Genomic DNA, 144,179 nt, shown 5'->3' on the forward strand with positions numbered 1-144,179 from the left:
CCAGTAACAAATATCTAGACACTTTAATTATCCTTTTAATTTCCCCTAGTGGTGGCAAAATAATCCTACTCATCTTCATGAGCTGGGGGAAAAAAATCTGTGCTGGGAACATAGCAAGACAAAAAGCTCCCTGGGCTAGCCTGTTTATCCGGTAGTATGGACTTTGGCAGGGCTTTAAGAGTTTGGCTCCCTGGTGAGGGCGCTGGTCTCTCTTGGGTGTGGAAAGGGAGAGGTAGAGAGGACAGCAATCTCTTTTAAATCACAGAGAAAAGGAAACCAGGAAGTAAGGAGAAATTATTACAGTCAGCTCGTAGCTCAGGATGTTAAAGGCAATAGGCTCAGCTGGTTGGTTAATCATTAGCAAAAAGGAAAGAGCAGTGGGGGTCAGGACCGGCCAGACCACAGAGACGGACCTGAAGCAGGGAGGGAGCTCCCGGCAGAGGCAAGATGCGATCTTACCTGCAGTTCACCTCTTTCTCTTATTAACTTTACCTCGGGACATAAAGCAAGATGACTCTTCTGTTCGCAGACGTTTGTCTAAATAAAGCCCTCTTAATTTTATTTTTGCTGTGGGATTCCTAAGCAGACAAGAAGAAAAGGCATCTTTCCCTGAGCAGCCTCCCAGCTCCCACTCAGTTTGGCATTGGGGCAGCAGCTCCGGCCACAGAAAGCAAGCAGGTGAGTGTCCCCAAGCGGGGATCACTGCAGGCAGGTCTGCCCCTTGTTGTGAAACAGGGCTTTGCACCCTCTCAGAAGCCGGGGGAGTTGGTGCTGACTTCCAAGCTGCCTGGTGGAAGAAGAGAAAGTGGATCTGCAGAGACTGAGGGGAGAGGGAGAAGCCCCTCTCCCCTCCTCCCTACCACAGCACCATGGGCAACATTTGTCTGAGGTTCTGGGCGATCTTGCGGCCCTGCCTCCCCTGCTTGTTCCAGGAGGCCGACAAGCCAGCAGTGGTGATTGAGAACCCGGTGGCCCACTGCTCCCCCGATCCTCCCCAGTCGCAGAGTCAGGAGCCCAGGAGAAGCCACGGCCACTACTTTGTGGCTCTGTTTGATTACCAGGCGAGGACCACAGAGGACCTGAGCTTCCGCGTGGGCGACAAGCTCCAAGTCCTGGACACTTCCCGCGAGGGCTGGTGGTTCGCCAGGCACTTGGAGAAAAGGGAAGATGGCTCTGGCCAACGGCTACAGGGCTATATTCCTTCTAACTATGTGGCTGAGGACAGGAGCCTGCAGGCAGAGCCGTGAGTAGTACAAACCCACACTTTCTCAACTCTCTGAGGGCGGGTAATGAGTTTTCCTTCTTACCTATCCGCAGCCCCCTCATTTCCAAAGAGCTGCCCAGAAAGTAGGAGGAAGCCTTGGTAAGAACCTCCTAATTGAAACACACCTCTCCTGCTAAGGGAGAGTGAGACTGGCAGGTAATTGTTGTGGAAATGACTTCTATTACAATATGTATATCCATGGGCCCTGGGTGAATCTTCATCCATGTAAACAAATGGTGCTATTAATGCCCTACCTTTCCTTTGGCTTAAAATAAGTCATGCCTCACTTTAATAATAGAACTGCATTTCATTTGCAGGTATATCATAGATCTTCCTTAAATCTTTCAAATCTGAAGTCCAGCTCTCTCTCTTTTAAAACTTTTGAAGCATCAACCCCCAAACCTAACTCTAATTTTAATCCTTTTTCATTCTGTTAGGCACACACAGGGCCAACTAACATACAGGGTAACATTTAGAAGATGCTGATTTTTCACTACTTTTTCCCAGTAAAATCATGACTAGGCTTTTTTCTTTGAGTACCAGATATGGACTTAGGCTACCCAAATTGTGATAGTTTGGAGCTTTTATTATGATTAGAAACTGGCCAGCTACAGACACTTAGTAAGTTTTAACAAGGAAAATATAATGGCAGTATTTCCCCAGAGGAGGCGATAAAGACTACTCTGATAGTTGAAAAAAAATCCTATGAATTATGATGGACCCACAGAGGAAAATTTTATATACTTATCCACTCATCCATCCATCCACCCATCCGTGCATCCATGCATCCATGCATCCATCCATGCAAGTGCCAGGCACAGTAGTGGCGTGGTGAGTGGGGGAGGAGGGAGGTTATGCTAGTGGTGGTTGACTATAGAGTAGGTAAAGCACAGTCTTGACAATGGATACTTGAGGTTTGGTGGGTTGAGAAGCAAGTGGGGACTGTTACTCCCTAACTTTGTTCCTGCCTGGTTCCAGTGAAACCCAAGACTGGGAATGTCTCTCAGGACTCATTTTATAGAATGGATCCTTAGTAGAGGAACGAACCACTGGGGATTCACTCATTTTCTCATACGGTTCTCCTTTTTATGAGAGCTACAGCATCCTTTACTAGCCCAGGGAATAAAATGGCAAGAAAGTGCCATTGGGGCAGTACTGCTGCTTTCTAAACTCAAATACAAATACAGAAGGAGGTTTGGTAATTTTTGAGATTCTTTCCAACACCGGGAACCTATACATGTTAAGAAGGGTCTTATTTTATGCCCAAATAGAAATGAATTGAAATCTAGACTTTTGAGGAATGGAATTGTTCTCAAATGAGAAAATCATCTGCGCAAACATTTGTTTTCTGTGTTGATCTATGGGAAATATCTTATTCATTGAATTCTTACTTATGTGCATTTGTTTTTACTACTATATGATTTACAGATATGGTATGGTAAGATATGGTATTATGTATGTTTTATATTCAGCGTAACATGCATACTATACGAATGAATACTAGAATATTTATATTAGAGTCCTGAACTCATAATCTACTAATATTTTTATCATTCTATTTTTTATTCATCATGATAAGTGTACTCTTTAATCTCCACCCCATATTTCCCCCATCCCCCCATCCACATCCCCTCTGGTACTCATCAGTTTGTTCTCTCTAGTTAAGAATCTGTTTGTTGATTTCTCTTTCTCTCTCTCTTTCCCTTTGCTCATTTGTTTTGTTTCTTAAATTTCACATATGAGTGAGATCATATGGTATTTGTCTTTCTCTGACTTACTGATTTACCTTAGTTTTATATTCTCTTGCTCTATCCATGTTGCAAATGGAAAGATCTCATTCTTTTTTACAGGTGTATAATATTCCACTATCTATCTATCTATCTATCTATCTATCTATCTATCTATCTATCTATATCTATCTATAGATATCTATGTAAATATCTGTATCTATCTATCTATTTATCTATCTATCTATCTATCTATCACATCTTTATCCATTCATCTATCAGTGGACACTTGGGCTGCTTCCATAGTTTAGCTATTGTAAATAATGCTGCAATAAATATAGGGATACATGTATCCCTTTGAATTAGTGTTTTTATATATTTTTTTGTAAATACGCAATAGTATGATTACTGGATTATAGGATAGTTTTATTTTTAATTGTTTGAGGAAGCTCCATACTGTTTTCCACAGTGGCTTCACCAGTTTGCATTCCCACCAACAGTGCAAGAGGGTCCCTTTTTCTCCTCATTCTCACCAACACTTGTTGTTTCCTGTGTTTTTGGTTTTAGCCATTCTGACAGGTGTGAAGTGATATCTCATTGCAGTTTTGATTTGCATTTCCCTGATGATGAGTGATGTTGAGCATCCTTTCATGTGTCTGTTGGCCGTCTCTATGTCTTCTTTGTAGAAATGTCTGTTCATATCTTCTGCCCATTTTTTAATTGGATTATTTGGTTTTCGGGTATTGAGTTGTATCAGTTCTTTATATATTTTTGATTCTAACCCTTTATCAGATATGTCATTTTCAAATATCTTCTCCCATTCAGTAGGTTGCCTTTTAGTTGTATTGATTATTTCCTTCACTGTGCAGAAACTTGTTATTTTGATGTAGTCCCAATAGGTTAGTTTTGCTTTTGTTTCCCTTGCTTTGGGAGACATAGCTAGAAAAATGTTGCTAGGGCCAATGTCAGAGAGATTACTGCCTGTACTCTCTTCTAGGATTTTTATGGTTTCAGGTCTCACATTTAGGTCTTTAATCCATTTTGAGTTTATTTTTGTGTATGGTGAAAGAAAGTGGTCCAGTTTCATTCTTTTGCATGTAGCTGTCCAGTTTTCCCAACACCGTTTGTTGAAGAGACTGTCTTTTTCCCATTGTATATTCATTCCTCCTTTGTTGAAGATTAACTGACCATATAAATATGGGTTTATTTTGGCTTTTCTGTTCTATTCCATTGATTTGTATGTCTGTTTTTTATAATCAGTACCATACTGTTTTAATTACTACCACTTTGTAATAGAGTTTGAAATCTGGAATTGTGATACCTCTAGTTTTGTTTTTCTTTTTAAAGATTGCTTTGGCTATTTGGGGTCTTTTTTGGTTCCATACACATTTTAGGGTTCCTTGTGCTAGCTCTGTGAAAAATGCTGTTGGTATTTTGATACAGATTGCATTGAATTTATAGATTGCTCTGGGTAGTATAGACATTTTAACAATATTTGTTCTTCTAACCCATGAGCATGGAATGTCTTTCCATTTCTTTATGTCATCTTGAATTTCTTTCATCAGTGTTTTATAGTTTTATATTTGCAGATGACATGATACTATATATAGAAAGCCCTAAAGACTCTACCAAAAAAAACAAAAAACCAAAAAAACTGCTAGAACTGATAAATGAATTCAGCAAGTCTCAGGATACAAAATCAATGTACAGAAATCTGTTGAATTCCTATACGCTAATAATGAAGCAGCAGAAAGTGGAATTAAGAAAACAATCCCATTTACAACTGTACCAAAAACAATAAAATATCTAGGAATAAACTTAACCAAAGAGGTGAAAGACCTGTACTCTAAAAACCTTTTAATCTACTAATTTTAAATGTATTCAATATATATAATTGCTTAGGACCTCTGCCTGCTCATCTATAGGGTCCCTGGGATTACGTAGATCTCTGGGTTCCCCGATGGTCTGGGAACCTGAGTTCTTAATATCTCATATGTAGTGGTTTAGCTACATTCATACTTGACAAAACAGCAAATGCTGAAGAAAACAAGTAAACTGAAATAAGACAATTCAAAAGTGATAATAGTCTGGGTAACAGGTGCAAGCACAGTGTCCTTTGCTTATTTAGATTATATTTGCCTAACAAACACAAAATAAGATGACTAAAATATTGTGGCTATTTTTTTATTCTCATGGGCTATCTGTAACCAAGAATACTTTTTCTTTTCTGCACGTAACTCCTGACATTTTTCCTCTTGGAAGTGGTTCTCAGCAGTATTCCTGTGTGTCATACTGACCTATAGTGGGCTCTCCTTGGGATCTTCACATCCACTGGAATAAAAACTCGATGCCCAGAAGATGTTGCCACTGTGCCTCTTGGTCAACGTGGACCATTTCTTTTCATTTAAGTGTACACCATGGCCTTCATCTATGAACAGAGGTTATTAATGAGAGTTCTTGCCACCAAATGGCTAAATTCCTTCAATACTTTTGGTGCAGGTAGCTGCAGCCTCTAGAATTCCAGTCCATTTCAAGTGGTAGTGATTTGAACTTAACAGTTAAGCAGTTAACAGTCTTCTGAGTGAGGGTGTCCAAGTGGCCCACACAGTGCCTTAGTACCTGGGGAATTACACAAAGAAGTCTTTTAATATCTTTCTTCATTGAGTGTTTCAAAGTTACACTTCATTTTTTTCCTTTCAAATACTGTGGAAGTTAATGTAGTTTATTTTACAATGAGCTCAGTATATAGCATTAAGTAAAGATTATTGTTTATATTTGCCTGTGTGAGATGGGAGGCAATGGGAAACCAGTGAAAACTGAATCATCTAATTCCTAAGTAGACTAGTTTAATGCATGCATATTAGTATTTATCTGTTTGTGTCTTTATTCTTGACTTGCTGAAATAAGAAAACAATGCAAATACTTCTGGAGTTACCAATGTTAGAGCAAAACAGTTGAAGGTTTTAGCTTTTTTTTTGTTTTTTTAATACTAAGAGGTAGAGATGTTAAAAAAAGAACTATGCTATTGTTAAAAGATAAACCAATTTAATACTTGATTGTTATTCCACTTTGAAATACCTTTTCTGAATATCTTGCATTAAGTGATATAATAAAGCCTTTCTTAATGACTTATTTTGTCTCTAGGAAAAATTATTATATTTACCTTAACTTCAATTTGAACTCCTAGGTCCTTTCATAGATGAGTACTATTCTTCAATATCTTCAACATGGAATTTCTCAAAAGCCTTGCTCTTAGAGTCTGATTACTCAGAACTCTGTTTGCATTTTTTTCTTTTTTTTAAAATTTATTTATTTTTATTTAAATTCAGTTAACATATAATGTATTATTGGTTTCAGAGGTAGAAGTCAGTGATTCATCAGTCTCATATAATACCCAGTGTTCATTACATCACGTGCCCTCCTTCATGTCCATCCCCCAGTTACCCCATCCTCCCAACCCTCTCCCCTCCAGGAACGCTCAGTTTGTTTCCTATAATTAAGAGTCTCTTATGGTTTGTCTCCCTCTCTGATTTTGTCTTGTTTTATATTTTCCCTCTCTTCCCCTATGATCCTGTTTGTTTCTTAAATTCCACGTATCAGTGAGATCATATGATACATGTCTTTCTCTGATTGACTTATTTCGCTTAGCATAACACCCTCTAGTTCCATCCACATGGTTGCAAATGGCAGGATTTCATTTTTTGATGGCTGAGTAGTATTCCATCCATTTACATTTTTTAATTCACAGTGTTTTTAGAAATAAAGTTCACCCAGAAAATAATGGTATGGAAATTACATATAAACCTTGGAGCCAAGAACAATGGCTTTAAATTCCATGTTTTTACTGTAAAAAAAAATTTAATGCAATATAGTGATGAAAAGCAAAATGGTCAGCAATTGTACAATTTACACATAGCAAATCATTTATCCACAAAGGGTTTAAAAAGTTCTTTGCCTAATTGTCTAAGTGTGCTTTAGGTGGTGCTCACACACTTTATACCAAATTAAACTATGAAAGCATTCAATGGAAAGCTTTTTCTCCTCCTTTCAATTACCACATAAAGGCAGATTATTTCCAGTTCCTCTCCTATTCACCATTTTATGAGCTGCTTTGAAAAAAAATATTTGTACCTTGTAATTTTGTTGGTAGTTTATGCTATGAAATAAAAGTGTTAGAATTTTATGAAGTATAAATGTAATGGAATTTCTCCCCATCTGTTTAGGGCATATCTTCCTAATTGTGCTCCTCTTTACTGTGTCAAACTAGAGTTCTATCAAAATTTTATCTAATTTAAGATCATTGCCATTGTCTGGCTTGAAGAAAGTAGCACTGAAAAATAAAGGGGTCTGTTCTCAGGAAGAGAATTCTTTTACCCCACCATTTTAAAATACAATTGGAGCTTCACTATTTGGTGATTTGAATACTGCTGAATTTGATAACTACCCAATACAAGTTGTGCGTAGTGTTCCTAGTTACTTTCAAACTAGATGTCAGTAGACTTCTTTCTCAGCTGGGTAATGAAGCCACCTTTTGAATCTTATTAGTGAACGATGTAGTTTAAAAATTAAAATTATTAAGACATAAATAAATGAAGGCATCAGAATATATATATATATATATATATATATATATATATATATATAAAATTTGAGTCTAATTGACATACAATGTAACATTAGTTGCAGGTGTACAGCATAGTAATTTGACAAGTTTTTACATTATGCTCCGTTGACCACAAGTGTAGCTACCATCTGTCCCCATATATCGCTATTACAATACCATTGACTATATTTCTTATGCCTTGCCCCTTTATCCCTATAACGTAGTCATTGCATAACTGGAAGCCTGTTTCTCCCACTCCCCTGCACCCATTTTGCCCAACCCCCATCCTCCTCCCCTCTGGCAACCATCAGTTTGTTCTCTGTATTATTAGGTCTGATTCTGCTTTTTGTTTATTCATTTGTTTTTCATTTTTTTTTATGAGTGAAATCATATGGTATTTGTCTTTCTTAGCCTGACTTATTTCACTTAGCATAATACCCTCAAGATCCATCCATGTTGTCTCAAATGGCATGATCTCATCTTTTTTATGATTTCATAATGTTTCAGATACCCCACATCTTCCTTATCTGTTCATCTATTGATGGACACTTAGGTTGCTTCCATATTTTGGTTATTGTAAATAATGCTGTAATAAACATAGGAGTGCATATGTCTTTTCAAATTAAGGTTTTCATTTTATTTGGGTAAGTACCCATTAGTAGAATTTTTTGATCATGTAATATTTTTGTTTTTAATTTTTTGAGGAACTTCCATACTATTTTCCACAGTGGCTATACCAAAGGCATCAGTATATTCACAAACCAATCTGACATATCTACTTTGAGTAGCTTAAATCACTAGAAAATCACCTACAGGCAAGTCATCCTATAATTGTTCTTTTTCCAGATCATTTATTTCTTTCCCTTTGTGATAGTTTTCAAGGAAGACTAAGTGCATATATGTGGAAAATGAAAATAAGGCATTTTCAGTTTCTCCCCCTAAGACAAAGGATAAATACCATTGTTTTAGAAACTAAGTAAAATAGAGATTTCCATATATAAGTAAAATATATCGTAAGAATAATATAGCTGTTATCAAAATAAATGTTTCAGATAAATCCAACATAAGAATTTTAGGACAAATAATTTAGTTAGAAAAATGTCTTATTAAGTGACTTATTACCTATAGAATTATGATGTATTCTCTTCTAATCCCTTGACGTAAAATAATAAATATGGTGCTAAAATACTTAATTTATAAAACATTACATTGCAGATATTATATGGTTGGTTGTTCATATTAATATAACTATTATGCTTATGTTAACATAACTGTGTTTCTCTTAATTTGTTATATAATGAATTTTATGTAAATTGTCACCATTTTCAAGAAAAATGATAATTAACTGCTAAATTAAAATAAATTTTAGGGCGCCTGGGTGGCTCAGTCGGTTGTGTCTGCCTTCTGCTCAGGTCATGATCCCAGGGTCCTGGGATCGAGTCCCACATCAGGCTCCCTGCTCGGCTGGGAGCCTGCTTCTCCCTCTGCTCCCCGCTCATGCTCTCTCTTGCTATCTCTGTCTCTCTCTCTCAAATAAATAAATAAAATCTTTAAAATAAAATAAAATAAATTTTATAAGAATAATGGCAAAGTCACAGAAGAGAGGAAAAGAGGAACCAACTAAACTGCACTAAAATCACAGTTAAGGGTCATCTGGGTGGCTCTGTTGGTTAAGCATCAGACTCGTGATTTTGGCTCAGGTCATAATCTGAGCTCGAGTCCCCTGTTGGGCTCTTGCTGGGTGTGGAGCCTGCTTAAGATTCTCTTTCTCCCACTCCCTCTGCCCCTCCCCTTCTCTCCTCCTCTCTAAAAAAAAAAAAAAATCACAGTTAAAGTGTAAGTGTAATTAATAGCAGTTTAAAGTAGTTGCTGAATAGTAAAATTTGATTACATGTATCTCAAGATATCTTTGAGAAGCAGTGAAATGACACCCCAAGAAAGAGTTGTTTTGCATGGCATATTGCAATTGAAACTTTCAAAGTATTGGGGCACCTGGGTGGCTCAGTCGTTAAGCATCCATCTTCAGCTCAGGTCATGATACCAGGGTCCTGGGATTGAGCCCCGCATTGAGCCCCACATCAGGCTCCCTGCTCAGTGGGGAGCCTCTTTCTCCCTCTCTTGCTCCCCTTGTGCCATAGTCCAGCTCCAGCCAGGGTGGGTCTCTCGTAGAAAAGGATGGCGTCGGCGAATAAGGAGACACAGACACAGGATCAGGTTGCAAGCATCTCCTCCTGACAGCCTCGGAGGAACTTTATTTATATGTTAGGATATTTTTGTTTTTCCAAATCTTAGATCATTTTCTGGATTACAGCCATAGCCTTCTTTCATTTTTCCTTTGTAATGATTAACATGACCTTTATTGATTTCTGCTTATTGGCTTTCGCTAAAACTAAAAAACAGTACGCAAAGAGAGAGGTGCTAGACAGAGCGTGACCGTCTTGTTATTTTGTTCTATAGAAACTAATTCTTCGTGGAATTAGTTTCCTTATGATTGCTTAGATAGGCGTAACTAAGATGAGTAATCACTTTATCATGAAACCCCAGAAATATTCCCACAATTATAAAGATTGCCATAAACAAAATGAAAGAGAATAGCAGGAGCCAGCCCAGAAATATTCCCACAATTATATAGATTGCCATAAACAAAATGAAAGAGAATAGCAGGAGCCAGCTGTGGAGTCTGGAGTCTCCTGTTTTCAGGATCGTCCCCCATACTTGGACTTTGTCAAACAGCATGAGTAGCTTGGCTCGCGCCACCCCTCCTTGTGTTCTCTCTGTCAAATAAATAAATAAAATCTTTAAAAAAAAAAGAAAGAAAGAAAATGAACAACCACCAAAAAAACCAACTCTTTCTCTAGTAAGAGTATTGATTTTTTTTTTCAGGTTTTCAACAAATTACTAATGATGAAAAAAATTTTATATAAAAAAATAAAATGATGAATACTATAAAAATTTTTCATATGAGTGAATTAATTTATAAGCTACTGTGCTTCAATCCTACAGATTAGAGCCTAAATTCCAACTTAATCAGATTCATTTTTTGAAAGAAAAAATATTCTATTGTTTTTTTTCTAATTTGTTTTTGTTCAGATGAATTTATTTGAATGTTTAGTTTGCTTCTGTAGATACATCCTGGTGTTATTTTTGATGAATAAAGGTCAAACATCTCACCAAACTGACATTTCCAAAGTAGACACAACCTTCTGTACAATAAAGTAGAACTAACTTTTGTTCGGCAACTATTATGTCCTGTCTACTAGGTCTTGAGGTTCCCAAGAGAAAAACAAACAAGGTTTTGCCTCAGTTAACTCTGCCTGATTATCAACTCAGAAAATTCCCTGTGGACTTCCCAACTCTCAGTACTGTAGTGAGGTACCACCATATCATGAATAAAAATCAGAGCAACCTTTGGGTTCTTGCTGGATATTTTAACTAGGTCAAAATGTTAGTGGCATAGAATTTTAATGGAAATATAATGCTAATTGCCTTTTTTTTAACGTGTTTAAGAACACAGGCTGGGTGACCAGATGATCTAAATTTGAGTCTGGCTCTGTCATGGCTTAGCTGTGTGAACTTGAGCAAATTATTTGACCCCTCTGCCTAAGTTTCTTATATGTAAAATAGGAATAAAAATGACACCTATCTCATAGGGTCATTATGTGACATAAATGAGATTATTTGTGTGAAAAGCGCACATCACAGAGAACTTCACATATAGTAAGGGCTTCATAAATGTTACCTATTACTGAGTTGCATGGCTCCCCATTTACTTATACCTAAATGAATCATACTTTGTGCATCTCCACTCTAACCTCAGCTCACAATATTTTTTCCCTGAAATGGGTTTCACATGCTGAGTGTCTTTTAGTCTTTTTTCCATACTCTCCCTCACTGCGGTCTTGGGCTTCACATGGGCAGGCTGTCTTGCCTACAAACCTCTCCCTCCTCTTTTCCTGACCACTGCTCGCTCATATTCAGTATCACCCTGTTTGTTCCTCTCTCCCTGAAGCCTTTCTTGACTTTCTGGACTACATGAGGTGACCTGCTTAGAGCCTTTAACATCATTCATCATCATTGCTTATCTATTATCAGAAACTATAAGCTCTGGGTGTGGGAGGCGGAGAGAGGAGCCACTGCCTTGGGCCCCAGAGCTTAGTGTGGTGCCTAAATAATAAGCACCCCTAAATATTGTTTGGGTAAATGAATAATTAAATGAATGTTTACTTATCTACAAATCTCAAATCTTTTGAAGGCAGCTGACAAAACTACCTTTTTTTTTTTTTTTAACAGTTCTTCTCTGAGTTGCTTTTTTACCTACCAGAGATATCTAATGAGTTTCTAAAGGCATAGGGCATTTTGCATTCTTTTCTCAATGAATTGTTCATGTCTTAATTTTTGGTTAGACTCATAGTCATAATAGCATAATTTCTAGGGTCCCAGAAATTTGTGGCTTTAATCCACTCCTGGGGAAAAAATACTTAGGGGTCACAGATTGATTTGAATATTATCCATAATGTAGAATGAGTATCGAGCCAGAAACAGATTGTGAATCTTATTGAAATGGTATTTAAAAATCACATATATACATATTAAACTATATTGTGGTTATATTTAGAGTAAAGGAATTATTGGCCTGAGCTTTTAAATGGACAGAAAACCAAAACCCATTTACAAAATTAATGTAATGGGGCCAGACTTGTAATTTCAGTTTTTATGCTTAACAGACATAATTTCAAATTATTATGTATATGAAATATTTTTCAGATTGTGCATGCTGAAAGTTTGATGCTTTTACTGAATATTAATAGATTTTCACTGTCACATTCTAAAACATTACCAAACACAATAATTATATGTTCTTTTTACTGGTTTTCTTACTAATTAGCTGCTAATTTCTCTGCAGCATTTTCTGACTCCCATTTTTAATGGGGGTTCTTAACACTTATTAGCACTGGAAAGATTGGACCAGTTTTTCTGGGGGAAGGTAGTTATGCAGATTGATTGTATTTTAGACCTCCTTATGGCTGTTTTCCTGAAGCCTGCAACTTTAGTATTAGTTTATGTGGATTTTTTTGAAGATTAACATAACAAGAATTTTGCTAAACTATATAGGTGCAAATGTAGATCATGTGATCTGTATTATACACCTTCATGCTTATTTAACTACTTTCAGATGCCATATAGACTGTCCCTTGTGTATGATCTTTTTGTCATGAGGTCATTTTTTTCTACAAAGTTTTTCAATTAGGTTTTTTCCTATTTAAAAATTGATTTAATTTTAGTGTTAGATTCTTAAATGTTTTTATTTGTCTTCTTTTTTATTTGTATGCATATTTTGTAGTGCCTTTAAATTCAGACTAAATTTCTCAATTAGAGATTGTTTTCATGAATTTTTTGCCTTTTGAAGGGTAAAATGGGAATGCAATTCAAGAAGTGCTGTAACTAAGAACTTTTGTAATTCAAGAAATACTATTACTGAGAACTTTTAAAATTTATATTAGCTATCTATTTTGAAAGGCATTTAGAATCTTATATCAAAATAAATATTTCCATTAACACACATGTTGCCTACCACAGTGGCAGCGTGATTCAGAAGAATCCCATATGGTTCCTGTGAAAGGCCAGTATTGTTGGTAGATATAAAGTCACTCTGATGCTATTCCAATCTCACATATATCTTTTCTTCTATATCTGAATATTAATCAATTATGACATACCAAGATTCTCATTACAGGAGGGGCATCATCCTGTAAGCCCCAGAATTGTGCTGACGGCGAAGTCCCTTCTAAGAAGTCCCCTCTGGAGGGTTCTTGTGTTATGTTTATGAAGTAGGATTTAGGACACTTTCTCCAAAATCTCCTCAGCATTTCTAGTCATTGAGAAAGATAGAGTCTATGGAATTCATGTATCCATTTAGTAAGCATTTTGTGTATATTTACTTTATTAAAGGCACTGTTTTTGGATAGTGGGAGATACCAAAATGAACAAGACAGTGCTTCTTCTTCTCAGACAATTCTAACAATCTCTGGAGGTAAGACAAATAAACCAAGACTATATGTCAGTGCTTGTCAGCCAAAGACCACCAGAAATATACCTGTGCTGTTTTATTACTCAGTGTGGGGAAGGAGAACACAGCATGGACAACAGTGGACCATCTCAGTAAGAGCATGTTAGAAAGAATGCATAATAGAACTTGGGGGTATAATTTTGGGGAGGGTTGAAAGAAGCAAGGCTTTGCTCTAGATTGACTACTGTCAGGAAGTGGGGATAACTGTATGATTGGGTATTTTAATAAATTTTGTTGAGAAGGAGGGAAGACTAATTCAAGATTAAGGCTGTAATTGATAAAGAAACAACAGTCACTCGTGTTAGCCAAGATAAGCGGATGTTTGGTCATTTTTGTGGTTAGACAATGTCTGTGTCTTTGTGGGTATTCAGATGTGATTCAGAGTGATCTGATCTTGTGTTGGACTTGCTCATCATGGTCCCAGAGTGGCCTCATCTGATGTTAATGTTCTCTGAGGTTGTTTATGTTCAACAGGAGAACACCAAGGCCTACTCATAGCACAAGGGTAGCCCTTGGATGTCAGGGGCTGTTTTTCACAGCTAGCATAAGACAGATGCTGATAAATGCCATAAGAGTAGCACAAACTGTCATGTGGCATGCACTTTAAAAAATGATTATTTAGTGAATGAATGAAGAAACAAATACATGGATCAGTCCTGGTTTGGGAAAAATCATACCTTTCTTTCAGGGTTCAACTCATAAGACCCTTTTCTAAGAAGGTTTTTCTCACCTTCATTGGAAAAATTCATAATTTGTTCTTCCTATGACTTTGTATTTCTTGTTAAAGAGTGATGGATATAAAGATGGAATTTTGAATTTTGAAGGCATTCACACAGAGGTGTTATAGATGTCACAAGAATAAGCATTGCAGACTGTTGTAGATTTCACAAGGATTATAAGAACCATAGAGTGTGAGTCTAAGAAATAGGAGAAGGGGCCAAAGAGCACCTCTTTAGAAATGCCCATATTTTAGGTGAGTAAGTGCAGTGTGTAGATCACAGTAATGGCCCCGTTGGTTCACATCTCCTTGCATCCACACACTACAGACTCTCAGTTTGGCCAACTGACTTGTTTTGGCTGATGGAACAATAGTACATGTGACAAATACAGAGATCGAAAAGTGCTTGCATCTTGGGACTTGCTTTCTTATTGTTCTTGGACTTTTGCAAGTACCACGAGAAAAAACCAAGCAAACCCCCTGGAGGATGATACTGTGTGAAGAGAGGTCTTATTTGTCCCAGCTGACTTTCCAGCTGACTGGAGACTCATGGTCAAGCCCAGCTAAGATCAACAGAGCCCATCCCAAATCACTCACCTCTAGATTCGTGAGTTAACTAAATAGTTGTTTTGAAGCAAAACCTAACTAATACAAGGAAGAAGAAGAAGAGCCACTAAAAGAAACAGTGAAGAATTCATGAAAGTAGAACAAAAACAAATAGCATGTTTTTCAAAATAAGAAGATAGAATGTCAAGAAGGAGATTTTTGGGTCAAATGCTAAAGAAAGATTGGAGTAATGAGAAAGAGATAAAAACTACTCGAATTTCTTGGAGTTTACTGATGGCACTAAAAAGCAGTTTCATAAAATAATTATGGGTGATTTCATGAGGTGAAGAGAGTTTAATGAGGAACATTATGCTTCATCTAGGACTCTGCACTGGGAAGGTTAGGCTGGGCTGAGCCATAGGGAAGAATATTGTATGATAGGGCTCTGCACATGGGACTTGGATTCGTCCTGACACTCAGCTAAGGGAAAGCAAAATCAAAAGAGGCAGTTGGAACCCAGCTGAACAGAGCATGCACGGTCCTAAGGGCTATGTCTGTTTGGTTTCAGTTCTCACCCTCTGTAGGGCATCAAAGTTGGTAGCTTTTCAACATCCTCTGGTGGGTTGGGATATTTAGCATTTGGTGGTTGGGGTAGAGCGAGAGTAGGTTGAGGGTTCATTTTTAGCATGGTCAGTTTGGCCTTCCCAAAATTGTTCGAAAAATTAATGAGTTTTCTCTTTGGTGCTATACTTCCAAGTTTTGGGGTCATGTGGGAAGATTGAACTCAGTCATTTAACAGCTCCTTAAGAATACTTCAGTACTTAATTATATACCTTGCATCTACATTTTTATTTTTATTTTATTAAAAAACATTTTTTTTTGCATCTACACATTTAGTAATTATTTTCTGTGGTATTGTAGTAGTACTATTTTACAAAATAAAAAGAATGCACTCAGATTCCATCTCTTCCACTAATGTTGTATATACAAAACACAATAGATGGTCCTCTTTGTGTTTTCCTAGAAGACAGATGAGGAGTGGGTTAGGTAAGCCTTGACTATCTTATATTGTATACTACAGTTACAGAATATTCCTCTGTTTACCTTTAGGCTGTTATGATACAGTGAGTACAGCGATATTTCAGATAAAAGCAATACAAAAGTGACTCAATATCTTGTATATGTATTATGCAATAGTTTATCAGAAAACAGGCAGATACTGGTTTTGCTGCTGAATCACTTTGAACTTTGTGCTCTTATCAAAAGCCTAACTTAAGGAAGCGGTAGTTTAACAAAATGGAAAATCATGCTATTGATTTAGTAGGTCCTGGTAAAGTGGTAGAAAGCAAAATAGTTTCATGATAATTAGTGCAGATCAAAAAATCCCAACAGATGATTTTTCACTTATGATAATTTTGGTGCTTAATGAAACTCCTGACAGCTTTTACTTATTTTTAGTATTTTTTAAAGATTTTATTTATTTATTTGACACAGAGAGAGAGAGAGAGAGAGCAGGAACACAAACAGGGGGAGTGGGAGAAGGAGAAGCAGGCTTCCGGCCGAGCAGGGAGCGCGATGTGGGGCTCCATCCCAGGACCCTGTGATCATGACCTGAGCTGAAGGCAGATGCTTAGCTGACTGAACCACCCAGGCGCCTCTCCTGATAGCTTTTAAAGCATAATTGCCCATTTCTCCAAAATTTTAATATAATAAAATATTTTAGTTTATCAATGGCTTTAAAAAACCTTATTTTTTGAAAACGTTTCATAACTACAAAATAATATGTGCAAGTTTATGATAAATTTTAAAGCATAATGATTAATAAACATCCATATAACCAGCTAGCCCATGATCTAGACTACTACTAATAATGGGCCTATGAATTCCTCCCCTGCCCCATCCCCAGAGTAAAACCTTTTTCCTAGCAAATGTTGATTGTGCAACTCAGTTTCTAATAGCAAAAGACTAGAATTACTCCAAATGCCCATCAATAGGAGGGGATAGTTTGTGGTTTATTTATTCAATGGAATATTATACAATAGCAAAAATGATGAATTGAGTGGTATGCAACAGCATGGATGAATTTTGGAAGCCTAATGTCGAGTGAAAAGAAAATTTCAAGAGATTGCATATAATATGATTTTATTTTATAAAGTCTACAAATACGGGAAACCAAATAACATATTGTTTGGGTAGGCATACATGTCAGTAAACTATAAAATAAAGTGAGGGAATGATAAACAGTAGCTATCTGATCTACTCATCTGAGTATTGTAAATTCTGTACTTCTGTAGAACACTTAAAGAAATGATTAGAAGTCACTTGCGTCATGAGAAATAAAGGGTAGCAAATGTCACCTTGCCAAAAGGTCACATACAAATATTGTGATTGAACATATAGAGTTCATGATTTTACCTTCCTCATAAAATTACTTTCACTGAATTATCCTTTAATATCACCCTCCTAACATACATAAGAAAGATAGAAAAACATACAGCTTTTGCAATTTTTGTTGTCATTATCCACTATGACTTTTTAGATGCCCTTCCTCCAAATTTCAATGACAAGAATACTTAACCTGTAGACCATGGACTCCTAGAGGTTCCACAGATAGGCTTGAGATGGTCCACGAATCCTCTGAAACTGCATGTCAAATTTGTGTGATGTAGATTTGTGCATTTTTTAGGATACGGGGTTATAGGTTTTATGATATTCTAAAAGGAACCGTGCTAAAAAAAAAAGTGTAGGAAACTGTGTTACAAAATTGGCACAGGCAAAGTTTGTTTCTCTTGAAAAATTATTTACTTTCGTATAGCAGATAATAAGAATTTTATTACACATTGCTTTTTTTTTTTTTTTTTAATTCTTAGGTACTAGGAAGCTCAGAGACCAGTTGAATGCTTGTTCACAATAACCATTTTTTTGAACTTAAGTCTGGCTTATTTTCTTCCTTCTCTCTTCTTTTTTTTGAATCCTTTTTTTGTTCTTGTTTTATAGAACAAATACTGAGTTTTATAGGAGTCTGTTATATAACCTACTTTAATACATAAATAATATCATTCTAGACATGTTTTACATTTTAAAACCTTAAATTAGAAAGAAAAGGGTAATTTTGTATCTTAATCTATATACTAATTAAAGAATACATTTTTAAATTGTCTTTCTAAGCTTGATTGAGAGACTAATTCTAAGGCAAACATGACAAGTTGTTGGATAGAATACAATTAATGATTGTTGGTCAAAACCCAACCTCACCACTCCCTTATATTTCTCCCAATTTTTTTCCGAGCTTCCAACACTGGTTGGTGCTATCTCCCCTGCCTCTTGCCTCATTTGTTCCTTTCTCAGTTTCAATCAGGCATACATCTTTGTTTGCTGGAGAATTTGACACAACCTCCCCGGCCTTCCTCCTTGTTCCTGGGATTGCAGGCAGTGTGTGTTTGTACACGGGCCGGATTCATTCTGCAGAGTGAGGCTGGAAAGTGCTGTCAGTGGGGGCTTCAACCCTGTGTGAAACCCACGTGCATCTGAAGAGAAACGCAGGAGGAACAAAGAGAAGGATTGGAACAAAGGGAAGGAGGGGAGTCAGTGGTTTAAAATGTGGGAAAAAGGTCAGATGAATTTTTAATAAACATCAGAAAAGAAGATGTAAGGAACAAACAGAAGTTACCATAAGCAAAAATAAAAGAATATAATGCTGGTGTTTAACTAAATGAAAGGAAGTGAAACTGTGTGAGAAAGTGGGATAAGAGATTGATGAGCAGGTAGATAATTAGCGGGGCATGGTTTGCGGTTGAGGGAAGACTAGATAAGGATGCCTTGCTAAGAATGGAAATAAGTCGGACAAATATGGGCGTATAGGGAAATTCGTGATTCTAGGCTTATGTTATTTTAACCGTGTTTAAAAAATTATCCCTGGGCTTTTACATTTCTTTACATAAGCATTTATACTAAGGAGACTATAACAAGATACAGTTTTTCATCTCAGGCTTTACTTTTGGGGCCACAGTGAAAAAAAGAAAATGCTGATTATTGTCGATGAAAGTGAGTTAAATCCTTTTCTTTTTCTTTCTACCTTCTTTTTACCATCCAGTAATATATTACGCTTTAGTGTAGATTATCTTTCACAGAGTAAAAAGAAAACAACCCACAAAAATACACACATCGAAAGTGAAACCAAGTAAGTGACTTCTGGGACCTGAAAAAGAATTGACCTCCTACACTGTGTGCAAATTGGGTTAAAGCAACTTAATAGTGATGTAAGAAGTCTTTCACATTAGCTAATGGAAAATGGTCTGTGTAGGCAAGGTGGTAAAACAAAAGACTTTTGTAGGGAATTAGAGGAAGTTAATAGCCTTGCTTAGCTCCCAGTGATTAAGAAAGTCTCACAAAGAAAGTACTGACACATTTGGGTGTGTTACATTCTCCCTTAGGGAAACCTGAAGGCTTTGTTATTTGTTGATTTAATGGTTTAAAGAAATGCTATGTTAGTAATAATAATAACAACTTTTTTTTTCTGATGACATGTTCACATGCAGAATATGAAATTGCTTTTTGAGGAGTTAAAAGAATAAACAGGTGAACGTATACTGAGGAAGTCTTCCATAAGCTTCTTCATGGTTCCAATGATGACTTTTCCTAGGACAGAGCACACTTACTTTGGTCACCTTATTTATACATTTACATTTATAGTTAAGTAGACTGATAGTTATCTTGGAAGGCTGTTTCATTTATTAAATGGACAAAGTACAATTAAAAAAAATCTTTTTCAAAGGAGTATTTTCAGTTTATTTGAATTTTGACAGTAATTTAACAAAAGCTAATCTTCTTCAAATGCAAAGAAGAAATACCTCCCAGGCATCTTTGCTCAGTGGTTCTGGGAATATAAAATATGTCAGTAAGCATTTTGATTTAACATTCTAACTGCATTGTCATACCTGACGGAGATCACTGTACATACCGGGTGATTTAGTTTAGTACAGTGGGTATTATGAGAAAAATGATCCCAACTTGTTTTTCAAACCTATGTTTTTATGCATTTGAACATATTTTAGCAACTTGGTTGCTATAATTTTGTGCCATTGTAAAGAAGTAAGAGTATAAGTAATGAATGGTTTAGTTTGATCCAGCAGAAAGTAAGTTTATTTGCTGAGGGCAACCCAAGGAATTGGCAAAGTTCACTGCATTCCTGGAGCTTACCTTATCTAATGGGATCTCAGCCACTGCTGAAAGAGGGGGGAAACTATCCCTATTACTCGAGGATTTGTCATGGAAAGAGGCTTTGTCCAAGCACAGAAGGAAACTTTGTTATTTCTTCTTAAATTGCTGATCTATTTTCAGAAACCAAGTATTTGTTCAGACAAACTTATTAAAAAAGAGCAGATAGATCTACTGCATGTTCCTTTTCTATCCAGACACTTTTTCAAGAATGGAAAACTGAAATGGAATCATATTTAATGAAACTTAGAGGTAATGACCCTTGAGAAAGAGAGCCAGAAAAAAGGAAAGAAAATAGTTGAAATGAGGACAAGATGAAGGAGACTAAGGATAGGAATGAGGGAGGAGAAAACAATACTTAAGTTTCTATTACAAAGGACAGTAACATGTCAAAGATCACTGTGAATGTTCTTCTCCACTGTAAATAGAAACCATAGAAACAGACATTCACCTGCTCACTATTTATTCATGAATAGTTGTTGGCAACACAAAAACTCAGTACTTGTTAGCTTAGCCACCAATATTGGAAACAATAATCAGTATAGTGGAGAATTAAGGAAGACATTTAATAGTAATTCTACTAAAAGGTCAATGAGTCGGAAAGTTTGATTTTAAGGAGTAGCTACATGAATTATATGATAATTTTCCTTGTTTCTTCCTTTCTTTGATTCAGGCATTTGTTACATTTAATCCAAATTTATTGGCTATCATGCACGGTAGTTTGCTGATCAAACACGTTACTAGATTATAACTCTGAAACAGGCTTTTCAATCAATATTATTATGTAGAAGGTTTCTGAAAGTATGTTTTTGCTGGATGTGTAGGAATGAGTAATGACTGTGGTCATATTGGAAAAGAATAAAAACTTCAGCAAGTTTAGAATGGGCCTGATTCTTAAGCTTGCTGGCGGTTCAACTGAAATTGAATAATGTGTCTTGATTTCTTATAAAAATTACTGACCTCTCTTAAATTCACCACTACAATTTAAATTCTAGTTGGTAAAGAATTAAATGATTTTTCAGAACTAATTTCATCTTGGAAAGCTATGTAGTGGCAAACAAGATCAACATTCTTAACTCTTAAATTCCTCTTAATTCCTCTTCCCCTCTGGCTACTGCACATTAATCTCTTCTTCTGTATGGCATACCTTTGAAAACGTTGCCTATACTTGGGTCTCTTTTTTTCTTTTCTCTCTCTCTCTTATTTTTAATTTTTTTACAGACGTATAGAAAACAGCATCAGCACCCCACCCCCATGTCTCCTCAACTCAGCTTTAACAATTACCAACACATGGCAATTTTATCTCATCCTCATATTCCTTCTTCCTACCCTTACTCCCACCCCACCACTGGGTTGTTTTGAAGCAAATCCTAGACTCCTGTAATTCTTTCTGTAAATTCTTTTTGTAGGCATCTGTAAACAACATGAAATACTCTTAAACATAATTATAATGATCACTCCTAAGAAATTTTTAAAAATTCCTAATATCATCAAATATTCAGTCACTGAGAAACTTCCCAAAGTCTTATTAACCTTTTTTGATACTTTGTTTGAATGTAAATTTTTGTGGATTTATTTTACGGTTTGTTTGTGAATCCAAATAACATCCATATGTTACAGTTGGATAATTTGTCTCGTTTAAATCTCTTTTAACATGGATCTCTCCACTCTGTTTATTTCCTTGAAATTTATTTCCTTTGTCTGTAGAGTTCCCCACATCTGAATTTTGCCGGCTGATTATCTCTTGAGCTGACTGCAATTAGACTTTTACTCTTACCACTCTGGGAACCTGCTTGTTTGACCTTGGTGATCAAAGGTCACCAAGAAAACTCCACATTGCAAAATCCATTGGTCAGTTCTTAGTCTTCTTTTTAATTATTTTATTAACACTATTTAACACACTTGATAACTCCACTAGCCTTAATAAACTTCCTTTAATTGACTTCCTTTAATTGATCTCTCATCTGGTTTCCTCCTATACCTCCAACTGAGACATTTTTGCTTGGTTCCTCTCTTCTCCCTGACCACTAAATGTCAGAGTACCCAGTCCTTTAACTTTTCTCCTCTTCCCCGTCTGCCCTTACTTTCTTGGTCATCTCCTTCAATTTGAGACACATGTGTTCAATGATCTACTTGAAATCTCTGTATCTACGTGGAACGCTCCAAATTCCAGCTATTTCTACCTCTTCCAAGACTGAGCTCCTGAATCTACCCCATAAAGCCTTCCCCTTCTTTGTCAATAGCAACTAGACCTCCACTTGCTTAAGCCAAGTATCATGGACTCACCGTGACTCCCATTTTTTCTTCATACCTCACTTCCGGTCAATCAGCACATCATTTTGCCTCTACTTGGGACATATATCCACAAGTCAACCATCTCTGACAGGTCTTGCTACCATCTAGTCCAACCCACCTTAATCTTTCAATCTGGCTTTGTGTGATACTCTCCTAACTGGCCTTTCTGATTTGACTATTGCCCTAAAAGACTATACTTTCAGGGATCATTTCTGTAGTCTGTGACTGTTGCCCTAAATATAGTCTATGCTCAATCCAACAGGCAGAGTGACTCTGTTTAAATGACAAAATATTAAAATTACTTCTCTGCTCAAAATTCTCCAGCAGCTTCCTATATCATTGAGAGGGATCCCCTATTTCTACTATTACCTTTCTTTCTGACTCCATTCCTCATCTGTCTCTCCTTGGCTTCTTCTACTTCTGCCACAGGACTTTTTTAGTATTTTCACTTAGCCCTTGGAAATAAAAAGTAGCCTTTTAATTAACTAGTGCTGATGTTTCATCTGTATTTGGCATTTCAAACTCATTCTCATTAGTACGTGGTAGACTGTGTGCCGTTGCATGGTCTTGAGAACACAGTCTTTCTTGCTCAAGGATGTTAAGTGTAAGAAGGGAAAATCTGGGACTTGAACAAAATAGTCTCTTGTACTTCTAATAACATCAACAAAAGTCTGTATTATTAATAGACAGATATCTAGACTTCAGTTCTAGACATTTCAAAATCTTTGACATTGAATTTATTTTTCTCTTATTTATATCTTTAATGAAGAATTTTTCTTAATGACTTCAGTACAATATATGCACATCTAAAAATAGTTCTAAACACAAAAAAATTATGAATCAAGTCTGTGTTGAAAATTACCCTCTGCAGCTCAAATATGTTTCCCCCTCCCCTAAGAAATTAAACACAGACATGAAATATAAATGAATATATGTTTGCTGTAATGCTACTTGACATTTAAGTGGTAATTAACAGGATTTCTAATATTAACCAACATTAATTTACAATGTAACGTGCTTAAACATGGAATGTAATAACAATGACGAGTAGATTAGGTATATTCATCAATATACCTCATGCCTATTAATGATTTCTTTTTGAATGCCACATTATTAAACAAGTTTATTATGCCTGCCATCATGAATTTTGAGTTTTCTCTTTTATTCATTCTGTAGATACTACTTCTTTAAGATATGGTGGTGGTAGGGACAAGCTCCATGGACTGAGTCAGCAGGATTGAGACAGGAACAGCCTTAGTTGGGAGAAGCCCGTTGGGTATGGTTCTGGGAGAAGTAAAGCTGCCATCTGGCTCTGATTTGGTTATGTTGGTTTGTTTTTTTTTTCCAAAATGGACATAAGTTCACTTTTCTCTGATTGTGGGCACTAATAAAGGCTTACTATAAAATGTTTCAGACAATACTGAAAAATGTGAAGAAAAATTTCCTCTCATCTGAACATCCAGAGATAGTAACTGTCCACATTTTTGATGTGTATCATCTTTTAGAAATTCTTCCTTTGTTCCATATCAGTCTTTTAGGAATTCTCTCTCCTTTCCTTTCTCCGTATCTATATATATGTATGTATATATCTCTAAATAAAACCACTTGCTACATTATATCTCCCCTTAACCACTACAGCTAAATGCGATTTTCCTCTTCTCAGAAATTCTCTTGAGTATTTTTGGCACTTAATCATATGTTGTCTGACGCTGCTAATCTTGAATATTATTAAAAACATTTGCCAAGCGATATACATATATAACAAATATAAAAATATAAAAATATTTTCTAAGTTTTCTTATGCATATGTCCTCTGTATAAAAGTAATCAGTGTATATATTCTGCTTTTTCACTTCTGTGCATTTTAAGGTACTATAGAGTCTTCTTATTAGTTTTTCAAATTTCTGTAATATTCTTGTCAGTGAATGCACCATAATTTATTTAACCCTTCTCTTAATAGTTAGCACTTAGGTTTTCTTCCATTTTTAATTTAAAAAAAAATTTTTTTAAAGATTTTATTTATTTATTTGACAGAGACAGACACAGCGAAAAAAGGAACACAAGCAGGGGGAGTGGGAGAGGGAGAAGCAGGCTTCCGCCGAGCAGGGAGCCTGATGTGGGCCTTGATCCCAGGACCCTGGGATCATGACCTGAGCCAAAGGCAAATGCTTAACCGACTGAGCCACCCAGGCGCCCCCATTTTTAATTTTTTTAAAAGATTTTATTTATCTATTTGAGAGAGAGCACAAAAGGGGGGCGGTGGGAGGGCGGGAAGGGCAGACAGAGAGGGAGAAGCAGGCTCTCTGCTCAGCAGGGAGCCTGACGCCCCGGGTTCAACCCCGAGATCATGACCTGAGCCGAAGGCAGACACTTAACTGACTAAGCCACCCAGGCGTCCCCCATTTTTAAGTTTTATAGTGTTGTGAATAGCATAGCAACGAATATCTTTCTACATAAAGATTTGCCATGTTTTGTATCATTTCTTTAGGATAGATTCCCAGAATCTAAATTACAGAGCCAAAGGTAATGATAATAGTTCTTAGGCTCTTAATGCTTACTGCCAAATTTCTTTCAAACGGATTCAAAAGGATTCCACTGACACAGTATGGAATGCTTACATTCTCATAAAACCATAGTCAGTACACAGTATCATCATTATTTTTTCTAGTGACTGGAAATCCAATTTTTTAAAAAATTTTTTCTACACTAACAAACTTGAACTTTTTCCATATGTTCTTTTACTAATTATATTTTCCTCATGAATAAAAATTGGATCTCTTTTGCTTTCCCTTAACTAAGTTATGTATGGGCTCTGTCAGAAGAAAACATTGATTCAGTCTGTTCATTTGCTAGGGCTCTGCGACAAAGTACCTCCAAGTGGGTGGCTTAAACCACAGAAATGTATTATCTCACAGTTCTCCAGGCTGTAAGTTTGAGATCAAGGTGTTGGCAGGTTGGTTCCTTCTGAGTTACGAGGGAGAATATGTTTTATGCCCCTCTCCTAGCTTCTGGTGGCTTGCTGGTAGTCTTTGGTTTGACTTGTAGAATCTTCACCCCCATCTCTACCTTCATATTCACGTGGTATGTGTGTGTATCTGAGTCTCCAAATTTTCACTTCTTATAAAAACAATAATAATATTGGACTAGGGGCCCATTCTGCTCCATATGACCTTGTCTTAACTAACTACATCTGAAATGACCCTATTTGCAAGTAAGGTCATATTCTGAGGTACAGGCACTTAGGACTTCAACATATGAAATTGAAGGGGACATGATTCAACTCACAACATTCAGTAATTCACTTATCAATATATTTATTGATAGTATTTATTGATAATTTAGGCAAGAACATTTATGTAGTGATTCCTGCAATGTTAAGCCTCATGCTAATCACTGGAAATAGAGAAGAAAGATACATATCTTGTCCTCTGGGAGCTGGAAGTTTTGATGTGGACCCTACAACTCTGTTTTTTTTTTAAGATTTTATTTATTTATTCATGAGAGACAGAGAGAGGCAGAGGCAGAGGGAGAAGCAGGCTCCCCAAGGAGCAGGGAGCCCGATGTGGGCCTCGATCCCAGGACCCCAGGATCATGACCTGAGCCGAAGGCAGATGGTTAACCACCCAGGTGCCCCCTACAACTCTGTTTGACTGACTCTGCTCCAGCTACACTGGTCTCCTCCATGATTCAGGACACATCGGGCACGTGCCTTCCTCTGGGACTTTGCACTTTCTTTCTCCTCTGCCTGAAATATTCTTCCACTGGATGTCCATGGGGCCTGCTCCTTCCCCTCCTTCAATTCTCTGCTCAAATGTCACCAGCTCTGTGGGGCCTTCTCTGACTGTCCTATTTGAAGTGGTGACACCACATATCTTGCAAGACCTATTTCTCTTTCCTGCATTTACCTTCTCAAAATTTCTTATCACTTTCTAAGATTATAGTCTACAATTTACTTATTTATTTAGTTTATTGTTTGTCTTTTTAGTAGAATACAAATGACTTAAAGACAGGGATTTTTGTCTGTTTTTTCACTACTGTATTCCAAGGGCCATGTTCAATCAATATGCAATGAATGAATGAAGAGAGAACTATGATCCAATGGATTAAGAGATACTACAGTGTTAAGCTTTTACTATTTAATTACATTTTTTATATTTTATTATTATTAAGACTTCATTTTTTAGAGCAGTTTTAGATTCATAGCAAAATTAAGGGGTAGGTATAGGGATTCACATATATTCCCTGTCCCCACACATGCATAGCCTCCTCTGTTATCAACATTCCCCACCAGAGTGCTACATTTGTTACAATTGATGAACCTATATTGACACATAATCACCCAAAGTCCATAGTTCACATTAATGTTTACTTCTTGTGTTGCACATTTTATGGGTATGGATAAATGTATAATGTCACATACTCATTATTATGATATGCACAGTATTTTCATTGCCTAATACTTCTCTGTTCTCCACCTATTTATCCCTCTCCCCACCTCTCCACCCCATCAACCAATGATCTTTTTTTTTTTTTAAAGATTTATTTATTTGACGGAGAGAGACACAGCGAGAGAGGGACACAAGCAGGGGGAGTGGGAAAGGGAGAAGCAGGCTTCCCGCCGAGCAGGGAGCCCGATGCGGGGCTCGATCCCAGGACCCTGAGATCATGACCTGAGCCGAAGGCAGACGCTTAACGACTGAGCCACCCAGGCACCCCTACCAATGATTTTTTTATTGTCTCTGTATTTTTGTCTTTTCCAGAATGTCATAGAATTGGAATCCTATTGTATCAAGCCTTTTCAGATTGGCTTATTTCACTAAGCAATTGGCATTTAAGTTTCCTCCATGTCTTTTATAGCTTAATAGCACCTTCTTTCCTTCTTTCCTTCCTTCCTTCCCCTTCCTTTCCCTTCCTTTTCTTTTTCTTTCTTTCTTTCTTTCTTTCTTTCTTTCTTTCTTTCTTTCTTTCTTTCTTTCTTTCTTCTTTCTTCTTTCAGCACTGAATGATATTCCATTGTCTGGATATACCACTGTTTATCCAACTACTGAAGGATATCTTGGTTGCTTACAAGTTTTGACAGTTATGAACAAAGCTGCTATAAATGTTCATGTGCAGGTTTCTGTGTAGACATAAATTTTCAACCCCAAATAGTGTGATTGCTGGGTTGTATGATAAGAGTATGTTTAGTTTTGTAAGATACCGCCAAGCTGTCTCCCAAAGTGGCTGTACCATTGTGCATTCCCACTCTCAGTGAATGAGAGTTCCTGCTGCTTCAGATCCTTGTCAGCATTTTACTGTTTCTAGTGTTCCAGATTTTGGCCACTCTAATAGGTGTGTAAGTGGTATCTCATTACTTAAATTGCACTTCCCTGATGACATTTGATGAGAAGAATTCTTTTTATATGCTTATTTGCCATCTGTACATAATCTTTGGTGAGGTATCTGTTAAGATCTTGGCACCAATTTTTAATTGTTTGTTTTCTTATTTTTGAGTTTCAAGAGTTTTTTTTAAAATACATTTTAGGTACCAGTCCTTTAGCAGATGTATTTTGTGCAAATTTTTTCTCCCAATGTGTGGTTTATCTTCTCATTCTCTTCACATTGTCTTCCACAGGGAAATTTTTAATTTTAATGAAGTTCAGCTTATCAATTGTTTCATGTATTTGGTATTGCATCTTAAAAGTCATCACCATACCAAAGTCATATAGGTTTTTTTTCCCCTATGTTATCTTCTTTTTTTTTTTTTTTTAAGATTTTATTTATTTATTCAACAGAGAGAGAGACAGCGAGAGCAGGAACACAAGCAGGGGTAGTGGGAGGGGGAGAAGCAGGCTTCCCACGGAGCAGGGAGCCTGATGCGGGGCTCGATCCCAGGACCCTGGGATCATGACCTGAGCTGAAGGCAGACGCTTAACAACTGAGCCACCCAGGCGCCCCTCCCCTATGTTATCTTCTAGGTCTTTCCATGAACATGGAATATTTCTCCATTTATTTAGTTCTTCTTTGATTTCATTCATCAGAGTTTTGTAGTTTTCTTCATGTAGATCTTGTACATATTTTGTTAGATTTATACCTAGGTACTTCATTTTTTGGAGCACTAATGAAAGTAATAGTATCATAGTTAAGGTTTTAAGTTCACTATTTCTTTATTTTATAACTATTTATTGAGCACCTATTTAGATAGTACATGTGTAGTCATGACCAATACCTAATTCAATTGTTTTTTTTTTTTTATTCTCTCTTTCCCTTAAGAATAATTCTCCTAAGTCATGAATTTACCTCTGGGTATTGCTTTTAGGGATCTGGGAAAGTACCCAATGTTCTATTGCATTAAGGAAGTACCAGGCACTGCATGAGTTATTTACATTAATTATTCATCAATCCTGCAGAACAACTATATAAGGGAGGCACTCTTATCTTCAATTTGTAGACAAGGAAGCTGAGAAGTAGCAAGTCTAAGGGCTGGAGCAAATCCAGATATCTTAGTCATCCCTTTCACTCTCTGTGGATTCTTCTGTTTGGCATGGTTCTCCTAGAAATAAAAATACTCTGCTATTATATTCTTAATGTCCTCTTTAACCTGACTTTTCTTAGGAAAGCTTTAGTTTCCAGTTATTTTTAATTTTTGTTGTTTGTTTTAGCTTAACTCAATAATTCCAGGTCTTAATTTCTGACCATCTCAAAAAGTAGTATGTAAATTCCTACTCTTACATTTATTGAATTTCTTAGTGGCCTACCATGATCTGTTTTTATTTGTGAGCCACACACCTTCCCTAAGAAGATATCATCCAGATGTGTGTGGTATAGGGTTGGTTCTCCCTGCCTCATCGTAGTTTAGAGTATGAGATGATAATGAGCCAGCCACTCCACAGTACAGCCCCTCTTAAAGAATTTCTCTTAAGTGCCAAGGTGGGGAAGGCCAGATGGAAGAGAGAATGATCCCTCAGGTGTCCCACAAAATGCTGTTTCTTTTGGTGTGGTAAGCCCAGCCACTCTGGGACTGCTGACTTTCTCAGATGGTGCTGTCTGTGGATTCTCTTCATTCAGAATACCCTTGTCATTCATTTTTGTTCAAGCGACGTGTGGCTGGAATGGCTCTGTGCCTTAGCTGACCATCTTCTTGTGACATAATGTTGCACCATTCTTGCCTTCAACACTTTTTATGAATACCATAATGATTTTCAGTGTTCCTTCTCTGGGCTGGCTGGCTCCTCCCTTGAGCCCTGATCTTCTCTCTCAACAGCCCTTTTGGCCAGTGTTTGTAACAATCCTGCCCCTCTACTCCTGTACTTTAGCATTTAAAAAACCTTCAAAGTTCTAGTTCCATCCTCAAGTTTTCTCCTAATATCTTTAACTTAATCTTTTTAATCATATTATTTTTTTTTCTACTTTAAGCCATTGAAAGTTTTTATAACTGAATCGATTGTAGACCTGTAATACTGGATTAAAAACCTCCCATTTTCCCTTCTAATTTTAAATAGTTCTTTCTTTATGTTATTCTGATTTATCCTATTTTTATATAGTAACATATCTTAAGGTTTAATTATGACTTCTCAATTATAATGACCTTTGTCTTTTCTATGTTAATATTTTTTTTCTAGATTAAAACAAATTAAATTGATAAATTTTTATCTAACATTTTACTGTTTTCATTTCTGTGTCTACCTTTGGTGCCTCTAATAAACAGACAGTTAGATTTGTTCTTTTAAACCAGTCTTAAATTCTATGACTTGATGGGCCATTTTGGCTGCTTATAGTCATTATATAATATTCATTTGCTTATATAATATTTATTATTTAAGTATTATTATCTATCATCCTATTTGACATGTTAAAAATTATACCTCCTTGTCTGTTTTCTATCGAGGGTCTTTATTTGGGACTGTTTTTGTTTTTCACTTTGCTAGTATGATGGCAGGATATTCTTTCATCTTAAAGTGTAAGCGTGTTTGAACACTGCTAGATGATTTAAATATGTTCTTTCTTTGGTCACAATCACCATGTGAAGTAGTTAGTAATTACCTTCAACACATTTAACAGTTTGGATGGTCCATGGTTAACTCTTCAAGGCCTGATTCTATCTCTGTGGGAGCACATGATTCTGCATAATGCAAACAGCATGGCCAATGTTCAAAACTTTCTGCCATTTCTTAAGAACTCTTTACCATCTCTTTCCTACTCCATACCCTATTTCTTGCCCCATTTTGACACATTTTTCTCTGGTTTCTCCAGGTCCCAAGTCATGGCATCATCATTCACTTTTATGCTGCATTTCCTTCCTTCTGGCAAATCATTTGTGACAGTTACCTCTCTAATAACTCATCTTTTGGCTTCTCAAAACCTTTTCTTTCCTGATTACTCTTATGGGAAGAACAGCCAGCTCTCTCTAACTTGAATCTCAAAGAACTTAGCTTCTTGAAGGACACCTTATTCACATTCCTGACATTTTTTCATCAATAAAAACAAATCTAATAGTCAGTCTGTCTGTTTATCTATCTGTCATCTATCTATCTTATCTTTCACATTCTTATAGTACCTGTTGTTTGATCTACTTTGGCCCTTCTAATTGTTCCTATTATGCTTTGGCCATGGATGTAGGGACTACTTAAAAGCAACAACAACAACAAATTTCTGGGCACTGTAACTCAAGAATTACTGTAGGCTCATTTCTTCTTCAGTCACTTAGAATTTCCTTATAATCAGTATGTCTTGTTTATCATCTCATTGAATTTGAACCCTTTACCAGAAAACTAGGGCACAGGGATTAGTGCCCTGTGACTTTTTCTCTACCATCTTTCTAGAAGTGGATATTTATCTCCTCTCTGTTCCTTTTCTTTTTTTACTTTGCCAATATGTTATTTTTGCTTGCTATTCAAATTCTATTCCTTGAGGTTAGCAGGAACTCAATTACAACTAATATTTGATTACTTTTAAATATGACACAATTGACATTTTGGCATCTGGTGCCATGGTAATTTGTAATTGCTACAACCATTAACGCCTGCAGCATAGATAAAATAGACCTAATTTCTTCTTTCTAGCTCTTTTATTTCTCAAACAGGAAAGCACACTGAAACATAATCAAGTGGGATAACTGAGTTGGCTCTGAGTTTTAGAAGAGTGAGCGAATTGTAGACATTAGTGCCTTTTTAAAATTTATTTATTTATTTATTTTTTAAAGATTTTATTTATTTATTTGACAGAGAGAGAGCGAGAGCAGGAACACAAGCAGGGGGAGTGGGAGAGGGAGAAGCAGGCTTCCCGCCGAGCAGGGAGCCCGATGTGGGACTCGATCCCAGGACCCTGGGATCATGACCTGAGCCGAAGGCAGACGCTTAACGACTGAGCCACCCAGGCGCCCCATTAGTGCCTTTTTAAAAATTAAACTTTTAATTATGAGATAATGGTAGATTCATGTGCATTTTGATAGAAATAATACAGAAAGATTTGGTATGCCCTTTACCGACTTTTGCCTAATGATAACATCTTTTAAAACTATAGTGCAATATCAAACCAAGATATTGATAGTCAAGATACAGGTAGTTCTATTAGCATGAGGATCTCCCTTTTTACTTTTTTTCCTTTTTACTCTTTTATAGTCAACCGCCACCCTGCTTCCCACCACTCCACCACCCCGACCCTCCCTCCAGTCCTGGTCCTGACCCCTGACAACTACTGATCTCCATTTCTTTAATTATTTTTCAAGAATGTTATATAAGTGGATTCAGACATTTTGAGATTGGCTTTTTTCCCCACTCAGTATAATTCCATGGCAATTCATTCAAGTTGTGTGTGTGTCAGTATGTTCCTTTTTATTGCTACTGCTATGTATTTATTGCATGGAATAGTATTCCACAGTATGGAGTACACAATTTGTTTAACCATTTACCCATTGAAGGGCATCTGAGTGATTTCCATATTTTTGGCTATTACAAATAAAGCTTCTGTGAACTTTCTTATACAGGTTTTTGTGCCAGTGTAAGTTTTCATTTCTCTGGGATGAATTTCCAAGAGTGCAATGGATTTGTTTTTCTCCTGTTGAGTCTTGAGAGTTCTTTATTTATTCTAGACACCAGTCCCATGTATGTGGTTTCCAGATACTTCACATATTTTCTCTCAGCCCGGAGATTGCTTTTTTATCCTCTTAATAGGATCTTTCACAGAGCACAAGTTTTTAATTTTGCCAATGTTCAATTTGTCATGTTTTCCTATGATGAATCATACTTTTGGTGAAAAGTTTAGATCTCTCTGCCTGGCTCTAGATCCTGAAGATTTGCTCTGTGTTTTTTATAACAGTGGGTTTTACTTAGAGAATTGCTTGCTGAACTCTTCTCAGCTGAAATCAGTAGTCTTGATTCCAAGGTTTAAAACTCTAAATGAATACATGGATGAATTAGCCATAGCATATATAGCTGGGATCTTTAAAAAGTATATTTGATGGCACCAGCGTTACAAAGAAACACAAAGTGCCGCTTCTGTAGGTACTGTCATGAAAGAAGGCAGAGCGTAGAAAGATAGGACTCCTGTTCTATGTGCCTTATAGAGTTATTGGCAGATTTCTAGAATGAGGGGAATCCAATAGAAATGTCAAGGACGAAACTGAGGCCAGAGGTCAGGCAACATGTGAAACACACTCATTTACAGTGAATAAATGGTATACTTTGGAGTCAAGTATAAACAGAACTGTAGCCTGTTCTCCTAAGAGTGTTTACCATCCTGGATTACGGAACCAATGGTAGATGACTCATACTATTAACAAAGAATTATAACACACAAAGTTTGGTAATAGGTAAGGCCATTGTTGGGAAATAGTCAATAACTAAGAAAAATATAACCACATACCTTGGGTATTTGGGTCTTCTAATAAGTCTGGTTTTTTTAAAGGTCAAAATTATAAGGGTATGGTTTCAAGCTTTATTATTTCTAGAAAGGGTTTTCTTACTTTGAAAGTTTATGATCCATGTGTAAGTGCATGGTGACTTCACAAGTAGTGGTAGGAGTTTCTTTTTAGAAGTGAAATTTAGGGGCACCTGGGTGGCTCAGTTAAGTATCCGACTCTTGATTTTGGCTCAGGTCATGATCTCAGGGTTGTGAGACTGAGCCCCACATCAGGTTCCACATTGAGCATGGAGTCTCCTTGAGATTCTCTCTCTCCCTCTGCTCCTCCCCCTACCCCCCGCTCACACTCTCTCTCTCTCAAATAAATAAATAAATAAAATCTTTTAAAAAACACTGAAATTTAAAATAACTTTTTACAGGGTGCCTGGGTGGCTCAGTCCATTAAGCGTCTGCCTTCAGCTCAGGTCATGATCCCAGGGTCCTGGGATTGAGTCCCACATTGGGCTCCCTGCTCAGTGGGGAGTCTGCTTTTCCTTCTCCCCCCTGCTCATGCTCTCTCTCTCTCTGTCAAATAAATAAATAAAATATTAAAAAAAATAAAATAACTTTTTACAGTTAAATATAGTGTAGATTCTATATATAGATTTTAAGATGTTTATAGTCATTTTTCTCTAATAAAAGTTAAAATAAATACATTTTTGTTTATTTTCCCTCTTTGTATTTCCTTTCTCAAGAAACTAGCTAATCACAGGGCACCTGGGTGGGTCAAGCATCTGCCTTCATCTCGGGTCATGATCCCAGCGCCCTGGGATCGAGCCAGCCCTGCGTCGTCGGGCTTCCTGCTCAACAGGGAGTCTGCTTCTCCCTCTCCCTCTGTCCTTCCCCTCTGCTCGTGCTCTCTCTCTCTCGCTCTAATAAATAAAATCTTAAAAAAAAAGAGAGACTAGCTATTCAGAAACATAAGTTTGCATAACATATTGAAGATTAGATATTTACTTTTTTATTCCAGCACTTGAGCCTTAGCTAGTCCTGTGAAAATTGTGTCAATCTATACCTTTTAAAAAAAAGACATTTGACATTTGACAGATGTTTCAGGGCCTCACTAATCCCAATTTCTCCTGTTCATGGAGCCTAAAACTTTTGTTGTCCTTGAAGTTAAAGTCCTCTCTCCAGAAGGTCTTTTTTTAAAGAAGTAACTATCTTAACCAGGGAAGCAGATATTAATATCCTCAAGTGACTCACACTTCTACACCCACCCCTTAAGTGAGAATAGGATCCTAAGGAAGCAGAAGCCAGAACAGTTATACTCAAATGGGGCAGTCTAGTAAGGTGGGGAAGGAATGGGGGACATTTTCAGGCGCCCATGGCAGCACAGACACAAACTTTATGAAAGGAAGATTTCTGAGGTCCAACCTTCCAACTGAATTGTTTTTGCAAATGCTAACCTAGTTATTTTCAAGTCTAACTAAGGAAATAGTGGGGTTATAAAAGCCACATAGTATAGTTTTTTTTTTTTTTAAAGATTTTGTTTATTTATTTATTTGAGAGAGAGAGAGAGAGAAACATCATGAGAGGGGAGAGGGTCAGAGGGAGAAGCAGGCTCCCCGCTGAGCAGGGAGCCCGATGCGGGGCTCGATCCCAGGACTCCGGGATCATGACCTGAGCCGAAGGCAGTCGCTTAACCGACTGAGCCACCCAGGCGCCCCATAGTATAGTTTTTTAAAAATTAATTTTATGAAGTACGGTTTATATACAGTAAAATGCATAGATCTTAAGCTTACATTTTGATGAAGTTTGATAAATATATATGCCCATATGAAGAACACAACAATTAAGATGTAGAACATTCCATCACCTCAGAAATTTCCCTCATAGTCCTTTTCCAGACACTCCCCCTTTCCCTGCCCCTGGACAATGGTTGTGCCTAATCTGGTACTTCATATAAATGCAATCTTACAACATTTACTTTTCTGTGTCTTGCTGCTTTTGCTCATCGTAATGGTTTTGGGATTCAGCCATGTTGTTGAGTGTATCATTAATTTGACCTTTAGTGCAGAGTACTAGTTTATTGTATAACTATACCACAATTTGCTTTTTCATCCTCTTGGTAGACATTTGGGCTGTTTCCCATTTTTGCCCATTATGAGTAAAACTGCTCTCAACATTTTTGTGATAGTCTAGTTGTGGACGTATGTTTTCATTTTTCTTAAGTAAATACCCGAGAGTGGAATTGCTGTGCCATAGGGTTAATGTGTGTTTAATTGTATGAAATATTGCCACATAGTTCTCCAAAGGGTTTGTACTATTTTACACTCTTGCAGCAACATATGAGAGAGGCTTCATAGCTTGCCAATGCTTGATATTCTCAGTCTTTTTTATTTTAGCCATTCTCCTAGGTATGATATAGCTCACTGTGATTTTATTTTATTTTTTAAATTTTATTTTATTTAAATCCAATTAATTAACATATAGTGTATTACTAGTTTCAGAGGTAGAATTCAGTGATTCATCAGTTGCATATAACACCCAGTGCTCATTACATCAGGTGCCCTCCTTAATGCCCGTCATCCAGTTACCCCATTCCCAACCCACCTCCCCTCCAGCAACCCTCAGTTTGTTCCCTATAGTTAAGAGTCTCTTATGGTTTCTCTCCCTCTCTGATTTCGTCTTATTTTATTTTAATTCGCATTTCCTTAATGAGTAATGATATTCAGCACATTTTCCTGTGCATACTGGCCAATCCTATGTTTCCTTTCCCAAGTCTTTTGCCCATTTTTAAAATCCAACATCTGGGCCTACTTGGAGTTACTTTCTATTGACTGCATTTTTTCCTGGGTATGGATATCACACTTCCCTATTTCTTTGCATTCTTCTGAGAATTACTGGTTTTCTGTTTTTGTAAATAGTTTAGTAGATAGTAGCCTGGCATCTAAGTGCAAACTTTGTTTCCTTTAAGATATATAACTGCTTGTATCTTTATTCTGTTTTTATTTTGCCTCTAAGCGCGACATTAGGTGAAGGTTTTTCATTGTTGCCCTTTCTCAGATTGAGGAGGTTTTCTTCTATTGCAAATTTGCTAAGTGTTTTGCTTTTAATCACGAATAGATATTGCATTTTTCAAAAGTATTCTGTGTCTATTGATGTGATTCTGTAGTTTTTATTTTTAGTCTATTAACGTGGTCAATTACATTGATTTTTAAATATAAATCAACTCCTTCCTGAGATAAACTCCATTTGGTTGTGATATATTTTTTATTTCATAGATTCTTGGATTTGATTTATTAGTATATTTTAAGGATTTTTGCATCTGTGTTCATGAGAGATATTTATCTGTGATTTTCTTGAAATGTCTTTGATTTTTGATATCAGGGTAATTCTGGTCTCATGAAATAAATTGGAATATATTCTTCTTTTTGAATTTTCTGAGAGAACTTGGATATAAGATTGGTATTATTTCTTCCTTAAATTTTGGTAGCATTCACCTGTGAAGCACTAGAGACATGGAATTTTCTTTGTGGGAAGGTTTTAAATTATGAATACAATTTCTTCAACAAATCTTCTCTGTAGTTATTAAGACTTTCTGTTTCTCCTTGTGGTAGTTTGTATAAGATGTATTTATCAAGGGACATGTCTATTTCATCCAAGTTGTCAAAATTATTGGCATATAGTTGTTAACAATATTCCTTTATGGTTATTTTAACATCTGTGGGAATCTGTGATGGTCCCCTCTTTAATTGCAGATATTGATAATTTGTTTTTTATTTTTTTTCCTTGAATAATGTTGCTAGAGGCTTATACCTCTTATTAATCTTTTCAAAAAAATCTATTTTTGTCCTTGTGGATTTTTTCTATTTTTTTCTTTTTTATTGAACTAATTTCCACTGTTGTTTTTATTGTTTCCTTTCTTCTATGTCTTTTAGGTTTAATCTGTTCTTCTGTTTTTGTATTCTTTTAAAGGGAATATCTGGTGTGGTTTTGAAAAAGCAATAGAAAGATTTGCATTAGTGTATACTTAGAAAATCTATGTTGAACAGATTTTGCAATCTTATTTTTGTAATCAAGGGATTTTTTTAAATTAAATGACTATTGTTGTAAATTTAATCTCAATTAATTACATATGAAGGGCATGAAGATTGAGGCACATAGAGAAATTGTGAGGTGGAAAATCCTTGTCAAGCCAAACTCCTAAAAATAGCACTTTAATGTAGAGGTAGAAGTATAGTTATATTTTTCAGGCAATTACACTGCATAGGTCTTTTTTTCATAGTCTCTGCCTTATTAGCTATTATACGTGAAATTTTGTCTGCACCATTGACATATTGATCACATACATGTCAATTATGGAACATTTCCTCACAATACATTTCTTTTAAAATATATTTCTTCAATTATCTGACATCAAAATGATGTATGGTATAGTTAGGTAGCTTATATTTTTTGACTTTTGTGTTTTCTTTTTATACTGGTCTACATGTGTGTTTTTCCAGTTGTAATGTCAACTTGTAAGCAAGCATATTGTCTTTTTTTATTATTCCTATAGCTTATCGTAGACTTCAATAAATGTTTATTGTGGTGTTTTTCCTTTTAGATGCGATGTTTCTCAGCATTTGAAACATTTTAAAAACCATCCTTCTAGTTTCTAAAGAATGAGAATCTGATCTTAAAAATTAATTGAGCATAAAATATTTTAAAAAATGAACATGAAACCATTTAGTAGTTCTTTTTTTCACTCCAATTTTCCAACTAAGATTTGGAAACCCTGTGAATGCAGATCAATTAAATATATAGTAAAAAATAAGATCAGAAAAATGTTCATAATTATTGAAGTTGGGTGTTGAATAAAAGTGGGTCATTATACTATTATCTCTACTTTGGAATATGAATGGAAAGTTTAAAAACGTCTATTATGAATGCATGTATGGAAACTCAAGGAGATGGGAAAATTGTGTCTTGTCATTGAGATTTCCTAAGAAAATATTTCCAAACATGGATGGATCTTGGTTTCATGGGTCTACCACTAATGTGGTTTGGAGGGGAAGGTTCTCTTTAAGAAAATGAGTACACGGGTGCCTGGGTGGCTCAGATGGTTAAGCGTCTGCCTTTAGCTCAGGGCATGATCCCAGGGTCCTGGGATCAAGCCCCGCATTCTGCTCCCTGCTTGGCAGGGAGCCTGCTTCTCCCCCTCCCTCTACTGTTCCCCCTGCTTGTGCTCTCTTGCTTGCTCTGTCAAATAAATAAATAAAATATTTAAAAAAGAAAAGAAAATGAGTACAGAACTATGTGAACAGAATTTGGTAAGAAAAGGCATATTTAGGGATGCCTGGGTGGCTCAGTTGGTTAAGCATCTGCCTCTGGCTCAGGTCATGATTCCAGGGTCCTGGGATCGAGTCCTGCATAGGGCTCCTTGCTCCGCGGGGAACCCGCTTCTCTCTCTGCCTGCCACTCCCCCTGCTTGTGCTCCCTCTTTCTCTCTTACTCTCTCTCTCTTTCTGACAAATAAATAAATAAAATCTTTTTTTAAAAAAGGGAATATTTAGAACAGAAGAAATCACTACAAATTAAAGAAGCTGACAAATAATAAACATAACTATAGTAAAATATTAATGAACTGCCTTCTATATAATTTTTCCTCCATATTTTTGACTCATTTTCTTTGACTCTTGATATGACAGTGATTTTGTAATACCATTTTCCATAGAAAGAATAAATGATAATTTGATCTTACTTTTGAAATGTTTGATCACATTTTTTGTTGACAGTTTAGAAAAACTACTTTAAGCTTCATAATTCATTATTTGTAATATCTAAATTTTGGGATTGCTTTGCTTATTTAAATATTTATTTTAATCTTATTTTGTGCTTTTTATTTTCAAATTTTGATCCTTGTGCAACCAAGCCTACCTCTAAATAACAAATAGGAAGTAGTGTTTAACTTCATAAAAGTATATTTTGTTATTCTATGGGAATATTTTTAGGAACAAATATGGTGCTAACTACCTATTGAAAGTGATCCATCCTTTGTGTTGTACATATTTTTTCAGGCAAAATGTTAAAGTGAATAAAGGGTAAGTCTCATGGTTCCTTTTTTTTCTGGAAAATCAGTGAAGTTGAAGAGAAATTTAAAAATGAGAAATGAAAATATATGACTTGTTACACTAGCACAAACTCTGTTCAGCATTCCGTCTGAGAGATATTATAAAAGAGAGCTTATTGACTCACAATGAAAAGGGGTGTGCCCTCCAAATCCTTTTTTTTTTTTATTATGGTCACATTGTGGGTAGTTTTCTATGAATTCAGGTGAAACTGTTTTGATACCTATTTATAATGTTTTCAACCTGGTGTTCCTCTTTCTGCCATGGTTTCTATATATTTCTGACCCGCTCTGTAGAGTAGAATTATGATGTGAGGACAACTCCATAGGTCCCACTGTGCGCATTCGGCACAGTTGTGGAGAGGTCACATGTAACTGCCTTGCACATTTGCCAACACACTTACACTGCTTATGCTCTTCTCTCAGCTCTAGTTCTTAACTCCACAAAGTGGAGCTATTGAAGCACCCGCTCTGAGGCTCCCAAGATTTGCCATGAGAATGAGCGCCATAATGTCGATGATGACACTGGGAATTATAAAGTGGAATCCAAATGTTAGTCTTACTGTGATTGTTATTACTGTCCCCTCCCTTTGAGGACTGTGATCATTGCTTGACTATGAGGATATTCATGACTGATAAAATCTGACTTCTTTCACCCTCTGTTCCAAATCTTCACATGATTCTCTCCATATTCTTGTCCTATTTTTTTTTTTTAAAGATTTTATTTATTTATTTGAGAGAGAGAGAATGAGAGAGAGCGAGTACATGAGAGGGGGGAGGGTCAGAGGGAGAAGCAGACTCCCTGCCGAGCAGGGAGCCTGATGCGGGACTCGATCCAGGGACTCCAGGATCATGACCTGAGCCGAAGGCAGTCGCTTAACCAACTGAGCCACCCAGGCGCCCCTTGTCCTATTTTTTTAAAGTTATTTGGTCAGCTTTAACGTTTAACAGCAAGACTCACGTCCCCAAGCAATCATTTGTTCATTCATTCATGTATTCATTCAAAGATATATGTTGAGAGCATATTTAATATCCAGTGCTGTGCTAGACTCTGAGAATTGCAGTAATGAACAAAAAGATAGGGTTTTGCTCTTGGAGCTTATAAGTATAGTTGGGAAGTAGGAATTAATCAAATAATACCAAAAAGAGGAATCCAAGAAAAGGGATGTGAAGGAAAGGAACAGGGGAGGGGGGTGTGTTCTGTCTCATCTGCTCTGCAGATAATCCAAAGGTTGAGGAGTTAAGGGAAGGGAAGTTCTGGTATGTAATGAATGAATCTGTCATCACTCAGTTTTAAGATTACCTGCTTCTCAGGCTGACTGGGGGCGTGGGGTCCCAATTCCAAGGCTTTAGGGTGTTCCTGTCCTGTGCTCTCATTCCAACAGCAGTCTTTTCAAATCTCTAAGATTTCAAAAACCTTTTCTCTGGGTCACAACTTGACTGACGTGTCAGAATTTACTATACTCTGTGTGTTTCACTGAGTTCTTTCTTCAATTAATCCCAGACAAAGAAGGTAGCATTTTCGTACCTGGATAATTTTTTGTATCACCAAAATTATGGAACAAACCTTATTTAATTGCAATTTGCTAATTAGTAAGGTGGCCATCCAGGCAGGACATACTTCAGTTTCTCTGAACACAGACTTGCACACGAATAGTTCACATGCTACTTACAAATAATATTTACTTTGTGTATCATTAGAATTTGTCCTCTTTTTTTTATTTTTTATTTATTTTATTTTTTTTTTTTTAAAGATTTTTTATTTATTTATTTGACAGAGAGAGACACAGCGAGAGAGGGAACACAAGCAGGGGGAGTGGGAGAGGGAGAAGCAGGCTTCCCGCTGAGCAGGGAGCCCGATGCGGGGCTCGATCCCAGGACCCTGGGATCATGACCTGAGCCGAAGGCAGACACTTAACGACTGAGCCACCCAGGCGCCCCTGTCCTCTTTTTTTTTTTAAAAAAGATTTTATGTATTTATTTGAGAGAAAGACAGAGAGCAAGGGCTGGGGGAGGGGCAGAGGGAGAAGCAGACTCTCCGCTGGTGGGGCTCCATCCCAGGACCCCAGGATCGTGACCTGAGCTGAAAGCAGACATTTAAGCAGCTGAGCCACCCAGGTGCCCCTGAGTTTATCCTCTTCTGAAGACATTTTGAGAGAGCAAATATTTTAACCTAGTTCAAGAAATTCATAATTTTAATAAAACTACATTCTTTAAAACATAAATATAACTGAAAAAAAAAAAACCCCAACTCTGCCCCTTCACCCTTATCCTCAGGTGTGGACTAGTTTTTGACAGCAAGAGTATGCGTAATTCTTCTTCTGCTACCTTCTGCTGTGGAGAATGGTGTGAGAGGTGTTCTGCCTAAGGATTTATCCTGCTAAAGAAAATTCTATTTTCAAAGCTCTGGTTGTTTGTGCTGTTGAGAATCAAGACCTGGAGTGGATGGGCCTTTATGGAGCAGAACAAATGAACGTCTGTTGGAGTATACAGAAGGCCCAGAATACTCCTTTGGAATGGGGGTGGGATTAAGAATAAATTGCTTTGCATATAAAATCAGGGGTATTTTGTTGTAAAAGCCTGTCCAGAGGAGAGGGGAAGGGGCCTTAGCAACCTGGCAGGGGGCTCTGGACCTGAGGGAAAAGAGTGTTTTGGGAAATTCCCTCTTCAGGACACTTGGTATTAAATTTCCAGGAACAGAGAATTCTGATGTATTTGAACTTGTTACTCTAGATTGTACTTGGCTCTCCACAAATTTTACACAAAGTTTGGGCTGAATTCATTATCTTTTGGTTGGGATGAAAATAAGAGAGTGGGGTCCGATGTGGGGCAGAGTGGACCAGAGAGAACCAGGGTTTGGGGTGGGTGATCGCAGACATGAGAGAAAATCTTTCCCTTCAAAGAATAGCTGTGCTTTTCAAAACCCAGCCCCAGGTTCCCAGCCTCAGAATTCTCTGGGGCACTTGGGAACCTGCAGCATCTGGAGCCCCACCTCCAAGCTGGGAGCACCTGTACACACACTTCTTGGGCTTTCTTAGCAAAATGGAGTTTGAGAACTGAGGCCCTAGAGGAGGTTAAGTGTGGCAGTGTGGGTGGGGAGGGACAGTTTTCCTTCTCTCATGCAGCCTTTCCCCATAGCCGTTCCCAGGAGTGAGGCTGTAAGATACTTGTGCAACTGCCCTAGAATTAGAGAATTCTAAGCAAAAACAAGCAGAGAACTAATTTTCAGGTTTCAGAAAAATCCACCAGTGTGCTGGCAGAACCTTCCTTTTGTTTCCTGACAAATAGCTTGTTGGCACTGAAAACAAAAGGTGTATTTTCTGGCACTGTTTCTGGCTTTCCTTTTGACAAGAATAAGCTGCTTTGTGGATAGGTGCAGCTTCTAACATTTCAGGAGTCCAGTGGGGGGCATTTACATAGGTTATAAATACTCCAGTTATTAATACTGGTGTGATTATTGATAATTATTAATGATAGCAATGTTGAGTTGGTAGCTGGGTGCACAGGATCAAATTACTAAAAAGAAAGGAAAAGAAAAAGAGACTATGTGTGTCCATTCTGACCTTTGTGGACTCTTGTCTCACCTCTTGTCTGCCTTGGGACACCTGCTTCATTTAAACCCCTAAAAAGTCAGTGATACTAGTGCACATCTGTGATGGTAGCAGTGGGTACACACCTACACACATACACACACACCCGCATACATCCACATCTACATCCACAACCACATCTGCATCCGCATCCGCATCCACAACCACATCCGCATCCACATCCACAACCGCATCCGCATCCACAACCGCATCCGCATCCGCGTCCCCAACCGCATCCGCATCTGTATCCACATCCACAACCGCATCCACATCTACATCCACATCCACATCTGCATATACGCCTGTGTCTCTGTGCCGTGTGTAGGTTAAGAGAATAGAGATTTTGTTTTTCATTATATATTTGCCAAATGTGAAAGACAGTTTCACTTAAACATTTTGATTTTTATGTGGATTTAAGAGATATCTATAAAGAAATCCTACCTCAGCTATTCCTTTATAATCAGAAATATTATTTCTATTCTATGTATAGTTATTTTTTATAAAAGGGTACTCTTCCTGTTAAACAGATTGCTCATTGTTCTTTGGCTAAAGAGCCATAGTCCCAAGGAGACCCTTGGAGGATACCTGTAGCTTCTGGTGTTTTGCATTTCCATAAATATCAGTGATTGTCAATGAAGTTGATGGATATCATTTATTTCTTACCTAGAAAAAATGCTAATAGATATTGGCCAGGCTGCAGTTGAGAAATCTGGATATTGTCTCCATCCTAGAGTGGATTGCAGTCCTCACTCATCTACTCCTTCCAAAGACTCTATCCAATTTTTCTCCACAGCTGAATTCATTTTGATTACTTTGACTTCAGGAACACACAGGCAAACCCTGTTTGGGTTTGGATGGAATTCCATCTGCCACATATCTCAGCCTACTGAGAAACCTCTCTTCTTCTTACGTTGCTTCATTTTTTTTCTCTTTTGCACTTATCACCTTCGAACACACTGTGTAATTATTCATTTATTTTATTTATTGTCTATCTTTCCCCATTATATGGGAGTCCCATAAAGGCAGGACTTTCTGTTTGTTCCATTCACTGCGCTATTTCTACCAACTGGAACTGAGCCTGACACATAGTAAGCGCTCAATAAATAACTGTTAAATGGAGAATGAATGAGTGAAGGAATTTTATGGTGGTAGGCTGTGGTTATAGCTTTGTTACCTGCTCTTGCATGAACCTGGAAAAAAAACCACTTAGCCTTATTGAAGGAGATGTGTAGTTTCTGTCCCAGGCATCGTTGAGAATTTAATGAAACACTGGACTCTCTCCCCAGAGAATGCACGTACTCATTAAAACACGTTTACAATAAGTTTCAGAGGTTTACACATGGACCCTCATAAAAATTTCTTTCTAGTTCTAAAATTCTGATCACCTCTCCTGTGTCCCTCCCATAGAATAATTCTCCTTTGCTCTTGCCTTCCATATTTTCATCTATTAAACTTGTTCATTAAATGATTTTTAGAAAAAACAAGTCAAAATTTCCCGTCATTTTTGCAGGTGTGCCCAGAACTCAAAATTCTTTACTTTGTTAAATCTTAATTGGAATATCTTATCATCCTCCTAATGTACTTTTTGAATATTTGCCGAAGATCTACTTCAACCGTGGAGTTAGTAGTTTCTACATGGGAGTACCTATAAACATCGAAGAACCCTTTCCCCACCCCCCATTGCCCACCAAACCAGGCTGCTCACAGACATGCTGCTGGTTCTTCACCTGTGACATGCCCTTGTCCTTCATTTCTTTGGGTTTCTCATCTCTTCCAAATCCTTATTCCAAGTGTCTTTTCTCTAAGATGCCTTCCCTTTTTAAAAAAATTTTATTATGTTATGTTAATCACCATACATTACATCATTAGTTTTTGATGTACTGTTCCATGATTCATTGTTTGCACATAACCCCCAGTGCTCCATGCAGAACATGCCCTCTTTAATACCCATCACCAGGCTGACCCATCCCCCACCCCCCTCCCCTCTAGAACCCTCAGTTTGTTTCTCAGAGTCCATAGTCTCTCATGGTTCGTCTCTTCCTCTGATTCCCCCCTTCATCTTTCCCTTCTTACTATCTTCTCTCTTTTTTTTTTTTTTTTTTAAAGATTTTATTTATTTATTTGACAGAGAGAGACACAGTGAGAGCAGGAACACAAGCAGGGGGAGTGGGAGAGGGAGAAGCAGGCTTCCCACCGAGCAGGGAGCCCGATGCGGGGCTCGATCCCAGGACCCTGGGATCATGACCTGAGCCGAAGGCAGACGCTTAACGACTGAGCCACTCAGGCGCCCCATCTCTTTTTTTTTTTTTTAAACATATAATGTATTATTTGTTTCAGAGGTACAGGTCTGTGATTCATCAATCTTACACAGCTCACAGCGCTCACCATAGCACATACCCTCCCCAATGTCTATCACCCAGCCACACCATCCCTCCCACCCCCCACCACTCCAGCAACCCTCAGTTTGTTTCCTGAGATTAAGAATTCTTCATATCAGTGAGATCATATGATACATGTCTTTCTCTGATTGACTTATTTCACTTAGCATAATACCCTCTAGTTCCATCCACGTCATTGCAAATGGCAAGATTTCGTTTTTTTTTGATGGCTGCATATAAGATGCCTTCCCTTATTGACACACTGTTGGTTTGTTTATTTCTTGGATTGCAGTTCCCTTAGCAATTAAATGCTCCTTTTGTTTTTGTCATTTATTTTTTATTTATTACTCAGTTAAAATGATCTCTTATCCCTCCCTTGATAATCTAAAATTCTCAAAGGAAAAGAAATATACCCTTCTTTTGCTCTTATGCTTCTTCATCTGTTTTCCATATAGTTAGTATGAAATGAATGTTACTGATAATTTTAGCACACAGAAAACTATATCAATATGACCATGTACAGTAATAAGAAGGTAAAAATACCTTCAAGTTGTATACTTTCTGATTTGGGATAAAGGATTTAACAAAAGTAAATGATGACATGGAGTGTAATGTTATTAACCCATGTAGAAGAGGGTACATGCATGGACTACTAGCTCACTAGACTCAACATGTGGTCTTGTTCCTTCTGTGAACATTCCCAAAGAACAAGTTATTTTGTAGATCTTTATTTTTTTAAATACACTCTGTGCCCAGTGTGGGGCTTGAACTCACTACTCTGAGATCAAGAGTTGCATGCTGTATCGACTGAGCCAGCCAGGTGCCCCATATTTTGTCGATCTTTCAAGAAGAATACTCAGTGCTTTAAATAAAGTGGGATGAGATAATACCATTCATGACTCTGGGAATTAAGATTCTTTAAAATTAAGTGAATTAAAAAAGTTCCTTTCATTTTTCCTTCTTGGAAGTGAGAAAGGAAATGATTCATGAGAGGAAATAACTATTGTGGGTTTTTTGTGTGTGGTTTTTTTTTTTTTTTTGATAGGAAACTAAGTGGGGCTGTCACTTCTGAAATTAGAGCTCCCTACAACTATTAAAAAGTCATACTAGTACCCAAAAACTTATTCAAATAAAGAATTGGAGTGAACATTTGTGGTATTTTGTGAAGTAAGGCATTTTCCTAGACATTATAAAATCAGTTGCATTTACTTTCTTTGGATGTGACAAAGATGGAAATTCCTTAATGATTAATGCATTCAACTCTAATCCATATTTCTCTCGTTTCTACGACAAACATTATCACAAATGTACAAAAACAAAGCAGACAGGCTAGATGATTGGAAATGCCACTATATATTCACACACTTTGTTTATTTATTAATTTATTTTAAGTAAGCTCCACGCCCAGTGTAGGGCTTGAACTCCTGACCCTGAAATCAAGAGTTGCATGCTCCACCGACTGAGCCAGCAGGCACCCTTGTTTTTTATCTTAAAAGAGAAATCAATATTAGTTTCCATTTCCTTTTATACAAATAGGAGATGGTTGTGAGACCAAAGCAGTGCCTTGAGATTGAATCCCTATCTGAACTTTATTATGCCCTTCAACTTTTCGTGAGGAATTGCTTTTTTTTTTTTTTAATTTTTTTTATTGTTATGTTAATCCCCATACATTACATCATTAGTTTTAGATATAGTGTTCCATGATTCATTGTTTGTGCATAACACCCAGTGCTCCATGCAGAACGTGCCCTCCTCAATACCCATCACCAGGCTAACCCATCCTCCCACCCCCCTCCCCTCTAGAACCCTCAGTTTGTTTTTCAGAGTCCATCGTCTCTCATGGTTCTTCTCCCCCTCCAATTTCCCCCCCTTCATTCTTCCCCTCCTGCTACATTCTTCTTCTTCTTTTTTTCTTTCTTAACATATATTGCATTGTTTGTTTCAGAGGTACAGATTTGAGATTCAACAGTCTTGCACAATTCACAGCGCTTACCAGAACACATACCCTCCCCAGTGTCCATCACCCAGTCACCCCATCCCTCCCACCCCACCCCCCACTCCAGCAACCCTCAGTTTGTTTCCTGAGATTAAGAATTCCTCATATCAGTGAGGTCATATGATACATGTCTTTCTCTGTTTGACTTATTTCGCTCAGCATAATACCCTCCAGTTCCATCCACGTCGTTGCAAATGGCAAGATCTCATTCCTTTTGATGGCTGCATAATATTCCATTGTATATATATACCACATCTTCTTTATCCATTCATCTGTTGATGGACATCTTGGCTCTTTCCACAGTTTGGCTATTGTGGACATTGCTGCTATCAACATCGGGGTGCACGTACCCTTTCGGGTCCCTACTTTTGTATCTTTGGGGTAAATACCCAGGAGTGCAATTGCTGGATCGTATGGTAGCTCTATTTTCAACTTTTTGAGGAACCTCCACACTGTTTTCCAGAGTGGCTGCACCAGCTTGCATTCCCACCAACAGTGCAGGAGGGTTCCCCTTTCTCCGCATCCCCGCCAACATCTGTCGTTTCCTGACTTGTTAATTTTAGCCATTCTGACTGGTGTGAGGTGGTATCTCATTGAGGTTTTGATTTGGATTTCCCTGATGCCGAGCGATATTGAACAATTTTTCATGTGTCTGTTGGCCGTTTGGATGTCTTCTTTGGAAAAATGTCTGTTCATGTCTTCTGCCCATTTCTTGATTGGATTCTTTGTTCTTTTGGTGTTGAGTTTGATGAGTTCTTTATAGATTTTGGATACTAGCCCTTTATCTGATATGTCATTTGCAAATATCTTCTCCCGTTCTGTCAGTTGTCTTTTGGTTTTGTTGACTGTTTCCTTTGCTTTGCAAAAGCTTTTTATCTTGATGAAGTCCCAATAGTTCATTTTTGCCCTTGCTTCCCTTGCCTTTGGCGATGTTTCTAGGAAGAAGTTGCTGCGGCTGAGGTCAAAGAGGTTGTTGCCTGTGTTCTCCTTTAGGATTTTGATGGACTCCTGTCTCACATTGAGGTCTTTCAACCATTTGGAGTCTATTTTTGTGTGTGGTGTAAGGAAATGGTCCAGTTTCATTCTTCTGCATGTGGCTGTCCAATTTTCCCAACACCATTTGTTGAAGAGACTGTCTTTTTTCCATTGGACATTCTTTCCTGCTTTGTCAAAGATTAGTTGACCATATAGTTGAGGGTCCATTTCTGGGCTCTCTATTCTGTTCCATTGATCTATGTGTCTGTTTTTGTGCCAGTACCATACTGTCTTGATGATGACAGCTTTGTAGTAGAGCTGGAAGTCCGGAATTGTGATGCCGCCAGCTTTGCTTTTCTTTTTCAACATTTCTCTGGCTATGCGGGGTCTTTTCTGGTTGCATACAAATTTTAGGATTATTTGTTCCATTTCTTTGAAGAAAGTGGATGGTATTTTGATGGGGATTGCATTGAATGTGTAGATTGCTCTAGGTAGGATTGACATCTTCACAATATTTGTTCTTCCAATCCATGAACATGGAACGTTTTTCCATTTCTTTGTGTCTTCCTCAATTTCTTTCATGAGTATTTTATAGTTTTCTGAGTACAGATCCTTTGCCTCTTTGGTTAGATTTCTTCCTAGGGATCTTATGGTTTTGGGTGCAATTGTAAATGGGATCGACTCCTTAATTTCTCTTTCTTCTGACTTGTTGTTGGTGTATAGGAATGCCACTGACTTCTGTGCATTGATTTTGTATCCTGCCACTTTACTGAATTCCTGTATGAGTTCTAGCAGTTTTGGGGTGGAGTCTTTGGGATTTTCCACATAAAGTATCATATCATCTGCAAAGAGTGAGAGTTTGACTTCTTCTTTGCCAATTTGGATGCCTTTGATTTCTTTTTGTTGTCTGAATGCTGTGGCTAGGACTTCCAATACTATGTTGAATAGCAGTGGTGATAGTGGACATCCCTGCCGCGTTCCTGACCTTAGGGGGAAAGCTCTCAGTTTTTCCCCATTGAGAATGATATTCGCTGTAGGTTTTTCATAGATGGCTTTTATGATATTGAGGTATGTACCCTCTATCCCTATACTCTGAAGAGTTTTGATCAAGAAAGGATGCTGTACTTTGTCAAATGCTTTTTCTGCATCTATTGAGAGGATCATATGATTCTTGTTCTTTCTTTTGTTAATGTATTGTATCACGTTGATTGATTTGCGGATGTTGAACCAACCTTGCAGCCCAGGGATAAATCCGACTTGGTCGTGGTGAATGATCCTTTTAATGTACTGTTGGATCCTATTGGCTAGTATTTTGGTGAGAATTTTTGCATCCATGTTCATCAGGGATATTGGTCTGTAATTCTCCTTTTTGATGGGGTCTTTGTCTGGTTTTGGGATCAAGGTAATGCTGGCCTCATAAAATGAGTTTGGAAGTTTTCCTTCCATTTCTATTTTTTGGAACAGTTTCAGAAGGATAGGTATTAATTCTTCTTTAAATGTTTGGTAGAATTCCCCTGGGAAGCCATCTGGCCCTGGGCTTTTGTGTTTTGGGAGATTTTTGATGACTGCTTCTATTTCCTTAGTGGTTATAGGTCTGTTCAGGTTTTCTATTTCTTCCTGGTTCAGTTTTGGTAGTTGATACATCTCTAGGAATGCATCCATTACTTCCAGGTTATCTAATTTGCTGGCATAGAGTTGCTCATAATATGTTCTTATAATTGTTTGTATTTCTTTGGTGTTGGTTGTGATTTCTCCTCTTTCATTCATGATTTTGTTGATTTGGGTCATTTCCCTTTTCTTTTTGATAAGTCTGGCCAGGGGCTTATCAATCTTGTTAATTCTTTCAAAGAACCAGCTCCTAGTTTCGTTGATCTGTTCTACTGTTCTTTTGGTTTCTATTTCATTGATTTCTGCTCTGATCTTTATTATTTCTCTTCTCCTGCTGGGTTTAGGCTTTATTTGCTGTTCTTTCTCCAGCTCCTTTAGGTGTAGGGTTAGGTTGTGTACTTGAGACTTTTCTTGTTTCTTGAGAAAGGCTTGTATTGCTATATACTTTCCTCTCAGGACTGCCTTTGCTGTATCCCAAAGATTTTGAATAGTTGTGTTTTCATTTTCATTGGTTTCCATAAATTTTTTTAATTCTTCTTTAATTTCCTGGTTGACCCATTCATTCTTCAGTAGGATGCTCTTTAGCCTCCATGTATTTGAGTTCTTTCCGACTTTCCTCTTGTGATTGAGTTCTAGTTTCAAAGCATTGTGGTCTGAAAATAGGCAGGGGATGATCCCAATCTTCTGGTACCGGTTGAGACCTGATTTATGACCTAGGATGTGATCTATTCTGGAGAATGTTCCATGGGCACTAGAGAAGAATGTGTATTCCGTTGCTTTGGGATGGAATGTTCTGAATATATCTGTGAAGTCCATTTGGTCCAGTGTGTCATTTAAAGTCTTTATTTCCTTGTTGATCTTTTGCTTAGACGATCTGTCCATTTCAGTGAGGGGGGTGTTAAAGTCCCCCACTATTATTGTATTGTTGTCGATGTGTTTCTTTGCTTTTGTTATTAACTGCCTTATATAATTGGCTGCTCCCATGTTAGGGGCATAGATATTTACAATTGTTAGATCTTCTTGATGGAGAGACCCTTTAAGTATGATATAGTGTCCTTCCTCATCTCTTATTACAGTCTTTGGTTTAAAATCTAATTTGTCTGATATAAGGATTGCCACCCCAGCTTTCTTTTGGTGTCCATTAGCATGGTAAATGGTTTTCCACCCCCTCACTTTAAATCTGGGGGTGTCTTTGGGTCTAAAATGAGTCTCTTGCAGACAGCATATCGATGGGTCTTGTTTTTTAATCCAATCTGATAGCCTGTGTCTTTTGATTGGGGCATTTAGCCCATTTACATTCAGGGTAACTATTGAAAGATAGGAATTTAGTGCCATTGTATTGCCTGTAAAGTGACTGTTACTGTATATTGTTTGTGTTCCTTTCTGGTCTATGTTGCTTTTAGGCTCTCTCTTTGCTTAGAGGACCCCTTTCAAGATTTCTTGTAGGGCTGGTTTCGTGTTTGCAAATTCCTTTAGTTTTTGTTTGTCCTGGAAGCTTTTTATCTCTCCTTCAATTTTCAGTGACAGCCTAGCTGGATATAGTATTCTTGGCTGCATATTTTTCTCATTTAGTGCTCTGAATATGTCCTGCCAGTCCTTTCTGGCCTGCCAGGTCTCTGTGGATAAGTCTGTTGCCAATCTAATGTTTCTACCATTGTAGGTTACATATCTCTTCTCCCGAGCTGCTTTCAGGATTTTCTCTTTGTCTCTGAGACTCGTAAGTTTTACTATTAGATGTCGGGGTGTTGACCTATTTTTATTGATTTTGAGAGGGGTTCTCTGTGCTTCCTGGATTTTGATGCCTGTTTCCTTCCCCAAATTAGGGAAGTTCTCTGCTATAATTTGCTCCATTATACCTTCTGCCCCTCTCTCTCTTTCTTCTTCTTCTGGGATCCCAATTATTCTAATGTTGTTTCGTCTTATGGTATCGTTTATCTCTCGAATTCTGCCCTCGTGATCCAGTAGTTGTTTATCTCTCTTTTTCTCAGCTTCTTTATTTTCCATCATTTGGTCTTCTATCTCACTGATTCTTTCTTCTGCCTCATTTATCCTAGCAGTTAGCACCCCCATATTTGATTGCACCTCATTAATAGCCTTTTTGATTTCTACTTGGTTCGATTTTAGTTCTTTTACTTCTCCAGAAAGGGTTTCTCTAATAACTTCCATGCTTTTTTCAAGCCCAGCTAGTATCTTTAAAGTGATGATTCTGAACTCTAGATCCGACATCGTACTAATGTCCGTATTGAGTAGGTCCCTGGCAGTCGGTACTACCTTTTGTTCTTTTTGTTGAGGTGATTTTTTCCGTCTTGTCATTTTGTGCAGAGGAGAATAGATTAATGAGAGAACAAAATGCTAGCAGGGTAACAACATCCCCAGAAAATATACTCTAAACAAATCAGAAAAGACCTGAAGCAGTGGGAAAAGAAAGGGAAAGAGAGAAAAAAGAAAAAGAAAGAAAAAAAGAAAAAAGAAAAAGATAAAGATAAAAACAAACAAAAGCAGAACAAAACAAAACAAAACAAAAACAGAATGTGATCAGATATGATCAGGCTGGTTTATAGATCAGTGCCACACACTAGATTTTGGGTGTATTTTGGTCTGTTGAAAGAAAGTCCCTCCCAAAAATTTTAAAGAAAGAAAAACTTATATATATACAAAAATAAGGGTTGATATGATGAAGGGATGGAATATGACTGTAAAGATGGAAATTATAAAAAATTTTATAAAAGGATTTGATAAGTTGTTTGAAAAAAGAAAGAAGAGGATTAAAAAAAAAAAAAGAAAGAAAAAAGGGAGAGAATGTGATCAGGCAAGGGAGTAGAAAAAAACCATACACTAGAGATTTAGAGTTTATTTTGATCTGTTAGAAGAAACTATCTCAAGATTTTAAAGAGAGAACAACTTATATATATATGCCAAAAATACGGGTAACTACTATGAAGGGTTAGAATATGACTTTAAAAATGAAAAATAAAAATGTTTTTTTTTAAAAAAGGGATTGATAAGATGTTGGTTGAAAAAGGGAAAAAGAAAAATTCAAAAAGAAAGAAAAAAGAAAAAAGAAAAAAAGACAGTTAAAAAAAATAATTAACTTTGAAAGACTAAAGAATCATGGTAAAAAAGCCATGAATTCTATGTGCAGTATTCCCCTAGCGCTGGAGTTCTGCCGTTCTCATTGATCGGTAAACCTGGTCTTGGCTGGCTGTTCTCGCTGATCTTCTGGGGGAAGGAATTGCTTTTGATTATTAGACGCTGGCAGGTGGGTTCAGGTTATAGTCATATCCTTACAAACATATAGCACCACACCTTCCCCAGGGCGGAAAGTACCAGTTAGTTCAACTTACTTCCTTTCTAAAGAAGTTCCTTCAAAATTCCCTTCTTATGATGATTGTACAGGTGAACAACAAAAAAGCTTTATCAAATGAACCAACCAAGGAGCTTCCTGGTTTCTTTGTGACTGCAAGTCTTACCTCAGACATTGATGGTGATACGTCACTTTATCACACATTTTTTTTACATGTGGGCAGCCCTGATACGCTTGTGTGTGGGAGGACAGGAAAATCAGCTTCATTTTTGATCTTTACATTCATAGGCAAATGTTTTCTTTGGGAGAAGAGAGTTGTCAGATTGGAATCTGTGGTCTGTGGCCAATTAACATCTGAATCTGTGTTGCAACTGGCCCAGGACAGATAAGGCTTCTCCCTTAAGCGTTTACCACTCAAAGTATGTTGGCAAGCGCAGATAAATGATTACATGACAACACAGGTTTTATCTAGTTCAACATACAGTATAAACCGGAAGACATATAAATGCCCACATTGAAGTACAGTGTATTGTTTCATCAACAGGTATTTAACTGTTCCAAAAGGTATATGGGGTGTTAGCCGTTAGGCTTTGTACCGGGGAGGTCTGTAGCCTCAAGTGAACATGGAATAATAATAATAATAAAAAAAGAGCAGCTCTAACTTTTGTATGCTACATGCGAAACCGAAGGGTGGTCACTGAAGACTGGGAATTCTGGGGAAGCGGCTTTAAGTGATGCCAATGCAAATAGCCATAAGAGAATGAGTTTAGCTAGAGCCGAAGAGTTGATGGTGGGGGAGACGTTGTTCAGGAAGTGGCTGGTGTCCAGATGGTAGAGGGCCTGAAATTCCAGGTCAATAAGGATTTTATTCCATAAGCAAAGGAAACCCTTAAAACTTATTATGTGTATGCCTTGGTGAGATGTATCAGGTCATATGATCAAATGATTAATCTAGTGGCGGTGGCGTAAGCAAGGCGGGGGAGTCTAAGGTAATGCGTGTCACCGTAACAGCAGTCCTTGGCTCCTTGTACGTGATCAATAAGCAGAAGCTGTTAATATTAAAGGGAACAGAAAGTAAAATATTGCCATGATCTAAGTGGTGATGATAAAGCAGACAAAGGTTGTGATGAGGGAAATGAAAAGGAGGGAATGAATAATAAAATACATATGAGCATTATTTGCTTTTTCTTTGTCCTTATCATGCTATGTGAGTGGGAAAAGAGTGTCAGGCAGGGGTTCACTTTCTGTGAGCTAAAGGGGCTGCTGAGCCTCAGGAGACTTAGTAGAGGAGAGGGACGTGCTTACCTGGACAGGAACGTGCTTACCTGGACAGGAAGGGGACTTCACAGGGGCTGTCCTGGCAATGTTGCTGAGACGCAGATAGATGCAGGGGAATCATACGGAACTGCCATAGCTCAAGGGACTGTGAGTTCACACCTTACATTTAGATATGATAAATGACTAAACGTGGATGATGGGCGTACCCTGCAAACTATAGGTGTTTTGCAAATGTTTGTGTCTCTGATGTCTCCCAAGCCACGCTGGTGAGGATGATGGGAGGTTTTATCCACTGTGACATGTGTCTGTGAAGACTATGAGGAAGAAATGAGGAAATATTAATGGATGTACCACATTTTTATTTTTTTTTAATCTTATTTATTTTTTTAATTAAGTAGGCTCCACACCCGATGTGGGGCTTGAACTTGGTACGCTGAGATCAAGAATTCTATGCTCTACCAACTGAATCAGCCAGGTGCCCCTGGAGGTACCATGTCTATTTACATATTGATTTCCCTAAATTTTGATTGATATCTATATTATTTAAATGTTGATATTCAGTAATAACACATAAATTCTGTTTTTGTTTTTTTTTTAAGACTGATTTTGTCTTTTTTGTCAAACAAAGTACTTCAGTTATCACAGTACAGCCTTTTTGAATTAGTAAAATGGCCTACTGCCACCTGGTGGCAGCATGTCCTAGTCAAGAATGGGCAGGCAGGACCAAAAAATCACTGGGGAGGAACCTTCCAATACAAAAACATCTAGAGAAGTGAGATCACGTTCACATATTTATTCACGTTTTTTCATGACCTCACACCTAACATGTCTAAAACCAAGTATATAATTTCTCCCTTAAATTAGTTTTCTGAAAATAGGTGCTATTTATTGAGCATGAATGCAGCCAGGCATCCAGCACTTGATATACATCATTTTTTTTTACTCTCAAAACAAAAACCTACCAGGCAGTTATTATTATTATTATTATTATTATTATTATTATTTTCGCTAACAAATGATGAAATCTGGGCATAGAGAGGTTAATTTTCCCAGTGAGATGCTGTAGCTCTTAATCATTGTGGTACCCTATCTTTAATGCGTTGCTGGGTATATTGTTCTTCAGTCATCCAGATTTGAAACCCTGGGGTCATTTTTGCTCTTCTGTTTGTTTCCCTTCTCATCCATCAGCACCCGTCCTGTACTCTTTTGAGATTTTTCTTGTATCTATCAATTCTAACTGCCAAAGTTTCTACTTTAGCTGTCTTACAGCATGCAGATTTTTATAGCATATTTCTGATTGGCTTCCTTAGATTTTTTCTGTTTAAGTAGATTGCAAAGTAATATAAAACTACATCTTACTGTAAATATCCACATTATGGAGAAGAATGCAGAGTAAAAAGTGAAATTTTTTTTTTTTTTTTTTTTTTTTGCCATCGGTTTTGTTCTCTCTCACTAATCTCCAGAGAAGTAAGCACATATAAGTTTTGGTTTGTTGGTTTTTAAAATATATATAAAACTAATATTTTGATTCCTCTGCAGTTCACTCTTTTTCGTTCAGGAGTATGTCTTGCAGATCTTTCTGGGTCTGTGCTACAGAATTTACACACAATAGACACTGGATAAATGTTTGCAAAATAAACCTTAGACTTCAATCACATACTCCTTTCATCCAAAGCAGACATTATGCTTTTTGCTCCATTTTCATCTATTTGCAGCATTTCCTTCTCCTAGGTTATAATGGGTCTCCTCTCCTTTTTGGTTATTCTTAATCAAGATCTCTTTCATGGTGTAGCAATAAAGATTAGTTTCATTAAAGGTCAATAAAATGTGTGTAGTGTCATTTTATTGGATAATTTTCACATGTAAACACCAAACTAACAATATTCTCAGCTGTCTCATAAAAAATTTTATTTTTTTTTTGCTATTCCTATAATTCAGTAGTTCTCAAATTTTACTGGGCATCAGAGGCACCTGGAGACTTATTGAAACCCAGATTGTTGGGCACCACCCCACAGTCTCTGATTCAGTAGGTATGGGGGATACCTGCACATTTCCTTTTCTAACAAGTTTGCACGTGATGCCAATGCTCCTGATCCGGGAACCACACTTCAAGGGTCACTAACCTATAAGACTCTCCCGGGATCTGTCCTGGGATATCCTGATCACTTCTCAGCACTCACTGTTTACTGCACACAAGAATTAGAGCAGAAAGAGAGCATTAAAAGTGGCTGTGGTGAGCATGCTGGGATGTGCGTGACCCTCTGGAATGGGGCCAACGGGGGCTCTAGCAGGCAGAACGGAGAAAAATGACAGTTCTCACAGGCTCAGACCACAAGTTACGGCACAATTTTCCCATGTGCAGAGGGTGGAAAGAACTATCTTTCTCCGATTAGTCTCCACAGCAGCACGTGCCCTAATGATTCAGCACATGCTCTAACATAGAGTGGTTGTGTCATCGTTGAGTATTTATTGATGGCGTTATAATGCCACTACACCCAGAAAACAATTTTTTATTTATAGTCGCTTCCTGGTGGTAGTCAGCCAAGTAAAATTCCAGGTATTAAGTGAGCTGATGCATCCAGTCAAATATTTATATCCATTTCATTGTTACTGTGGAGTCAATACTGGTGTGATTTGCCTTGTAAAGTGGGTGTACAAAACTATTATACAAGAATCCAAAATTGGTGAGAAAAAAAGGATTTAAGGGGCGTCTGGGTGGCTCAGTTGTTAAGCGTCTGCCTTCGGCTCAGGTCATGATCCCAGGGTCCTGGGATCGAGCCCCGCATCGGGCTCCCTACTCTGTGGGAAGCCTGCTTCTCCCTCTCCCATTCCCCCTGCTTGTGTTCCCTCTCTCGCTGTCTCTCACTCTCTGTCAAATAAATAAATAAAATCTTTAAAAAAAAAAAAGGATTAAAAAAAATTACCACAGAGTTCCTCTCTACAATTTACAAAACTGCTTGCTTATACATATATTGGGCAGAGAAAATACATCATTTACAGATTTGATTATACAAAATACAAATGTAATGTATGTATATAAAACATATAATAGAATTTATTCTTAAGAATGATGAGATATATGAGATATAATCATACTTCCAAGAATTTAATCTGCTAGATAAATTGTAATTCTTGTAAAGGTTTAAATATTTATATTTTGAACAAACATTTTAATGCTGATGCATAATCAATGCACTCAGAATCAAGGAAATGCATGGGGTTGATCAGTATATTTGATCCATGTTGCTAATGTGCTTGAAATATTTGTGCAAAGAAATTTTGCCATTTCTGGAAATGGAGTCAAAAAATGTTATTAGTTATTAACTATTAGCTTTCATTAAGCATGCAACTGTCCATAAAAATATATAGTGTTTTTTGTATGTTCACTTAAACTTTACATAAAGGACATTATAGTAGTATGTATCATTCTTCAGCTCCTTTTTGTCCCTCAACAATTTGTTTTAACTGCTGTATATTATTCTATCTTTTATCTACAACTAAGTTTACCTATTCCCCTACAATGGACATTTAGATTGTTTCCAATTTTTCAGTGCTAGAATTCTTCAGTGATTGTTCTTGTGATTTATTTCCTTGAGCACATATGGTATATAATCTAGAAGTGAAATTGAGTGGTATATAAATGGTATGCAGCCTTATTAGATATTGCCAAATTGTTCTTTGAAGTAGTTGTACCACATGATATTGCCTCTAGTATTGTATGAAGGTTCTTGTTTCACATTTTTCCCAATACCCGAATGTGAAAATTTTAAATTTTGTCTAGCCTGAGAAGTGTGAAATTTCATTGTTTTAATATTTATTGGTATAGATAATAATACTGGTACAGATAGAGACTGTGCTTATTTTCTTATTTTTATTAGTTAATGGATTTTCCTTTTCTATGAACTGTACAATTATATACTATGCCAATTTTTCTACTGTGTTGTCTCTTTTTTAAAAATTCTTTTTAGGGGCGCCTGGGTGGCTCAGTCAGTTAAGCGTCTGCCTCCGGCTCAGGGCGTGATCCCGGGGTCTTGGGATCGAGTCCCACATTGGGCCCCCTATTCACTGGGGAGTCTGCTTCTCCCTCTCCCTCTCCCTCTGCCCCTGCCTGTGCTCTCTCTCTCTCTGTCAAATAAATAAATAAAATCTTTAAAAAAATATATTTATTTATTTTGAGAGAGCGGGCGTGCGCGCCCATGTGCCAGTTCAGGGGAGGAGCAGAGGGAGAGGGACAGAATTCCAAGCAGACACCCCTCTGAGCGCAGAGCCCAAGGCAGGGCTTGACCCCATGGCCCCTGAGACCATGCATGACCTGGCCGAAATCAAGAGTAGGGCGCCTAACCAACTGAGCCACCCTGGCACCCCTGTCATTTTTTTTTTTTTTAATTGATTATAGGTCTCTATGTAATCTGAAAACTATGCCTATTCTTGGTTATATACTTTGCAAATATTTTCTCCAGGTCTGTGGCTTGTATTTTAATTTTATTTCACAATAATCTTGCTGTTGTAGAAGTTTTTAATTGTGGTATAAGAAATATTATCAATCTTTTCCCTTAAGGTTTTTATGTCTTTTTCTTTTTCTCTTATCTAAGAAACCCTCCCTAGTCTGGTAGCCTCAGAAAGTTTTTAAAGTTTGCATTAGGTCATTAATCTACACAGAACTATGTTGTATGTTGTAAGTAGAATCAATTTTTTCCATATGGATTACTCATGGTACTAATATTGGTTTTTGAATAATCTGTACTTTCATCTCTAATTTGTGTGTTTGGGTCTGTTTGAGTTTTTTTTTTTTTTTCCCATTATTCTATTGACTTATTTCTGTAGTCATAGAAAACATGCATTTCTATTTTTCTGTGAATTCATTACATAGCCCCTTGGAATGTTTCCCTGCCTTCCATAGTTTCCGTCCGATAAACAGTATGTGGACATCAGTTTGTCCCTGATATTGAATCGGTGAGGTGGTCATTAGTACAGTCTACCACATATGATTCCAGCTCTCTGCTTTCTGGGAAACAGTGCGACTGCATTTCCTACTCTCTTTGCATTTAGGCACAAATATAGGACTTATCTGCAATAGTTTCATTCTTGTATAGAAGCTTTAACTAGAAACTCCAGGAACCAGCCTGTGATTGGCCACATGTTTTAGTCCTGCCTCAGCGATCGTGGAAGCGTGGAGACGGAAATGCCCTGGTGGAGCTAGCGATAGACCTAGAGCAGAGCCCCAGGCGACCTTCTGGACATGCAGCTGAGGGAAAAACAAGTCTTCGTTGTCTTAAACCATGGAGATTTTTAGCACTGTTCATTACTCTAATATAACCTGGCTTGTCCTAACTGATATAGTTAAGATTGTGTAATTTCCAACTTGATGATTGGCAAAATGGTAAACAAGCACCTTGCCTTTGCTAGGAGGTAATGATTATGTTTTAGTGTCTCTCTTTTCACTTCCTTTCCCCCTCTTCCTTCCGATTGTATCACCCTCAGTGCACTCATGCTCCCCAATATCCATGACCTGTCAGACCAGTTGGAGCCATTTTGGTGTGGCCTGTGTGTCCTCCCTCAGCCGGCAGCTCCTCACACAGCCCGTATAGCTTCCCTCAAGCCTACGTTTCCTCTCTTTGAGTGTCTACGTTTTTAAAGATGATACCTGAAAAGATAAAATCTGTACCTAAGATTTTGTTGTACCTAAAATCTTAAATGATAAAGATTAACTTTGTGACTCTAGAGTGAGGGGCCATCAGTGAAAAGCAGGTTTTCTCAGCTTCCTCTTATTATAACATTAGTGTCTACTGACTTGATATACATCTTAGGCTGGCTCCAGCGTTAAAATCCATAATTCTTGGGGTGCCTGGGTGGCTTAGTTGGTTAAGCATCCAACTCTTGATTTCAGCTCAGGTCATGATCTCAGGGTCCTGGCATCGAGCCCCGCATCGGGCTCTCTGCTCAGCGGGGAGTCTGCTTTTCCCTCTCCCTCTGTCTGCTGCTTCCCCTGCTTGTGCTCTCTCTCTGTCAAATAAATAAATAAAATCTGAAAAATAAAATAAAATCCATAATTCTTTGTCGGGGTTAATCACATTCACAAACGTGTGTGTTCAGTATCTGACTTTTACATTTCTGGAATGTTCAGGATAGGAGGGTAAAGATAAGAAGTGGGGGTGGCACTAGGAAGATACTTCCCAGGTGGAAGCATCTTTTTCACATCCATCTCTCCACCAAGTACAATTTCCTTTATATTTGATAAGTTCCTCCGAAACATGCAAAATCATCTCATATTGTGGTGGCATTGGGCAGTAATGGATGGAGCTGGGGGGGGGGTGAGGAATTAATGCCCAGAGAACTACGTTTTTAATTGTTCATACTTTAATGTGGAGTATATAAATCCATTGACTGGAATGTTTGCCTCCTCACACCTAAAAGGTGTTAGGTGAGGCGGTGAAAGTTTGATGGTGATGATGAGTAATTATAGAGCATGGAACACAGCAGGCTAATGGGGTGGGCCTACCCTGGAGGCTTTGAATTTGACAGAAGGAGGACACATTACCTCTCAGAATGCAGATGTGAGAAGGAATGTGGTAGCAGGCATCAGCCAAATTCCTATTCTGTAATTTTTAAAAGGCTCCTGGTGAGGGTTACAGACATCCAGAAAAATCATCTCAAGTATCGAAAGGTACATTTATACCTGTAATAGTTTCACTGAAGAATAGCAAACATTTCTGATGTTCGAACGCTTTCTTGCCAAACTTCCTGCTCCTTAAAAAAATGACTGTTGATTGGTTAATTAAAGTTTACATCTGTCTCTTTTTAGGTGGTTCTTTGGAGCAATCAAGAGAACAGAAGCAGAAAAACAACTATTATATTCAGAAAATCAGACTGGTGCCTTTCTAATCAGAGAAAGTGAAAGCCAGAAAGGAGATTTCGCCCTTTCAGGTATGGACATTGTTTTGTGTGATTTAAGTGTGGGTTTGAGAGTCTGTAGGAATGAACCTGCTGTGTGAACATGGACAAGTTAATCTGAAATTTGCCTTATTTCTTATTTTCATAAGTACCAAATTAAATCTGAACTACCCAAGAGTAATACAGAAATTAGCAAGCAGTTTCTATCTATGGATAGGAGTCTCTGTAAACAAATACATGTGCTCTGGATATGAAATGACAATCATACAGATCTGGCCGCATTTTCTCACTTTTGTCTTATCTAAGGGACTATCCTTCTAGGGAAATGATAAGCAAAAAGTGAAAACTACACTGTTGTCAAAATTGATCTTTCCCCAATATAGTTTGAGTTTTTGCATTTCATTTGTCTTTGCCTGGTAAATAGAAAATGAGTTGAAATGCTGGATGCAATTGCATTTGGTTAACTCCATGACATGTAAAATTTAGCCAAATGTAGTTAGTTTTCTAACTAAGAGTCAAATACATGTTTACTTTACATTGTCTTAGGAAGGAAGAAACACCTGAGAATTGTCTTTGATAGTTACAGGTGCTTACATGCATGTCTCTGCCTTCAAGAATCTGTTTCTCGGGTGCCTGGGTGGCTCAGTCGGTTAAGCATCCAACTCTTGGTTTTGGCTCAGGTCACGATGTCGGGGTCATGATATGGAGCACCCCCCCAACCCGGGTCAGCCTCCACACTCAGCAGGGAGTCTGCCTGAGATTCTCTCTCTCTCCCTCTGCCCTTCCTCCTGCTCATGCTCTCTCTCTCTCTAAAATAAATAAAGAAATCTTTAAAGAATCTGTTTCTTGGTGTATGTTGCAAGGCTACAGAACGTCCTTTCTTCAAGACCATCCAGACCATCTGTCATGTGAGACTTTTTCTCTCCTTACTCTGCTCTGACCTCTGTTTTGTCCAGGCGCATTGTGTGCTATTATCCCCTTTAAAGCGTGCACTCTGTCTAGATATAAACCTTTTGGGGGAAGGGATTTTGCCTTCCTTTATCCCTGTTGCCCTGCAGTAAATGTTTATTAAACATGATGCCCCGGCACCTTATTTTGTCTGCCTGGCTCAGTGAGCTGAAGTCAGGACAGCCTCCAAGGTGCACTGGGGAAGGAGGCCCTGAGCTCACATGTCCTAGGAACTTTGATTGAACCTGAACTCAGGCCAGACTGTGTGTGTTGGGGACCCATTTTTCACTAGGTAGTCCAAATATCGGGGCAGATGGATGGGAGCTGGAAAGGATTAAGGGCAGAGGTGTTGAAGCACCTTTTTTCAGAGGCTCCATCCTTCAGCCCCTGCCTCATCCTGCACCAAGTTAATATGGTGTTCTCAAATTGTTTGGCTTCAATCCACCCCTCCTTAGAGGATGCTGTCCTGATTACCGTTTTTGAAATGTGCTCCAGTATGATGTGCCACTGACCTTTCTAATCTTGCTTATACCCAAGGTAATAATAAAATACAATGACTGATACAGGATGGGCATTCGCCAATTAGAATTGATGCCCCATCAGCCTGTGACTTCATACCAGGGCACACCTGTACACACCCAGGTGACATACACGAATATTTTATTAGATCTAATAACTTTTTTCTGATCATGACATTGTTATATAAATAGAGAAGCTCAAAGAAGAATAAAAATTATCACCTTCTGAAGATATATTTTTAATATCGAAATACCTTTCCTGGCAAGCTTTTTTTCTGTGCTCCACCTGTAAGTATATTTATTTAAACAAACACACACTCATATTCAGAAAATAAATGGAGATCATCTTGTAAAGAAAAAAAGTAAATATAGATATGTGTATATATGCGTATCTATATTTATATATACATACACACATATTTGTGTGTGCACACACACACACAGTGGATCTAGGCTGCATTTTTCTTATTCTGTCTCTCAGTGTCCTGTGAACAATTTTGCATGTCCTTTCATATTCTTCTACATCATTATTTTTAGAAACCACATAACCTTCCATTGTATGGGTAATTCATCATTTAATCTATTTCATGTTTTATGTATTTTCATTATTTTTAGCTATCTTGCTGCTAATAAAGTATGATGCAGTGAACATCCTTATGGATAAATATTTGAAGATTTCCATGAGAATATTATACTGAGAGGAAGAAAAACGAGTCTTTTGGAAAATCTCTATACTTAATGATAAGAGATAGAAGAGAATTCCTAATTTAAATGCATCCATGTTTGTTTATTTGGCTTTCCCAATACTTATATGCAAAATTAGGTAATTATTATTTAGCTAAGAGCTAGATTATATGTTTTAGATTAGCATTAAACATAGAGAGGAAGATTTCCATGAGGAAAACAAACTGAAAGTAGAATTGCTTGAGTTATCTGTTTGAATAATGCCCAGGCTGCAGTGACTGTTCTGAACACTTTCTAAGTAGAATATTATGGAACAAAACAGCTTTACAGGCTTAGAACAAAATTATAAGGATATTGGTTTTTATGTGCTGAGAATGCTCTAGCGCTTGCTTATGGATTTAGGAAGCTTTGTAGGCCTTGCTTGGAAACCAGCATATCATTATATATTCTTTTTGAATGAAGTCAAACGATTTAGAGTCTTTCAAACAAATTATCTGATTGCTGTGTATTCACTGGGGGACAAAGTAAATGCAGACCATTATATTCTACTGAAAGGAAAATTTTCTTATTAGCCAGAGGGAGGGTGATCCAAGAGAAAAATGGAAAGAAAAAGGTCTTCAGTATGTCCACATTAAAACAAACAAATACACCAACAAACAGCCCAACTGCTGACTGTTGATTACCACTGAGGATCTTCAGATATACCATGGATTTATTTCTTAGCGCAGTTGTCCCCTTAATCAGTCTGAATTGATGGTCTTCCATTTTGCTGACTTGTGTGCTGCCAAAGGAAGGCAAATAATACCCCTTTTCTACCCCTGTCTTCCCCACATGCGTTTTCCTTAGAAATATTGTTCTTATTCCTTGGGTGGCGTTGGCCGGCAGCTGTCAGAGAGCTTCGTGATGGAGCATGAGTTACTGCTGCTGGGGCGGGCTGGAGAGGCAGCAGCCCAAGGTTGGGGTGGGGCTAATTGGCCTGTTGTGATCCTTGTTGTGTCGGCTCTTCTGAGGTCTGAGCAGATCTGGAAGGAGAGTTAGAGCCATGACACTTCTCATAATGGCAAGACATTAATTAGCTGTGAATTACAGCAGCGCTTTTGGATACTACATATTATATGTGGTAGCCAGAGAATCTGTCTTCTTTGATGCCTGACAGGTAGTTTTAGTAGCCCTACTGTTATTTGTCACTGGTAGTGAATTGTTTTTCTGATAAAAAATAGAAAATTTCAATTGCATGTCAACTTGTTTGGCTATTTTTTGACTTCAATCAAGTCCTTTAAAGACAGTCATTATTGTTATTACCATTAATACTAAGTTGATGTTTGAGTTCTATACGCATTTATATTATTGTTTAAAATACACTTTAAAGAAAATACACTTTGAGGGCTAAAACTGAGCTGCAGGTAGGTTTTTCAGAAGAGATTCTGCATTGCACATTGTAATTTTACTTTAGGCAACTCTGCATACGAAGGCCTCCAGAGTAGTAGCGGGAATTCCAGATTAGTCCTCAGTGAAACCCTTTCAAGAGCAAGTGGTAACAGATTGAAGATAGTTGAAAAATGACGACATTGAGGACACGAGGCAAACAAGCTCCTCAGCAGTATTCAAGGAGATGCATTCAGGAGTTGACATCATTTATTTATACAATTTGCTTATTTCTTCAACAAACATTCGGGTGCCTACCATGGGCCAGGCCTTTGCTAGGTGAAGCGCAGTGGCAGTGAAGACAGCAAGGCACAGTCCCTGGACCCAGTCAGTCTTTAGGAAGATTATAAGCTGTCTAGTGAGAGGTGGTGGGGGCAGGGACCCAGTCTCTAAGGAGGAGGGCAAAGAGGTTTCACAGAGGAGGAAGCATTTGTGTTCTGGCCAATTTCTGTTGCCCCGTAGCAGTGTGGGAAGGCAAGTGCACAGGGTTGTATGTCTGTGGGGTGTGTGTGTGTGTGTGTGTGTGTGTGTGTGTGCATGTGTAGTGGGGATGGAGTTGAGGAGAGGAGAGAAGGAATAGTAGAAAATGAGCCTGGAAAGGAAAGTTGGAGCTACACCGTTTAGGGCCTTGTATACCATGTGAGGAATTTGGACCTTGTTCTACAGGGGGAAGTTTTAGGCAGAAAGTGACCTGGTCTGACCTTCGAGAGCATGTGGAGAAGGGACGAGGTTTACAGGTAATTGTCTGCGGAGGAGTGACAGGCAAACACAGTGGCATCACTTGTCACTGTTTGAAATTGCAGGTGCAAGGTGGCAGAGTTCATCAGCATTCCGCACAGAGGGGCAGCGGGACCCAAGCTCAGCTGGTCCCACTGAGGCTCCGCTCAGGCACAGGGCAGCCCCAGAAGCCACAAGGCCCTTCTGTTGCTCAGCTTTTCTTATGGGGCAAATGTGGGAATTGCCTGAGGACTCGCAACAGCAGCTTTGTCTTGGTGCTGAGCAGTCTAGGCTTGGATATCAACTATTTGCCAGGTTGTTTGGAAATCTCACCACATATGGGCTTTGGGCATGGTGGAAACTGCAGCTCCTTTTTCATCCAAGGAAACCATGGGATCTCTTGGAAGTGGAGTTTAGGTGCAGCCCCTCCTCCTGATAGAGGGTGACAGTGAAACAGGCCCAGTGGGTCCTTGCCACACAATCAAGAATGAACTCCTAGGGTTCTTCACTAGAGAGTCCTGCTTATCTCCACAGATGACAGCCTGAACCAGGGCAGACGTATGGCAAAAGAGAAATAATTAGAAGATGGAACTGACAGGAGTTGGTGGCTGATCAGAAATGGGGTACTATCGGGACACAGAATCTAGGATGACTCTCGAATCTCTGACTTGAGTGAGGGGGGGATAGTGTCAAGATGAGAAATATAGGAGGAGATGGCTTAAGTGGGAGAGGAGAAAAGACCAAGGCAAGAACGCTTAGAGATGTTTGAGGCAATGCACATATGGTGAACATACAAGTAGCCATTATCTCTCTCTCTCTCTCTCTCTTTTTTTTTTTTGACTTGTTTCTGCTGAATTTGAGCAGAGTACTTACTATGATAAATTTCCATTACAGTGAACATGTCCGTCCCATGGAATATGCACTTATGATAGATTGTGATTGCTGTGAAGTCCCTTCTTAAGAATATAAGATGGGCCTCTGTAGCGACATACTTTAATTTTAAAGTAAATAGAGATAATTGGAACCAAATCACTGTTTTTGCCCTTCCAAGTAATAGATTGCCCTTGATTAAAGTATTGCACAAAGGGTAGAAGTGTCTTATAGAAAGGATATCACTTTCGTTAAAGGCCCTTGGCTGGGGCGACTATGTGTTTGCTCATTCAGGGTAGCTTTGACGCTTGAAAGTGGCCGGAGTTATCTGAAGCAACTTTCTGAATAATATGGATGATTAACCTGAGTGATACCATGGATACAAAGTGATACAACTTTGTAAATATTTCTGCATGTCTTATAAATTAATTCTGAGGTAACTCAAAGGCTAATGAGAACAGCAGCTTCATCAGGGAAGATGCTCACCCTTTCGTGTTGACCTTGTGTCTGTCCTTCACATCGAACTTTCATATTCCAAGATTTCATTTATATTTATGAGCACCTCTTTCACTGTAGGTAAAAATGTGCTTCTCAAACTAGATTATAAACTCCTTGGGCAGAAGACACACACGTGTTTTGCTTCTGTTACTTTCTTCCTCTCTATCTCCACAGTTACCGTATCATTTGTAAAGCCAGCAGATGCTCAAACACTCACCTCTTTACCCTACAGTCCACCAGGAGCAGAGATAAGCAAGGCCATTGTCACTTTCTTACACCTCTGAAGTCTGGACCATGCAAGATCACAAATAATCCTATTTGCGGGGCTTCAGGCTTATTTTAGACAGACTATTTCTCACCTTGACAGGTTAGTTGTTTCCAGGTAATAAGACTTTTGTAGACGAGATCAAATTGGAAAAGGACATCACTTGTAGTGTGGCCTCTGTCTGTCTGCCTGGCACAGGGTTTAGACCCAAACTCACTTCCACTGACCACTGAGATACCATTATTACGCCCAGACATCTTGAGATCTGCTGATTCATGCTCATCTGTTGCTGGCCCAACGGCAAGAGTCCGTGTGTTTCATACCAGTCCCCTGAGCCATCCATTCGTTCTTCGTTTAAAATTAATGTGGACATAGTGGCCACAAGAGTGTGTCAACGGTTCTATTACTGTTAACCATGAATGTAAATACAATTGTGTATCTCAAGTAGGAGCCGGTATTCAATGATTGGAAAAAATTGCTCCTTGAATTTATTATGCCATGAAACTTCTATGGATTCTGGGACCATTTTGATATTGGTTAAAGATATTTTGCTTTTCAAAAAGTGCACGTGCTGCAGAAAGAAATTTTTATGTTAATAACTCCAGTATCTCATATAAAATGTATTAAATTTTAAACATGTTGGTGCCATCTTAGAAAATGCCTTTTAATTAAAGTCATAATTTAGTTGTATTCAGCTTAATTGCAAATATCATTGCCTATGATAACAAGTGGCTTTTTTTGTGAGTTAGGGCATTTCTTAACATTTCCTTTTCTTAACATTACTACTGATAAATTATATTTCAAATGTTTTAAATACTCTATAAAGTTAAATTAACATTTTATTATGTAGTACATATATCTGTGTTTCTGTCTGTATGTATACATACACACACAGATGCACAGGCAAAGAACCTTTTCTCTAGGGCACTGGCTCATGGAAAAATCTTCTCTCTTATTGAAAATCTATGACTAACATTTCTAGAAGCCACAGTATTCTTTAGGGGCTTGCTTCTATTTTTTTTCTTCTTCTTTCATTTGTCTCTGAATACCACATACTAATTCATCTTAATTTTCGTTTCTGGTTTTGCTTACCTTGTCTTATTTATTAAAAAAAAAAACCTTTCTGTATGAATATTTTGAGCTATTTGGAGGAAAACACAAAAAAGAAATGATGCACATTATTATTGCTTTTTGAATGTAATGTTACAATAATAAATTCCAGATATTAAATAAATAAGTGGGAAGTTGATAAGTCATGTGGAGGTCGGGGAAACTGCTACCTTTTTGTAATTCATGATGTATTCCATGCTGTTATTTTTTTCATTTTATTAGTTGCCAGATTAAACTGATTATTTACATTTTGTCCCATTTTGTACTTCTAGTTGGAAATAGTGGCTAGCTGAAATTATTTGAGTTAGCATCCTCCGGTTTTATATTCAAGAATATACATAAGAGGGGCACCTGGGTGGCTCAGTCCGTTAAGCAGCTGACTTCGGCTCAGTCATGACCTCTGGGTCCTGGAATGGAGCCCTGCTTTGTGCTCACTGCTCATCGGGGAACCTGCTTCTCCCTCTTACTCCCCTCCGCCCCACACTCATGCTCGCTCTCTCTCTCAAATAAATAAATAAAATATTTTTTAAAAAAGAACATACATAAGAGATACAGAATCAGAGCAGCTCTGTAAACGGAGTCTGTCCATTGATGATTTGTTAGACTCTGGGTAGATATTCTCCCCACTTCAGTGTGAATGTAGATGAACTGACATAGAAGTGGCTGGAACAGATTTTGACTTTCACATCTAATCATAAAGAAGAAGGAAGGATGGTTTGACCTGTGCTCAGTGTGTGTTTCTGAGGCAGGACATGCTGCTCCCAGGAAACCAGGCAGCCGCTGCTGTCCTGAGTGGAATGACTTAGTGGGTCGGGTCTTCCCTTGGCATCCACTGGTTGCCCCCTCCTTCTCTGCATCCAAGTGAGACAGCCGCTTCCCGCACAGTAAACGTTGTACAGATGGAAGTTGACAGGCAATGATACTGTGCTGCAAACTAGGTGGATTTAACCTTATAGAAAGAGAGAAATGAGAACGCTTCTCTCTTGTAATTGTGTTTTTCATGCATCCTTCTGGTTGAACAAACAACTCAGCATTACTGTCTTGGTTTGATGTGCTATCACAAAGTACCACAGACTGGGTGGTTTTAAAACAGCAAGCTACCATTCTGGAGGCTGGGAAGTCCAAGATAAGGTGCCAGCAGATTCCGTGTCTGATGAGGAGTGTTCCTGGTTTGTAGCTGGCTGCCTTCTTGCTATATCCTCGCATGGCAGAGAGAAAGACATCGCATGTGAGCTCTGGTCTCTTCCTCTCCTTAGAAGGGCCCTATCCCTGCATGAGGTTCCACCTTCATGGCCTCATCCACACCTAAGCACCTCCCAAAGGCCCACTTCCTAATACCGTCATACCGGGGATTGGGGCCTCAGCAGATGACTCTGAGGAGGAGACAAGCATCAGTCCATAGCAAGGAGTGAATTCTGTTCCTTACTGTCAGCAGGTGTGCCAGGGGATAGAAGATCCACCTTTCTTCCAGCAAAGCCATGGGGGCTGAACAGTTGCTGAACATTGGCAATATGCTCAGAAGCTGGGTGCGTTAGCAGCCCTGCTGTGCATGCACTAAGAGAAGGAAATGTACGCTTATTCAACTGGATGGAGAGGAGGACCTGTGCATATGTTTTATTTTTGAAATGCCAAGTTTCTTTTCATTGAGTATAATGGGGGGAAAATAGAAGTAATGAGATTCTGTATACTCAATAACAAACTTTCCCAACTTATGTTCCAGCACATTAAGTCTTTGATAAGCTGAAAGTGACCCATAGAACAGGTTTAGGGGTTAAATGCATTTGAAGAACACCTCATTGCCTCTGCCCTGACTCGACAAAGCACATGAAAGTCTTAGAAGTCCTATAGTAAAGAAACTTAACTTTTCAACCCAGAGTTGCCCAAACCACTTGATTAGAGAATCATTTCTTTTTCTGTAAGATGTGGTTTGGGAAAAAAATCCTAGTAGAAGAGATGATAAATGGTAAGCTGAAGATGTACAGAAAACTCATCCTTTGGAGACATATTCACTAAAAGGAACAGAAGAAAATTTTTGAAAGCATTTGATTTGCAGTTATAAAATTCAAGAAAATACAAATTCCAAGAAATTAGGCATAAAAAGCAGCACAAAAAGGCAAAAGATGGAGATAGCAAACAGCAAAATTGTCACCTTAGGGATGTAAAGAGAGACTTGAGATGCTCTCAGACACAGAAGAAAAACGTGAAAATTTGTGAGGGCAGATAATGTGCAAACAGGAGACTTTTCTTGACATTTATAAGAATAATTAATTGGAAGGAACAGTTAAATATGTAGTAGAAGAAAACTTTCTTGAGTTAAAAAAGAAAATCTGTGCTTGTCGATTGAAAGGACTCACATTGTTGCATGTAAAAAGATCCATACCTAGTGTGTCTTTTCAAAATAATTTAGTATTGGGGTAAACGAAGAATTCTGTGAGCATCCAGGGAAAAAATAATTTCAAAAGAATGAAAATTGAGTTGGTTTTAGAATTCTTTTCCACACCCTTCTTTTCCCACACCAAAACTCAATATAAACATTTAAAAAAAAAAAAAGAAAAATTCACCACTGATGAAAGACTAAATAAATAAATAAATAAAAACCCACAATATCAAGTCTTTTTCCCCCGAATCTTATTGATAAAGTTAAAAAGGTAACTGTATACCTTCACTCCAATTCACCAGTTTTAATACCTTGTGACATTTATCTTCTCTTCATCATTCATATATTGATATATGTCTTTTTATATAGACATTTATATAGAAGTTGCAGATATCATGTTACTTCACCTTTAAAAACTTTAGTATTAGCATGTATGTCCTAGGAATAAGGACATACTTTTACATTACCATAATACCATTATTAAACTCAAGAAATTTCACACTGATGGAACAATATTATCTATTATAGAGTATATACTCAAATCTCTCCTAATGTCCCTGCTAGTTTATTTATTTGTGTTTTGATGCAGTAAAGGATTATGCGTTGCATTTGGATATTGTATCTCATTAATCTCTTTTATCTAGAAGAGTCAAAGCCTTTGATAACTCTCCTTTGCATACCGCATAAATTTTTATCTACCTTGACATTTCAGCCCTTTATAGTACTGCTCAAGGCCGTCTCCCAGCCTAATCTTTCCTATTCTCTGTAGTCAAACTGTGCCTCCTACAAGGTGAACACCAGCTATTACATGACCATCCCTTGAACTTCCCCTCTTCCTAACCGGTTTTTTTTTTTTTTTTTTTTTTACTTTCTGAAATGAGAAAAGTACTCAGGACTTAGCACAGTGTCTTGCATGTAGAAAAATTTTTTTGATAGATGTTTGTTTACTAAAGGTTGAATCATTTTAAGAGTTTGCTACTAATTTTTTTCTTGCCTCGCTTTTTTCTTCTTTTTTTTTAAAGATTGATTTATTTATTTGAGAGAGAGAGTGAAAGAGAGAGGGGCAGGGGCGGGGAGGCGCAGAGGGACTGAGAGACAAGCAGACTCCCTGCTAAGAGGCTTGATTCCAGGCCCCTGAGATCATGACCTGAGCCAAAATCAAGAGTTGGACATTCAACCAACTGAGCCATTCAGGTGCCCTTCACTTTTCTTTATATAGAAAAGCAATTTTAAAAAATATTGGGAGGAATATGTATTTTGAACTATTTTTAATCATTTATTCGTTGATTTATTCATTCACCCATTCATCATGAACCTTTCTTTTGTGTATGTTATGTGGCATAATTGTATAAACAACTAGCTCACACTATAACAAGCATTTGATTATTATGCATACAAAGCACTTATATGCAAAGTGCATTTAGCACCCAGAGAAGAGAACAATTATTTCCTGGATTTAGAAGGGAGGCAATCAGGGTACCTGGGTGGTTCAGTCGTAAAGCGCCTGCCTTCAGCTCAGGTCATGATCCCAGGGTCCTGGGATCGAGCCCCGCATTGGGCTCCCTGCTCGGCGGGAAGCCTGCTTCTCCCTCTCCCACTCCCCCTGCTTGTGTTCCCTCTCTTGCTGTCTCTCTCTGTCAAATAAATAAATAAAATCTTAAAAAAAAAAAAAGAAGGGAGGGCATTACAGGGAATGAGACAACAGTCAACACTACCTAATAGTGAGTAGAAGTAAATGGAAAATAGTGTGCACAAAATTAATTTTTTTTTGTTCAGATAATGGCCATTGTTAAGAACCTTTCTTACTTTGAAAAAAATCAGATGATACTCCTTAGATGAAAATGGGAATTATTTTGAGCACTTTGACAAAGTAGAGATCTGTAAATCATTCATCCATTACTACCTGTATGCTTGAATAACTGTCAAGGTAGTAGACTGTATATATTATAAATGTGATCATGATCAAGTCAATATGAGTTTTATTTTTGAATAGCAAGCCAGTGCCCGAACTGAGATTTGAACCCAGGTCTCTCTAGATCTTGGACCCAGATAACATAGAAACTTAATGATCTCAAACTGGGACAAAGGGGAAAGATCAAAAGAAAAGTTGAGCAGTGGAAGACAGCAGGAGGCAAAGAGAAGAACATTTGAGAAGGCGTGATGTTGAGTTTTGGATCAACCAGGAAATTAATCTTGGCTCTGGAAATGAGTCAGTGACCCACAGGCCTTTTAATTCGTCCTCTTTTCCACTGAGCATTCTTGTCTTGAGCATTCTTGTCTTGAGCATTCTCGTCCAGTTTATACTTCAGGGAGTAACTAAATGTTTGCATTTCAAGGCTGCCTGATTCTTAAATTAAGCATCTAATCGATTTCTTTTAGTTACTCTTAAGTGGCAAAAAAATATTTGAAAAAATCCTGTAGAAAGAATCCTGAAGAAACCTAACCAGCATATTTCATATAGTGTTTATACAAACAGAGACACTGTCTACAATGCTGAATGCTTTATGTCTATCTTTCTTTTAAAACCAAAACACTATGCTGGCTTCTGCTTTCTGCTTACGCTCTTTACAACTATGGGCCGTCGGAGGGCTTTCAATCAGACCCTTGCTTTGGGACTTTGCTCCCTCTTGTGGCACGTCAGGAGATAACATGCCATTACAGAAACAATACAGGAGATTTTTGTTTTGTTTTTGTTTTTAGGTTTCATGACCCATTAATTTATGGGAAGGGAAGGAATATCTGATTTTAGTTGAAAACAAGTTTACAATTTTAAAATATCTTCAGCAGCCTGTGCTATAAATGGAAACACATCCTACTGCAGTAATTTTACTTTATTCATGTCAAAAAATTGACCAAAGTTTAAATTTTCTTAATGATTCAGATATCTAGTTACTATGTGGTGATAGTTACACAAAATGTGTTCATGATGGAGTAAGTGAGTGAAATAAATACAGTCCAGTTTAATAAATTAATAGCTCTAATTTTAAACTATGTATTTACAATGATATATGCATATTAGCTACTTTATAACTATTTATCAGCATCGCATCAATCACGAAGTCATTTCTAATGCATTTTAGAAACGTGCTTTGCATTATGTTATTAGAAACTTTGGCACAGGAGCTACAATCTGAAAAAGTATTCTGTTGTCTTAAAAGCTTATGCGTGGCAGGTACTAAATTTATTTTCCTATTTGTGTTAGCAGGACAGGAACTTTCTTTAAATCCCTTCTCTCTGCAGAACTAGCTCCTTATCACCTTCAGATGCTTTAAAAAATGTTTTGCTAGAAGTAAAATATGGAGGAGGCAAAAGCATTAAAGGAGAAAAATGAAAATTATATTCCTATTTTTATATAATTTTAGTAAGCATCATTTTCGGTTTATCTCTTATGTGTATAATCCTGAACAAAATGATAACCCAGGCCTTCAGGAACTTGTGATTCATCCATCCATTCATTCATTCATTCAGTCAGTCAATACTTGTTTAATGCCCATTATGTGCAGTTAGTATTCAGAGGGCTGAGCTACAATGGCAAACGGTCTCTGCCCTCATGAAGTGTACACTCTAGTTGGCAGTGGGAGAGAAGTGCCAACTAAATATAAAAGACACGCTTATATAGGAAAGATATCTGTAGATGTGCTGTGTTACTCTGGTTTCTACAAGAGTAAGCAAATAGTTGAAATCAAGGAAAACACTTTGTTTTACTATACAGAATAATGATGGATTGGAGTAGAAATGAGAATTGCTTTCTTACAATGGCAGTTTGAAAGAAATCCGGAAGCAGAATTTTATGCTAAGAAAATCTAGGCTGGGAAGATGAGGTCATCAGAGCTTTAGTTGGATTCTCCCATTAAAAGTATTACAGTTTATGATTATGAGCTCTGTAGCCTCGTTGTTTGGGTTTGGATTCTTCCTCTTATACAGTGTGGCTTTGGGCAAATCACTCAGCCTCCCTGTGCCTCAGTTCCCTCTTCAGCAAAATGATGATTAAAAATAGTATCTACCAGCGCACCTGGGTGGCTCAGTTAAGCGTCTGCCTTCGGCTCAGGTCATGATCTGGGAGTCCTGGGATCCAGCCTCGCATCGGACTCCCTGCTCAGTGGGGAGTAGGGAGTCTGCTTCCCGCTGCCCCCACCCCCCACCATGGCTCATACTCACTCTCTCAAATAAATAAAATCTTAAAAAATATATGGTATCTATGTCTTGGTGCTGTTCTTTGGATTAGATGAGTTAATATAGTACAGGAAAAGTACTTAGGACATTGCCTGGCACAATGCAAGCAATATATTTGCCATTGTCATTAGCATTCAAACCTGAGCAATAATGAGCCCTCAGACTATTTGGCCCATCATGGCAGCTTACTGTCTAGGCATAACAAAGGGACCGTGAAACTATGTTAATTGCTGTGTGGGATGAACCTAAGAGGATACTGGTTTTATTCTTTTCTCTTTGAAATTTGTGGTGTAGTTTCAGCATTTTGTTTTGCTAGTTTTGGTAATTTAGGTTGTAAAAAACAAGGATTAGGTATAATAATGAAGCTGCTTTCAAGGGTGGGAGGGATGCCCAGCGAATAGGGTAGAATCTCAAGTATCAAGCATGTTTACCATCATATATAAATACGTATAACCCGCCACGTTTCCCTGGGTGGGCCTCTGTCACAATGCCGTACCCCCAGGATTTTCACATTTCATCTAACTGTTTAAGTTTGTGTCTTAGTTTTCTCCTTCAGGAAGTAGAAATCATAATTTTTCTCCACCACATTCAAATGTTGCAATGACTATATTTATTACTGTAAAGCTCCTTGCTAGAACAGTAGAATTAGAGAATTTGAACTGAAAAGGACTTTAGGATCATCTAGTCCAAACACTCATTTTATAACTGAAGGAATTGGAGGTCAGATAGAAGTTACTTGGCCAAGGTAACACAAGTAGGTATGAGCAAGGTGTAGCTACCTTCAAAATTGGATCTTTTGACCTCTTTTAAATATTACTCAGAAATCATGCTGCTTTCTTTAAAGCTAGTTTTTGCCCCTGAAATTTGGTGGTTTACTCATTTGCATGAGTAAATTTGATTGTGCTTGGCGAGGCTCTGTCCGTGGTACCAGGCCTAGGTTCAGCGCCATGTAGCTTTCATTCTGGGACTCAGGCTGGGGGAGCCCAGCGGCTGTCTGGGATAGGGCACTCTCAGGGTGGAGAGCAGAAGATGGGGACAGAGCAAAGAAGAGGAGGGCAAACTATTCCGACTATTTAAAGCTTCTGCTAGGATGTGCCATAGGTGTGTTTGCCCCCACACCAAAGGAATCACATAGCTACATGCTAAGTCAGTGAGTTGGGGAAGGATGTTACACCTATTGGAAGCCATGGCAAAGGCCAAGAAAGAATGATTCATTGACATGCCTTATATAAATAAATGCAATTGAAGGGCTCAGAATCCAGTAGAAGAGGTGCACAGTAAATATTGAAGGGGTTCAGGACAGGTCCTCCCCTCCCCCCCGCCCCGAGTGTGCCACTTTGGCATGTGGATTATTTTGAGCTGAAGGCACCTGAGACCCTGCAAGCTCAAGAGAAACTTTTGTCCCTCCCTTAAGCACACAGAAGAATCTAAATTAGGGCCTTTCCAGAATACGGGTTATTAACAAAGATACATTTTATCTGTGTGACCCATCTGTATGGCAGGGCAAACATCTAATTACTAAACATCTGCTCTTCTTATAACCCTGTGAAGTACATTTCTTTCCTCTGAAATCCCAGACCCCTACCCCCTTCTCTTTAGTTCAGAATGACATATATACCTCATTTAGCTTTGCTGTCTTTGGAATTTCCATGTGTGTGTGAATTCCCCATATGTAGGCTTATATTAAATTTGTTTTTCTCCTGTTAATCTGTCTCATGTCAATTTGGTTCTTAGTCCTAGAAGGACCTTTGAGGGGATAGGAATTCTTGCTCCCCAACAATATATGGGGGCAACACTGTGGAATGAATTCAATAGCAGAAGTCACTGTACAGTGAGATCCGAAGGACCAAGTGAGCCACTTCGCTTGCTTAGACCAGGAGGCTAATACACGAGAAGTTCCTTTGTATTTTCGCAAGAAGATAAAAATTGATTTCAAGGTATTTTGATTATCACTCATTACAGTCCACAGTGACTTTCATGTTCACTTTATTTAGTATGTCTGCTAGTTACTGAAAGTGGGTGGGGGGAAGAGGAGTTCAGGCCCGAGTTCTCCAGCGTGGGGAAACTTGCTGAGAGTTTTGACAAGGAGGGGACAGAAAGTTGCCATTCAGAAAGCTTTGAGATCTAAAACATTCTCCTGAGAAAATAGTAAATTATTACTTGGTTAAAACAAACAAAACCAGGAATCAGGAAATAAGAGTTTGAAAGTTTTCTCTGTTCCTACTGTCATTCGCTGACACCCGAGATGACTGGACTTGGCTTCCAGCCCGACAAACAACTAGCAGTTTATTTCAGAACTCGGGGCTTTGTTTTTCCCATCAGTAAAGGAGGGATTGGGACTAAATCACCTTTAAAATTTCTTCTTGTTCGCATATCACATTCTCTTTGTTGATAAGACTAGTAGAATTTGCAAAGACTGTCTAGACTAATACTGTTTTTTCTGAGGAATCTTTTATAATGTGAAAAGGAGCTGCAAACCTCCCATGGACAGAAACCCGGGAGAACTAGCCTATTCCATTGTTGGGCAGGTCATTCCATTGGGAATTCCTTCTTATGTTTAGTAGATGCACCATTTCTTTGATTATCATTTTATATGTTCATGTGTTTGCTTACTTCTACGAAAGGTTTTACGTTGGCTTACAGTACTGAAACAGTGTAAAATACAGCTAAACATAAAAAAAGACAAAATCAATGAAAAAGAACAGAGAAATAGATTTTGCTGAGCCTCTAACGGGAGATAATTATCACAGTTTAGAAATCAGTTTAGCCGAGGATTCTCTGGCAGACAGGGCAAAAAGGGAAGCACGCTGTGCTTCTTACTGGCTTCGTAGGAGATGCGTTCTGATTTTAAACATTAAGGTCAAAGAGAAATGAGTTCATGGGGGTCTTTATATAAAGAATATCAAGTATCAGAATGGACAGTCGTGCGCTGAATATGTGTACCTTGTCTTACGGAGTTAATCCTTATACGGCTTCTCTAAAAAAGCTGGAAACATTATGTATTTGTTCTTATTTTAAAGTCACTGTACCTTTATTACTGTTGGTTAGGAAAACAGAGGGAGTAAAATACTCACAAATCTGCCAATCTTTTCATGTTGGCAAATGTAATCATCTTTGCCCTTATGCGATTATGGTTTTCACAGAGAACCTCAGCTGGGTTCCCTTAGCGGTAAAGGGCCCCGGGATATGGGAGCCGCCAGATGCATCCTCATGTTTGCAATTACACTATTTTCTTAGTTTTGTATCCCACTTATTTCCTTATCACATTATGTTTTTTCTTGTTACTACATAATTTTTATGATTATATTTTTCACTCTCAATTTTCAGATTTACTACAATTTAACAGTCATTTAGCACTATAAAAATGCTGCAGTGAACATCCTTATACATATTGCTTTTCCTATTTTGGATGATGAACTGCGGTTAGTTTCCCATATAAATGCCTTTATTGAATTTCATGTTGGAAATGGACCCACATTAATGGACATGATAAGAGCTACCCCTTTGCAATGTGTCAGTGTATTTATATTAAGAATGCTGCTGCTGATAATTACTCATTACATTTTCTGTGTTTTCTTTTTCTCTTCTTTTCTTTCTTTCTTTCTTTCTTTTTTTTTTTTTTTTTCATGTTCTGTGTTTTCTTTATGAGGACCCATGTGAGAAATTTCTCGCACTTCAATTCCAGGAATAGTTGCGTTTTTTTTTGTATTTTTGTTTTTGTTTTTTTTTTTTTTTTTGGTTTGGGTGTTTTTTTTGCTTTTGTTTTAGAGTAATGTTAATGTTACTATGTTCAGTTAATGTTATTATGTTCTTCACGGAATCAGGTAACTGGATGTGTTTCCCTCAGGGCTATGAGCTGCCAGAAATGCAGAGAGCCAAATCTTTGGCGTGCATCTAGCAAAGCTGGATTGGAATGTAAAGAATACCTTACATAAAGCATACCAGCCTTGTTCCTAGAGGATCGTCCTTCCCTCTACCTTTTGTCCTCTTTCCTTTACCCACTTATTCTAAATTTTCTTTTATTTTGATAATTTATGCAAGCCTTTGAGTCTTTCTGGAACAAAGCAGGGATAGAGCTAAATAAATGCATGTCAATATTTGGATTATTTCCTTAGGGTAAGTTTTGAAAAGTGGAAGCACCGGCTCTCATGTCACATTAAATCTTAGCTCAGTGAAAGATTTTCTGTAGGAAACTGAAATAATATAATCCAAGCATGTAAATTCCTGGTGATTTATTGCAGATATAATACTGAGTGAGATGTTAGAGTCCCGAGAGGAATAAAGAGTCAAGTTGTTTCCTGGAGACTTTCTCTGCAATATTAGATGCTGTAAATGGCGTTTCATGTGAAACTATGGGAGATACTCCCAGTTATCTAGCAAAATATTCAGTGTTACAGTTATGTACTATTAATTAAAGAGATACTCATTTTCCTTTTTCTTTCTTTCTTTCTTTTTTTAGTTTCAGTGTGTGTGTGTGTGTGTGTGTGTGTGTGTGTGTTTTGAAGTAGGCTCTTCACCCAGTGTGGGGCTTGAACTCACAACCCTGAGATCAAGAGTTGCATGCTCTACTGACTGAGTCAGCCAGGTGCCCTGAGATATTCATCTTCTTAAGATAACATTTGTATAAACAGTAAAATTGACATTCTGTTCTGAAAATTTAAGAGCCAGCTTTGATAGGGAGTTGGCTTACTTTTAGAAAGAGTCAGACCGTACGGGTCTTGAGGAGAAGGCCAACATTTTTCTCAAAAATGTCATTAAGTATTTGGACAATATATGGTTCAGGCTCATGATTTCTGTGCTATATAATATGGGAGAGACAGTCGATTTTTATGTGTAAGGGTAACTGATTATGTCATCTTTGACTTATAAAGGTACCTAGTGATTGGATGTGTCCTCAAATAGTGTTTTTAGTAAGTTTTTTTGAGTCAACTATTGAGAACATTCTCTTAATCAGTCTTCACTCAGCCTACCAGTTTAATAGAGTTACTGACCAATGTCCACAGCACTCTCAAATATGCCTGGCTGGAAGGCAAATGTCCTTGGGGACCCACTAGTTGGGATGTACGCAGGAAAATAATTCTATTTGTTCACTTTGGTTGTATTGTGTGCGTTTTTTCCCAGAGAAGGAGATAACAACTCTTCTGCATGATACTGCTTTAATATTTTAAGACAGATGTACTTTCTCCTTTCAAAACGATTCATACTGGGATCCTTCTGTATCTGCTATAGAACAAAATAGAGTGTAAAATGAGTGTGTGTCTTGAATTCTGTTTTAATGGGGATACAGTATAATAACTCAATTAAATGTTATTTACTTGTTGGTTTAGACCAATCTTAGCATGATTTCTGAGGCAATGGTGTTGGAGGAATCATCATGACTATCTTCATAGTAGTTTTGAAAAGTACTAATAATAAACGGGAGTTTACAAGTGCAGGAGCTCTCTCACACAGAATTAATAGCAGTTTCTTCATTTAATACATTTGGTGGCCACTATGTTATGTAGCCATTATTGTGCAAAGAGTGGAAAATTCTACTTTGGGAGTGGCTCTCTTTTGTTGACAAAGCTATTTGATAATACTGATATTCTAATAGAGTACTCACACATTGCACATTTAGATATATCTATCATCCTTTGTGAATAATGACACTCAAACTATCCCTGGGGGGGGTGTATAGATAAGATCATTATTCTCATTTTCTAGATAAGGAAACTGAAATGAAATTCCTTGCCTAAGGTCAAAGAACAAATCACTGGTGGAATAAGATTAGGGCAGTGAGTTCTTGATTTTCAGTCCTTTGTTCAATCATCTAAGTCATAGTGTTTTACTCGGTATGGGAACAGATTATTATCAGTCAAGAGGAATAAGGCTGTGCCCAGATGATGCCAGAAGATCAGCTGAAAAATGAAAATCTGCTCAATCAACCATTTGTTTATCTATAAAATGCCAAGCTACTCATTTCACTGATATTTTTCACTGAGCTACTAGCTTGCCTTTGTGTCCTGCAGACACAGTCTCTAACTGGACGTTCCTGTTGTATTCTAAAGTTCATTTCTGGACGTTCTGTCTTCTAAAAATCTAATTGTGGAATATCGTGGAATTCATAATGCTTTAATATGTACTGAATACTCTGTTAGTGGTGTGGCAGAATGGGGACAGAAAGCTTGAAAGCGCACAGCACCACTTCCTGCAGCAAACACTCTTCTACCAGCAGAGACGATATAAAGTAAGATCTCACCGTCAGGAGAAAGCTGGACTTCGGCATCTGCTATCAACCACCGAGAAAAGCACTGGAGTCTGGCAAATAGGACTGCAATCGTAAGATTCCATCCCTATGACCCAGATTCCCCCCAGAATTAGTTACTCTGGAAGTGAAGGTGGCCAGATAATCACGGGACCTGTGCTGCAGCCCTCACAGAAGTCCATGGGGAGAAATAGTTGAATTCTCTCAACATTCACCAAACCTTTATTGTACTCCTCCTGCATGCTTACCTACATCTCGGCAATATATCCTAATTCTTGGACATGTTCTGGTAGATTAATCTGTTGACAGGTGAAACATTTTCCCCTAGGTCAAACAGCATAAATGAGAGTCAAGATGTAAACTCAGGATGCCTGGCCTTTTAGCTAAGTCCATTCAATCATGATGCTCCCTGAGTTTGTTGATGGATGGTTCCATTATATTTTATAGTTAGCCTTATGGTTTTTGCTGATGAACTACTAGAATGCTTAATTAGTCTGAACTCATTCACAATAAGAACGGCACAAACATTATCATTCACTTATAGTCTATAGAATTTGGAATAGGTTTGGTCCAATAATAAAGATGGCAGCGAGCCAGAAAAGGAATAGAAAATTCATTTCTCCCTAGTTCTGAGACCCCGTCAATTCCATCTTTATTAAGAACGACAACTTGGAAATGTCTGGACTCACTACTAACAAATTAAAACCACTTTTAAAAAAACAATCATATATTTTGGATTTGATTACTCAAGAATACAATATTAAAAGGGCCTTCATCCTGACTAAAATGTATTGGATTTCCCTGATGTAGCTTCTGTGGTCTAATTTGTACATCATATATATAGAGATAGATAGATAGATGTCTTCTGTCTTATTTAGGTTGAAAACTTGAATGAAGCAAATATAAATATCCGTGCTGTCAGTTAGAGATGGAGTAGTTATTTCCGTGTTATGCTACAGAAATTAAAAAAAAAAAGATCTAAATTTGAATGACGATCCTCTAATAGTATCTATATTCTGGGGCTAAGTATGTTTTCTTCCCTTTAAAAATAAAATTCCAGGGAATTTGTCTTGAAATATTTATATAATTCTCTATTTAATTTTGCAGCAGACATTTCAGAAGCTTGTATTTCACTTCAAATTCAAGGGTTGGTGAATCATCTCCATTCATTTAGCAGATGTTTATGTTAGTTGTTACTCTGTGCCAAACTCTGATTAGATATTGGGTCAAAACAGCAGAGCCCCTGCCATCGGGGAGCCACCTCTACCGAGATAAGTAGTTTCATAGTTAAACGGGGTGATAGGAGGGAGCTGGGGAGAGGTGCATTCAATAGGGTGGGTGGAGAAGGGTGGTTCTGAGGATTTAAACTGAGATCCAAAGGAAGGGCCGGCTATAAGTAGGTTCAGATTCGTAGGAAAAGCATCCAAGTAAGTGGTGCTCAAGGCTCTGAGGTGAGAATTACTTGTTTTTGAAAGGACTACAACACGTAATGAGAATTCAGGGAAAGAAAGCAACAGCCATCAGAAATGTTTGATTACTAAGGTGGAAACAATTGGAAATTTGGAGATTTCTTAAAGCCTGCTCTTCTATTTTAATGATGGGGAAACTGAAGCCAGGTGAGATTGATGTGTTTTTGGTCATACACAAGTTAAATTGTAACCTGGGACTCCCCATTTCCAGATCTATTGCTTTTTATATTAAACAAAATTACTTCTATTGTGCTTGAGAATGCTAAATGTATTGCAAAGTATTGGTTTTTACAGCTGAGAATTGAAACCTTTACAGAGTTGGCAAACATTTATTTAGGCTTTCTTTATAATCAATAACAGTTGCCAAAGCCTTATCAATCATTGAGATTTGTGTCCCTTATTAAGAAAATCACAGGGAGTACTTTAACCCTTCAGTCATTTATTGATTTTAGTCTCCAGCTTGGAAATCTTTAGATCTTTTGTGGTGCATCAAAAAGGAATTCCTGTTTATGTTTAATTTCCACACAGTCCACTTCAGTTTGAAACCAGATATTGTCCATCTTGTTTAAAAGCGGGAATTTTTTTTATTGCTTCCAGTCATTTCCAATTATAACCCTACTGGCTTGCTAGACATCTCAGCTATAATTTATGCACTTTTCTGTTTGATAAATGGGAAAGCTTGAATTTTCAGGCCAATCATTTATATAAATTGCAGGTATGCTTTCTATTTAGCTACCTTTCTACTTCTAATATTTTTATTGCTTTGTGGAGAAATGAATTGGGCTAATATTGTTGACAGCTCTCCGTGATTTTTCTGTTAGCCTTTTAATCCATATATAGGGATTGTTATGAGCTTAGCTCTATATCCTGATAAAACCTTCCATTTGGTGATGATTATTCGGGGCAACTAACATTGTCCCAAGAGTCACAGTCAGTGGGAATGGTAACTTGACAGATCAGAGAGTATAAGAATATGTTGCAGATACTTCAAAAATTGTAATTGAAGAAACTTATATGGCTTTTGGGGAATCTGAATATACTCCCACCCTCTGTATTATGAAAAACTAAAATATTTTTCTGTGTGCAGATGATGTGATTCTTTTTTTCAGTTTTATTGAGGAAAAATTGAGAAAATTGTAAGATATTTAAAGTTTACAATGTGATGATTTGATATACATATACTTTGTGAAAGCATTACTCCCATTGAATTAATTAATACATTCATCACCTCACATATTTACCTTTTTTTGGTAAGAGAACAATTGAAGTTCTTTTTTTTTTTTTGCAAAGATTTTATTTATTTATTTGACAGGGAGAGAGAGAGCACAAGTCGGGGGGAAGGGGCAGGGACAGAGGGAGAAGCAGACTCCCTGCTGAACAGGGAACCCAATGCGGGGCTCGATCCCAGGACTCTGGGATCATGACCTGAGCCGAAGGCAGACACTTAACCAACCGAGCCACCCAGGAGCCCCTAAAAAAATTCTTTTAAATTGATGTGTGACATACGTAACAAAAGTACACAATTTGTAAGAGTTTGGTTTGATGAGCATTCAGAAGGTGAATACACCCGTGTGTAAACCAGCACCCAGTCAAGAAAGAGAATCTTACGAACATGCCAGTCTGACTCCAAATGTCAGTAGTTTTGCTAGTTTTTAAATAATGGTTTTAAATAATAGTTTTCAATAATATTTGTGAGATTCATTCATGTTGATGTGTGTATTTATAGTTTGTTTATTTACATATCTGTACAGTATTCCCTGGGCAAACATACAATAATTTCTTAGTCTGTTCTACAGTTGATGGACATTTGGATTGTTTCCAGGTTTAGACTCTTACAAACAATGCTGCTAAAAGCATTCTTGTACCTGTGTTTGGGTGCATATATTGTGCATTTTGTTGGTTACATACGTTGGAGTGGAATTACTATCCTATAGGTATGATTATGTTCAACTTTAGTAGACCATGACAGTTTTCTAAAATGATTGTGAAAATTACACTTCCATCATCTGTGTATGAGAGTTCCAGTTACTCTTACTTCCTTGTCACCACTTGCTATTGTCTGTTTTTTTTTTTATTTTAGCCGTTGTGATGTGCACTGATTATTCTGTGAGGAAAACATTGTCCCTCCCAGCAGCGTGCACTCAGTAAACCTCCACGCTGGGATTGAGCTGTCTTCTACTCAGTCTTCTTTCCTTTCATGAGAGCATTGCTCCAGCTTGACCGATTATTGGAGCACAAGTTTCTATATTTAGCAGGGAATTCGGAATATCTGTATCCCTGGTAAATGCTGCTCAATACTTACCAATAACTTTGCTAAATGAAAGACGAGCTTATGAAATGTATTAGGCAGTATTCTGAATGCAAGTGCTTTTAAAAAGCCCCCAATTCAGGGCGCCTGGGTGGCTCAGTTGGTTAAGCGACTGCCTTCGGCTCAGGTCATGATCCTGGAGTCCCGGGATCGAGTCCCGCATCGGGCTCCCTGCTCGGCAGGGAGTCTGCTTCTCCCTCTGACCCTCCTCCCTCTCATGCTCTCTGTCTCTCATTCTCTCTCTCAAATAAATAAATAAAATCTTTAAAAAAAAAAAAAAAAGCCCCCAATTCAAACTAGTTTAAGTAAAAAAGGTGACTGATTGATGCTTCTAGCTGAGAAGCCAAGCTTGGGGGCGCTCCAGGGGCTAAGCTTCATTTTCCATATCAAGGAAAGAGCTTCTCAGGCAAGCTCTCTCCCTGCCTGGGGGCAAGATTTTGCCAGGTGCTCCAAACTTCCAGCAGTTAAACAGAAACCAAACCAAAACAACCACCATAACAACAGACTTCTTCCTGTTTTCTTAGAGCTCTCTAGCGCAAGTCCTGGATTTGAGGCTTTTTGGCTCTGTTCATTCCTTGGCTCAGGGTTGGCACCCGTACCTCTGGACCACATGCTCTTAGAGGAGCAATGATTCTCTGAGGAAAACTGGGGTGCTATTACCAGAAGAAGGGAGGATGGCTGGTGGTAAGCAAAAGCAACAAAATACCCATTCTAAGTCAGATGATTTGAAAAAGGGTGTACAGTCTGTTCATTCCTTTAGCTGTTACAAGACTTGTCCTTGGATCAAGCAATAGTGCTGCAAAGTTGTATACATGGATTGCATTATTTGAGGCCCTGTGGAATTGCTTTTATTGAACTGTGCTTGGACATTCTGTTATCGGCCTGCATTTAGAGACAGTATAACGAGCTGCCCTGCAGAATTCCTTATGTTATTGTTGGTAGTACTGAGGACACTGTTTTATTCTCCACTTTATAGGATTTCATGGGAGAAAATTCTCCATGGTCTCTGTACCAGGAAGAGTTGAACTGTTTCTAAACAAGTTTTATGATTTCATCTTATGGTATTTCTGAAACTGATAATGTTTGCTTCTTTGCATTGCTAGTATGAGAGTCAATTTTTTTTTTTTTTTAAGTGAGCTCTACTCCCAGTGTGGGGCTTGAACTCACGAACCCGAGATCAAGAATTGCATGCTCTACCAACCGAGCCAACCAGGCACCCCTAGAATGACAGAGTCAATTTTATGGCTTGTTTTAATCGAGTCAAATAGGCCTCAAAGCCTAGCTTTTTTAGTGGTGACCTCACTCCTTTATTTTTATTTTATGTTTCCTTTAAATGTGATTTCCCAATTCTTTTTCCCTTTTCTTCTGCTATATATCTTTTGTAAACTTCCTGAAGTCTTTTCTGAAACCAAGTTGTGAAATAAATAGAACTTACGAAAATTTTATTCCATGCATTGAAACTATCACCGCAAAATAAGTAAATCTGCTTGGCTTTGGCAAGAAGTGTATTAATAGGACTTATTTTGGGTTCTAGTTTTAGATGAAAGGGTTGTGAAACACTACAGAATCAGAAGACTGGATGAACCAGGCACCCCTAGAATGACAGAGTCAATTTTATGGCTTGTTTTAATCGAGTCAAAGAGGCCTCAAAGCCTAGCTTTTTTAGTGGTGACCTCACTCCTTTATTTTTATTTTATATTTCCTTTAAAATGTGATTTCCCAATTCTTTTTCCCTTTTCTTCTGCTATATATCTTTTGTAAACTTCCTGAAGTCTTTTCTGAAACCAAGTTGTGAAATAAATAGAACTTACGAAAATTTTATTCCATGCATTGAAACTATCACCGCAAAATAAGTAAATCTGCTTGGCTTTGGCAAGAAGTGTATTAACAGGACTGGGGCTCCTGGGTGGCTCAGTAGTTGAGCGTCTGCCTTCGGCTCAGGTCATGATCCCAGGGTCCTGGGATCGAGCCCCGCATCGGGCTCCCTGCTCAGCGGGAAGCCTGCTTCTCCCTCTCCCACTCCCCCTGCTTGTGTTCCCTCTCTCGCTGTGTCTCTCTCTGTCAAATAAATAAATAAATAAAATCTTTAAAAAAAAAAAGAAGTGTATTAATAGGACTTATTTTGGGTTCTAGTTTTAGATGAAATGGTTGTGAAACACTACAGAATCAGAAGACTGGATGAAGGGGGTTTTTTCCTTACCCAGAGAAGAACCTTTTCAACACTGAATGAATTTGTGAGCTATTACACCAAGACAAGTGACGGCCTGTGTGTCCCGCTGGGAAAACCATGTTTAAAGGTGAAATGCTTTCAAGCTGTGTTCATTTTGAAGTTAACTTTTTTCCTTCAGATATTGGAGTATCTCTCATGTGATCTGTCTGTTCAGAAAAAAAAAAGGTCATTTGATTACCTGAGGCATGGATAGACAAACTATGGCCTATGAGCCATACTGTCCCACACTTATTTTTTAAATACCAAATTTTATTGGAACATGGGCATGCTCATTCATTTACAAATTGTCTTTGATTTTTCTCCATACTAGCAGAGTTTAATAGTTGCAACAGAAACCTCATGGCCCACAAAGAATGAAATATTTACTCTCTCATTCTTTTTGGAAAAAGTTTGCCAACCCCTGACCTAAGGCACTCACTCAAGACAGAAAATATTCATTCTTTGCCCTAGGAAATTAATCTGGTGTCCTGCCACTGGAGTACTTAATGATATGGCTGGAGGGAAAAAAAAGTGCCCAAATATAATTCTTATTTAGATCTGTATTCAAGAATATTAATATGAAATTACTAGACTCATTATCTGGTCTGCATAGAGATGTCATTTAACTAACTGTTCTAACAGTGTGACCAGGCCAAACAACATTTATAGAATTTATCTACATCGATCATTATTCAGTTGTTTCATGTTTTACCTAGACTTATTTAAAGTTATGGAGTGGTCTTGCACTGTCCTGGGGCAAAACCTCAGCTCCTCATCAGAGTTCAGGTCTCATGTCCTGTCAGTGGGACAGCCAGCCCTGTGGTTTATGTCTGGATGATCAGTGAAGGGTTACTGGTAACACCTGACCAAAATTTTATGGACAAGTAGAAGTTGAAGAACTTTGTCCAGTATGTAGGGAATTCATTGACTTAAATCTTGCCAAGTGAACATGCAGTTTTGGTATAACTGTGTGTATCTTGGATGGTATAGGCATGACCCCACAAGAATATGTAAGCTCATGTTAAGAATAGCTTACCTGATGCAAAGATGTGGCTTAAAAAATACTCAGGTTAACCAGTATTGTTGAATTCTGGTGGGGACAAGTGTTCACAAAGAAGCACATACCTTCTGTGTACTCAACGTGCTGATGATTTGGCAGAGGAGCTAAGATAATTTCTGATGGTCGATAATGAACTAGACGATGAACTCCAGGAGGGCAGGGATCTTGTCTGTTCTGTTTACAGAACGGCACCTTGTTGGTGCTTGAAAAATACGTATTTACTAGATGAACAAGTACATGAATGAACAAATAAATAAATGAATTTGAAACAAGATGAACATTTTAATTATGCAAAAATATATGATACATATGGTAAATGCTATAGACCAAAGAATTTGGGAAGTAATTGCGAATGAGGTGGAACTTCAAATGGGCCTTAAAATTGGGAGGATTTGGCTAGGCAAAAAGTCAGAGGAAAATCACACCAGACCCATGTAAGGGTAGCACTGGATGTGGGTGGGACAGATGGACAGCCCGCTGCCTGATGTAGCAAGACTTGGGGGAAGATCAGCTCAAAGAGGCAATGTTACAGATTCTGCCATGATTGCTTTTCATTTTCAAGTAATTAGAATAAAATGTACAATATTTTGGTTTTAAAAATGGTGTCTTCTTAAAAAGTGCCTGGACTATTATTTTCAACCCCCCAAATTTTTAAATCTTTTTCTCATAATTATTCTAATTATTCTGTGAAACAGATGCAAGTGCCAGTGCCTTTTGATTTGTCGTATAAAACCGTGGACCAGTGGGAGATAGACCGCCAGTCCATACAGCTTCTGAAGCGATTAGGATCTGGTCAGTTTGGTGAAGTGTGGGAAGGCCTATGGAACAATACCACTTCAGTAGCAGTAAAAACATTAAAACCAGGTACGAGACTGAGAATGGCAAAGCTTAAATGTCAGATGTTGATTTTTAGAAGCTCAGCTTGCTACTGTCTATGTCCAAGGGGTCACACGGCAGCCAATGCAGGTACCATGCAAGTGTTGTGATCACTTTTTCTGGACCAGGTGACAAGAAAGTATAACATGCTTTAGATTGTAAAGACAAGAGCAAGTTCCTGCGATCAGCTAATGCTTAAAATAGCCCCAGTGCAAGATTTCAACAAAGCATCTCTTCTTCAGAGTTCGGATTATCCCTCTTCCCATTTTTTTCCTAGGCATCATGAAAAATACTGACTTCACTGAAAATACTTAACAAATCAATGGAATCTTGGAGATCTTCAGGGAGAAACCATTTTATTAAATACTAATTGTTTACGGTTAAAAGGTAAAAGGGTCCATCTAAATGCCCTCATATTTGGAAATGTAGGAACTAGTTTTTTCTTCCATCTTCCTTTTTCCTATCATGGAAATTAAAAGTACACTAAAATCATATTTATTCTGCCAGGCATTATCCCCTCCATTTTAAAAGCAGGATAAGAAAATTTATTTATTTATTTATTTTTTAAAGATTTTATTTATTTTTATTTGAGAGAGAGAGAATGAGAGAGAGCGAGTACATGAGAGGGGGGAGGGTCAGAGGGAGAAGCAGACTCCCCGCCGAGCAGGGAGCCCGATGCAGGACTCGATCCAGGGACTCCAGGATCATGACCTGAGCCGAAGGCAGTCGCTTAACCAACTGAGCCACCCAGGCGCCCAGGATAAGAAAATTTAGAAAGATTAAGTAACTTTCCTAAAACTTACTAGTCCTATGAACTTGGGTAAAGTTTTAAACTACTTTAAGTCTCAGTTTTATCATTTGGAAGAAAGAGGGTCATTAGTGCAAATGCTTTGAATAATGTCTGGTTCATAGTAAGTGACCAGGAAAAACTGTTCTTATTTTAATTATCATCATCATCATCATCATCATCATTATTATTATTACTGTAAGGTCAGTCAGTGGCAGAGCTGGAATTTGAACCCACACCTATCCCTGTTGCATCACCCCAGTGAAGTAGCATTCCATGACAGTATGACATTACTGTAGTCGCCTCATATCTACTTCTAATAACATAGGCAGGAATAATAACCAGAGGCTAGAATATACTTCTCTGGGGGACCTTCCTTCTTTACCTAACCCAGAATCCTTAAGGGTTCGGAAAGCCTCCCGGTGACAGAACTTGAACATCTGGGTGCTGCTGGGTAGCAGTCTTGTGTAACAGCATGGTTCCCAAACTGTGTGCCAAGGCACTTCGGGGCACCACAGTGAATTCACAGGAGTGTCATAGGATATTTAAAAGTTTTGAGGTAAACAACTTGAACATAGTTCAGTATTAGATCATGTCACATTCCCTTTTCTGACATCATATCTTTGTGAAAATGGGTTTTTGGTGGGGACTGGGATCACACGCAAGTGAGTTCTTAATAAATGTTAGCTTCAAAGGGGCTGCCGACAGCTGTCCACTGAGGTGCAGATTCGCTAGTGCAGGACTTCGGTCTCAGCACCTACACCTGCCTTCTGAAGTGATGGAGAAGCACTTTTGAGTGGCCAGATGTCATGTGAGCACTCCAGGGGAGGACGATCTATTCCAGCACCTGAGATTTTCCCAATCACTGCATATATATTATTTTGAATCCTGAGCTTGTTGACAATTGAGCCTAAGCTTTATTTCCCAATCTAATCATTGTTTTCCAAAAACGAAGCAGCCAGCTATTCATCCTAACATTGTTCTTGAAGGAAGGCCTTCTGGAGGTCAAAAGAGAACAACAAAAAAAATCACATTTCTTATATTAAAAAAAAAGCCACGATAGTTTTCTCTCCAACAGGAATAATTATTATTGATTTACAGTGTAATAGCAGCAAACAGCTTTGGTGATTGGTTAAATGTCTTCACTTCACCGGGGCCATTAATCAATCTTAGCAGCTATTTATTGCTTAGCAGACTACCACGCAATAAAAACGAGCCTGAAATCAACTCCCACAGTAGCTTTGACAGGCAAAAATTAATATTTAATGTTGCATTACTAGCTGAGTTGAAATTGGGTCTCTGCTGTGCAGCTGGTCAGCTGTAACCAGCGATGCTACGGAGTGCTCTGAGCAGACGTCACGTGCCGAGGCTCCTGATGTCCCGTGGGTCCAGCTCTTGGGCAGAGTCTGACTTGGCAATGATTTGAGTGTCCTGCATTCCACGAATCTGATGGCTACCAAAGCATTAGGGTAGAGACATACTGCATATATAAATTGCCTGAATGGTGATCATAATTGCTTTTATCCCTGGAAGCTTCATGAATCAGATTATTTTGGGGGTGGGTGGGGAGAATCCCACTATATCCATATTTGACCATAGGCCAGACTAATTGTAACAAGAAGAAAGTCCTTTATTATGTTTTGGGTGCCTCTTTTCTTTTCAGCTCCATTTTGCCACTATTTGATTATGTGGAGCAAACCAATGGTAGGGATGGAATGGAGGAAGCATAGAAAATCATGATGGAAATGAGAATAGGTCATTTTCCCTCTTCTCCCTCTTTGAGTCCTTGCCCCTTCCCCTCCTCAGTCTGTGAGAAAATAGAGTTGATGTGTTTGGTTTTTCCTAGAGTATGCATATTAATAATAATACAAATAATGGCCAATAATCATTGAATATATATATGCCAGGTATTGCTGTTTCCTGGTGATGATATTATGGTATCAGTCGGGTTTTTAGCCATGTTTTACAGATGAAAAAATTGAAGTTCAGAGACATTTGGTAACTTGCTGAAGATCACACAGTGAACTAAGATTTGATCAGAATCTGGAGTTTGACCAAGCCTGTGTTCTGAACTTCTACACTCTCAAGGGAATACCAAAGGATAGACTGTCTAAATGCTTTATGTGAAATGGTCTGCAAGTCACATGTAACTCTTCTTAACTTCATATTAATAAACCAGTTGGAGTGTCATCTTAGAATGTCAAAGCTTATCCATGCCTGGGTTCAAATATCAGTCATGAAGTCTTCATCATGAGACAGATGAATGGAACAGTTTCTTTGAGCATCAGTGGAAATGATATTTGCACTATCCGTAGTGAATACTGAGATGTGAAATGACAGTATTCCTTCAGTTACAGTAGTGTCTCTGAAACATCATATCCTAAAAAAAAATTGAAAGATTTTTAAAAATTACTGATGAAATATAAACTCCAGGTATCCTTCCTCCTCTTAGACTTTATTTGTTGTTAACTACTTGGCGCTTTGCATGGTAAGAGTTGAGCCATTAAAATACAATGTAATTGTAGGCAAGTCTTCATAATAGGTCCCAATACTGTCTCCTTATCATTCTGCTAAGCTCTTAAGAGTCTGACTACAGAAGTATTAATATAGGAGAAAATGTTGAAGATCAATTTCAAGTTAGACGTAGAAGACTGGTAAAAAAAACCCACTAAGTTTTGGGTGTAGCCCTTGAATGTTTTCTCCTTGGCCTATGCCAAATATCCCTACAGAATGAAGGACATAAATATGGCAGAATGTCATTGCTTTAGGATTGTTATCCAGCTGTTCCCACAGTGAGTACCAGGGACAGGGCAGCTATCAGTCTTCTCTGGATCCTGGACCAAAAAGCTCTGGCTGCAGTAATTAAACATTCAGTGTCCTCCAGCATTCATGGTAATAGAATGTCTTCTCTTTGTGTTCTTAATTTGCTGGCCTTGTTTTATCAATTAGACTGTCAGTCACTCCTTTTCCCTTCATTTTTCATATGGACCAGCATCAACCTCTCTTCACCTACAGGTCATAACACATAAATTACACCCCCTTGATGCACCAACACGTCAGCTATTAGGTTGCCCTGGTTGGACTGATTCTCTTCCTTGATAAATCTGAAGATTTGTGACACCAATGCTCTTACTTTACTGAGAAGCAGGAAGCAATCTTAGTGATTCCCACCAGACTGCTGTGAGGATAGGAATGCCTCAATAACATAAAGTGATTTCCTCCTTTTCTTGTTTCAGGTTCAATGGATCCAAATGACTTCCTGAGGGAGGCACAGTTAATGAAGAACCTAAGACATCCAAAGCTTATCCAGCTTTATGCTGTTTGCACTTTAGAAGATCCAATTTATATTATTACAGAGTTGATGAGACATGGAAGTCTGCAAGAATATCTCCAAAGTAAGCTAAAGACTTAATAAAAGGAAAAAAAAAAAGAGGAATTTAGTTTAGCTAGTCCTATAAATGTCAATTTAGCAAGCCTTCTATAACCCAGTGTGATATCTGTGAGAATGAATGTCTTAACAGTGAATGGCTCAACTACATTTTAATAGGATATATACTGTGTACCAAAAGGAGGAAAAATATTTATGTAGCGAAGAACAAATTGTTCACAGTAGACATATTGGAACACATAAATGTAATGTAGAAAACTGAAGACTATGAAACACCATGTTTTACATGATGCTTTGTTTCCTACAATAACTAATGGACCATTATCAGTCATGGACCAATTTGTTCTATGGCCCAGAATTAGGGGACATGGAATACTTTTGGGGAGATAGGGAGAGGTACCCTCATTCTTTTTCCTTTGCCAGTGTTTGACAACATCGTACTTGTTGGTATTTAAAATACTTCCACAGCTAGGCAACATTAGAATTTTCAGACTAAAAAGCAGAAATATACTATTGCTTTATTTCTACATCTGCTTCCTGTAGTCAGAGCAGACTTAAGGGCATTGTAAAATTTTGATGTTTATTACAAATGAATAATTTAATATGCAACAATATAATGAGTATTAAAATGAGATGTTCAAAGTAGTGGAGATCAAGTACTGAGAGAATAATTCATGCTTAAAAAAGAGACTTTTTCTATGCTTTCTTGAAATGTCAGAGTCGGATTGATAGAACGTGTAGAGGTAAAGGGAGGTGAGACTAATAGAACAAAGATATTAGAAAGATAAGAGTATTCTCTGATTTCAGGGTGACTTGTGAAGCTGGTGGTATTAAATCACAAAAGTGGAAGAGAGGAACAAAGAACATGGGCCTGTTAAATGCTGTTAAAAAAATATGCCTAGCTCATTTGCATAAAGATAGCAAATTTAACAATATCAGAATATATTAGCCACCAGAGTAAGACTAACCTTAGCCATTGACCCCTTTTGCCTTATTCCCAAGGACAAAAGTACAGTAGCCATCTTGGGTCATCTTTAACAAAAATGCTTTGTCAAGGCCACTTGTAACCATCACGATGGTAAATCTAATAGTCAATTCTCAGTTCTCAGACCTGTTCATAGCATTTATTTCAATGGACTTGAAATAATGGAAGCACTTCCTTCATTTGGCTTCCAGGACACTTCACTCAATGGCTTTTCCTCCTCTCTTTTTTGTTGGTTCTTCTCCCATCTATGTGATTTCTCTCATTTCTCAGATCTCTCAACATTTTGGAATTTTGCAACATCACTAGTTCCCTTGCTAATCTCAGTCAGTCTCAGGGTTAAATAACATTTATGTATCAAAGATTTCTCAAATTACATCCCTCCATTACTTCAGAATCATAAATCCAACTGCTTTCTTGACTCTACTTGAATGCTTCTCTGGATAACATAGATGTGATGCAGCAGCACCCCGTCTCCCAAATCCCAGAGGCATTTATTTCTTGCTCATATTAAGTGTGCAAAATAGATTGGTTGGTGGCTCAGGTGTTTTGATCACCTTGGCAAGGGAAGGGGATGAGACTAATCTCGTTCTGGCTCTTAGAGCTCCAGTCGGGAGATGCAGAGATTACTTCTGTGCCTTTTTATCTGGTCAAACCAAGTCAGAGGGAATAGGGTAGTACAATCCTCCAACGTGGTTGAAAGGAGAAAAAAATAAATGTTTGTGAACAGCCAGAATTTCTACTACATATGTCCATTAAAAATCTCAAAGCAACATGTCCAAAACTGATCTTATATTATCCTCAATAATTGGCTGCTCTTGTGGTCTTTCCTTCTTTGACTATGGCAACACTCAGCCTAATCTCTTGGATCATCTCTACTTCTTCTCACAGCTTCCATCTAACCAATCAGCAAATCCAGTTGACTTTTTTCAAAATATATCCAGAATTTTGCACCTCTCTGCACAACCACCCTGGTCCAAGCCATCATCAGCTCTCTTCTGGATGGTGCAGCAGCCTCCTAAGTGGTCTCCGTCTTTTGGTTCTTGTTCCTCTCAGTCTCTTCTCAACACAGGAGTTGGAGAGATCCTGTTAAAATGTAAATCAGATCGTGTCCCTCTTCAGCTCAAAGCCTCAGTGACTCTCACTGGTTCTCTGTGTACAACCTCTAAAGTCCTACATGGCCCAGCTCTCCATTACCTCTCTCCCTTGTCTCCACATCTCCCCCAACGTCTCCGTTATCTCCCTTGACTCTGTCAGCCGCACTGCCTTTTGCTGCTCTTCATATCTTCCACATGGGCTTTGCTTCAGGCCCTTTGCACTTGCTCCTCCCTCTATCTGAATTTCACCCCCATTAGCTATCCCTGTAGCTCACTTCCTCACTTCTGCAGTCTTTCCTCAGATGTTCCCATTATGGTGAGTCCTTCACTGGTCACCCTCTGAATTCTAAAATTTAATCTTCTTCTATCGCTTTGTATGCTTCTTTCCTGCTTTTTTTTTTGTTTTCTTTTCTTAGCTGCTGATCATCTTATAATGTATGACTTTGTTTTGTGGCTTATTGTAAGTACCTTCTAAAATACAACTCCAGGAGGTTAGAGATTTTTCTTTGTTTTAGTGATAGAACAGTGTCAGGCACATAGAAGGTGTGCACTAATTATGTATGTGTTGACTGACTGAATGAGAAAATTAATGGATAAATTAAGTGGGACTATTCTGAACCTAATATCGAGACTCGGGGTTGAGCTTGTTTTGAGACACTTTGTGTCAGCTTGACAAGATCCACTTATTAATTATGAACTCCTTTGACATTGAGGATTTTTGTGGTTTGTTGATGTGTTTTACTCAGGGGTCAGCACAGACCCTGTCATATTCTGAGTTGGACCTTAAGGGTCAAGTTTACCAAGGCCTTCATTTGTCAAGATACTTAGTAGCCATGAGGAGTAATGAAGAGATGCTCATTACAGACAATCCCTTCCCAATCAAGAGGGCTTAAATTCAACAAAGTGATCTTAAAATGAATCTGCCCTCTTAAACAGCCCATCATGATAACTGTTATAAGATGAAAGACTCTTGAGTAATGGAACATAACTGAAAATATTTTCTTGCGGCAGATGTAAATTGTCACAGGCCTGTGAACCTTTATATCAGTTTTGACAACTGGCTGTTGTACCGGAAGTGTGTTCTGAAGTTTACTTGGGAATTTCCTAGGCCACTGCAGTCTCTCAGGGTAGAAAACGTGTTATTACTCAATTTTCTTCTCTATTGTGCCTGTCAGTGAAAACTTTTTATATCCACTGTAATAGGATTAGATGTCGTATTTGATAGTTGAAATGACATACATATTTTTCCATAGAACCAGCTTTGTAGTCCCTAAGCTTGGCTAAATATTTTTTTGTAATAAATTTCTCCAAAATGGAAGAGGCTTGTCAAAAAACGTCAGCTTTGAGGGTAATTGATGTCAGGTATTTCTTATTGAAATTTGAAGAGCATAAATACCTGCATTTTTTTTTACGTACATACATATTTTTTAAAATAAATAAAGTCCTAGCATGTTGTTAATCAATCTCATGGACAGTTCACTTAGATGGCCTAAAGTAGACAGGAGTATTTTCATTGAGATACTCTTTAGCTGACCTACAACTGTAGCCCCACCATTCAGGTGCTCAGGAATCATGTGTAAGGTAAGTTTTAGGAAGGAGTATAGAATAGTTTTTAAGAGCATGAGATTTCAACCTCAAACATGCCCGAACTTGAATCTCCACTCTACAACTTATTACTTGGTCTTCTAAGTAACAGAAACTGCTATGGAAGGGGACAAATAATAACAATACTTACTTCAATAGTTCTGAGCATAAAATGAGGTGATGTAGTGAAAATCAACCATATGGGATAGTGGTAGGAGAGGTGCATATATATTCATTTTTTTCCTTTAAAAAAAAAAAGCCACCGTATAGTATTTACTATGTGCCAGGCATTTTTCTTTCTTTCTTTCTTAAAGATTTATTTATTTATTTATTTATTTATTTATTTATTTATTTATTGGAGAGAGCGAGAGAGTGATAACATGAGTGGTGGGGGGAGGGGGTCAGGAACAGAAGGAGAGGGAGCGGGACAAGCAGACTCTGCACTGAGCATGGAGCCAGATGCAGGGCTCAATCCCACGACCCTGAGATCGTGACCTGAGCTTGGTTTCTTGAAACCAAGAATCAGATGCTTAACCAACTGATTAAGGTTAATCACCTGCTTAACTACCCAGGCACCCCTGCCAGGCATTTTCTAAGTGTTGTACAAATATTAACTTAGTTCATTCTTCTAACAACCCGATGAGATGAGTATTATTATTATTATTGTTATCATCATTTCCACCTTACAGTGGAAGAAGCTGAGGGATGGAGAGGTTAATAACTTATCCAAGGTGGTTGAGCCAGAATTCAAACCCAGAAGTCGGGCTCCGTAGTCTATGCTTTTAAGTGTATGCATAACACTGGCGTTAGTTTCTTAACGTGAACCTGTATTCATTATCTATTGCTGCACAACAAGTTACCCAGAACTTAGTGGCTTAAAACAGCAAGCATTTATTATCTCACAGTTTCTGTGGTCAGGAATCCAGGTACAGCTGAGCTGGGTCTTCTACGCCCGGGTTTCTCACAAGACTGCAGTCAGGTGTTGGCAGATGCTTCAGTTATCTGAAGGCTCTAGGGGAGGTTGATCTATTTCCAAGCTCACTCATGTGATTGTTGGCAGGAATTGGTTTCTCCAGGGCTGTTGGACTGAGGAAGCCAGTTTCTTGCTGGTTGTTGGCCTGAAGCTGCCCTATGATCCTTGGTACGTGGACCTCTCCATAGGGCAACTTACAACATGGCAGTTGGCTTCATCAGAGTGAACAAGTGAGAGAGCAAGAGAGAGGAGAGTGCCTGCAGGATGAAGCCACAGTCTTTCATAATTTATCTTGGAAGTCATACCCCATCACTTCTGCTGTATTTTATTTGTTAAAAGTGAGTCAGTGGTCCAAACCACATTTAATGGAAGGGAATTTCATAAGAGCACAAATACCAGGAAATAGAGAATATGAGAAGCCATTTTAGAAACTGTCTATCACTTGACCTAGGACTAGTCACCAGTTTATCTTGACTTTTTTACATTTCTTTTCATATTGAGTTAATTTGGTATCAAAAGGCATAGCTATTTTGGCCAATACAGCAGCAATACTTTGCCATTATGCTGCACACTAAGTTATGCTCTTTCTTTGGGGCACCTGGGTGGCTCGGTCAGTTAAGCGTCTGACTCTCAGACCATGATCTCAGGTGTGAGATCGAGACCTGTGATGGGCTCCATGCTTAGCGTGGAGTCTGCTTGAGATTCTCTCTCTCCCTCTGCCCCTCCCCCTGCTCTCTCTCTCTCTCAATAAATAAATAAGCAAATAAATAAATAAATAAAATCTTTTTATTTATTTGAGAGAGAGAGAGAGGGCACAAGCAGAGGAGAGGGATAGAGGGAGAGGGAGAAGCAGACTCCCTGATGAGCAGTGAGCCCGACTCGGGGCTCCATCCCAGGACCCTGAGATCATGACCCAAGCAGAAGGCAGACAATTAACTCACTGAGCCACCCAGGTGCCCCAATAAATAAAATCTTTTTTAAAAAAGTTATGTTTTGTCTTTTTGCTTACATCTCATTTTAGACTGAATGATCAATGTTAGCTGCTGTAATATACAATTCAAACATTTTAGTGACATAACAAAAATATGCATTTTTGATATGCATCAGACTTGCTTTGCTACATGGCTTTCTTTAAATGGTGACATAAGGATTTAGACTTCTTTCATTATGTGGCCCTGCCATTTCAAAATGTATTTCTTCTAGCTACAAAAATGTGGGAGATTTTAAGGATCAGGCCTGTAAGTGACGAACGTGCTCTTTTGCACACGTTGCAGTGCACAGAATTAGTGACATGGCCCAATTTAACTGCTAGGGAAGATGGGCAACATAGTCTTCTATGTTTGCCCAGGAAGAAAAGGGCAAAAGAAAATGGGTCAGTGAGCACTTAGTTTCACCACACATCGTATTTAAATATGCTGCTTGCGTTAAAAAATAAATATATATGTATGTATGCACACACAGTGCTTAGATCTATACCATTAAAAAAAAATGTCCTCAACTCTATTTATTTCATTATTTTAAAAGATTTTATTTATTTATTTGACAGAGAGAGAGACAGCGAGAGAGGGAACACAAGCAGGGGCAGAGGGAGAGGGAGAAGCAGACACTCCACTGAGCAGGGAGCCCGATGTGGGGCTCGATCCCAGGACCCTGGGATCATGACCTGAGCCAAAGGCAGATGCTTAACCAACTGAGCCACCCACGTGCCCCTATTTATTTCATTTTTTATTGAAAAGATGGCATGCATAAAGGACACACATCATATAGTATAATTTATCATTAATTAAAAGTGAGCAATAAACAATGGTATGGCGACTGTACAAATCAAGAATGAGAACGTGGCTAGCACTCCAGAAACCCCCTGAGTACCATATCATTGACAGCCCCTCACAATCATGAATTTCCTGCTAATTGCTTTCCCTTGACTTATTCTCCTCTGCCAACTCCCTGTTGTCTTCCCTTCTTGACTAGGGTTTGGAAATTGCTGTCTCCATATCCTCAGCTCCCATTCTGCCCTCAACCCCTTATCCCCCATCTCCAGTGAAAGTGCTCTTTATTCCACTAAGGTCACCAATGACTGCCTAGTAATATTTAATAAATATCTTTTAGACCTTATGTTGCTGGACTGACTTGTGGAATTTGACAATGGTGGTGACTTTCTCAAAACCTTTGACTGTTAGGATGCTCTCTTCTGGTTTATCTTTCATTCTTCCGGCTGATTTTTCTCAGTCTTCTTGTAGGTTTATCTTCCTCTGTCCACCCGAAATGTTGGTGTTTCTCATGATTCTGTCACTTCCTAACAGTCTCACCCACTTCTAATGTTTAACTCTACCCACAAACTATGACTGTTAAGTTGATATCTTTAGCTGCATGTGAGCTCCAGACCCATATGTTTGTCTTCATTTAGGCATTTCCATTTGGGTAATCCGTATGCATCTCTACCTTAACAATTCCTAAACTGTTTAATTCTGCTTAGGCAGCAGCAATGATAATAAAAACAGGTAGGATTTACTGAGTTCTTTCTAGGTGCCAGGTTCTGCTTTAAGTGTTTTACATGTATTAACTCATTTTAATTCTCATTTTAACAACTAATACCATAAGGGAATTACAATGACCACTATATAGATGAAGAAACGGAGGCACAGGAGTGTTAAACAGCTTGCCTGAGGTCAGGAAGAAACGTGAGGCAAAGCTCTGATCCAGATCTTGGCAGTCTAGCCTCAAGCCAGTTTTCTAACGCCTGAGCTAGAGTTGCCTTTCAAGTCAAGTTGTATCTAAGACTCTTGACCGTGAATTCAACACAGTTTTGGTAATATTTGGCTTATTGAGTCAGGGATGATGATAGTTTGGATTTATAGGAGACCTTTTTAATTCTCCAGAAATCTGAAGACATCTACTAAGAGTATGGTAGCTAAACAGTATCCAGGGATGGCTGACCCCACTGCACAGAGTCAGCAAAGAATAACCCTAACCTCTCTATTAATGATCAAACTGAGTCTACTTTCCTATACTTAATTATATAGGATGAGTAGTGGTAGAAACTGTATCTATTAAAGGCATGTCCGTGCCTGGAGAGATGAGTGAACTATTTCTAAGAATAACAGGCTTAAAAAGGGAAATTAAAAAAAAGTATATCAAGCTTAATGGAGTACAAATGTAACATACACATTTTATAGATACTGATAGACCCTTCATTTTTGTTAGTGAGCTAGTTTTTAAGAACAATATGATAGGAAAAAAAAAACCCAATATGATGGAAGAATGAGAACTTTTCATTGGCTCAGCCATTCAAGTTAGTATTATTTTATAGCTTCAAAGACTAAAATTATGAAATGTTTGAAGGAAATCTAGAGGCAACCAAGTAACCAAATAACTTTTCCATGAAGAGATGAGTCAATGATGTGTGCTATGGAAAATGGCAATACCTGGACTCTTTCAGATCTTTAGAGCTGTGTTCGAATTACGTGATACTGTTGTTTCTTTCTCTGTGGAATGTTCCTTCAGGGGAGAGAGGGCCACAGCCTTGGAATGTGTTTGGACTCTGAAAATTGTTGCCTCATTGACCCTTCACAGGAAATGAATGGTCTGTATTAATTATGTTTCTTTGCTCAACAGATCAGTGCTATGGCACTTAATCCCACCGACAGCTCATTCATCAAAATTCTCAGAATTCACTTCAATAATTCACATGTTCTCCAAAGTCAATCTCTTACTTTCTCTTATTGCTCAGATGATGCTGGGACAAAAATCCATCTGACTCAGCAGGTAGACATGGCTGCGCAGGTTGCCTCTGGGATGGCTTATCTGGAGTCCCAGAACTACATTCATAGAGATCTGGCTGCCAGAAATGTCCTGGTTGGTGAACATAATATCTACAAAGTTGCAGATTTTGGACTTGCAAGAGTTTTTAAGGTGAATTTTGTTTTGTTCTAACTAGGTTTTGTCACAGGTCAGAAGTCTAACATACCAGCAGACTAATAGATTTACTGTTGTTCTTCAGAATAATGTTTCTCCAAGTTCTGTGGTCTGTAGAACACTTCAGTAGCCCAAGGCCTTACAGATAAACTACCTTCTGTTTCTATTTCTTCACCAAGGAGAAAGAAACAGAGAAAATGATGCCTAACCAGATGGGAAAGTATGTGATTAAGTTTGTGGTTGGATTAATGATCTGCTTTTCAGTACAGTAGCCTCTGTTGGTTTGCCTCAATTTTCCTTACAAAAAGCAGCACATTTTGTATAGTTACCCCATCCACCTTTGCTCACTTTCTGCCAGATTAATATCCACGCTGCCAGAACTCTTCAGCAATCACTGACTTTTTAATTACTGCCCCTCTCCCCATGTCATGACATCAGGCCAAAAGACACTGACATTAGTGACATACTATTAGGTGTTTTTCTCTGAATTTAATTTTTAATTTCTACATTGTGCCCTACAAATATGGGTGTGGAACATGAAACACAACATATAAGTGATTCTCTTTTGATCTTCATGAATTCATTATCTTTTTTAAATAAATTAATTAGAAGCTCAGTGACTTGATATATTAATTTAAATAATTTGGATCCTACTTTTCAGTATCAGAAAGTGGCAACATGGTAATTATTAAAGTCAGTGGCTCTCCAATACCAACAGTAAGTCTGGAAACAGACAGACTTTGCTTTCATTTTTTTTAATTTGCTAAAGACCATCACACGTGAGTTCTCCCATATGCAGTAGAGTGCTCCTGTCAGTGCTATTTTTAGCACATAGTAGGCTCTTAAATAATATTTTATTAATGACTTCTCATAGATTTCTCAGTCTTATAAGCCAGATTTGGAATTTGTTACTATAATTATCAATTGAACTAAGCTCATTTTGAACCTTTGCCCTCTAAATTTTAATGTGAAACAGGTTACAGATGAACGAGGGTAGCAAAAAAATATATATATCACTTGAACTTGGCTTGATTCCTTAATGCATTAACAGGTAGATAATGAAGACATCTATGAATTCAAACACGAAATAAAGCTGCCAGTGAAGTGGACTGCGCCCGAAGCCATTCGTGGTAATAAATTCAGCATTAAGTCCGATGTGTGGTCATTTGGAATCCTTCTTTATGAAATCATTACTTATGGCAAAATGCCTTATAGTGGTGAGTAATTAATTCTGAAGTGGGCCTTTCTGCTGCAGGTCACTTACTTAGGTGTGACTTTAACTGCTTTGCCCAGACTTAGAGGGCAGAGTTATGGGGCTGACCATACCATGTGCCTGTGGGAGCATAATAGATAAAATTTGATGATGATGATTTGCATTAATGAGGTAGTTTATTGCCTCTTTCTCCTTTGCTCTTGAATTGCAGTCTTATGGACATTACTTGCTGCAAGATGTAGTTTAATCTCTGCAGCCTGGGAAGGGGATGGTAGACCTCATAGCTTCACCAAGGAAATCAGTTTGCTTTGTAATATAATTATTATATGAATTTAAGTGAATATAATTATCTATGAATTTAAGACCCTGAACTTTAACTTGTTTTTTGTTGGTTCCTTTCTATGTTATTTAGGCATGACAGGTGCTCAGGTAATCCAGATGCTGGGTCAAAACTATAGACTCCCTCAACCACCTAACTGTCCACCACAGTTCTACAACATCATGTGGGAGTGTTGGAACGCAGAGCCTAAGGAACGGCCAACATTTGAGAAACTGCATTGGAAACTTGAAGACTATTTTGAAACAGACTTTTCATTTTCAGATACAAATAACTTCGTAAGATGAACACTGAAGAAGAACATTAGATAATCAAGTAACAAAAGGGTTCAATAATCAGTCCAGAAATACAACCTTATTAATCAACTGCCAGAAGAGCTTACCTTGACATATTCGAGTGATAGGGTCAGCTTGTCCGTGATTATGAAGAAGATTATAGGTGTATTATATGTGACTGGGCAACACTGCACGACAGTCTAAGATGATATTTTATCACTGCCTGGCAAAAATCAAACACAGAAACACAGTTATTTTTCTTTTTAAAAAATACTTAAACATTTCTATTTATTGTTTGAAATACAGATCAAGAGGATCAACAGATGATAGTCAATTTTTACTCAGTGACTGTTGTAGCATTTTCCTGTTTACTGATTAAAGTGGTTATTCATTATTCCTCGGATTGCTGAGTCCCATCAGGCTGTTATTATGAAGGAATCTGATTGCTTTGCTGCACAGCAGGACCTGTGCTTTGAGATTTTTTTTCTCTTTTAAAATATCCTGTAACTACAATGATGGTAAAGCCATGTGAAATGACTTGATTGTACTTGGAGTAATTGCACATATTTTTTCCTATGCATAAAAAAATGAAGCAGCTGTTGAGAAAAAGAATTAAAATTTCTCTCATTTTGTAGAAGGAAATGATGGGATTTTTCTGTACCTCAGTATGTGTCATCTGAGAATCATCTACATTAGTTTTAATCTCATAATGTTAAGAATCAGATTGCAAAGCAGATGAGTTATTATCTATGGAAATATGTGAGAAACATCTAGTAGCCTGCAAAATCTGAGAAGTAAGTATAAAATAGTTTAGGAACAGGAGAGGAGAACAGTAGGATTGCTATGGCTTAGATTTCTGAATAATTTTTTAAAAGATGGACCTTTGGCATTTAGGCCAGAGTTTTAAATTGATTATAGTACAGGTCAAGCTCAGTTTTAGATCTAGAGGCTAGGAATAATGTCTGACCTTGGTTATGAAGCTGTATTTTCTGTCTGGTAGGACAAGAGGGTTTTTACTCATCTTAAATGTGCATTAACCTTTGTAAGAATGTTACGGTCTTCTTAAGCAACGGGTGGATCAAATTTTGTACCCCATTAGATGGTTAGGGAGAGTTCTCAAAGGTAGTTTCAGAATCAAGTATATATTCAAAGATCTCTGCTGTAAAACAATATGAATGAAACAAGCCATGAAAAGATAGAAGATTTTGAGTATATTCTCTCATCTTTAAAGGAGAAGAACATATCTAAACAGTTACAGAAACCCAAATTCAAAGTGGATGAAGTATTAAGAAGTAAATGTGTGAGCTCTACCTGGAAGGCTGGAGGTAGGGAGGGCTTCAGGTACCATATCATTGGCACTTCAGTGATAGTGACGGGGACCCACGTTCCTTCCAGCTATCTTCTCTGTCACCAGCATTGTCCTCATTCTCAAAGTCCCAGATGGCTCAGTAGCAGCTGGGGCTCCCTGTTCTTTTCTCCTCATCTAGTAGCAGAAAATGGGAAACCTCTCTCTCTGCATTTTCAGCTTGCATAAGAAGCATTCTTTTTGGGGGCTCCTGGGTAGTGCAGTCGGTTAAGCCTCCGACTCTTGGTTTCAGCTCAGGTCGTGATCTCAGGGTTGTGAGACTGAGCCCTGTGTTGGGCTCCGTGCTCAGCAGGGAGTCGGCTTAAGACTCTCTCTCCCTCTCCGTCTGGTCTTCTCCCCCTACTCTCTCTGTCTCTCTCTCAAATAAATAAATCTTTAAAGAAAATCATTCTTTTTTCTCGTTAGACAAATTGGGTCATATGCTGATGAATAATAGACTTAATGTGAATGTTATGTGCTGATTGGCTTAGAATAAGTTCTGCCACTGAAACTGGACATGTGGCCCTTTTCCTGGAGACAAGTTGGGAGGTTGGCTTATTGGAATAAAATCAGATGCTGGATAGGTATCCATTAAGGAGAAAATCCCAGTTGTAGGTAGGTGTGTGTACATATATTCAGACTTCTCTGAAACTGAAATGGGTCATGTGGAGCTATTGATAATAGAGCCCCTCGACTTTTTTTTATAAACAGGAAAGATTTATAAGATAAGGTCAACACTAGTTGTTTAAGTCAGTTGACTATGTATAGGACAACTTCATTTGTTTAAAGTCAGAGTCTAATTGTGAAAATTCAACTACTATATAATCTGTCTTTTTTGTAGCAGCTAATAATAATAACTTTCTTAGTAAGATCTGATTTTGAAATGTATAGAGAAGGTTATCCTTTCTTGTTTTAATAATACCTGAAACCGGTTTAACTTACTACGTTTGATTCTTGGAGACGTTTATGTTCAAGGTCCTGTCAAAGCAATCTATTGTTCTTGTTTTTGCCTGATGGATCATAGAGAAAAATAATGGATTCAGTTATGAGAAGCAATAATAGATTTTTTTTAAGCTGACATAAATTTCTTTCCCTGTATAGAATAAAAGGATCGGGAAAAGATAAGTTGAATTTTCCTACAATGAGCCAGTTCTTGTTAAATTTACCTCCCATAAATTGTAACAAAGCTCTTTCTATGTAATGTTTTATTTATGTAATTCAGTTATTTGGAGGTGGTGGTGAAGGATGTGAGTACATCATTTCATGTGGTATTTCAAATCTCTTTTGACAAAAACCTAAGAATTTTTGCAATAGGAAAAATTCAAAATTCCATTAAGCCTCTTTTAAGAAGGTTAGGAAGAAAATAGGTTTATATTACCTAAGGTCGAAAGAGGCACAGAGTGGATTCCTAAGAGCTGTGGAACCTGAATATTGTATCATGGAAAACAAAGTAAAATCGAGGTGACCAGCAATCTGCAAACTGGGCCGTGGTGGGTGGGAGGGTGTCACAAAGGACACCAAAGAATGAGCGTGGGGAATTATCAGGCTGAGCACATTCACATCCACTCAAAACGCATGTCTGCATGGTGACTACATGGATCAACTGAACCATAAGGGGCCAAAACTCTTTCGATTCTCTGATGGCCCAAAAGGAACCATTGCCTTTGGAAGGATGCCATAGTGTCACCCAGCTGGAGCTTCCTTGAGGAAGCAGTGCCCAGCTGGTGATCCATGGCTTTGCCAAGCACATGCCCTATCTGCAATAAGGTTTTTCACAGTCTAGTTGAGCATATGGTTTCTGGACCAAAACGCCTGTCTGAGAGTGTGTGCATGGTGATTTTTAAGGACTCTGCAATGATACATTATGTGAACTAGAATGGTGATAATACGGGTACTTATTCACCTTGTGTTATTGTGTTCTCCCATTGAAAACACCTAGTCTCAAAAAAAAAAAGAATAGTAAATGAGGTTCGAATACCTGGGTATTGGAATTGCCTGTGGGCTCATCTGGAAATGTTAAATTCTCTGGTATTTCCTTGGCATTGTTATGGAGACATTTTGGTCTATAGTCTCCAACATGATCCAAAAATTTAATGTTGTAGCATTAAAAAAAAGAAAAAAGGCCGGGTAGTTTGATGGAGAGAGAATACTTATAAATCTTTTAAATTCATGGCTCCAGTAATATTTTAATTTTCATAGTGTCATCTTTTTACTGCCTACACTACACCATTAAACTCCTTCAGATTTTTCCTTTTTTATATGAAGGAAGTGATGGTAAATCTCTTAAATTATTTATTACATTTAGACATAAACTGGAGAATAAAAATAGCATGCAAACCCTGAATTTCAGATCCTGTTAAAAGTTTAGCTTCGATCTGCACTCGGATGGCACTGTCTGCATAGGAGTTATAAGATTCAGTTATAAGGAAAGAAACACCCAATTATTTCCATTTGCTCTTCTTGCCTGAGTAGTTTATCCATTAGTCATCTGAAGTAACAGACTTGAATGTAACGTCTTTTTCATCCTCATGGAATATAATCAGCTCTTCCAGAAAAGGGTAACAAATCTCAAACCTGCGTTAAGTATCTAGTTATGTATATTTCTGTGCAGGGGATTCAAGTCATAGAACATAATAACCCTGAAATCGTATGTTAGGGGAAGATGGCTAAAAGCAACTCAAATTGCTTGGTTTGGAAGAAGCTAAACATTGTCTTGTAATAATTCTCTGGGATTTTAGAATAGAGGTTTGATTGTACTATATGTGAAAGGTAAGATTGCTTGATATTAACCAAGTTGCTTTAATGTTTATGGTCCACACAATTTCAGGGTAAAGGATATTAGAGCTTTTAATCATTTTTCAGAATCTGCATTTAATTATAGATTCAGAAAGTGGGAAACAAAGCCAATTAGCCAGATTCTATACTTTAAAGGTGCCACAATGAGATGTTTGTCTCTAAAAAATGAGTATTTCTATGTTATATGCTTTAATAATACTTACATTGTACAACTACATGCGAATGTATTTACACGTGATTAGTGTGTGTATCAAAAAGGTTAAAAAAACACTCCTTTCAGGGGCACCTGGCTGGCTTAGTTAGTAGAGCATGCAACTCTATTTCAGGGTCGTGAGTTCAAGCCCCATGTTGGGTGTGGAGCCTACTAAAAAAAAGAAAAAGAAAAGACTTCTTTTAATTGTACCACTTGTTACAGTGCTATTCCTTATCTTGGTTTAAATGCAACTAATATTTGAAAAATTTCTATTTCTGGGTTCTTTAAAATACTAAGGCAAAGGCTTTTCTTGAAAATACATTTTACCGTAAGTGTTCTATCTTTATTTAAGATGGATTTTTTTTCATTATGCCAGTTATATCAAACTGATTACTTTTAACTTGACTTTTAAAAGCTGACTTCACTGTTTCAGAGGTCAAGTTGGTAGTGGACCCATGACATAAATTTGATGTATTTTATAGTATTTAAAATGTTTCCTCGGTTGACTACATTAAAAGGCTTACATTTGTGTGATGGGGAAAGTAAGTTGGTGAATCCAGGAAATAGGCGTTGCTACATACTCACTGCAGGTCACCGGCTTCATGTCACCTTTACCAGAGACCCAAGGTGATGGAGAGATCCCAGCTCTGACATTGTCAGTTGCTGGTGCAGTGGGAATGAGAGCCCTGATGGGTCTCATGTTGGCAACTGAATCCGTGGGCCCAGAAGACACATATGTTGCTTCTGCTCACAACTAACTCATTGACCATAATCACATGTCTTCACCTAGACAGAAGGAGCACTGGATGTGTAATCCTACCATGTACCCAGAGGGAGGGCACCAGAAATACTCAGTGAACAGCACTAAACACTATCACACCACATTAGAACATCAAGTAAGTTTTACATGATGCTGAGTGTTGGAAGGCCACGTATACTTATTTACTGATCTTTTCCCCTTAATTATTTTATTCATTCATTAAACAAATGTAGATTGCTAATGAGTAGCAGACATTGGGCTACATAATTGAATAAAATTGTGAACAAGGGAGAAATGGACCCTGCTTTCTCTAAGGTTACAATCTATCCGGGGAGATGGATTAGTGTATGTGACTCTCAGCTCACGAATCTATATATGTGCACAATTTTACCTCCCCATTTTCTCCCTAAGAATGAACTTACTGTCTATAAGCTACTATCCTGTGTCTGTTCTCTCCTTGCTTCTTAATAGAAGAACCTGTTTTCTTGGAGCCCAGCTAAAAGATCACATTTTCAGCCTTTTCTGTAGCTAGGGGTTACCAAGGAGATGTAAGAGAAAATTGCTCAGAGGGACTTCTAAGAAGACTCCATAAGAGGTGGACAGAGAACTGGAATGGGCTTTTTCTTGTCTTTTCCCCTTTTGTACTATTTTAGGCCTAAAATTCAATATCCATCTTAGATCATGACTTATAGATGGAAGTCACTTCTCAGTAGGGTCTGGGTTCTTGATAAGAGGGCAGCTGCCATACTTGCCATGGATGGCTGACCTCAGACATTGTACTACAGGGGAGAGAGAGAGAGAGAGAGGAAATGTTATGCTATGTAAGCAGATGTTATTTCCAATTTCTCTCTCTAGAGATTGGAATGGCCAATTTCTGAATGGCACATTATCTACTTAAAACCTCCCTTCCACCAGGTATTGGAAAATAACTTCTCAGGTATTGCTAGGATTTTTTCCTAAGTACTGGGTGCTCATGATATGATAAGATTTGGGAAGAGTTGTAATTGTTTAGTGCTGATATCAGGTCATCAGCTGTTCATGTGGCCATCCCCTGAGATATCTTTTCTCCCATCTGAAGTCACCTCTTGGTCTCGGCTCTTTCTCATCTATTTTCATGCTCCTCCTGAGTCCAAAAGAAACTTTTTGACCCATCTGTCCAGATGCTCCCACCAGCAGGAGCTTTTCTCTCCTTCACCAGGACATGTGTTGGGAGGTACTCCAATGCTTTCCTCTCTTCCAGGCTCTACTTGGGAATTCTGCTCTCAGATTCCCCAGACCATCCGGAAGTCCTCCCGTTCTCCCTCCTCACATATCAGAATAGGGACCTACAAAACTCATGTGCATCCCTCTGGCCCCATTCTTCCCCTGGCCTTGGAATCTTTGGTCTTTTAAGGTAGGAGGGTTGGGTGGGGTGGACCAGAAGGCTGATGACTGCATTTCAAAGCCTTGGATATTAAAAGACAAGAATTTGACTCTTGTTTTCCTGTTTTCCACTGTAATAATATTTTTTTTTTCAGATAATAGGTTTCTCATGGCCTAGTTGCCTGATATGGGATGACCAAAGCATAATAGAAAATACCTGGGAAAAAACATCGGTATCTTAAATAGTATCCTGCCACACATGGAAATTCAACAAAAAATACATAAATAATTACTTGACTGTGGTTGTGCTGAGTATCATGAAGGAGAAATGTGGGGTGCTGTGACGGTGAATAAATGCCCCCATAATTAGGTCTGGGGAGTTGGGGAGAAATGGAGACATGATGTTTTACTGTGGTCTGAAGGATTAGAAGGTGTTTGCTGACTCCAGGAAGGAAATAGGCACAGCAAAGAAAAAGAACATGGGACAACTGAAGAACTAAAAGAAATCCAGTTTGCCTGGAGTGTGTGGAGTGAGGGGGAAAGGTTCACAAGTTAAGGCCGGCCAGGCAAGTTCTGTCCCAATAATGGGGGCTGTGTGGTCCAGGTTAGTAATCTTATTTTTAATCCTAATGGGCAGACATTGACATCTTTAAATTGGTAGCACGACCTATTTTGGATTTTTAAAATATTATTTTCACTAGCATATGGAGAATGGATATGGGGAGACAATTTTGGAGGTCCGATTGTCTGGGAGAGAGACGAAAGTGGGTCAGAGGAGTGGATGGAGATCTAGAAAACTGAACACACGTGAGACGTTTGGAGGTAAAACAAGCAGCTCTTGATAACTGGGTATGTGGACAAGGAATAATTACGTATCAAGGATGACTTCCTGTGTCCTCTAGAAGCAACTAGATGTGAAACAGTGGAAAAGAAGCAGGTCAGGGGAACAATGATCTGAGGAGCTGGTTAGCTGATCAGTTGTCATGAAACATCCAACTTGAGATGTTAATTAGAGTTGAATATTCAGACCTGGAGTCCAGAAGTGAAGTATGAAGCCAAATGTAAACTTAGGAAGACTTTGGTATAAGGGAACTGTGTAAGGGAAGGGAACCCCCTCAGAGAGAGAGCAGAGGAGGAGAAACAAAGAGGATTAGTTCTGAGGAGATGGGGCATTTAAATGTGGGTGGAGAAGAAGCCAGAGAAGTGGGTGGGAAATCAGGAGCGTGTCATTACAGAAAGCCAAGAGTTAAGGAGTGCCAGTTGTACTGAACCTTAATGAGAGGTCAAAGACCTGGGAAAGTGAAAGTTTCCATGAGCTTTTAGAAACACAGCGGTCCTTCGAAAGTGCAAGTTCACTGGAGAAATGGGATCAAAAGTGAGACTGTAGGGAGCTGAGGCACAAGAGATGAGTGAGGACACTTAGGGTCTGGACAGCCTTTCTACACAGGGCGGTGTGCACGCAGGAGGCAACAGGGAGCATCGAACAGTGAACGTGGGACTCAGAGGCGGGTGTGTGTGTTTCTAAAAATCAGAGAGACTAGATCTTGTTTGAGTGCTGTTAGGATGGTTTCTGGAGGTTATTGTAGCAGGAGTAGAGAACGTAGTGTAGGAACATTTTGCAACTGAAATAAATCTGAAAGAATAACTGCTGCCTTGTTCACTGAATTTGTATGGATTCTATAATATGGATATTTAGTTAAGCTAAATATCTTTGCCTGAAGGGAACTAAGGTCTGGAATGTAGTAAAAACATATTTGAATGGATACGTCTCCTATTCCAGAACCATTTACTTTGTTTGAATGAAAATTTCATGGTGAAATTTTCTTACCTGTTTCTCCAAGATTGATTTACTTTGCTAATATTCTGTGAGTAGATAGCTGGCTTTTCTTGAGAAATGTAAGTTTTAACTGGATTGGAGAAAAAGAAAGAAAAAAAAAATTTCACGTAATCCCAAGTAAAATATCTATTCATTTTCCTTGGATATGAATGTCTGGTCTAATTGTTCAAAATGAAACACTATGGCTCACTGCAGATGAATTATGAAATCCATTTAAGAGGACGTTATAATAATGTCAGGGAGGTGATAAGAAGCTGGAGTGTTAATATTTCAGGGGGAAGACATTTGAACCAACCCCAAAGAAGATAATCATAAGATAGAATAAAAGGGAAACAAAAGGAAAATTCGACAAAGAAGGCAAGGCTGTTTTAAGAAAACATATCATCAAAATCTTAGGAGAAATGTTTCTTCATTCATCTTGTTAATCGGCTTATGAATAATGCAGAAATGTACTTATTTGGCTTTAAAATATCCTTAGTTCAAACCCTAGGTTTTTGGGCTTGAGTCAGACAGACGTAATTTCACAATAAAATCTTTTCTTGGGCATTATCTTCATCAACCTATTTTCATGAAGCAGCAGAATTGTAGAGCCGGTAGGCACTTTGGAGATCATATAGTTGGTCTCACAGGAGTTCTTTTCCTTCTTTTGAAATGAAAACTCAGAAGCAAAAATAACAAAAAGCAAGGGATATTTAGTCATTTGAGAGATCGTTTTCTTCAAATGAAACTGCTTCCTAGACTCTTTAAATCCTTGCAGAATTATTTGCAAATCTTCAAGAAAAGACTCGGCATAAATAAGATTGCCTCAAGTTAATTATCTTTCTCCTGTGTTCTAGAGAAACTTACGGTACTTAATTTAGAGAAAACCAAAGATAGAACTCAAGATTTGGTTTTGCGGCTGCACATTAAAAATATTTGAAAGCACGCACGATGTGCAATGTTGTGCAAATGGGAATGGGAGCCAACATCAAGAAAATAGCAGAAATCAAAGCAACAGGATAAATGAAGTTCACAAGTTCTCAAGCTGACCAGCAGGTGGGGGCCCAGATCGCTGCTGAAGAGCTATGGTTGGGGATTGGGGGGAAGAAAAGAAAAGAACCTTGAAAATAATCTAAAATTCTCATCTAATATTTAGTTTGTGTAAAAAAAAAATAGTGGAGGTAAGCTCGCGTGTTCATAAGTCCCTATGCTCAGACCTGCAATGAAGACGCTGATTATGGATGACAACGCAGTGCCCCACAGTTTCGAGAAATGCACAATCGCATAGTTCACTCCTCCCTAAACTCTAATTATCAAAGTAACTTTGAGTGCTCACCGAAGTAGAGTTAATGGCACATAGCCTTCATGAATGTTCCTTTTTTGATATATAGATTTTAATACGTTAGCTCTCATTTTTATATGTATTTTTATGATATATCCTGAATATCTTCCCACATGCCCAATTATATTCCAAAAGCATTGACATACTCTTTATATAGCGTTGCTTGCTTTCTTTGCTTATTCACTCTTATAACAAAGATGGTATGAATAGACTTCTGTGAAATTAATTTTAAAAAATTATAGGCATTTTGATTGTTATTAATACAAAAAGCAAAACATTTTCAATACTGCCTTGCAAAACTGACAACTAATCATAGTTCATTTTTTTTCAATCATAAGAGAGTTAAATTATTTTTATACCAGTGAAAAATTGCACATTTTTTTTCCCTACTGTGCTTTAGAACTTTCAGTTTAGGAAACAGTGAAAATGATATGTTGTTCGTGGCATTAACTCCACTTAATTTGGAACCTTAGAATAATTTTATTTTCCTCCATTAAATTTTTAATGCACTTTCAGCATAAAATTTAAATATATTAATGTGTCAAGTATTGATTTTGTGTTCACATTTTAAGGCTATCTAAATCACATTGATACTTTTTGGTGGATCTGAAAACCAGTTGATGTGTACTTTATTATCTGCTCAATATTATGATTTTAAGCTCATTTGTTGACTAAAGAAGATTTATGTCCTTCAGGTTCATTCTATTATGATAATCAGATTTCTAATACTGTGAAGACTTAGAAAGATTCATGGACTTTTTCTGTGTAAATGATACAATCATATTTTCTTTTTCATTTTGACATTACTTGGTTAAATTCTGGCAGTCTCTTACACAATGAGAAGGTCTTAAGAAAGGAAAGCATTACTTGATTAATGCTGGAAGAATGCCAGTGGAAGGTTGACTTCATATCTGGTTGGTCTTGTTGTTTCTGTGGTAAGATGGATGAAAAAAATATAGAATGTTAGAATCCCAGTATAGTTCTGACAGACTGCTGTGCTAAGAGAAGATTTGCCTCTGGGACCATTTAAGAGTACACTTGATTTACCTACAGGGCAAGTTTTCAGTAACACCTTTATAAAATACTAACTAGTTCCAGGAAAAGACAAGGAGAGCAGAAGGGAAAAGGGTGAATGTTCTCTGAGAAATTTAGGAATTTTCTTCTTTATGTATTCCATAGGGGTCCTATTTTTCCCTACTTCATACTCCCTAAGTTTGGCAGAGGGTACAAATGATATAAGAGGGAAAGAAGAAAAGAAGGAAACTAGAAAGAAGAAATAATGTAGTGAAGCATTGAGATGGTGAGCTAGGGGGAGAATAACCAGCTCTTCCCTCTTGAGACTACATAGTCAGATTTATAGCATCTATTTCAGTCTTAGCGAGAGATTTACTGACAGATCTTTGCCAAATCAAATCACTTAATTCCAGAAGCCGTCTCCCCACCTTTTGGCTCTTTTAAAGATATTATTGTTAGTATTTATGAATTGCACTGAGGATTTCAGAAACATAAAGCCATGAATATTTCATGAAGATCTTGAGATATTTGGATCTAAGTATGGCTACCAAATACAGCCAACTCTCAAATCCCACTTAGTGGGTTACGTGTGGGGAACTTAGTTCTGGACTGAAATCCTCTTGCCACATAATATATTTCTGAGCTGTCTCCTTTTACAAATTTGTCAGTGTGTAGTTAAGGAAAGCAATCTAATTTCATTTCAGTCTGGACAGTAAATCTTCTGCCATGAAGGTTGAGATATAAGGAGGTGGGGTAGGGAGTGAAGAGGAACTGCTGTGGGCTTTCATCCAATTATCATTTCAACATTTACTGGGCATCTGCTCCATGCTAGAGACCAAGTTAGGGTTTGGAAATAAAAATACGAGTAATAGAGGAGACCTTGTGTCCTTATGTGATAAGGCTTTGGAGCTAGGCTTTCTGGATTTGAATTCTAGATTTGGGTTACTAGGTGCTAGCCTTGAGCATGTTATTTAATCCCTTTCATCTGTTTTCTTATCTGCAAAACGGGGATGTTACCTAGGTGACAAACATGTTTTGAAAATTAAGTGAGAGGAGCAATTTGAGCAGTATCTGACACAAGGCTGTGTACTCAATACATGTTATCTGTGAAGATCCGGTCTCTGTCCTCCAAGACAGTCATCTAGGGGGGACTGTGGGTAAGGAATGGATCACTGTAACATAGTGTGGTAACCCAGACTTGCATGGGCCTTTATGAGGGCTCAGGAGACACACAGAAATCAGTCTGGACGGTTGGTCCAAGTTGGAAAAGGATGTCAACATCAGGTTTTGAAGAGAACTGCATGCTAAGCCAAAGACCTAAACTGTCGTCTGAAAAAATATTGGTATGCAGTGTATAGGCTTCTAATCTGAGCTTCCAACTCAGGAGATCTTTGTCCAAGAAACTCTAATTAGGGTTTTCAACCTGGGACTGACCCCTCTCTTAAGACATGAAAGAACTTAGTTTTACATCTTTAGCCTTTGACCCTTTTAGTCCATCAGAGATTTGGCTTAGTTCTTAGGGATCTCTTTATCTTATCAAAATTTTAAAAATTAGCTTTATGTTTAACCTATTTTTATCTACCTTCATTAGCCACATTTCTCAAATTACTACTTACTCTTTGCATTTTATTCCTATGTTAAAAATTTAATCTCTTTCTTTAGAGAATTTTGGAATTTCTTGGCCCTTATAAAATATGGTTATTTGCCTCACATTTTTCTTCAAGTCTGGCAGATATTATAGAAGAGAAAGCACCAACTTAGGAGAGCAGGTTCCAGGGTAGTTAACTGCAGTGCCTAATGAGGTTTGGTAGAGCAACCTCTGTATGTGGAGGACGAGGCCTGTTCCTTCACTCTGTGACCTTGAGCTGACTAATTAATTACTCGAACTCATTTAAAAAACTTTCTAAAATATGGGTATCACATGGAATAATGAATATGGAAATGGCCAGCATACAGAATATTCTGAACAGTCTACGTTAACCTAGTTCATGCTCATGAACAGAACCCACCGGCTGGTTTACAAGGATTTGCTTGTCCCAGGGGGAGCGGGCTTCTACATCGCAAACACTTAATGTGAGCATAGTGCTAGTACATAGTAGGCAGTCAAAATATATTATGCGCAGGGATAAATAAAAGAATGGGATAACGCAAACCTCCACAACTAAAATCACAGCTTCTGGCTTCTCAGCAGCTAGCAAGTTAAACATTCCCCTAAGAGCACACTGAAGATTGCATGGTTTGCTTATACCCGGATCAGCTGGTGCCCGGTGGTCAAGTGGGGTAACTGTGTGTCTCCAGTTAGGAGGTAGACATGCAGACGTGCAACTGCTGGGCTCCATCATGCGGCTGGAGCCATACAGTAAATGGGAAGAATGAGCCTGAAGCCAAGTCCAAACAAAGATATTCTCCTCTAGTCATCTCCTCACAACTCTGTTTCTACAAAAACTCACGTGGTGCTGAATCTTCCCTTGCAACCTTGCTGCAGAGAAGCACGGGATAGGGTTCCCGATCGATTCATTAGAATACCTGCTTCCAGAATAAGCAAAACCAAGTGGATTAAATTTCTTTTCCTTCAGGACTGAATTTTTAGGAATTCTTTATCTCCGTTCTCTTCTCTCAATGTAGAATCAAAGAAGTTACCTGTGGTTGGGATCAATAGAGACCAAATTTAGTATGAAGATGGATCATCTCACATAAACCATATAAAAGACGAATTTTTATTGTCTCAATTTTCATCTGTGCTAAGACAAAAATTAAGTACGTGTGAAGTCTGCTATGATTGATACCTCAGTTTGTCGGGCTTTTGACTTAATAATTTGAGGAAACTTGAATGTCAGAATAGGAAATGCTTTGGCAAATCTTGCACTGAGAAGTTTCCACACTAAGAGCTGGTTCTAGAAGAAGAGCTTCCTGAACCATAAAGGAAATTTTCAGGTCAAACAGATTTCAATATTATAGGCTAATTGAGCTACCCTAAGGCTAAGTCTTCATTCAAAGTCCCGGAATGATTCACTATTACTGCTTTTCTCCATTCTGGAGATAGATGTTTTAGATCAGGTTAAAGTGATCATTCATTTATTCATTTTCAGCCAACAACTATTTACTGAGTACTTATTATGTGCCAGGTATTTTCTAGGCCCTGGGGATAATGGGACAAACAAAACAGAACAAGTCTCTGTTCCATATTCTAGGTATGATTTCACCCTTAATCTTATTCTGACCCAGTATTCCTGCTTGAATCTTGCAGTTTCCCTAACCAGAAGGGCAATATTATGGGTATATAAGGATGAAATGGAGCTAAAGTGCTTCTAATTATGTAGTTAATCTTCAAAGTTCTAAAAGACTCGAATTGTCTACTTACACTGCCATATGGTTGAGCTTTTTTTCAAACTAAATACCAAAGGCTTGATGATTCTTTGAAACCAGTCTCAACTGCCCTATGCCTGGAAAACAGAGAATTAACAATCCCATCTCTTAGTTAAATAATAATTCTGGGGTGCCTGGGTGGCTCAGTTGGTTAAGCAGCTGCCTTCAGCCCAGGTCATGATTCCAGGGTCCTGGGATCGAGCCCCACGTCGGGCTCCCTGCTGAGCGGGGAGCCTGCTTCTTCCTCTCCCTCTACCTGCCGCTCCCCCTGCTTTTACTCTCTCTAATAAAAAATAAAAAATCTTTAAAAAAATAATAATTCCTAGATTCTTTTTTTTATTCTAAAAACTTTCTAGAGACATTTTAGGTAGAATTTATATGAAATGATCTAAGTGCCCACGTTTATTTTTTATTTTTATTTTTTTGAAGATTTTATTTATTTATTTGATAGAGAGAGACACAGCGAGAGAGGGAACACAAGCAGGGGGAGTGGGAGAGGGAGAAGCAGGCTTCCCGCGGAGCAGGGAGCCCGGTGCGGGGCTCGATCCCAGGACCCTGGGATCATGACCTGAGCCGAAGGCAGACGCTTAACGGCTGAGCCACCCAGGTGCCCCTAAGTGCCCACATTTAAATATTTTTGCAAAAAATGTAATGTTTCAAGCTTAGCTTATCATAGTTCACATTAGGGGAATGACAACAGGGTACTGTTGGCGATGGTAGATCTTTTTAAAGAGAAACTGAAAATACAAATCCCTTTGATGTCTGGACAAACATTTCCCTGAGTTCTGCTGTGAAGAGCTATCTGAGTTTTGTCAATTGCAGCGTTTCTGTAGCTATAACAACAACAACAACAGCCATAAAATCCTTGTGTTCTTTTAAACATCTGATCAGTAGACCAAAGCTTAGAAGAGCCTTAGGAGACTTCTTGTTGCCAAGAAACTTCAATCCTACCTTGGATTGTGGATCTTCAAACCTTTGCAAAAGTTCTAATTAACCCTGTGTAGGTATTGTACTCTAGATAACAATTGTACTCCATAGGTATGATTCCCTTTGAATGACTCAGTGTATAGCTTACTCCATCTCGAAGTAGGGAAGCATCTCCTTTGTGAAAATTAATAAAAAGAAACCTCATTTAGAAGGGAGTCGGGAGGCCAGCAGGGGGAGCTCTCATCCCCTATCGCAAGTCAATTGCAGATCCAATGGGAAGAGAGGGGTCTTGCTGTGGAAACTACTTTATTATCTCGGCAGGAGGAAGGAAGTTTGCTGGGCCACAGTCCAGCCAGTGAGAGACAGTCACAAGTCAGCCAGTGAAAAGCCACTCTACTTCAGCTCCTAGTTTACTTCACTGGACTTTTCGTTTCTAACAGGCCCTCCTAACTCCCTCCTTTCCTCTGTAAAAAAGTGGTCCTCTCTTTTGGTCTCTGGACGTGATTACAAGTCTCTGCTATTCCCGAATACACCCATTTTTGCTGGCAAAATAACTGGCAGTTTTCTTTTTAAGGTTAACATCTTAAAATTTTCAGACTTAAAATTGATACCCATTTTTGCCCATTACATCTTTCATGATTTTTCACTGCCCTGCTTTTCTGACTTCTTCGATAAAGCGGGATATGTTGCTATGGACTTATTTCACCTTTCCAAGTTTGCCTTTAATATTAGAGTAATTTGCTTAGCATGATGGTGATTGCAGCCAGTGGACTTTTCCCCTTCTTTTTATCCTATTTATCATGCATTTTCTTACCAGTGGCCTCAAAAACAGAACTCTACTTTTTTTTTTTTTAAGATTTTTGCTTATTTATTTTAAAGAGAGTATGTGTGTGCATGTGCATGAGCAGGGGGAGGGACAGAGAGAGAATCTCAGGCAAACTCCCTGCTGAGCGTGGAGCCTGATGCTGGGGTCAATCCCACAACCTATGAGATCATGACCTGAGCCCAAACCAAGAGTTTAACAACTGACTGAACCACCCAGGTGCCCCTCTACATTCTATTACAGTCAAATGAACACCATAAGCCTCAAAATGGATGAGAAATTTGTCTCAACTGATATGTGGGATAGGAAAGCTGGCTATTGAAAACATTCATTAGTAACATTATAGAATCAGCACATTCAAAAGAGCAGTGAAAGAATGGGGTGGCCCTCAGCAAATGTCATATTCCTTCTTTTAAACTCCCCTTCCTTTTCTTGTTCCCTAAATGCAGGCATTCCATTTGCTCCTAGATTTTCTGTTCATCTCTGAAGGCACTTCTGCTAGAGTTCTGGGTCCAGTCTTCTGGCTTTAACTATTGTCTCTGTGTAGAGTGAACAACTGTGCATGCTCACTGGGCCCTGGGCTGGTTAGTCTCTGCTTGCCCGCTGGCTTCTCTCTGCCCTGCTTTGTGCCGTGGGAGACTGATTTCCGTAGACTGCATCATTGCCCTGGCTCCTTGCTCTGGCCTCTGGTTGGACTGAGACAATGGGAGGCTGGGAGGAGAGGGAATTTGGGTAATGATTTCTCTTCCCCTCTCACTGCTGAACAGTGATCGTGGCTTCAGCTCTTGCTGGCTGGTCCCTTCTCTGCCGTGGCAGCTCCCACTGGGCTCACGTAGCACTTCACTTCCTCCTCTTGATACTTTGTATCTGGAATTATGCAGCTTCCTTCTGTTGCCAGTTTGTGTGACTCACTCTCTCTGTTGAGTCCCTTCATCCTGCCCACACTCTGAAGCCCGACAGAGACAGCTTCTGACTGGGTACCAGGAATCATGTTAAGTGTTTGAGATGCAGTGGTGAACAAAACAGGTAATGTTTTTGTCTTTGTGGGGCTTACATCCTAGCGTGTGGGTATAGCCAGTAAACTGGTAAACTAGTAAAAAAAAAAAAACCCAAATTACTGTTTGGGGTAAAATTTATGATAGCAAGAGGGTGGCTTCAAGGATAGACAGATGTGGGGATTTGGAGAGTTGGTAAATTTAGACATGAAAATCTGTTCCTGTGGAGGTAGCCAGTGAGGGACAAATAAAATAGCCATTGAAGGACAGGAGAAAACAATCAGCAAATAAAAAGGGCCTGAGGCAGGCAAAGAGGTTGGTGATACTTCAATCTCTACGTAGAAGGCCTCATATTTAAATTCTCTTCTGACATCTGAAACTTTCACAGATACATATTTTTATGTGTTGAACTAAGACTTGGATCATCGCCCTGTGCCAGGCACTGTTGTGAGCGCTTTATATGATCTCATTTAATCTTCGTGAAGATCTTAAAAACAGATGCCATTTTCTTCACTTTATAGAGGGGAAGCTGTGGCACAAAGAAGATACGTCCTAGGTCATCTCAGACTTGGCAGAGTCAGGACCAATTTTATGACTTTGAATTCTTTTTTTTTTTTTTTTAATATATTTTTTTAAGATTTTATTTATTTATCAGAGAGAGAGAGACAGAGGCAGGCAGAGGGAGAAGCAGGCTCCTTGCTGAGCAAGGAGCCCGATGTGGGACTCGATCCCAGGACCCTGGGATCATGACCTGAGCCGAAGGCAGACGCTTAACCGACTGAGCCACTCAGGCGTCCCTGAATTCTATCAGTCTTATTTATATCAGTGGAATTCTCATTATGTCAGTCCCACGGGGTAGAAACTTTGATATTGCACTGATTTTTCCCCTTGTCTCTCATTCCCTTTATCGGGCAGGAATCCGTGTCAGTTATCCCTTCAACACGTCTCTTCCATGTGTCACTATTTTTCCATTCTCAGTGATGTCCTAATGCAAGCCCTTTCCTCCTACCTGGATCAGTACCTGGCTGCAGCATCCTTTGACTGCCCCCCTGCCTTAGAGGGGGGGAATCTGAAGAAGCTGCCAGATCAGTTCTTCCTAAAAAACCAATTTACCATGTTTTTCCCCTTTTAAAAAACCATTAGGGGCGCCTGGGTGGCTCAGTCATTAAGCGTCTGCCTTTGGCTCGAGTCATGATCCCAGGGTCCTGGGATCGAGCCCCGCATCGGGCTCCCTGCTCCGCGGGAAGCCTGCTTCTCCCTCTCCCACTCCCTCTGCTTGTGTTCCCTCTCTCGCTGTGTCTCTCTCTGTCAAATAAATAAATAAAATCTTTAAAAATAAAATAAAATAAAAAACCACTAGAGTCCTTATAATTCCAACCAAAAGGACACATCATTAGAGTGCTTTACAATCTAGCTCTGTGCTCTTTATTCCTAATCTCCTTGTTTTTTTTTTTTTTTTTCCAGCGTAGGTGTTCTGTACCTGGTTTTCCCATTTCTCTACTATTTCCAGCACATGGAGGAATCAGAAATTGCATGTGTACCACTGCCCCCAAGTATACATTAGGTGAACATGTTAGTTATGGGGTAAAATGTGTTAATTCAGGAATCTATATTTAGAAGATTCAATTGCTATATATTATAAAGGGATTGTGCACATATGACTGAAACATGTTGATAAATGTGAGAACTGACTTCCTCTTCCAGCATCCACCATGCTGATTAAATAGCAAGGTAGAGTGGTTTAACTGGTCTTGTGTGTGTGTATGCCTATGTGTGATTATCTATCACAATTTCATTTTCTTTACAGCAGTTCTTCTGCTCAGTTGAATGTTATATTCAACCATGAAGAATATATTTAAGGACATTCATTCAATTAATTTAATATATATTTATTGAGCCATTATTATGTGAAAATCCTGTTTTCAGAGTCAAAGGGAATATAAAAATATGACATGCTTTCCCCCCTAAAAGAACTTAGACTTCACCAGCGTTCAAAATGAAGCTTATCCCAGGTTACCTGGAGGGTTCCTGGTGAATAGTGGAAGGAGGTTCTAGGGGAACCCAGGTACCTGGGTAGGTAGAAACCACTCATTCATTGATTCACTACTTAGATTCACCACTTCGTATTGGAGTTTAAGTTTCTCGTTAGTCCAAAGCTGCTCTCTGGCTCAGTGCTTAATCTTCACTTATGCCTCTTAGCATTAAGAAACAGCCAATATTTGTCTGAAATTAAGGATTGAGAAATCAATATTTTAAAAAAGTGCATAGTAACCAGTTTCCTAGGGTATTCACTCACTTCCAGTATCACTTCAATTTCAATCAATGCAAAAGCTCTAGGACAGATTGTCCTGCCTCAAGATGGAGTCCCTTTTCCCCAACGTGACATGTTCTTGTGTCTGCATAATTCAGTCTAGAATAATGCCCCGGGAATTCTAGTAAGACAGTCTGCGTTGTCTTTTGTCACTCTCTGCATCTCAGGGTAGTCAGGGGCGGAAGGGTTCTTGGTATTTCAAATCCTTTAGAAGTCATGGGAATGGCCATAGGCACCCCAATTTTGTTCTCTTTTGAGGTCTCTCCATTAATGTAAGTTGTGTATATGCTTCTTAGTTTTTCTCATTGTCTAAAATAATAACTATAGGAACACACACACACACACACACACACCTGTCCCAAAGACCAACATCAGTTCTCATAGATAATACAGGTTAAGCTAGAGGGTCTCAAATTCAAATGTGTGCTGAGGCCAACCAGGAAAATCAAGTGAGGGTGGGGGCACAATGTCACAGGGAGAGATAGGGACTGTGACAACCTCTAAACATCATCATTTTTGTTACTACCTGGGAACGAGTCCCCAGTGTTGCCAGATCACTGAAATTATGTCTGAGGAGACAGAAATCCATATTTTTAAAATGGAAATAAATGAATCTTGAGTACTGTGATGGTTAATTGTATGTGTCAACCTGACTGGGCCACGGGGTGCCCAGACCTTTGGTCAAACATTATTCTGGGCATGTCTGTGAGGGTGTTTTAGGACGAGCTGAACACTTGAATCAGTAGACTGAGTAAGGCAGATTTCCCTCCCTAATATGAATAGAACAAAAATACTGAGTTAGAGGGAATTCTTCCTGCCTGACTGATGGAGCCGGGACATTGATCTTTCCAAGCCTTTAGAATTCAAGCTGAGAAATTAGCTCTTCTTGGGTCTCAGGCCTGCTGGCTTTCAGACTGGAACTTATGCCATCAGCGCTCCTGGTTCCAGGCCTTTCAACCTGGACTGCAACAGCACCATTGGCTCCCCTGCGTCTCTAGCTTGTCTCCATGATTGTAGGAGCAGCCTATTCCTTTCTTTCCCTCTCATTCTCTCTCTGTCTCTCAGTCTCTGTCTCTCCACCCCTCTCAGTTCTGTTTTAAATCAAAATAAGACATAATAGTGGCATGAGGTCTTTTGTGACGCGCCTGAAGGCCAATACCATCCTCTCATATGCTGTATTAAATCCACAAGTCCCCATTAGAGATGGTGTTAGGGAAGCTGGGGATGGTAGTTTCATTATTCCAGTTAGGTAAGTAAAGAGACTTTATTTTAAACAAACAAATCCATATGCATTAAAAAGGTTGTTGATCTTCAAGCTAGTCTCCTTTATAAAGCTACGTGTATTTTAATAAGGGTGATGCCATTTTTCTTTTCTTTTTTTTTTTTAAGATTTTATTTATTTATTTGAGAGAGAGGGAGGGAACGCAAACAGGGGGAGCAGCAGGAAGAGGGAGGGGAGAAGTAGGCTCCCCCGCTGAGCAGGGAGCCCCATGTGGGGCTCGATCCCAGGACCCTGGGACCATGACCTGAGCCGAAGGCAGACGCTTAACGACTGAGCCACCTAGGCGCCCCTCCTTTTTCAAATAACATTTTTTCTTCCTTTTTCAGAATTGCCTTCTAAAACAATTTCACAGGAAAATTTTCTACAGTGTTATGTACTTGCTCTTTGTTTTTGAACAAAAGCATGATTAGCCAAATTAAGATATTTGCCTTTTCAGGGGCGCCTGGGTGGCTCAGTCGTTAAGCGTCTGCTTTCAGCTCAGGTCATGATCTCAGGGTTCTGGGATCGAGCCCCACATCGGGCTCCCTGCTCCATGGAAAGCCTGCTTCTCCCTTTCCCACTCCCCCTGCTTGTGTTCCCTCTCTCGCTGTCTCTCTCTCTCTCTCAAAAAATAAAATCTTTAAAAAGAAATTTGCTTTTTCAAGTAAATTTTGGTTAAAAGGTGAATTTAAATGTGCCCTCCAAGGCAGAAAAAAAAGATGTATTAGCACTAAGAATACATGGAAGAATGTACCATAAACCAGTTGCTAAAATATTTTAAGCAATAGCTAAATCACTGGAATAAATGGGTAGTATGCCAAGCTGACTGATCTGAAGGGGTCACAGGGAGTGGTTTTGATGTATTTGTTCAGAACTCAGTCTTGTTACCACAAAGCAGGGGTCCTTAGCTCATTGAGTGACTTGGGTTGGGAAGAAGACGACAGGAAGTATGGTGAGTTTAAGGACGAGGCTGTCAAGAGCAGACAGCTACTACTCAGCAACAACCAGATGTTGTCAGGGATACTTCTGAGCCCCGTGTTGCCAAACCACTAATATTTCAAAATCTGTGGAGAAAACAAGGGAGTCTGGTGGCTCAGAGGTGACTGGTACCATTGACGGTCACGTTTCAGTCATATGGTGGCCAAGACAAGAGGGGAGGAATTAAAGATCCTGAGTGCAGATTGTGCATTTGAGAAATTTGCCTGTGAAAGGAAGAAAATAAATTAGGATGTTTGCAAGGTCCAGTGGATTTTCTTTAAGGTGGATATAAGGGGGAAGGGAAGGATTCTGAGGGTAGGATATGAATAGTGTGAATAGAGAGGAAACAGTGAGGATGTTGTAGAAAACAGGATTAACTAGGGAATATGGAACCAGGGAACTTGGAAAGGGTGAAGCCAAGGGCCCAGGAAGAAGGGAAAGTTGTGGGAATGAGGAAGGAGATCTCATCCTCTGGGGAAGAGATTTATTGTGGTAGAGTAAGAAGATAAATTATTTGGATGAAAATAGAAAACACACTTATCAAATTTGTGCATGCTCCTAATCTGCAAGGAGTCACTAATATGATTGATAATAGAGTTAAGATTCAAGAAGTCATATTGGAATGTGGGAGTGATGAATTGAAACAAACAAAATGAAGTTTAGTGGTGATAAATGCAAAATTTTCCCTTTATATTAAAGTAAATCATTTAAAGTACAGAAGGGAGGAGAAAGGCCCAATACCACTTCACGTGGAAAGGATTAGCTTTTACTCGATAAAAAGCTTACATACTAATGATGTCAGGAGGGTAACATGATTGTCTTAAAGCTAATACAAACCTAGTTTAATGAATTGGAGGAGTAAAGGGTCCAGCTCAGGAGAGTCTGTAATTTGATATGTGCAATGTGTAAAATTGAGACAGAGGGAACAGCCCATAACTAGGGCACTAATTAAATAAATGATGATAGATTCTCATAATGGAATACTTTGCAGTTATGAAAAAGAATAAAGAAGCTATCTGTGTGTTAATTGGGAAAGACTGTTAGGATGTATTGTTAAGCAAAAAAAAAAAAAGGTGTATAATAGTATATATTGAATGCTATCTTTTATGTATGAAACACAGGAAATAAGAATATATAATCATATTTGTTTTTATTTGCAAAACAAAATTCCAAAATAATAAAAAAGAAATTAAAGAACTTGGTTACCCATAGTAGGCAGAGTGGGAATGGAGTAGGCAGGGACAGGAGAGGAATAAGGGTGCTCAACGTAACCTTTTACATTTCATTTTATTTTGACCACGTGAATAAATTGCCAAATTAAAAATTATTTTTAGAAATGACACTGGTGGTTGGTTGAAATTTACAATGGAGAAGTTCCAGAGACACTATCCAAAATCATCTTCTTCCTAATGATAGGGTTTGCATTTCATTTCTCTGTTCTTTTCCATAGGTATCTTCAGTAATACTAGCCATTTGGAGGCTATCAAATATTTACTGGTCAAATGAAGAAATGTATGAATATGTGAATGCTATGACATGAGATGACATCTCTCCGCAAATGTATGAGTGACTTGTTTTGCAGAGGAATGAGGCCTGTTTTCAGCTCTACATGATCAAAGTAGGAAGAATGAATGATGGTTACAGGAAGGCAGAAAAACCAGTTTGTTCTTTGAAGAAGCATTTTGGAGAGGCTATTCTGTAGCCCGTCCTGGGATTATCAAGTGGGAAAAGAAATGGCTTAAGCTTTCACGCAGTTCACAGTTTAGAAGGGTATCAGGTACAAAGATCATGACAGTTATAAGGAAATGGTCACAATGCTGGCGACAGACCGGAAGTTTGGAGAGTGCTGAACACACGTGCAGAAAGGTGCATGTGTGGGTTCGGGGAGGTCAGAGTTAGCTTCCTGGAGAATGGCAGGCTTGAGCTCCATCTTAAGATGAAGAGGGAAAGGGAAGGGGAGAAAGGAGGGGTAATGTGGAGAGGAACGGCAAGAGCAGGGACTCGGGGCAGGGAAGAGGGGGGTGTGTTGTGAGGAATATCCAGCAGTTCATCCTGGTGGGGGCGTAGACGTCAGGCAGCGATAGCAGGATATGTGACAAGAAAGGTACGCCAACAATCTTGAACTCAGTAGAAGAAAGATGTATCTAACAGGCTGCCTCAGCTCAAGAGGGAATGCGCCTTGATGAAGGTTTTCACGTTCAAGCCCAGGCAGGTGACAGGACCACTTATGAGTGCTATAGAAAATAAAAGAGCAGGGGCTCAAAATTTAAAATAGAACCTTGACTTTAAAAAAGCTGCATTGCAGAAAAAAAGGAGGGTGGGACCATTACATCTGAGTTCCCTGACACAGCAAAATTGCAGATTTCCTTTTCTACAAGTGCTACTTCAGATCACCTCCCCCCCATTGCCTGCTGGTTAGCAGGGGAAGAGAGGCGCCATGACACTCAGGGAACAGACCAGGAGTCCTCATGATACTAAGCAGTGGGGAGAAGGTGGAGCTTGAAGTGAGTAAACTTGAAAATGGCTGTTTGCAAAGGGTGGTGATAACACACATTTGAAAAGGGCCTTGTAGTCAGCAAAGCATCAAATAGCTATTATTTTGTGGAAGCTCAAATTTTCCCTAAGGACTATCATATAGATCTGTCTTATTACAAAGGGGCTGATATTTGTTGTTCAGTAAGGATAGTAAAGAGAAAGAATCTAAGCATGCTCTAAGGGGTTGCACCAGATGGTCATTTATGATACTTTATAGTCCTGAGTTCAGTAATGTGAAGGATTGTTGTTAAAGTCTGCCTTAGGACGATACAGCTTCATATCACTCCTGTAGAAAGAATCTCTTGGAGAGGGAGGAAGGTTTTTTGTTTGCCTTTGCTCCCCAGGACTTAACATAGGGTCTTGCTACCTAGCAAAGACATTGATAAAGTTCTTTTAATAAATATATGTGGTAGAGGAGCATCGACGTCTTCTATGTTTATACTAATGTCTAACAGGTCTATGAATCTTGTAACACACACACACACACACACACACACACACACACACCCCTTTTATAGATGCAAAAGCTGAGGAGCTGCAAGGTGAGGTAACTTGGCTGAGATCAGACCGCCAGTCTCAGTCCATGATGGAACACACAAGCCTTTCTAACTCCCAAGCTCATGGTCATAGACCACAGTAGAGAGAGATGTATTCGGCTTGTTCTAGGATTCATTCTCTCTCTATGTTTTTTCAGATTTTAATTATTTTCAAAAGCTACACAAAGGAAACAAGGTGGGATACTTTCCCCTTAAATTAAACCACAAGGTCCTCATGCTTGTTAAGAAGGATGCTCACGGTAGCAGCGTGCGTTTCCCATGGGAAGCCCGTTTCCGCTTTAGAGATTTGTCGTGTAATTTGGAGAACCGGTAGAAGCTGACAGTGTAGTGAAAAGGGGACGATCAGCTTCCTGACATGGGAAGAAAGCCTGTGAAGAGGTCAACTCCCTGGAGCCCCTGGGCGCCAACTGTGGGACAGAGCTAACAACTTCCAGAGGGAGTTGGGGCCAGCTTTTCCTCTCCAGATGGCTCATTGCAGGATGGAGGGCCCCACAGTGGGGGGCTGTGGAAGGAGCTGTCCTGGAGGCAGGGACAAGCACTAACAATGAGGGACCCTTCTGATACCAACTGGGGCACAGCTATCCCTGAAAAGGAAGGATCCAAACTACTGTCGCCTCACAGCAGGATGCTGTCTCTCACACTGCTCAGCCGACTCACCCGGCACTCCCTTTCATGTGAATAGTTATAAATACACTAGAAACAATCTTGCATGTGTTTCATTTTTGGCAAAAGTGATTATACTAATTACTAGCATTTTTGAATGTGTCATTATAGTCAAACACTTGAGGTGAATGCTTTTTTACCTCCTGAGAGAAGCGGCGATACCCTGCACATATGGGCCTGTATTAATGAGGTGCCAAGAATATAACTTAAGCAATTTTGGGTGTTTTCCTCTTATGTATGTTATTTCCTCTCTACTCACCTGCGTGATGGTGCTTGCAAATTCTGCAGCAACATCACCCTGTAGCCATCATTTCTTGAACTTCTCTCTCAAACAAATAAGTAGAAAAAGCAAATATAAAACCCACAGGCGCCTGGGTGGCTCAGCCGCTGGGTGTCTGCCTCGGCTCAGGTCATTGTTCCAGGGTCCTGGGATCGAGCCCCGCGTCGGGCTCCCTACCCTGCGGGAAGCCTGCTTCTCCCTCTCCCACTCCCCCCTGCTTGTGTTCCCTCTCTCGCTGTGTCTCTCTCTGTCAAATAAATAAATAAAATCTTTGGAAAATAAATAAATGAATAAATAAAACCCACAAAGGTGGTTTCACTTCACATAGCTATAATTTTCGGCTAACTATCTTCCTTCTACAAATAACGTCTGAAACATATGACTTTTCAAGAACTTTTATTTTAGTTTTTCTGAGATTGTAATGATGATAACATTCAGTTTTATCTCTTCTCGTGTTGCTAACCTCAAAGACCTTATACAACTGCTAAGGGATTAAATGTCACGCATTTGGAAACCACTATTTGACTCAACGTTTCATTTTTTTAAATCATCAAATTGCGATAACATTATATACTTTTAAAAGAGCTTTGACACAGAAGTTATTTGCTTGTTAAAATAATTAGTCTCATTTTATAGCTATAAGCTTTGCTCAGGGCAGTTGAGTGCCTTGCAGGTTGGCGGGTGGTGGATGGAAGCTGGCCTCTGATTTTTTTGTCTGGAGCTTCAGTCATGGCACTGTCTTGCTTTTCTGAGGGGAGACATTTATCTCAGTTACTAGCAACACCGACACAGGCCACTTTCCTCCTTATTTACAGATGTTTCGTGTACTGCTTTTTAAAACCAGGGGGAGAAGGGGAATGAAGGACTCTAGAGGACGATGGGAGTAAATGAGTATCTGGAGGGGGCGGGCCTGGACTGATTTCTTCTGCCTCCCAGGAATATTTTCTGCTCACTGCTGTTCAGGTGGAACCACCATTTCTCTGAGAGTTGGCTTTTTGGGTTACTCTAGAAGACATGGTAAGGATCGGGAGAAGCTGAAAGATCAAGCAACCCACCTCCTAAATGGAGTGGGGGTGACAAGAAAAGTTTCTGAAATCCCCCAGAACTCCCTGGGTCTCTCCTCCCATCTTCCCTTCCACTGGCTCTCTTCCTCACCCCTCATTCTCTTTTGCTTTTTCCTCAGCGTCCATCTCTCCCATCTCTCTCCCCTCACCGGTTCTGTGAATTTCTTACCCTTTCCGTTTTCTTTTCAGTCTCTCTGAGGCACAGGGAGAGAGTATATCCTTGGCTCCAGGTGGAACAAAGGATCCTGGGCTTTGTTTAACAAACAATTAAGAAGCCAAGAGCTTAGTGGCCACAATGTCATGTTGTGCTTGTCCGTGTCAAGTGATCACAAACAGTAGTACCCCTTTCTTTTCCCAACGGCTTGTTTTGCTAGCGAGGGCATGCAGTCAGGATTCTCCCCCTATCTCCATCTGCATGTCCACTTGCACCTGAATCTCCTTCATCTTCCTTTTTAGTTCTCCATCTTCATCTATGTATCTTTGTATCCCTATCTCTCTCTCTCTCTCTCCTTCTCTGGCTCATTTGTTTGCTTTTGCTCTCCTTCCTCCAAAATGGGAAAAAGAAAACTATAAGTTTTCTTTTGCTTTTACATATCTAAGTAACAATTTTTTTCTTATTTTTCCCAAGGACCTGGAAAACCAGAGTGATGTAATGACACTTACAAATAATAGGTCAACATAAAAAATTTAATATTTAATAAGAAAATTAGAAAACACGGCATTTGGGCTGGGGATGCTGAAAGATGTTTGACTCCCATTAGACAAAATTCATTTGAGGAGATCCTTAATTATAAAAGTCTGGATATCTGGTAGTCACTAAACTTGGAACTTTGCCCCATTTTAATAAATTTTATGTCAAAATTTATGGAAAATGTCTACAATACACAGTGATATTTGTGGTTAAAAATCAGTATGGAGGTTCCTCAAAAAGTTGAAAATAGAGCTACCATACAACCCAGCAATTGCACTACTGGGTATTTACCCCAAAGATACAAATGTAGTGATCCGAAGGGGTATGTGCACCCCGATGTTTATAGCAGCAATGTCCACAATAGCCAAACTATGGAAAGAGCCAAGATGTCCTTCGACAGATGAATGGATAAAGAAGATGTAGTATATATATATACAATGGAATATTATGCAGCCATCAAAAGGAATGAAAGCTTGCCATTTGCAAGCTTTGGATGGAACTGGAGGGTATTATGCTGAGCAAAATAAGTCAATCAGAGAAAGACATGTATCATGTGATCTCACTGATATGAGGAATTCTTAATCTCAGGAAACAAACTGAGGGTTGCTGGAGTGGTGGGGGGTGGGAGGGATGGGGTGGCCGGGTGATAGACATTGGGGAGGGTATGTGCTAGGGTGAGTGCTGTGAATTGTGTAGTTGAATCACAGACCTGTACCTCTGAAACAAATAATACATTATATGTTAAAAAAAAAAAGAAGAAGATAGTAGGAAGGGAAAAATGAAGGGGGGGAAATCGGAAATCGGAGGGGGAGATGAACCATGAGAGACTATGGACTCTGAGAAAAAAAATGAGGATTCTAGAGGGGAGGGGGGTGGGGGGATGGGTTAGCCTGGTGATGGGTATTAAAGAGGGCACGTACTTAATGGAGCACTGGGTGTTATACACAAACAATGAATCATGGAACACTACATCAAAAACTAATGATATAATGTATGGTGATTAACATAACATAATAAAAGAAAAAAAATCAGTTATAAATTCAATAGATAGTAACATGACAGGTCCTCCCATGTTTTTTACTAAAGGAAAATATAAAAAAATTGTGATAGTCAAGCAATTAGGAAAAACCAGGAACAAAATGCCAAATGAGTAGAATAAACTTCAACAAGAAATCAACCAGCCACGTGAATGAGAAAATGACTATTTAGGTTCTTTGTGTGAATGTTTAAGGCAATAATTAGAGGGGAAAAAAACCCCAAGTACTTAACACAAAATTTATGCTATTAGTTTAAGATTCTTTTAGGGGAGGCTAAGACTAATTACAACTTTATATTAAAACTATTGTGGCAGAAATTGTTAGTTGCCTACCCAATATCCACTTGTCCTTTCTTTTTTTTCACTAGAAGAACCTCCTTATCAATGATTAGCTATCATCCCAGCTAAAAAATATTTCCCAGTCTCCCTTTAGATATAGGTGTTAGTGAGATATAAACCCAGGTCTGTCCCCAGGGGGCTTACTCAGCTGTAGGTGCCTTTCTTGTGCCTCTTTCTTTTGACTTTGACTTGGAATGTAGACATGATGAATGGAGAACAGTGACTATTTGTGACCACAAGGTGGCTTTGAGAATTGGGGCCATGAACATGGCAAGCAGAAGAGAGAAGAGCCTCGGGTATTGGTTACACCTTAGAGCTTCCACACCAACTCTATACTGATGCCTTCATCTGCATGACAGCAGAAACATCATACCACTCATACATCTGTGTGTATATATAATATGTGTATTCCATATATCATTTATATGTAATCAATCCAGTTGATTCCCTCAATATTTCTTCCCCATCCTTCAGCACTCTCAGTCATATTATACTGCTCTATCTTTTCTTTTTTTCTGTACACTTATCCCTTTTTCACTACTCTATAATTTCTTTTGTATTATGTTTATAGTCTGTCTCTCTTGGCTAAAATATCAGCTTTGCTAGGGCAGGGATCCCTGTCTCACTGATGTATCCTGAGTGCTTAGAACAAGGTCTGGCACATAGTACTTACTTAGGAAATATTCATTGGATGAATGGATGTGTTGCTACATACAAAAAGTCAATGAAGTGCTTGGCAACACCTATTAGTAAATGGCAAACAATAGAGAACATAATCTTCCATGTATACGTGGGATATCTGTCCTTGGATTTTATGTATAATGTTGGTTATTAAAACTCAAGGAAGTGTAAGGGGATTGGATAAGGACTACAAAAGGGCGGCTAAAGAGGGCTGGATGTAAGGGTGGACTTAGAAAGAATTAGGATTGTTTAGTTTGGTCAGCCACACTGAAAAGACAATTAGCTAACGTCCAAAAAACCTTAAAGGACACGAAGAGGAATTGTTTATCAGATTCCAATCCCAAGTATCAGGGGTTGTCAATTTTAAGCTAGTAGAGAAGTTTCAGTAAATGTAAGGATACAAAGTATGGATGTCAGTGATGTCCACATAGAACTCATTGCCCTAACTAGCATATGTGTGTCAGCACCAAATCTGAGAAGGTTGGAACTTGGACACCAGAGGGTTCCTCTCAGCTAGAACAGAGGCGAGAATAAGGTCCAACAGGATGTACCAGGGGAGACTGTAGCTGGGTGACCTCAACACAACTCCATGCGGCTCCTGGCGGGGGAGATGCAGAGAGTATTCTAAGAACTGGAGTTAAGAAACAAGCCTCCAGTGCTGGGACAGAATTGGGAAGGGGTGGAGAGAGAGAATGGAGAGCTAGGTGGGAAAGAACACAGGGAGACCCAACCCTGGAACTGGGGTGTGAGGCAAGTACATACTGCTAGTGGAATGTGCTGTCCAAGAACAGGGTGGGTTAGCTGAGGATCTGCATGTTGGTGCAAAGATCATGTCATCATTCCTGCTTTGAGCTTCAACTCTTCCCAGGGCTTGAGCAGGGCTGAGCATATAGGTGTGCTGTAGATGGCCCCAAGTCTAGTTCTTGGTGTGCCATTGTAGCAGGAAACCAAATGCATGAAATGGCATAGCAAACAATCTTGAATGAAAAGCATGGCCTGCATCTGCATCTGTAATTCATGAACATTTCTGGTTCTTTACCGTTTCAAAGAGAAGAGAAAACTTGAAATACAAATAACTCCTCGTAAAGTCTAAATATGTTAAATAATTTTGGATTCCTAATAAATAAGTAATTTAAGGGAGCTGAAACTATCTGGAACATATCAGTGACGTTTTTGGAGCTGATATGTATGGAACAATCATATCTCCCATGAAACTATTTTGGTGTCACTCTCAGAAAATTATGCCCAAATGGAGAAACCATGAAACTAATTGAGTTTATCAATTTGTGTTTTTAAGTGAGCTTGTAAAAAAACCACAAAAAAGCAAAATAAAAAATTTTCCCTATAGAGTGTTAGTACTTAGTATCATAGCCACTACTAACCCACTTATTTGTAATTTGACTTCTCCTTTGGCTTACCTTTTAAATTTGTATAAGAATTTGAAGAATCACATTGCCCTATTGCCCATTTTAATGCCAACGTGGCAAAACATTTATCTGCAAAATCATTTCACCACATGTCCTCAAGTTTGTTTCTGTAAGTGCCCTGACTTGGCATTTCTTAAAGGCCATATTCTAAAGGAAGATATTTTGGCATTAATAAAACTTTCCTTTGAGAAACCATAACGTGATTGGCTTGTGCATATGTGCATAGATTATTTATACAGAAATGGGCCTAGGGACCAATGAATTCATACTCAGAGCACTGTGGTATGTTTTCTATAATAAATATGTTATCATCAAAGATGGGGATTTTTTGGCATCCGGGTGCCTGCATTCTGGAGTCTAGGGGTGATTATTTGGTGGAGGACAGACATTTCTCCGGCAGGTGGTCCTGCCAATGTCCTTCCTGATGACCTTCATGCGAGTACGGTTGGCCCTGCCTATAAGCCAGTACTGTGGAAAAATCAGTATTAGAAAAAGGAATGATCCTTTTGCCAGTCAAGGAAGCGAATACTTTTTATCCTTTATCTCCCCCTGGTCACGATGGATAAACACATTAATTCACTGTGTACAAAGGACACACAGCTCAATTATTTACTAGAGGCATAAATTAAATGCTGAGCATGGTTCAGGCAGCAGGGCATCTTTCTTTCTTGAAAAAAGTAAAGGGGGGAAAGAAAAGCCTTAGATGCTCCTAATCCCGCCTGTCCATATTATGGTGAACCAATCAAGTTTAATCCATTTCAGTGTTGGGCTTTACATTTTCATGTTCGCTTCCTGTTTTTCCGTGGAAGCTCAACCACATTGCCTGTTTGTTTTTATCTGAACAATGTCTCCATTCTCACCAAAGGAATTGTGTATTCTTTACCCTTTCTCTTCCAAACGACCTGTCAAAGCTCAGAAGTGTCATGTTAATGTTTTATGGACAGACTACCCCAGCTGCTTCAGGAAATGGCAGGACCAAGTCAATGATTTACATTGTGTTTTTGCTCTACTTTTCCTGGTGTCCATAAAGTTTCAGCAGTGAAAAACCCAGAAAGCAATAGGGCTTCTAGGCAGCATATCTGTCTCCAGAGCTTTGTCCACTTCTAATCCTATTTTCCCCTCCTTAAATGAAAAAGTCAAGCCATTTCCGTTTTCCAGTGCTGGTGGGAACCATCAATTTGTCCGCACACGCGGGGGGCGATGCTTCAAGTTTATTCTGTGGTTCAACTTTCACACTTGTTTTTACCTATTGGATTTATTCACTGTGCTTTATAAGAAGCAACATATTTTATATTAACTTGTTCATTAAGGATTCCATTCATAAATATCTTGATCTCTTACCTTGATGAAAATGTCTTGGCCGAGAAGGGAATGCACACCTCCTCTGTGCCAGTTAGATAGATTCATATAAAATCTGGCACATTAAAGCCTCAGGTATTTTTTAAGATTTAAAAATATTATCATGAGGGGTGCCTGGGTGGCTCAGTGGGTTAAGCGTCTGCCTTTGGCTTAGCTCATGATCTCAGGGTCCCGGGATCGAGCCCCATATTGGGCTTCCTGTTCAGCGGGGGAATCTGCTTCTCCCTCTGCCCCTCCCCCCTGCTTGTGCTCTCTCTCACTCTCGCTCTCTCTCAAATAAATAAATAAAATCTTTAAAAAAATATTATCACTAATTGAACATGATAAAAAAATAAATTAACAAAAAAAGATTATCACGAACAAAATTTGCCTTTGGTTTATATATGATGTGGTGCAAAGAAAGGCTTAGCTGTCAGGAGGCTTCAACTGGAGTTCTAGTTTTGTCCCTGACCTTTTTTGGAATCAGAGTCAAGGATCTCTGTTTCTTCGTCTTCAGGAATTATAATACTTGCCTGACATCTCACAGGAACTGTGCAAAGATAAAATGAGATGCTGTATGTAAATGTTTCATAAATAGAAGATCCTCTCAAGTCTATAAATGACTCTTGAATCACACATTTGGGTCTCTATCAACCACCTTTCCAGGCCTTTGCGCTCTGAGTGAGCAGAAGTCCAAGTGGCAGGGCCTATTGGAAGCAGCACAACTTCACGGCTTTTGGAAATGTTAAAATACCTCCCAAACAAGGACGAACACAGTTTGTTGCAATCTTTTGTCAGAGAGCATGAAAGGGATTCTGTAAGAGAAACCGTTTCTGCTCGTTTCCTTCCCATAAAAGGATGCCTTACACCAAGGCCTGGTCACCTTTTTCTAAACTCTCATATTGAGATATTAAAAGGCATATAAGTTTTTTTGAAGAATCTTAAGCTTATAGGTCTTTTGATAAAGATTTTTAAAATAGGAGCATATACTTTTCTTTAGGGATCAATTTCCAGGGCAGGTTCACTTCTGTGCAGAATCTAAAGCCTTGGAGTTTATAAAACAAAAATCTAGCATCCACTAAGAGGGGCATATATTCCACTTTGAGAATGTATATTTGGAGTTTTACTTTGCATATAGATTATCTTTATATATGGCACTAAGTATCTATAATGGAAACAGTATATAAACTTGAATACATAAACTCAAATCTTGTGGTGTGTTTAATTGACCTGAACCTCAATGGTTTGTATATAGCAGAGTCTGAGGGATTTCCCCACGTTATTTCTTATCATGTTATTATCTCCCTTACTAAATGGGTTATTGCCTTGATGTGGGGATGGTAAGTACTGAGGTTTAACTTACATACATCTTGCATTTATAGTCTGCCTTATGTTACGGTTCTTTCTGGGCTTATCTCTCCTTTGATGCAACAGACTCAATCATGTTTTCATAAGCCACATAATTGCTTGAACATATGAGTTGCTCAATAGATACTTGTACAAGCAACCATACTACGTACTGTCTTGACAAAATGATTTTTTCCTGAATGATTTTCATAACATTTTCCTCTCAGCTGATATGATGGCATGACTTAAAACAATCTAAACTCTTGAGTCTGTTCGGTGTGAATTCATGAGGCAAGGGATTTCATGTCTGCAGTTGTCCGTTTCCTACTTGTAAAGTGAAGATGCTGACATGGACAATTCCCAAGTTACCACAGGTAGATCCCTTTGTCTTTCTCATCACTCAGCTCAATGCCAGCTCCCTGATTTATATGCCATCACTCCTACCTGGAATCTCTCGAGTGCACTAGCACACACAAGAGATCATAAGGAAATTATGCCATTCTCATTCTACTGTATCTCATTTCCCTAGAATTTCCTTGCACCTTTGAAGTAGAAATTAAGCAGAGGCAGGAGTGTGTGTATGTGTACAGAAATGGAAAAAAAGATGTTTGTAAAAATAGACCTTATGTGTAAGTGGACAGAGTTTTCTTATCTAACTGAAGAAAAGGAAATGGGTTTATTGAACCAGCAAAGCGTGATTTGCAGAGCTTTGGAGAACTCCCCTATTATCAGCAAATGAGGAAGTTGAGACATGGGAGACCCACAGTATCTTGGAGAGGCTAGTTACAGAGAATAGGGAAAGTACATACAATTTGGGGGCGGGGGGAGGGGGAAGATGTCCTTCTTAAAAATAAGGGATGCAGGTATCATTCTTTATTCCAAGGAAATGACTTTTATCAGCTTAACCTAAATAATGTTACTAAGTAGATGCAAGCACCGTAACTTGAGTTTACCATTTTTGTAATGGAATATGGGATTATAAACGGAGTTTCTTATATCTCACTCATAGAGTCCACGCTGGTGTCTCACCGCACCACCCTCCTGCTCACATCATGGCGGAGAGGGAAGCATCCCTGGCAATCACAAGGATGTTTATCTCGCAGGATGTGGACGCCAAGTCTCGTGCTGCAGAGTTCCAACTGTTCACTCTCAATTCTGATCTTGGCTTAAGGAAGGACCCCCCCCCAATCTGCCACTTGCAGAAAAAAGCGAACCGCTTACCATTGCTGCAGGTCACCAGCCCTCAGATGTTACTACTGTCTTTAACCGAGCATGAGCCATAAAAGTAATTTCACTGTAAAATAACCTATTGTTTAATTTTCCATATTGTGATTTATTAAAGGCAAGCAAACAAGAGGCTTTGCCTTCCCAGAGGGAGGCAGAGGGGGTACGGTTACCAATTTGGGTATCTGTTATAATTTTAAAAAATTAAACCTAGATGAAGAATATTAATGGTTACAGTCACAAAAAAAAAAATACAACGGGGTATAAATATTAGGTATTGAGGGCTTGAATGCTAAAACAAGAAGTTGTGACATCTCCCTCTTGAAGGAAGCTGGGCACTAAGAAATGTGCTATGCTTTTGGCAGGATGTCGCTGGCTCAGTCACCGAGCGGTTTGGTCCCAGCTGTGAGTTGATTGATGGCACTGCATCAGAGAACACTCTTAGGGGAGCTGTTTACTCCCATTTTCCATCTGGAGCTGCTGGGACATAGTTCACTGTGATGATGGCTACTGAATGAGCTGCACTGGCAGGACCTCAGTGACAAGGAAGGATGGTGGCTGGGGAACCAGCCCAGAATCAAAGGATGTCAGGGAAATGAATGAAGCTAAGTGCCGAACAGCCAACTCTTCTCAAATATGATGGGGTGGCAATTCCAAAAGAAAGATGGTGCACAGCTTTTAAAAGTACGAAATGGGGAAATATTATGTTCTTTTGTTCTCTCCCTTAGAGGTTACTTTCTAGAGATTTATATCAGATCAAGGGAACAGGCTACATATGACTGAAATATAATGACCTCGTTGACAGCCACCTATTGTTTATAATATATTTGACCACATTCGATTATCAACTTCTTTTAGGGCAGGCATCCAATATTTATCTGGGCACATTAACAACCAGTATAGGAGGTGCAGATTTTCTAGGAATCTGCAATTATTATGTATTAGATACAGGCAAAAGAGGTATCTATAGATGTATAATTTAAAACAATTTCTTCCCCTATGTTATGGGGAATAGTCCAGAAAGGCCCATAAGAATAGTGTAGAAAAGATAGTGCAGAAAAGCACCTGCAGGAGCTGGCCACATGTAAACACACAGTCCCCCAACCACAGATGTAGCCAGAGTGAGTGCTAAGTATTGCAGGAGTGAGAAGCTGTTGTAGACAGGGGGACACAGCTGGGAAAGAAGCCAGCAGGAGAGTGTCTCGAAAACCTCCGTGGAGGAGGGTTGTAAGCAGAGCTTAAAAGGAGCAAGAGATGTGATTTTCTATTTTGCTTGTTTTGTTTGAGGGGGAGGTTTACTCTGCTGCGTACGGGTATGTATTATCACTTTGGCATTCTAGTTTTGCCCAGTGTTATCATACTGCTTCCACTTTTTATAATGGAATCCCTCTCCTTCACTATGGTGACAGGTACAGACCATGGGCAATGAACATCCCAGAGATGAAAAACAGATGGCTTTCAGGAAGAGTGACCCCTTAGGCAAGATGCTGAGTTGGGCTAGAATTGGGGCAGTTTGGCTGGTGGAATAAACTTTGTGGGCATTACTTGCCATCCGTAGAAGAAATAGTCGCCGCAATGAGAACGAAGTGATAGTTGAGGAAGGTGGAGTCAGCTGCATTAAGTTGCTTAGGATTGTGGCTGGGAGGAGGTCTGAAGGAGGGAAAGGTCTAGTTTGAGAACACAGATGAAGTATCTATGCCCTTGGTTCTAACGCAAGCAAGGAGGGAACCATTCTGAGAGGACATCCTTGTTTGGCGGCACATTCTCTTACGAAAGTCTTGTTCATTTTGCTACCCGGAGTTCAAGGACTGATTCTGTGATTCCTACTATCTTGGGTATGCCATGTATTATCACTTTGCTCCCCATTTTTGCACAAGGTGAATATGATACTTTCATTTTTTGCAATAAACCTCATTTCTTAAACTATGCTAGTTAGATAAAAGAAGGTGCTTTTTGGAAGCAAAATTGCATCATTGGCAATATTTGCTTTATGGGCAATATTTTTAAAGGCCTGCGCTGATAGACATGAATATTCTCATTAACTGAGGCAAGTACAAACAGGCTTGAAATAATTAACACTTGAAAATCAGTAGAAGGCACCAACCAGGCACCTAACTCGTGTCCATTGCTTTGTATTTGCTTGCTCTTTAATCTCTCCGCAGTCTCCCGTGATGTAGGGATTAAAATGAATTGAATCACTTGCCTGAGGTTATGTAGTTAATGAAAGGATGAGCAGGGATTTGCACTCAGCTCTCTGAGTGGACGCCCCCCCCCTTTCCCATTACTCAATTTTGCTTGGATTTTTACTATGCTTGATTATCTAGAGCTTGAGTTTCTCATACTTTTGACACCCTCATAGCTTCTTGTTAGTTACCTGCTGCAGGGAAAATGAAAGAAGGCAGAATATAAAATGTATCAATCTTTTGCCTTAGTACAGCTTTTGTAAAAAGCTTTGCTAATGAGGAAATTGAAACAAATGCCTGAAATTAGAAGTGTGGTTAATAACTGTAATTTTGATTTTTAAAATTCTCTCTCTGATCTAGAAAATTGTGACTCAAAAGCAGGAGTCACTATGGAAAACCTATGCCCACTTGAAGTCAACATTTTAAGGGAATGGAAGTTTTCCATTTTTCCTCAGGCTCTCATGAAGTGTGACCAACACTATTTTTTTAGCTACAAATATTACTAGCTATATTAAACAGTATTCTGAAGCACTTAGCTCAACTTACAATGCTTTTTAACTTTTTATTGTAATAATTTTACTTAAAATTTGGTATTTATTAATTAAAATTTGTATAATGCCCTTTATTTTTAATTGAAGTATAATGGACACATTAGTTTCAGGTGTACAACATAGTGATTCTACAAGAATATACATTAAGAAATGCTCACTACACAGTAAGTATAGTTACTCTTTATCACTATACAAAGTTATTAAAATATTACTGACTATATTCCCTATGCTGTGCTTTTCATTACTATGACTTATTTTATTTTATAACTGGAAGCTTGTACCTCTCAATCCCCTTCACCTATTTTGCCCATACCCTCAACCCCCTCCCCTCTGGCAACCACCAATTTGTTCTCTCTCTTCATGAGTCTGTTTTTTTGTTTGTATTTTAGATTCCACATGTAAATGAAATCATATGGTATTGATTTTTTCTGTCTGACTTATTTCACTTAGTATAATACCCTCTAGGTCCATGCATGTCATTGCGTATGGCAAGATTTCATTCTTTTTTATGGCTGAGTAATATTTCATCACACACACACACACACACACACACACACACACACACCCCACATCTTTTTTTTTTTTTGAATTTATTTATTTTTATTTTTTATTTTTTTAAAGATTTTTTATTTATTTATTTGAGAGAGAGAGAATGAGAGAGAGCAAGCACATGAGAGGGGGGAGGGTCAGAGGGAGAAGCAGACTCCCTGCCGAGCAGGGAGCCTGATGCGGGACTCAATCCAGGGACTCCAGGATCATGACCTGAGCCGAAGGCAGTCGCTCAACCAACTGAGCCACCCAGGCGCCCTTTTTTAAATTTATTTATTTGACAGAGAGATAGCACAAGTAGGCAGAGCGGCAGGCAGAGGGAAAGGGAGAAGCAGGCTCTCTGCTGAGCAGGGAGCCCGATGCGGGGCTCGATCCCAGGACCCTGGGATCATGACCTGAGCCGAAGGCAGCCGCTTAACCAACTGAGCCACCCAGGCGCCCCCCCACCCCACATCTTTATCCATTCATCTACTGATGAACACTTAGGTTAGTTCCATATCTTAACTACTGTAGATAAATGCTTCAAGTTACACTGAGATTATCTTTTTTAAATCAGCTGCTGTTTCAATTAGTAAATAATTTCTGAAAAATTTATGAAAAGTATTTCCTCATAACGATTATGGAAGAGTTTAAATTTTGAGTCTATTTAGTATATTTGAGTCAGATATTGTTGTGGGCTGAATTGTGTCACCTCAAAATATATGTTCATGTCCTAACTCCTAGTACATGTGAATGTGACTTTTTTGGGAAATCACATTATTGCACATGTAATCAAATTAAGATGAGGTCATGCTGGATTAGAGCAGACCCTAACCCAATGATGATGATTATTATTTTTTTAAAGATTTTATTTATTTATTTGAGAGAGAGAGAGAGCTGGAGCAGGGGGATGGGCAGAGGCAGAGGGAGAAGCAGACCCCCTCTGAGCAGAGAGCCTGATGCGGGGCTTGATCCCAGAATTCTGGGATCATGACCTGAGCCGAAGGCAGACGCTTAACTGACTGACCACCCAGGTGCCCCTAATGATGGTTATTCTTATAAGAAAAGGAAAATTTGGGCACAGACACATAGAGACACCCAGGGGAGAGGGCCATGTGAAGATGGGGGCAGAGATTAGAGTGCTGTGTCTACAAGCCAAAAGACATCAAGGATTGCCAGTAACTACCAGAATCTAGGAGAGAAGCACTGAACAGATTCTCCCTCAGAGCCTCCAGTAGAAACCAAACTTGTTGACAACTTGACTTCAGACTTTCAACCTCAGAACTGTGAGAGAATACACTTCTGTTGTTTTATGCCACCCACTTTGTGGTCCTTGGTTCCAGAAGCCCTTGGAAATAAATACGGATATAAAAAATCAACGACAACAACAAAAAGTGCATCTTTCTCCACTGGTGGCCATTTTCCTTTTCTAGCTTACAGTTTTTCCTTATGGATATTGATAGACTCCTAATTAAGAACAACCAAGTGATATACACACACAATTTTTAGTTTTATATCTTTTTTGTCAGTGACTAGTTCTCATTCACATTAACTGTCTGTTGATTTTTGAAAGTGGTGACAGGCACATAGGTAACCAACGAATAGAGCTTATTTGTGAATCTTCATCCTCATATGTTTTCTGGACAACCACACATGGATACGGTGTGGAATATTCCTTATTCCTTTGGCCCAGACAACTTTGTTGAGCCTGGTGTCAATGCGCACATCTGGAGTTTCCATCTCCTTCATGGCAAATTTTTGGATCTCTTTGAGTGCCTGAGGGGTACACTTCTTGAAACCCACTCATAGATGCACTTGTGAAAGTGGATGGTGTATTCTCTGGTCACTACCTCGTTGATGGCAGAACGACCCTTCTTCTTCTCCCCACCCTTCTTCGTGGGAGCCATTCTGCTGGGCCCTGGTTGGAAAGGAAGCACAATGTACATATAGTCTTAAATTTTTTTTGGAAGTCAAACATTTCCAAGTACGAAAGCATGTCCAATTTCATGGTTCTGAATCCAACTAAAAAATATTTTAATAGTTACAAAGGTTTTTTTTCTTGTGATGAGAACTTTTTAAGATTTGCTCTTTCAGTGAATTTGAAATATGCAATACAGTATTATTAACTATAGTCATCATGCTGTTACATTATATTTTTATTTAGGAATGGCAAGGAAGATGTCTGTTTCAAGATAAAAGGAATCAAACGATTTACTTTGATTCTTGAGCATCAGTTAACATCTGCAGAGTAAGATGTAGTAGATGTATTACTATTAAGAACCAATGTGTGGTCCTACCTCTGGGAAGACAGGAGTTTGTTGAGAAAAGGGGTGGTGGGCACATACCAACAAGGAGACACACTTATTTCTAAGATTTTGAGTCCCTGCACTTAACCAGCCTTGCTCATACTTTTCCATTTATAAGTGGCAAAAAGACCCTTCACTTGAATGTCTGTTTGGCAATTAAAAAAAAAAAACTACAAACAAAACTCAAGATAACTATTAAAAAGGACAAAGTCATAAAAATCATTTAGAAAACCAAACACTAATAGAGTATTATATGTACTTGGTGCTTTTGCATACATGATCTTGTTAATCCTTCAGTAAACCTCATTAGATATAAAGGTCATGGACAATTTCCCCAATTTTTCTGTCAAGGAAACAGCATCAGGGATGTTTAATGACTTGCTGAGGCTGCACAGCTTCTCATTTGCAGGATAAGAATCTAAACTTAAAATTCAAGTGTTCTGACCAGTTG

The 144,179-nt window shown here is 38.6% G+C and overlaps 1 protein-coding gene and 1 pseudogene across 1 annotated transcript; both read left to right on the forward strand.

The window, feature by feature from the left end:
* Positions 1 to 404: 404 nt before the first annotated feature.
* On the forward strand, positions 405 to 106,224 carry FRK (fyn related Src family tyrosine kinase). Its single transcript, XM_036082231.2, has 8 exons — positions 405 to 1,243; positions 61,299 to 61,420; positions 87,127 to 87,290; positions 88,958 to 89,126; positions 93,162 to 93,320; positions 101,680 to 101,861; positions 102,916 to 103,081; positions 103,490 to 106,224. Exons 1-8 carry the CDS (start codon positions 870 to 872, stop codon positions 103,699 to 103,701), a joined length of 1,548 nt encoding a protein of 515 aa, XP_035938124.1. The 5' UTR covers positions 405 to 869; the 3' UTR covers positions 103,702 to 106,224.
* On the forward strand, positions 22,625 to 22,714 carry LOC118529464 (small nucleolar RNA U3; annotated as a pseudogene).
* Positions 106,225 to 144,179: the final 37,955 nt, after the last annotated feature.

The sequence above is a fragment of the Halichoerus grypus genome, chromosome 9 (genome assembly GCF_964656455.1).
Source record: "Halichoerus grypus chromosome 9, mHalGry1.hap1.1, whole genome shotgun sequence".
In the NCBI taxonomy this organism is placed as follows: Eukaryota; Metazoa; Chordata; class Mammalia; order Carnivora; family Phocidae; genus Halichoerus; species Halichoerus grypus.

What these genes read in the sequence shown, in the direction of transcription:
- FRK (XM_036082231.2), top strand. Translation starts at nt 870, where the DNA reads ATGGGCAACATTTGTCTGAGGTTCTGGGCGATCTTGCGGCCCTGCCTC. An exon ending in AGTAAAAACATTAAAACCAG is followed by an intron (nt 89,127 to 93,161) that starts GTACGAGACTGA and finishes TTCTTGTTTCAG; the next exon opens with GTTCAATGGATCCAAATGAC. An exon ending in GACTTGCAAGAGTTTTTAAG is followed by an intron (nt 101,862 to 102,915) that starts GTGAATTTTGTT and finishes ATGCATTAACAG; the next exon opens with GTAGATAATGAAGACATCTA.